At 41.1% G+C, this 144,179-nt stretch overlaps 4 protein-coding genes and 1 long non-coding RNA gene across 11 annotated transcripts; 1 reads left to right on the top strand and 4 right to left on the bottom strand.

The window, feature by feature from the left end:
- Positions 1-42,897: 42,897 nt before the first annotated feature.
- On the bottom strand, positions 42,898-82,289 carry rbm46 (RNA binding motif protein 46). Of its 4 annotated transcripts, none has more exons than XM_085260513.1 (11): positions 82,136-82,288; positions 81,490-81,669; positions 80,428-80,608; positions 80,074-80,230; positions 79,167-79,296; positions 77,464-77,561; positions 74,290-74,683; positions 62,592-62,791; positions 60,637-60,739; positions 45,243-45,507; positions 42,898-44,967 (listed from the first exon to the last, which is right to left on the bottom strand). In XM_085260513.1, exons 1-10 carry the CDS (start codon positions 82,152-82,154, stop codon positions 45,245-45,247), a joined length of 1,725 nt encoding a protein of 574 aa, XP_085116639.1. In that variant the 5' UTR covers positions 82,155-82,288; the 3' UTR covers positions 42,898-44,967; positions 45,243-45,244. The 4 variants fall into 4 exon arrangements, with proteins under 4 accessions (XP_085116639.1, XP_085116618.1, XP_085116622.1 ...); XM_085260492.1 differs by having other exon boundaries at positions 81,490-81,711; positions 82,136-82,286; XM_085260496.1 differs by having other exon boundaries at positions 81,490-81,693; positions 82,136-82,275.
- LOC146579007 (uncharacterized) lies at positions 81,491-87,396 on the top strand. 2 transcript variants are annotated; one of them, XR_014890239.1, is made up of 6 exons: positions 81,491-81,705; positions 82,978-83,087; positions 86,698-86,780; positions 86,892-87,043; positions 87,152-87,206; positions 87,315-87,396. It is a non-coding gene; the product is annotated as an uncharacterized LOC146579007 (long non-coding RNA). The 2 variants fall into 2 exon arrangements; XR_014890238.1 differs by lacking the exon at positions 87,315-87,396 and having other exon boundaries at positions 87,152-87,273.
- Positions 82,696-87,378, bottom strand: lratb.2 (lecithin retinol acyltransferase b, tandem duplicate 2). Its single transcript, XM_085260529.1, has 5 exons — positions 87,138-87,378; positions 86,887-86,992; positions 86,687-86,761; positions 85,792-85,944; positions 82,696-83,171 (listed from the first exon to the last, which is right to left on the bottom strand). The coding sequence occupies exons 1-5, from the start codon at positions 87,353-87,355 to the stop codon at positions 83,016-83,018; spliced, it is 708 nt and encodes a 235-aa protein (XP_085116655.1). The 5' UTR covers positions 87,356-87,378; the 3' UTR covers positions 82,696-83,015.
- A 1,013-nt stretch (positions 87,397-88,409) lies between the features above and the next one.
- On the bottom strand, positions 88,410-93,579 carry LOC146579006 (lecithin retinol acyltransferase-like). The gene is made up of 2 exons (XM_085260482.1): positions 92,901-93,579; positions 88,410-89,229 (listed from the first exon to the last, which is right to left on the bottom strand). Exons 1-2 carry the CDS (start codon positions 93,474-93,476, stop codon positions 89,077-89,079), a joined length of 729 nt encoding a protein of 242 aa, XP_085116608.1. The 5' UTR covers positions 93,477-93,579; the 3' UTR covers positions 88,410-89,076.
- Positions 93,580-105,157: 11,578 nt separating this feature from the next.
- On the bottom strand, positions 105,158-141,389 carry LOC146579005 (uncharacterized). Of its 3 annotated transcripts, none has more exons than XM_085260454.1 (20): positions 141,066-141,389; positions 140,371-140,471; positions 138,759-138,828; positions 138,547-138,677; positions 138,373-138,461; positions 138,190-138,289; positions 137,530-137,573; positions 136,388-136,465; positions 133,702-133,898; positions 129,664-129,728; positions 129,409-129,515; positions 129,217-129,319; positions 127,952-128,051; positions 122,606-122,645; positions 122,402-122,453; positions 121,134-121,245; positions 116,650-116,733; positions 115,992-116,109; positions 111,451-111,541; positions 105,158-109,159 (listed from the first exon to the last, which is right to left on the bottom strand). In XM_085260454.1, exons 1-20 carry the CDS (start codon positions 141,316-141,318, stop codon positions 109,085-109,087), a joined length of 2,010 nt encoding a protein of 669 aa, XP_085116580.1. In that variant the 5' UTR covers positions 141,319-141,389; the 3' UTR covers positions 105,158-109,084. The 3 variants fall into 3 exon arrangements, with proteins under 3 accessions (XP_085116580.1, XP_085116587.1, XP_085116595.1); XM_085260461.1 differs by lacking the exon at positions 141,066-141,389 and adding an exon at positions 140,921-141,039; XM_085260469.1 differs by lacking the exon at positions 105,158-109,159 and adding an exon at positions 109,168-111,337.
- Positions 141,390-144,179: the final 2,790 nt, after the last annotated feature.

Below are 144,179 nucleotides of genomic sequence, written 5' to 3'. Positions count from 1 at the left end.
CCCATAAGATCCCCAGACTATCTAAAACATGAGGCAATAATAAAGTAACAATAATAATAATTTTCATGGGCAACTGAGGAGTTAACACGGTTTTCTTTTTCCACGTGAGCGAGCTGACTGCTGTGGCGCATCGTGGCACCTTAAATTCGATGGGAGATTAACTCTCTTATTACCCAGACACTCCCTCTTGTCTTGTGGAAAAAATCGCTTCACACATCTAGCCCTCATTTTGCATCTTTATTTTGACAGCTTCCCGTGCAGCTCCAGCAGGAGGTCTGGTCATTATTTTGTACTTGTGAGTTGTCAAGTAAAGTTAAGAGTCAGGCTCTGAGCTCTTTTGGTATTCATTCAGCAGCCCCCGCACAGCTCCTCCGGCTGTTTGTGTCAAACCTTGAGCTGTGTCTTGTGCGTTTTGTCTGTGTGGGTCTGTTTTCGTGTGCACGTGTGTGTGTGCACATGTGTGTGTGTGCACATGTGTGTGTGTGTGTGTGTGTGTGTGTGTGTGTGTGTGTGTGTGTGTAAGAAAATGAGGCAGATAAAGAGCTTATACTTATCCGTGGATTGAATGAGAAGCTGTTTTGTTGCAGTGAGGGGCTTTGGGAGATGTTTGTGTTTCTGTTGTGAGTCTGTGTTTCATTGTATTTGTGTGCTCTCCAACTTTGTGTGTGTTTGTGCCTCGGCTTGGAACAGATACCAGCAGTAATTGAGAGATAGTCTTCACTGATGTGTCTTCTCATCGTGATGTGCTGCTGACACCTTATTAGCCTTTTCTGTGCTTCAGTGGATCTATTTTTGTCAGAGCAGAAGATTCAGTGATGCGGGTGCCTTCGAACAGTCGCTTAAAGTTTGCCACCTGTAGAGGGATACACCCACACTTGCCTTTTTGTTCTGTTCATCGAGGAAGAGGTGACTGAAGTGAAATGGACAGATTTGCTTGTGAGGGCTGGCTGCAGCTGCTGACTCCTGTTTATCCAATTCTGTCCAATGGCACCTTTGCTGGGAATTCTGAGTTTACAGTCCAAGAGACAGAAGTAACAACTTCTACGACAGGAGAAACCTTCCTGCAAAATCTGGGGGTTTTTTGATAAAGATTTTTTTAAATAGTTAACATATTTTTAGACACTAAAAACATTTTATGACAATCTAACCGGTAGCTGTTGATTTTCATCAAGCAGGTTTAGAACTATAAGATTTTGTTGTTTTTAACTTTATAGTCTGCAAATATTACATTTATTAAGTATTTATTTTTAGAGTAGAAATAACAGAAAAATATCCACTGCATTGGACTGCACCTGGGATTCATGGTTGTTTTTCACAGCAAACGTATTGTCCATGACAGGTGAGGATGAGATCTTTCTTGGTGAAGCTGCCAAGTTATATCTGTGTATGATATTAAAGGCAATAACAGAAAGTGTCAGGGCTAGCTGGTTAACAGCAACATCACTTTAAGAATGAGAGTGAGGTAAATGCTAACTAGTAAACTGGATAGAGCTGGCATCACTATCACAGGTGGATAAAAATGCCTGGCTAGTTGTTTGATAATGGAGTGCTGCAGGGATGATGTTTTTATTTTTTTCTAATTTCCAAAGTTCCAAAATTCCAAAACCTGGAAATGAGTATTGCAAGAAAACGGGCAATGGGGGGTTTTCATCCATCCATCATCTGCCAATGTAATGCATAGCATTGCCAGTACACTAAGTTGAAAAGTCCAAACCTCCCTCTTCGCAGACACCTAATGCATCTACTTTAGAGATACACTTTGGCATACCAGGCCACTGAAGACATTTAATATTGCCAGCAGGTCCAGGGTCTACCCAAAGCTCCTCCAGACAGGACAAAAACTCTTTTTCCTCCTGAATCTGTCAGATTGACTTTCTTCTCTGGTGCTTTGGTGTAGACTTTCCCAAGGAGGCCAACAGACTCCAGAACATCAGGATGGGACTCACAACTCCTCCACCCTCATTCTGAACGTAGGCGTCCCACAGGGGTGTGTCCTCAGTCCCCTCTTATACTCCTCACCCATGACTGTTCTCCAATTCACACCAGTAACACCATTATAAAATTTGCTGATGACACCACCATCATCGGACTGATCGACAACGACAATGATTCAGCCGACAGAGAGGAGATTCAGCATCTGAAGCGATGGTGTGACAACAACAACCTGCATCTGAACACAGCCAAGACCAAGGAGATGGTAATCGACTTCAGAAGAACAATGCGATCTGAGCACTCCAGCCTTTACATTGATGGAAAGGAGGTAGAAAGGGTAAAGAGCTTCATGTTCTTCGAGATTCACATCTCGGCTGACCTTACCTGGTCCACAAACATTTGGTAGGAAAACAAGTAGGAAAAGCACAAAAAAGGATGTACTTACTCAGGAAGCTGCGTCAAGCTCAACTACCGATCGTGGCTCAAGAGTTGGGAGTTCGCCTTGTAATCGGAAGGTTGCCGGTTCGAGCCCCGGCTTGGACAGTCTCGGTCGTTGTGTCCTTGGGCAAGACACTTCACCCGTTGCCTACTGGTGGTGGTCAGAGGGCCCGGTGGCACCAGTGTCCGGCAGCCTCGCCTCTGTCAGTGCTCCCCAGGGTGGCTGTGGCTACAATGTAGCTTGCCATCACCAGTGTGTGAATGTGTGTGTGAATGGGTGGATGACTGGATATGTAAAGCGCTTTGGGGTCCTTAGGGACTAGTAAAGCGCTATATAAATACAGACCATTTACCCCAGAGTCCGCTAATTAACTTCTACCGCTCCACCATCGAGAGCTTTCTGACCTACTGCTAAACACTAGTTCAACTGCTGTACTGTGGATTACAAGAGGATGCAGCAGGTGGTGAGAGCGGCAGAGCAGGCAATTGGCACTTCACTAACTCCCTCAGAGACATCTATACTGGCAGATTTCAGCAGAAAGCCAGCATCATCATCAAGGACCCCTCGCACCCTGGGCACTCACTTTTCTCCTTCCCTCTGGTAAACACTACAGGTCCATCAGGTCAAAGACAAACAGACTCAATAGAAGCTTCTACTCACAGGCTGTCAAACTACCTCCACCCTGATTGGAGGATAACTGTGCTGTTTACATTCATGGACATTCACACTGTATTTATAAAATGTATTTATTATACTATACTGCAACCAACACTCCTACCTCCATCTACATAACTGTATTTATTATAATAGCAACCCAGCATCCCTACCCCTCACTCAATGTGCAATATCATATTTTGTGTGTGTGTGTGTGTGTGTGTATAACTTGTACATATCTTTTTTGTGTAGATAAAAAAAACAACTATGTTACTTTGTAGATACTTACGTTGTAAGAATCTGAATGTAAATCTACATGCTACCAACGGCGAGATGCCAAACTGTGTTTCGTTGTTCCTGCAACAGTGACAACAAAGATCTATTCTATTCAATCCTATTCTATTCTCAAAGTACTCTATCCTCCCTGTATGTATGTATATAAATGTAGACAAATACTACGTAGATATTACCATCTAATAATTTCATAATTTGACACAATTTCATCTGACAAATTTCATGTAGACTGACAGTCAGTTAATGTAATTAAAAGTAATGTGATTAAAAACTGACTACAGTATCAACCTAAACTTTCTCCTCTGGAGACAAAAAGTGGCACAAAACAAACAGAATAACCTTTCCTCAAAGATAAACTTCAATCAAACCACAGATGCTATAATTTTAACTCATTTTCAACATCCTTACTGAATTATCATTTCCCCTTGAGTGGTTTTATGGGATCCAGCTGGAGAATTGGTGCCATTGGCTCATTATGTCCTGATGCATGCTCAATCATCCAGGTAAGTAAATCCCAAAGGTTGATTCTGTTCATCTGGATGTAGCGGTTTTAGAGGGAGAAACGTTTCATCACTCATCCAAGTGGCTTCTTCAGTCTCAGCTGACTGCAGGTTTTCCCAGCCTTACAACATAGCTACAAGGCTACAACACAGAGTGAACACCATCCTCACAGACAGGGAGGCCAGGGAAGCAGAAGAACATCACGTCAAGAAGGCCCTGAGTCTCATAAGTCAAAATGATGGATATAACTTAGTGTCTAACTGAAATGTTGCTAGTTCCGTTCAAAACCAGTGGGTGACATTGCAGTGGTTTCTTTTATGTAGAGCCCGTGCTTGGGACTAAGCAGAACTCATTTAGAAAGAGATTATAACTGACCCGATATCACTCACTCTGAATTACAACTAAGTGCAGCAGCACTCCTGAATGTAAAAACTGTCCTGTCCTGTGGCACTTATGTCTTGTAAATGTACCAGAGTCTTACTTTTATGTCTGTTGAACACATGTTTACATTACACCAGAGATAATACATGGACAGGGATTAAATTGAACACACACCAATCTATTTCACAACACTGAGACAGCAGGTATGCAGTGTTATTCCTGCTTTACGTATTGATACCAGAAGCTGAATTAAGTTTAGTTCAGCCGAGTTCAGTTTGGAAACATTTGATAGTGATTTAGGGAAGTTGCACTTATAAGTACATGTTTAAACAGCAGATGAAGTAATATCAACTATTCCGGTCACTGAATGGACGTTAGAAGCTAAACAGTTTCCCTTCCTGTCTTTCCAGGCTGATAAAACTGCACTGTAGAGCCTCAGAAAACACCTGAAGTGGTGATATTGTGTCCAGGAACCACTGTTTATTGCTGTTGCTGTCTGTTATCTTGGTAGAGTGAGTCAAAGTCACCCTGAGGAGTGGCAGCTTGTTATATATTTGCGGCGGCAGCTATGTTCTCGGGACATAAAGAGCAGTCACGAAGAATCTGGTTTTTTTGCCAGCAGTAGCAGCTGTAAAACCTCGGCCACCCAAGTCAACATCTCTCTCTCTCGCACATTTTCTGTCTTCTTTGTGTTTGGTAAGGGTAAGGATTCATCTTTTTTTTCAACCTGTTTATCACTGCATCAATCACAAACACCTCTCTTGAATTTGAGCACTTCAGCACTACTGTCTCATAAGATGGACGACAGGAATATCTTCACAACCCTGGGTTTCTAATGAAGTCCTGCTTCAGGTTTTATTGCCCCCCTGTCATCAATGGTTGGGTTGTGATTTAAGCCAAGGTAAACCTGCACTGGACTTGCAAGAACAGCAATTTGTTAGATGGTGTCAAAAGACTTAGTCAGCCAAATGGTGAAACCTGGAGGGGCAAAAAAGCCTGATCATAACAGTGTATGATTTCTCTCCTCCACCATGTAAATAGTGTTGCGTTCACAAAAATTGATGGCAGCCAATTAGTGCATGAAGCAGGGATGACTGGCACATTGACAGTTTCACAGTGCTCCCCATAACCTTCTCTTTGCCAAAAGGATGCTGTTAGATGATCTGAAAAGTACTTTGAAGGAGCTTTGGGGTAGGGATGGTCATAATTTATGAATATGGGAAAAGTAAAAAATGTATAAAACTAAATAATAGCTTTTGGTATGGACAGGTATTTTTCTAGTGCATTTGCAGTCTTACTAAGCACTCAGATGTTTAGACTACAAGCCATATTTACCCAAACATTAATATACAATCACATTCTGTGATTTAAGCACCATCTACATCACATCTATAGTCAGTTTAGAGTTAATGGCTCAATGGACCTACCAAGCATGTCCTTGGGCTGTGAGAGGAAACAAGAATACCCACCAAGAGGTTTGATGGCACTAATCAGTTGTCCGGCATGCCACTGCAAAACATACATTTCTACGTCTCTTGGGCATGGAAAGTGTAATCCTGGCTTTAGAATCACGATGGATGAAATTCACCCATGTACAGCTGATATGGAGGAGCAAAATTAAAACTTTGCCATTTCTGCACTGCCTCACATTCAGCCCTGAGGTTCACTGCTAGGTATAGACCCAATCTGTTTTCAAAGAGAATATTAAGCAATAAATCTTCACACTTACATGACAAAATTTCATTCTGCCAAAGTTTTATTGGACTGAGAAGGAGAAAATCAGAATTCTCTCCATGGTTATTCAGAAAGGCATGACTGAGTAAGACAACTCTGATCCTGAGAAAACAGGTAAGATCAAATGGATTTTTTTAAACACTCAAAACACTGAGAGGAGGCCTGAACGTTTGTAAAATCAGGCTTGTCCCTAGTTTTAACAATTCAGCAAAGCAAAAAGTCTGCTCTGAAGGAAGACAATCAGCTCTTGATGGATGTTTGAAAGCTCATGGCAGAAAATGAATGATTTAGGTTGAACTGTTGGGTTAAAGAGAGAAAAGTAGGTGATATGAAAAACAAAAGCCTGAGGTACAATCTGAACACAAAGGTTTCAAAGTGCTTTTGAAGGCTCAGTGAATTTTTAGATGCCTCATTTTGCTGTTGCAGTGTTTTGAATCAAAGATTCCCTTGATTTCCTTAGAAGCACACCTGTTCCCAAAGTATTTCCACAACAATTCACATCTCCACATTTTCTAAATTTATGTTTTCTTGCTGCATTAAGATATTCATGGAAATTAACAGCTTGGCTGAATTTTAAAGGAAATTTTATTAACCAGATGTGGAGTCTTACCTGTTAACATAGAAATTCATTCTGAGACTGCAATTGTTTTTCTGTTAATGTATACATCATATATCATATTATTATTGTTGTTATTATTTTTCCATCACTTATTTGAATGAAAACAGAAAACTGATGTTCTGGTGAAGAGTTTCTTAAATAGAATGAATGCTCATGGAACTTCTGTTATGTGCACTTGCAGATATTAAAGACATTATTTTACCTTTTTTTTTTTTTTTTTTACTAGTCCAATCCAACTAAATGGTAGGTTTTAATGAACATAATGTCCCCTTAAATTGCAGAATGTAATGCCTCATTATAACCTCTCAACACTCATCCCAATCCATGTTATTAATAAAGACTAAAAGCATTTTGTTGTTGGACTCTTATAGTGGAAACAGTTGTCATTGTGGTGTCTTTATAAGTGAGACCATTTAAAATGTTTATCTTTAGTTCAGAATGAGTCACGGAGTGTTTTAAGGGGTTTAATGTTGCTCCTGTAATTCAAGATGTAAGTCGTGATGTCGTCAATTTCATGTAATGTATCTAATCTATCTGTATGTTCAAATGTTGAAACACTCTACTTTTTTGGTAAGACCAAAATTAAAGAATGAAAGTTTCTTTGTTTTGTATTGTCCTAAACACAGTTATTTTAATGACCCTCTTGCTGCCTAGAGCATAGCACCTTAGTTATAGCAATAAGCTGGCTGTAGTCTACAACAACAGTGATATAAAACAACATGGTTCTTTGTGTTTTTTTAATATACATGCATATATTTTTATACAATAACCTTTCTTCACCTATGTACATCCATAACTATACAGCCCACGGTGGAAGGATGGATTCATCCATCCATGATATACAGAACCACAGACAAAAACTATATTTCCATCTATCAGTCATGGACTCTCATATGTATTGATCTTTGCATTGATTGTTCTGTTCATGATAGATGAGATGAAGGATGGTAGCTGTATGGATATATATGAATCATAGGTAGAGCTAAACACTTTATACAGCGGTGTCCTAACACAGCCACTGTCTGATTAAACCCAGCTTTGTGTCAAATTTAGGGTTTTTATTTGAACACTTAATTAAAACAAAAACAAGTATTCACCATTTATTTAACGATTATTTTCTGTGCAATTTGCAAATATTTTTGACAGGACGGTAGAGTAGACTGGAGAGGATAGAGAGCACACAGGACATGACATGGGATGGAAAAGAATCTGCGGCCCTGCAGTCACCTGTTCACCCAGCGAGTGTTACTGGCACCCTTTTCCCCACAAATTTTAATCTAACTTGGTCTCCCACAAAGATTGCCAAGCTCTCTGCTACGTCCCAGGAGCCATAGGTTTGATCCCCAGACCTACACACCATGCCAACAGCTATGCACTGCTGATGATGGATGAAACCCTACAGCAAACTGTGGCCATGACAAACCTGCATGAAAACATTCAGTGGTTTATGTGGACACGGAAGAACTGCAGGCTTATGTAGGGATGCTCATTTTGGACGGTGTTTACAGTCAAAAAATGAATCAATTTATATCTGCTGCAAGCCCCTCTCATCAGCAAATGTAAGAGCAGCGGGACTTTTGTATGGACAGAAAGAGAACAGCTGGCAGCACCATGAAGTGGAATTTACATACAAAGACCACAAACTGTCCATTTGCAGCCTCTGCTCTGCCTCTCTCAGCTGGAGTCCCTCTTCTTTAAAGGGTTAAAATCCAGACACTATAATTAAAATTAGACATGTATATTTTGGGATTAGGAAGTTTTACCAGACTGTGTCATTTAAAATGGGAAAAAATATTACTACATCATAAAAGTTGCATTATTTTTGAGTTTATGTAAAATAAAATAAAATAAAATCTGATACTGTTGAAAAAGTAAAATTGAAAGAAAATCAGATTGTGTACCACTCATTGACTCGTTTAAAGGCATAATAAAAATTAAAATCAAACACTCCTTGAAAAGTAGTTGTTGGTAGTTCTATCTAAACATAATGGCCTTCACGGGGTTAAAATAAAAAATTATTATGAATAATTTTTGATATGTATTTTCAGGCTTAAATAGTTTTAAAAGATCAAGTCATTTAAAGTGGAAAAAAATATTACTAAAAAATATTTTTACAGCAGCTTTAGGAAGGTGGCCTTTTTTTCCCTTAGGGTAAAAAAAAAAGTCAGAAGGACTAAGGGTTCGATAATTTTAACACTTCCAAACAAATAGCCTTGGTGCATCTGTTTCTCATTGAATACTCTTCTGAAGAAAGTCAAGATTTACTCCCTCAGGGATGTTTGGAGAAGTTGGTCAAGCAAGTAATCCAAACACATGCACTTAAGAAAGAAGTAATGACGAACAGTAGCTTCTCTGTTTCTTTACATGATACTCTCTTGTAACCAAAGAGCTGTTAGACCAAAATACTTGTAAGAGTTCAGCTAAAGGGTAACATCTTCTATTTTATGAAGCTATGCTTGTTTAACACATGGCTAAAACCTTCACCCTACATCTAAGTGGCTGACAAAGGATGTTAAAATATTAGCTCATAATTTCACAAGTTTATTATTTTTATGCTGTTAGATATTGCAAGAATAACATATGGGTACCTGTGTTGGACTGGAAGCCTGTCCGGGGTGTATCCAGCCTCAAAGTCTGAACTGGATAAGAAAATGGACAGATGGGTTTATGGGTACCTCCAGAAAAATCCCAGTGTATTTTAGCCACTACTGTAGAGTGTCTTTCAAAAACATTGTTTTACAGAAGGTGAAAAAATGCATTTGAATGAAAAAGAAAATCTATTTTAAAAAGCATAAAAAAAGATTGAAAAAACAGATTATGAACAACTGGCAGAGGTGGGACCAAGTCATTGTTTTGCAAGTCTCAAGTAAGTCTCAAGTCTTTATCCTCAAGTCTCAAGTCAAGTCTCAAGTAATGTCAGGCAAGTCAGAGTCGAGTCTCAAGTCACTGGTGTAAAAGTCTGAGTCAAGTCACAAGTCTGAAACTTTGAATTTCAAGTCCTTTCGAGTCTTTAAAAAAAACAAACGAAAAAATAATGTTGCAGTTATATGCTAAATGTAAATATTAGACCATGTAATTTTAAAATCTGTGTTTTTCTCAACACATACAAAATAGTGAACTTAGAAAATATACACAAATTGTGAAATTGCACCTCTTTAAAATGCAGCTCAATTAAACTTAGCTCCAAGAATAATTTTCACCGACAGTTCTGAGATACGCTGCATGTTATTCTTGGATGCGGTTGTAGGACCAGCTTTAAAATCGCATGACAAAAATATCATACACATTAAAAAAAACTGTATCACCAACGTAGCCTGGAAAACATTTGCTAGTTAGATGAAGTCAGCTATCTCATCTTAGCATATTTATATGCATATTTATAATTATACGGTTCTTGGAGTGAGTGCATACACTCATGAAGTTTAGTAACTTCCGGTCACTGCAACAAGCCCAGGTACAGTTTACCGACGGATGGGTGCAGGACCTTGAAATGCACCGTGTAGAACGAAAGACCATCGTACGTATCATAAGTTTACCAGTCTCACAAATCGTCTTCATAAATACACATTCGTTAACCGTTTATTAATATAACCTTTGAGCTCAACGGTAATTAATTAGTAGTGGAAATAATTTCTGGTAGCATCACAGAAATGTAGCAGTGACAATAATATTGTATGCTGTAATCGTACTGGACAATTAGTGATACAAAAAACCTGTTTTATCCTGTGAATAAAAGTATGTGTTTTTGTCAATGTACCATAATAACAGAAGCGAAACGCAATATTGTGTCAGGACAATTCACTATTTATGCACAATAAATAAAGGAGCATAGCGCGACAATTTCTGTTCAGCGCCAGACTTGCTTGTAACCTATATCACCAATTATGTTATGAAAATGACCTTTGTGTAAATGCTTGGAGCAGACTAACCTGTGAGCTGGAGTGTTCTGGGACGTTATATTTGATCTTTGAATGGCTGCAATCCAGTCGCCTCTTTGTTACTTCGGAAACATGGTTTGAACAATTTCTCTTCAACGACGTAATCCGATAACAACCGATCTCTTTACCCGTCGGCTTCCCGTGGCTGTCATGCGACCGGCTATTGCAGTTAATAATACAACAGCTTCTTGACATTTTTGTGTTTCTTTTTATCGCTGTGTGACTGATTTTAATTGAAAGCCTGCGTGCGCTAGTACCGCTTGCCACGAGTTCCCAGAATCCTTTGCGGTTCTACCCGTGAATGACGTCACATTTTCAATCTCTATATAATATGCATGTTAAATTTTATATTTGGGGTGAAATATCAAGTCTTTTCAAGTAAACCGGTTCAAGTCCAATTCAAGTCCCAAGTCATTGGTGTAAAAGTCCAAGTCAAGTCACAAGTCTTAGAACATTTTTTCAAGTCAAGTCTAAAGTCATAAAATTAATGACTCGAGTCTGACTCGAGTCCAAGTCATGTGACTCGAGTCCACACCTCTGACAACTGGGATATGGATATTTTATTGTGGGCTTCGGGTTTATGCTCCCATCTGAATGATTGTATGGACTGACAATAAATCCTCAGTAAGCAGCTGTCCCCAAGCAAAAAAGCGACACATTTCTGAGCTGAGAGTCAGCGGGAGTTTGGCAGCAACAGAGGAGATTCTGGGGTTTGGTTGCTCGCAGCGCTGGAGAGATTATCAAGGCAGTCAAGCAGCTGCTGTGGCTTTTCGATTAAGTGGAGTGATTCTCTGTGGTTTTCAGAGTTTATTTCTCAAATGGAGCCATGTTGGGAGAGTTGACTAACAAACAGAGCAGAAAAAAGTTACTCGATCAGACAATGTCAGGAAAGTATGGACAAACATCTCAGGGCAAAAGTCGATGAAGTATGATGTGGTGAAATACTAGATACAAAATGTGCCTTAAACACAGGAGTAGAGCCAAAAAAACATCCACACATTAGGTTGCATGAGGTCGTTGTTGGATTTTGAAGCATTTCTACGTTTCAGTGCTTGACAGTTTTTATTCCAAAGTTTGCTTAAATTTGGAAAAGAAATACAGTTGAATGGCTAAAGCATGAGCTGTTTTATGAACAAATGTGGGTCCTACAAAACCAAAACATATCGTTTTGTCCTCTCTTCATCTACTTGTCCCCAACTGGTTGCGGTGGATGGCTGCACCTCCCTGAGCCTGGTTCTGCTTTAGGTTTCTTCCTGTTAAAAGGGTGTTTTTCCTTCCAATTGTTGCTAAAGCGCTTTCGCACAGCAGGTCATATATTTGCTGGGCTTTTGTTTGTCTTGTATTACTGTAGGATCTTTACAATATGAAGCACCTTGAGACAACTGTTGTTGGGATTTGGTGCTGTATAAATAAAATTGAATTGAATTAAATTGATTTACATCTGATTGGAAGTCTTTCCACAAAGTTGAGGAGCATCTTTATGGGAATTTTTGAGCAGAAGTGCAATTGTGAGGTCAGACACTCCAAAGGGTATCTTCAGTGCAGGCCTGTCTAGTTCTTCCACAATAAACTCGCTCATGCATGTTTTATGAAAGTGATTGAATTCAATTAATTGGATAGGTAAATAACTACTGCTTGGCAACATAGTGTAGTAAGTTGGTTACTATAAGTTTGCATGGAATAAGCTAAATTGTCTGCAAACACTCTGAAACTACATGCCAAGTGGTAATGAAACATGAAAAGTGCAACATGCAAACTGGAATCAGAGAGCGTTTCCCTTTAAAAGGAAATGATGAACTCTTTGAAATGGGTTTGTTTTCAGCAGGAAGGCACAACTTTCTATAAAGGCTTTTATACAGCTTCTATACAGTTTCAAGTTTTGCTATCAATCAGAAAGTCAGTCAAAGAATCTATTGGTACTTAAACCTAAATAATATCCAGTATAGTGATAAATGTTAAGTCTGACAAGTCTCTAAAAAGTAACCAATTGAATTGAACCTGAAGTGAAATTTCCCAGGCTGGAAGAAAGGGAGTTTTACCTGTTTTACTCTCTCTGCCAGTGTACGCCACTCCGACCGTCCTGAGTCAGGTACAAAAAGCTGTCGGCACTGAGAGAGAATAACACTTCAAATCCCCTCATTCAACTGTAATCTGCAAGAGAGCACAGGGTCTTAACAATGAGGTACGTCAAGGACACTCAGGCTGATATTCAGGACATCTGGAGGCTGCTCAGTTGACTCTCAGGGACAGCTAGAGGTGTATTTTGGGATTTCTGGCAAATGGAGTGGAAATTCCATCCACTCAAGCGGTGAGGTGACTCCTTGAAGACAACACACAGGGAATGTTTTTATCTATTGTTTTGGTCAGTTTGGCTGGTGTTTAAACTTTTTAGAAACCCAGGCAAAATGAGAGGGTGTTCTGTCAGTGACAAAGAATAAGCATCACTCATGCTAACAGGACATAATGCAGTCTGCAGTCATGTGTAGGTGTCATGCACATCCTTCAAAGTGTTTTATGTTGGCTCTGACCAATGGTAGCAGACGTTAACATGTTGAGTTTTATGGACCAAGTGTCAGTGGGTGATTTATAATGCTATGCACCAGAGTAATATAGTGTGTGTCTATATCTGAGCTAGGTAAAATGAAATACAGAAAGAAACAGTAGAAACATAAAAGGGATGAGGGCAAGATCATAAAATCATTCGATTCAGTCTGGAAATGTGTGGAAAAATTGTTTGAAATACATTTTTATTTCAGATAATAAAAAAGACTTGCATGTTTTCCCATATTGACAAATGAGGTAATACATAAAAAACCTCCACTGTTGCGTACTAATATTTAAGATATTTTAAAATAAGGTGTTTTAAAATAGTCACAAGGTAGCGAGTCACCATAAGTCATCCCCCCTTTCTTCTTTTCATTCTTAAGCCACAATTTTATCGTTATCACTAAAAAATAACACCTGAAATGAGCAACTAAGACTGTAAATGCATCTTGTATGGGTTCATTTATGTATTGAGCAGTGGGCTTTTTATCACATGGGTCAGCTGGGCATTAGAAGAAGTCCAGATACTTTTCTTTCCAAGCTCCTTAGAGGAAATACAAACTAGCAAAAAAATAGATATGAAAAAATGAATCATTAGGGCATACTGAATTGGCCTTGTGCTGAAAACTTGACTACTGAATGAAAAGACGACGACGACGACAACACACACACACGCGCGCACACACACACACACACATATGTTTGTGTGTGTGCGCAAGAATTATGTAGAAAGATAATCAAGGTCAGTGGAGACACCTGGGAAACTAAGCACAGCTGAACTAAATCTAAGTGATGAGACAACAATGTGAAACTATGCACAAGCGATAAGGACTCACCAAAATAACAGAAATATAACTGGAAATGTAATAGCAATAAAACTAACCTGAAAATAACTAATATAAATGTCACAGCAAGAAAAGTACTGGTTTGAAGTTGCTGGATGAAATCAGTCATGAAGAGGGTGAGCCTAAACTCCTCCTTGTGATCTCTCTGACGGCTAGCAGCAGTTTCACAACCACACAGCAAATAGTTTGTGAGTCACTGGAGATAAGCCAGAGTCTTTCATACAACACGTCTGGTCTGAACGGCTTTAAGAAACTCCATTTTTGTTTTTTGCTAGTTTGTATTATCTCTATTTTCTCAGTTCAGATTTCTCTTGAACTAGAATGTTACTTTTTGGGTAAACAGTTTTAAGGTTTATTTTTGGTCTTTGGTTTATCTATCCACTGATTGCCAAAACTACTGAGAATATTTTATAGGATCTAAAGAACCCAAAGTGGCCAAAGAAAGCTGATGGTGGAGAGGGTGAAAGAGTGAACATTATTAGACATAAGAGTTGTGGGGTAACTAGCGGCCTGAGAGGCAGGGTTGAGTTACGTTGTCCGTTGGTAAAGCAAAGAAGACAAAGGAGGTGGTGACAAGTAAATGCTAAAGGAAAGGTCATTTCAGATCATGTGGACGAGAACATGAACCTCCGGTTCTCCATCAAGCAGCCAAAAGCCTTTTCATAATGTATATAATGTAGTCCTGTAGCATCTGTAATGTAACATGAAGGGAAGGACATTTCCTGCTCTGTTTAAAGGTGTACTTGCCCTTTACATCCATCACTTCTAAAGGCCAAAATCAGTGTTTTGTACTTCCATTTGTTCATTTTTAACCCGTGTTTCTGTCTCCTCGTGCTCCCCCTCAGGTAACGTCACCACAACACTCCCTTCATGTCAGCGGTCACCTTGCCCTCAGCTCTGTCTTTGGTATTTTCCTATTTGTCTCTTTGTATTTCCACATTTTAGCACCACAAACACTCAGAAACTAACACAGCCATGAGTGTCCTGCCGTTGGCTGCTGTTTCATCTTTAATTAAAATGAGTCACCGATTACAGCCGGCAGTTAATGTAATTGTAATGTCACACTGGCAGTTGTTTTATTAGGTTTTGTTTTAGTTAAAGAATTGGTTTTACCCTTCAGCTTAGCATCATTAATTAAACATCCAGGTAATGATTTTACTTCATCATATTAGGAATTCAAATAAGTTGTGAGACCAGTCAACACAAATAATTATCTGATGCAGTTTCTATCCCAATATTCTCATTTACTTACTGTTTTTGCCATGATAGCTTTACATCATGGAGATGTTTTATATTGATGCAACTGGTACATTCAATTCAATTCAATATTATTTATAAAATGCCATGAACCATTTGTCCGGTTACTCTTATAATTCCTCATTGTAATTTACATTCACCAGCTACTGCCCTTCAGGAGAAAGTAAACGTAACATCACACATTTGCTGTAGATTTGCTGACTGCACATCCAATTACAGCCTGAATTTACATCCTGACAATTTTTTTATCTTGGATTTGAGTTTCAGATCAGATGCACAAAGTTTTTAAAAAATAAACTCAAAGTGAGAAATGTGCAGAGGTTTCATTTTGAATCATCCTGTGAAATGTCATCATTTCAGTGCTTTTGAAAAGAAATTATCAGTTTTGTGTATTGAAAAAATAAAACCCATAAAGTGGAAATGTTAGGCCACAGTACAAAGTTTGTTGAAACCCAAACACAGCACATAGGCACAAACACCTCATACCAATTGTCAAGCACAGAGTTGGAGGGGTGATGCTTTAGGCTTGTTTTGCAGCCATAAGACCTTTGTGTCAACTATGACCTCCAGTGTGTATCAAAGTATTCTAGAGTCAAATAAGCCTGTTGATGTGACAGCTAAAACCTGGCTGAAACTGGGTCATGCAACAGGACATTACACAGTCCCAGCATCAAATCTACTTTTCAGGCTTTTTACATTAATTAGCTGGCTTAACAATTACAGCTGGTGTCTAAAAACATTTTACAAAGCCAGATTACAGAGGTGTAATTCTGTTGTTACACGGAATAATTCAGCAACAACCAAAGATAACCAGACTGGCTACAAAGAGGGAGATTTGAATACTATTTTGAAGTACGTTTTTGATCAGGAGTTAGCTTAAACCCTATTTCATGTTTTAACCTATTTATATAACTTCTAAGTGTTTTTTATGGATCACCATCATGTGGCTCTTTTAAAAGGCACATTTATGTTCATATAAAGGTACATACACGGGTAGTCATGTCTCTTGTATAGGTGAATATTTTGTTAAATGAATAATAGTTATTGGCCTAACTTGAAAAGCTCCACTCCTCCAGTGAATATCTGTGAAAGGTTCCTTTAAGCTGAGGAGTACCGTGAGTCATCCTCATGCCCTACAGTCCACACTTCACGCTCGATGATAAACAGCCACACAGGAGCAGAGCGGAGCGAGGCAATAAACAGGCGACACAGAGCAGAGGGAGGCACGGGTCAGTTCACTTCATTAGTCGAGCTATCAGGAGGGCCAACGCCTTCTCAAAGATTCATTTCATAGAGCCGCTGCTTGGAGAGGAGACGGAGAGTTTTGAGGTCAGGTCTCAGCAGAATTGATCCCATGATGTCAAATTGTTGAACCTCCAATGGGGAATTTTTTTTATGAAACGTTGGTATGCAGCGTGGTCACTGCTTCTTGCTGCTGTCAGAGAGAATTGTGTGCTAAAGAACAGGCGGTGCTGAGTGGTGTATGATAAATGTATTTGTAAAATGGCTCCTCAGCCTGAGGACTGCTGCATTAACACATAGAGGAAATGACAGTGCTTCAACTCAACAATATCAGGGCTGCTCCCATGTTGGAAATATAATATTTCAACAGGTTTATCTGGGCAAGTGTCTGGTATATTAAACTATTTTTAAGCCTGTGATACATTGTTTCCGTGCTTCTTATGTTGACATGTGCGGACAAAACCTGCATCCAAACCTATGTATTTGGAGGGAAAACATGAACACTTGAGAAAGCTTAAAAAGGCAGTTGTGGTGATCCAGAACTGCCACTTGTATGATTATCAATCAGAAGTTACATCTCTTCAAAAGCATACCCTGCACTATCACCACTGCAGATGCCAACTGGGACCATAATTTGCGAAATTAGCGTGTTATATTCCACAAGACTCGACCTGTGTTAAAGACCACAGACTCATTAGAGAGACAGTTTACTCAAGTCATAAATCAAGTAAGCAATAAGGAAATTCTTTCCTTGACGCACAGTGCCATGAAAGTCCCCTTCTGGTGTGTTTATCAAAGGAAAAACACTATCCAAACATACCTGGGCCTAGTGGATAAAGTAAACCTAAACCTAATAACTAGTGGTGTCACCCTTAGAAGCAATCATTTGTAAAAACTGGCTATAAGTCTTTGACATCACCGTGGATATAGAATTATTTTAACTCAGAAACATTGGAGGGTTTTCAAGCATAATTAAGGTCAGTGATGAATTTAAGATTGGACTTTGACTAGACCACTCTTCATTTAGTTTTTTGAGCCATTCATAGAGAGCAGTTTGTGGTTCCTACAAATACTGCAAGTCATTATCCTGCTCTTTTTGGTCAGCAATGATTTGTCCGAACCATGAACTTTGACCCCTTTGGAGTCGATGTGCTCTTGAAATATTTTGATAAATTGAAAAGGGGAGTTCTGTAACATACCATTAAAATGGAACTATTTTGCTCATTTCAAGGCTGAGACTAAGAGAGACCAAAAAACCAAACAAATGTAAGTTTTGTAAGCCAACATAGGTATTACATATTTAGTACAGAAGAACTGTTTTCTGGGGGGCACGAAAAACAATGAGTGGAAACAATAGTGTGTGACTCATGAAGTTTGAGGTGGACTATCCATTAGCTGTGTTAAAAATGTGCTGCTCTAACGTTTACGTCATGAGTCACAAACTATCACTACAACAAGCATCTGTTTCTTTTTACTCCCCGGAGTTTATCTGGATTTCTTTGTGTTTCTGCAGTTTCTCCTTTGTTGTCACATTGAAAAAGATGTTTTCTTGATTTGTTTATCGTTTTCTCTCAGGGATGCCCTAGATTTGCCTGAGCTTGATGATTTCCTTTTACTTCCTGTGTTCCCATCGAGAAGATTCTAACACAACCTGTTTTGTGGATGTAACAACATAGCGTCAGTTTCAATCTGATAGACTTTGTCTCCTCTACAGTATGTCCTGAAAACTTGACTTTGGGAGCTTTGTGTTGAGTGACACACAATTATTGTAAAAGGCTTAGCTTTGTGTGTCCTTGTGCAGTTTAATTATGTCCAACTTTGTACAAAATAGAGAGAGAGAGAGTTTTAGGGGTAACATACTCTGAACTGTCAGCATGGTTTAACATCTATGTGCTTTTATTACTGTTGACTGGATGAGCCTCCTAATTTCTGCATCATTTCACATCAATGAGACAGCCTGATTAAATAAAGATTAAACAAAGCTTAAGATAAATCTTGGAGGGTCACTCAGTGAAATAGATCTAATAAATATCCACTAATCTACTGGATTAAATACTTATTGTGCAGTTCGCTTTTAAGGACAGAACACAAAATAGAGATATGATTGAATTCTTTTGTGCATGGAGAAAATGGCAAATGAAGGTTAAATCTAAGCTTAGGTGATCTGATATTAAGTGTTTTAAGTTTTAAAAACACTAAATTAACAAGATGGCGCTGGAGTGACGGCAGCCTTTCCAAGTAGCTGTGCAACACCGCACTTTTTCTTAACTTTCAACTACTTTAGACTAGGCTTTCAAACTTTATTTCATCTTCCTCTAATTACTGTACTTATACCTCTTAGATATAGTGATACAAGATGGATAATGCACTTTTTAAAACTTCTGGAACCAGCTCCTTCATCTATTCGAGAGCGGAGCTGCTGGCACTAAGAACAAAGGGACAGACCAGCATGCGACACAACATCCTGGCTGAGATAAAGAGGAGCTACAGAGGCTGCAAGGCTGGAGCGAGGAAAGCGGATCACCGGAGGCGATTCAAACCATCAATCCCGACAGTGATAATGGGCAACGTGAACTCGCTACCGAATAAAATGGACGAACTGTGTGCTCTGAACAACCACCGACTATACCGTGAGTGCAGTTTGTTTATCTTCACGGAGACGTGGCTAACCGAGCTAACGCCACAGGCTATGCGGTTTCATATCCGTGAGAGCCGATAGGGACACGCAGGCCAGCGGAAAAAGCAGAGGTGGGGGACTCATTGTCTACGTTAGCAACAGATACTGCAACCCCGGACACGTCTCCGTTAAAGTTTCGGTATGCCGTCCGGACCTGGAGCTGCTAGCTGTTAGCTTGCGGCCATATTATCTACCTCGGGAGTTCAGTCACGTGATCTGTGTGTGTAGTTACATCCCTCTGAGGGCTGACTCAACAGCTGCCTGTGAGAAAATACACACAGTCACAGCAAGACTTCAGACACAAAACCCAGAGGCTTTCATTATTATATCTGGAGACTTTAATCATGCCACACTGGATTCTACTCTGGTTGCTTTTCACCAGTTTGTGAATTGTCCCACAAGGAGCAACAGGACAATTGACCTACTGTATGCCAATGTGAGAGATGCATACAGAGCCACCCCCCTCCCCCCACTAGGGAAGTCAGACCACAACCTGGTTTACCTACAGCCACAGTACACACCCCTCGTCCAAAGGCAGCCTGTCACAACACGCTCCATCCGGAGATGGACCCCAGAAAAGGAGGATGCTCTGAAAGACTGCTATGACACCACAGACTGGGATGCGCTCCTGAGCCCACATGGTGAGGACATAGAGGGGGCGACACACTGTCTTACAGACTACCTCAACTTTTGTGTGGACACAGTCGCCCCTGCTAAGACGGTAAGGTGTTATCCTAATAACAAACCGTGGGTAACACAGGAAGTCAAAGCTGTCCTCAACATGAAGAAGAAGGCTTTCAGGAGCAAAGTGAAGGAGGAGATGAAAGCAGCACAGCAGGAGGTGAAACGCTGCCTGAGGGAAGCAAAGGACACCTACAGGAGGAAGGTGGAGCAGAAGTTGGAGAGGAACAATATGAGGGAGGTCTGGAATGGTGTGAAAACCATCACAGGCCACAACACCAAGAAAAGCACAGTGGGGGGGGACTGTGGAGAAGGCAAACGAACTCAACAACTTCTTCAACAGGTTTGACCAGCCCACAACCCCCCACCCTCACCTTTACTACAGAGCCCTCTCCCCACTCTCCTACCTCCCTCGCTCCCCCCCTTCCTGACACTATGATAACACCCCCCTCCTCCAATCCCTCTCTCAACAGCAAAACATCTTCCCCCCCTCCTTCCAATCATCTCCCAGTGTCACAGTGGATCAGGTCAGGAGACAACTGAGGAAGCTTCGCTCCAGAAAGGCAGCAGGCCCAGACAAGGTGTGTCCTAGGATGCTAAAGGCATGTGCTGCTGAACTTGGGGAGCCGCTACAACGAGTCTTCAACCTCAGTCTGCGACTGGGGAGAGTGCCCGCCCTATGGAAGACATCCTGCATCGTCCCGGTCCCCAAAAGGAACCGGCCCAATGAGCTGAATGACTTCCGATCGGTGGCACTGACGTCACATCTTATGAAGACTCTAGAGCGGCTCTTCCTCAACCTCCTCCGACCACAGGTACAACATGCCCAGGACCCACTACAGTTCGCCTACAAGGTGGGTGTCGGAGTGGAGGATGCCATCCTGTACCTCCTCCATAGAGCCCACTCACACCTGGATGGGGGAAAAGGCACGGTCAGGATCCTGTTTCTTGACTTTTCCAGTGCCTTTAATACCATCCGGCCCTGGCTGCTTCAGGAGAAACTGAACAGGATGGAGGTGGACCCCTGCCTGGTGGCTTGGATCTCCGACTACCTCACCGACAGACCACAGTACGTCAGGCTGAAGGACATCACGTCTGACACTGTGGTCAACAGCACAGGAGCACCACAGGGAACTGTGCTGTCCCCTCTTCTCTTCACCCTGTACACCTCTGACTTCTGCTACAACTCTGAATTATGCCATATTCAGAAGTTTGCAGATGACACGGCCATCATGGGGTGTATCTGGGATGATCAGGAAGAGGAGTACAGAAGTCTGGTGAGGAACTTTGTTGCATGGAGTCACACAAACCACCTGCAACTCAACACCTCAAAGACTAAGGAACTGGTTGTGGACTTTGGGAGGTCCAGAGCAGGTCCACTGTACCTCAGGCTGTGGGTGGACAACAAACTGGACTGGTCATGCAACACAGAGCACCTGTATAAAAAAGCCCAAAGCCGACTGTACTTCCTCAGGAGGCTGAGGTCTTTTAACATTTGCAGGAAGCTCCTGAGGATGTTTTACCAGTCAGTGGTTGCTGGAGTACTTTTCTATGCTGTGGTGTGCTGGGGGAGCAGCACAGCAAAGAAGGACTCATCCAGGCTGGAGAAACTGATCAGGAAGGCTAGCTCTGTGGTCGGCATGAAGCTGAACACTCTGGTGACAGTGGCAGAGAAAAGGACACTAAAGAAACTGCTGGACATTATGGACAATGCTGGGCATCCTCTGCACACGGCCATAAACAACCAGAAGAGTCTGTTCAGTGACAGGTTGCTTCTCCCAAAGACAAGAACTAACAGACTTAAAAACTCCTTTGTCCCACACGCCATCAGACTGTTTAACTCCTCTCTGGAGGGGAGAGTTAGGGGAAACAGGAGGACAAAGGAGGGGGGAACAACTAAGCTGTAGTGCCTCTTCACTTCACCGTGCAATTACCTTTTGTGCAATACTTTTCGTTAATAGTCAATGGTGCAATAGACTCAATACTTTAAATGTGCAATTCACTTGTATTTTTATTTTATTCCTATTTATTCTATTTATCCCCTTTGTATATTTTATCTATATATGTCTTTGTATCTATATATGTGTGTATATATACATAATATTCTGTAACTCTGTAACTTCTGTCGGTGCTGTGCTTTTTTGGAAACCGAATTTCCCAGAGGAACCCACCTGAGGGATTAATAAAGTTTTATCTTATCTTATCTTATCTTAAATTCACCTAGTGTAGTCTTGATTGCTAACATGCATTTTCAAAATGTCTGATTATATATCTTCCAGGTAACCAGAGACCCAAATAAGAGGTTTTTTTTTTTTGGTTTTTTTTGTTTTGTTTTTTTTTGGGGGGGGGGGGAGGGGGGGGTTGTTGTTGTTGTTGTTGCAGTAGCCGAAAAGAGCCTATGCAAAAAAACAACTCAGTACAGTATACAGTAAGTCTCACAACTATACTGGTACAGAGCTGGCTGTAGTGTTCATATTAGGTTAATATCAAGGGGAGCAAACAATTTATATTTAATTAGATCGTTACACCCGATCTTAAAACATTCATGGTGTACAGCAAGCCATTTTATTTGACAGAATATCGCATTAAAATTTGCTCTAAAATAAACCAACAGTCCATTTCAGTGACTCAAATTAGCTGAGGTGAAGCCTAGCAGCTACAGCTAACAGCTATAACCACCTGTGTGACCCATCCACCTGTCAATCAAAGAGGCCATGATCCTAATCAAGATTTTATATTACTTGATATAATTGCTATAAAACAATCAACCCTTGAGTGCTTGTTATGAAGGGGGGAATTAGACCAAAATAGTTTTTGTAGCAGCCTATAAAAAAGTTTACTTCTGCTGTGAATTTGAACGCTAACATCGAAGTCTATGAGGACAGACTAACTTTAGAAACTCAAGTGGCAGCTTGAGTACAGCTGTAGGTACTTTAAAGTATACTTCACTTTTCTGCTCCATAAAGTACATCCAACTTTTCTACAGTCTGTTTTCAAGGACATTTGAATTATAAAGATGGGATTTTAACCAGCATAATCGTGTTACATGATACCTTTAAGAACTGAAGACCAAGAGGAATTTCAAAATATAGCCATCATGTTGGTATATTTAGGAGAGTTTTTTTCCTCAATTACAGGCACAAATTGCAAGAATTGGTCCTAAACTGTCAGCGACTGTGAAAATAAAGGATCTGTCTGTTTTGTTTAAGAAGTTCAGTCAGTGATTTTAAAAGTCAGAATCAATGTGGTGATTAACAAAAGAAGGGTACGAAGACGGAAACAGGTCAGAGCTATGATGATGTTCAGTCAGCTTCTGAAATAAGAAACAGAGCCTAAGGAAGCCTAAAAAAGTGTTTCGAAGGAGAAAAATATAAAGTGAACTTTAGGAGATAAACTGGCACAGAGTGAGAAACAGAAATAAACAGACTGCCTGTGAGCATATGCCCGCCGTCTGCAGAGTCCACCTTAGCAGCAGATAATGGCCTCACCGCAGCATGGCGGGATGGCACAGCAGCTTCACGTTTCTACAGCAACTCGCCCAAGGGTCTCATTTTGATGGAGATAACTGTCAGACCTCCAAACTGCCCCCAACCGCTGAGGGGCCCCTGTTCTGCTGATGATTGCTGTCAAATAAAAAGCTTCAGCAGGTCTCGGCCTGTCAAAGTATGAACTGGCGGCTGAGTGGTAGAAAGGATGAGGTAGCTCTGAGAATGTTTTTATTTACAGGGATGGAGTTCTGGCCATCCATCTAACATTTTTCACAGGTGCATAAAACAAGGGTCAGATGTTTATGGCATCCTTAAAGATAAATTGTAATAACTGACTTTTACCCCACACAAGGACAATCATGCCTCTAGCCCACTGACTAACAATGTGAACATGAAATATCTTGGGACTAAAAAAGTTGAAAGTTTTTTGTTGAGTTAAACTGAGTTTCATAGAGACAGAGCACTTTTTACGGGTACCGGCTGTTTCAAAGTACCGGTGTGGCAAAGGACTTTGAAAAAAATGTAACATCGCTATTGAGTTCTGTTAAACATATTCTCAGTCATTTAGGGCACTAAGGAGGAAAGAGTATATTCTCAACTTAGGCAATTAAAAATGGCAAAAAATATATAAATGAACAAAAAGACAATTACTCCTCCCACATTTTCCTTTTCTGTCTAAACTGTCTACTCACTAAAGGCTTAAAAATGGCAACAAATTGTCAAAAAACTATTTTTTGTATATACAATGAAAAAAAAACTCCAGTCCATGCTTTGAAATGATCCTTTTCTTTCACCTATTTCATGAAGAACAGATAATCAGGGAATATTTTTCATTGACGTTTTCTTTTACAAACTGCTCTGCAGGCTTACCTTCTTGTTTGCGCTGTTTACCACCATTAATGTGGACTGACATTAACATGATCAACAGTGGTGCATGGAAACACATTCATTTGCTTTTTTCTGATTTTTCAAACTGATTGGTTAAATTCACACTAAATTCCAGTTAAAACTTGAGCTCTGACGATCAGTTCAGAGAAAAGCTCGAAGTTGAAGTTTCTTTTGATCTCACCCCTTTGATTTGTGGCTTTAGCTACCCTGAACTCTACTCATTAAATCTTCATTTTAAAAGCTGCTAAAGAGGGAGGAAGGAGAGGTAAGTGACGGAAGTGACGGACAAGGTAAGCGACTCATGTTGTAACTGACGTCAGACGCCGGAGATTTTGGCAGAAAATTAAAGCAAATGGTAGTTTAGATTTGAACAAATTCATTTAAGCTTCAGTATTACCAAATACACTTATCAATTGTCTTATAACTAACACTATTTGTCTAAATAATCTCTAACACCCTGGAGAACAACGAGGAGAGTTTAGAGGCTCTCCAAGATTATATTGATCAGTGCTTTCAGGATCTCGTGATGAAGAAGACCCAGTGTGCAGCTTCCCCGGCCAAACCTGAGACGCCGTCGTCGAAAAGACAACGCCCGGCAGATTCCCCCGGCTCAACATCGCCAGCCGGCAAAGATATTGCTGACATACTGGAGTCAATCGACAAGCGATTGTCCAGTTTCGACGCAAGGCTGTCCTTGGTGGAGATTCTTTACCGAGAATTTAAATGCTTGCGAGAATCCCTGGAGTACAGCCAGCAGCAGGTGGAAACGCTTGCTGCTGAAAATGCCACGCTAAGGGAGTCGGTGAAATGTCTCACAGAAAATGTTACCCAGCTCAATAGAGAAAAAAAAAAAAAAAGAAACAGTTATCGATCTACAAGCTCGTAGCATGCGTGATAATCTGGTATTTTCTGGTATTCCAGAAGCCGCTGGAGAGGACGCGGAGACCACGGTAAAAAGCTTCATCAAAACCCACCTGAAGCTGCCGGAGGACACTGTGAAGAACATCGTCTTCGATCGGGTACATCGCCTCGGCCCCATTCGGGCTACGGCCGGGAGACCACGTCCTATCGTGGCCAAATTCGGCCACTTCAAACAAAAGCAACATGTGAAAAGCCGCGGCAGGGAATTAAAAGGAACGGACTTCAGCGTGAACAACCAGTTCCCCAAAGAGATCTTGGAACGACGCAGGGTCCTCTTCCCAATCCGACGCGGCTTCATCCAGAAGGGCTCCCGCGCTGTCATCGCTGTGGACCAGCTGTACGTGGACGGACAGCTCCACCGCGACCCCAACTTCACTCCGTGGCTGTATTAACCTCACACCAGATAAGAATCAGCTACACCCTTTCCCTATCCACTCACACTAACTTGCATTAACATCTGTTTAACTTACCAGTATCAAATCGCATCTTAAAGTGTGCTTTCATAGCAGAATTAACACCGTCACTCTCCGTCAGTGATTTAATTGGAATGTTTACGTTTTGTTTTTGTTTTTTTTTCTTCTCGTTTTTTTTTTCTTTCCTCTCTTTTCCACCTGTTGGTTTTATGCTGCTCACCCCTGTCCTTGGTTTCTTTCTTTATTCTTTTCACTGCCTCGATCACCTGCTTCGACACTCATCCACAAACATCCTTTATTTCGACACATACGCACCATGCGCTCAACGGCAGCACATTTACTTCAGTCAGACAGTGCACACAGTCGTTTAGGATACACACACTTAAGCCAAGCCTACTCATATTAGTAACTATGCATACACAAAGTCAGACTCAGGGAGCATCTCGCCACACATTTTTTCTCTCTCTCCTTCTCTTTATTTATGAACAAGTGACGTATTCTCTCCACCTGTCTAAGCGACGCACACAGCATACATCCCTAGTTATACACAAACATCTATGGGTACACTGAGGTTCATTACATGGAATATAAATGGAGCTGGCTCCAGAGAAAAGAGGTTAAAAATATTTAACCAACTCGAAAAACTACAGGCAGATGTTGTCCTATTACAAGAGACCCACAGACCTCTTAGAGGTTCGAATGAACTTAAAACACCTGAGTTTCCCAATGTGTTCTCAGCTTGTTATAATTCTAGACAAAGGGGAGTAGCAATTTTAATACATAAAAATATTAATTTCATGGTACTCAATACAGTTATAGATCCAGAGGGCAGATTCTTAATCATTAAACTATCTATACTTGATAAAAAGCTATGTATTGCAAGTCTATATGGTCCAAATGTTGATGATCCCTCATTCTTTCACGGTTTTTTCAGTGCACTCTCTGAAAAAGAAATTGATCAGTTTTTGGACAACATAACTCTTCCAAAATTATTAGACACTCAAGCAATGGCACTGGATTCACCACTGACACCAGGTGAACTCCAGGAAGCCCTGATAAGTATGCCCAATAATAAGGCTCCAAGTCCAGACGGCTTTCCTGCAGAATTCTACAAAGAATTCTGATCGATTCTAGCACCAGTTTTCTACAGAACGTTGTTGGAAATTAAAGAAAAGGGCAGACTTCCATCAAATATGAATTCTGCAAACATTAATCTCCTGCTAAAACCAGGCAAAGACCCTGTATATCCCTCAAGCTATCGTCCAATATCCCTTATAAATGTAGACCTTAAAATAATCTGCAAAGCTCTCTCAAAGAGACTGGAGAAAATAACCCCCCTCTTAATTCATCCTGACCAAACTGGTTTCATAAAAGGTAGACACTCATCAACAAATACACGTAGATTACTTAATTTGATAGACTACTCATACAGTAAAAACCTAGAAACTACAATATTCTCTTTAGACGCAGAAAAAGCATTTGACAGAGTTAACTGGAAATTTCTATTTGCAACTTTACACAAATTTGGTTTTGGATCCTCTTTCATAAACTGGTTAAAAATATTATATAATTCCCCAACAGCTTGTGTTAGAACAAATGACCAGACATCCTCCAGCTTCTGTCTCTTGAGGGGCACCAGGCAGGGATGCCCACTCTCCCCTTCACTATTTGCAATTTTTATTGAACCACTAGCAGCAGCAATTAGACAGAATTCAGTAATTAAGGGCATAAAATGCAAGAACGTGGAACATAAAATCAGCCTTTATGCGGATGATGTGTTACTCTTTCTCCAAAATTCACAAACCAATATCTCTGGGGTGATTGAATTGATAAACTCTTTTGCAAGAATATCAGATTACTCAATTAACTGGTCAAAATCTACAGTCCTACCGATTAATTGCTCCCTCCATAATTCCTCTTCTACACCACTGCAATCGGGAAATATAAAATATTTAGGTATTAATGTTTCTCCCAAGCTTGCAGATCTAACTAAATTAAACCATATCCCACTTTTAAAGAAGGTAGAAGATGATCTGGCTAGATGGAAATGTCTACCCATATCACTCATGGGAAGGGTTGCCGCTATAAAAATGATGGTCTTACCAAAAATAAATTATTTATTCTCAATGATCCCAACTAAACCGCCACAAGATTGGTTCAGATCTCTAGATTCATGTATGTCCAAATTCCTTTGGAAAAATAAACCCCCACGTATAAGCTTAAAATCACTACAAAAGACCAAGGATAAAGGAGGACTAGAACTGCCTAACTTTCAGCACTACTTCTTAGCCAACAGGCTTCAGTTTATCTCAGGATGGCTAAAACATACCCTCTTAGATGAACCTTGGCTAGATGTAGAACAAGCACTTTGTAATAATCTAGAGATCTCAGATCTACCATTTATCAGCTCAAACATCCAACGACATGAATGCTTTAAAAGCATCAACATCAGCTCTTCTCTGACAGCATGGTGGGAGTTTCTAAAATTGACGGCGTCTTCATTAATCCCATGCAAACGTACACCTATCTGGAACAACCCTGACATATTACAAAACAATAATATGATAAACTTTTCAGATTGGAGTGGTAAAGGAATCAAATATTTAGAACATACAGTGGGGCAAAAAAGTATTTAGTCAGCCACCGATTGTGCAAGTTCCCCCACCTAAAATGATGACAGAGGTCAGTAATTTGCACCAGAGGTACACTTCAACTGTGAGAGACAGAATGTGAAAAAAAAATCCATGAATCCACATGGTAGGATTTGTAAAGAATTTATTCGTAAATCAGAGTGGAAAATAAGTATTTGGTCAATAACAAAAATACAACTCAATACTTTGTAACATAACCTTTGTTGGCAATAACAGAGGTCAAACGTTTACTATAGGTCTTTACCAGGTTTGCACACACAGTAGCTGGTATTTTGGCCCATTCCTCCATGCAGATCTTCTCGAGAGCAGTGATGTTTTGGGGCTGTCGCCGAGCAACACGGACTTTCAACTCCCGCCACAGATTTTCTATGGGGTTGAGGTCTGGAGACTGGCTAGGCCACTCCAGGACTTTCAAATGCTTCTTACGGAGCCACTCCTTTGTTGCCCGGGCGGTGTGTTTTGGATCATTGTCATGTTGGAAGACCCAGCCTTGTTTCATCTTCAAAGTTCTCACTGATGGAAGGAGGTTTTGGCTCAAAATCTCACGATACATGGCCCCATTCATTCTGTCCTTAACACGGATCAGTCGTCCTGTCCCCTTGGCAGAAAAACAGCCCCATAGCATGATGTTTCCACCCCCATGCTTCACAGTAGGTATGGTGATCTTGGGATGCAACTCAGTATTCTTCTTCCTCCAAACACGACGAGTTGAGTTTATACCAAAAAGTTCTACTTTGGTTTCATCTGACCACATGACATTCTCCCAATCCTCTGCTGTATCATCCATGTGCTCTCTGGCAAACTTCAGACGGGCCTGGACATGCACTGGCTTCAGCAGCGGAACACGTCTGGCACTGCGGGATTTGATTCCCTGCCGTTGTAGTGTGTTACTGATGGTGACCTTTGTTACTTTGGTCCCAGCTCTCTGCAGGTCATTCACCAGGTCCCCCCGTGTGGTTCTGGGATCTTTGCTCACCGTTCTCATGATCATTTTGACCCCACGGGATGAGATCTTGCGTGGAGCCCCAGATCGAGGGAGATTATCAGTGGTCTTGTATGTCTTCCATTTTCTGATGATTGCTCCCACAGTTGATTTTTTCACACCAAGCTGCTTGCCTATTGTAGATTCACTCTTCCCAGTCTGGTGCAGGTCTACAATACTTTTCCTGGTGTCCTTCGAAAGCTCTTTGGTCTTGGCCATGGCGGAGTTTGGAGTCTGACTGTTTGAGGCTGTGGACAGGTGTCTTTTATACAGATGATGAGTTCAAACAGGTGCCATTCATACAGTGGGGGACAGAAAAGCTTCTTACAGAAGACGTTACAGGTCTGTGAGAGCCAGAGATTTTCCTTGTTTGAGGTGACCAAATACTTATTTTACACCCTAATTTACAAATAAATTCTTTACAAATCCTACCATGTGAATTCATGGATTTTTTTTTTCACATTCTGTCTCTCACAGTTGAAGTGTACCTCTGGTGCAAATTACTGACCTCTGTCATCATTTTAAGTGGGGGAACTTGCACAATCGGTGGCTGACTAAATACTTTTTTGCCCCACTGTATACTAGAAGGAACAGAATTTATTTCATTTGACGGACTAGTTACACAATATGGGATCAACAAGAAAAGATTTTTAGAATATCAACAAATTAAATCCATAGTAAAAAAGAAATTTAAACCGGGTCAAGTTGAACTACAAACACCACCAAGTGTGGTTCAATTTCTTACTCTTAAAACCCCCAAATTACTATCCAAAATATACAGAATGCTTTCTAAAACAGATGAATCAATATCACTTCCTATTGCAAAATGGGAAGCGGATTTATCAGTTAACTTAGACCTAAACTTCTGGTCTCAGATTTGCTTAAAAACCTTTCATCTAATTAGAAATCCCAGTCTTCAATTAATTCAATACAAAATATTACATAGAGTGCACTATACAGGTCATCGGATGTTCAAGATGGGCTTTACGTCTACCAACAACTGCTCACACTGCCAAACCAATTCACCAGACAATTATATCCACGCTCTTTGGTTCCGTCCACCAGTTCAGAAGTTTTGGCGCGAGATATGTGAAGACTTATCGAAGTGTCTGAAATGTAACATTCCAACTTCCCCCTTAGTGTGTTTGTTGGGCAGCTTAGATAATGTCACTTCAGAAAAGAATATCGCCCATATGGTTTTCACTGCCCTATGCATAGCCAAGAAAACAGTCCTCATGAACTGGAAAAATAAAAATAATCTTAATTCTAACCAATATAGAAATTATCTATTAGATTACATTAGTCTTGATACAGCCTCTGCCACCACATCAGATCAATTGCTCTGGGCTCCTTTGATCAGCTCCATCACCTAGTGGGGGTGGGGGGTCATAGTTTGGTCCCGCCTTCACTGTTGTGATTGGTGTGGGGGTAGGGACAGGCTTAGGGCGTCGGGAGGTTCCCCGGAGGCATCTTCCTTGGGGGGCTCAACCCGGGGTAGCGGTCATGTCCGGTTAGGGGCTCTGTTGGCTCTCAGGTGACTGTTTCCTCGCGGCTGCATGCAGCGGGGCTAGGTCTGTGCTGACGGACGTGGGTCACTGACTTGGTAGCCTGGCTGCCCCTGGGTGGGTCCGGGATGGGCGTGAGGTTCTGGGGGCACTCCGTCTCTGGGCTGGGGCCCGGGCCGGGCCTCGGGGGCTTGGGTCCTGGTTGGTGTGTTGCCGGGGTTGTGGGCGGGTGGGTGCATGGGGGCCCAGCCCTGGAGCAGGGTGCCGCCGGTGCATCGAGCCACCTGGGGGGCTCTTCAACTGGTGGGGGAGATTGTCACATCTTGCAGGAGCTTTCCTCTCTCCAGGAGCTCTCTCTGCAGGAGGGGGAGATACAGGAGAGGTGGAGGAAGATCTCAGCCTGGGTGTTTATTGTCTTATGTAGTCTGGAAGATGAGTGGATGGTGGGGTGGGTGCAGTTTTCTCTGTGGTGGGGTTGGGTGGACTGTCCTTCCCTCCCCATCTCCAGCTGCCTCCCTCTTCCCACTCCACCACAACCACCCACACATGCAGGACCTTGGAGTAGGGGTATGTCACCAGGGTGCAGAGGAGGCTACCCCTCCGCAGAGGAGGCTACCCCAGGCCGGAGGCCCCAGGCCGAGAGGCTCGGTCACTCAGGCACGGCTGGCTGCCGGCGGAGCTCACGGGCGCGTCACTGCAACTCCTCCTGGCTTCTGCTCCGCGGCTGCTGAGTGAGCCCTCATCTGGGACTCTCCTCAGCTCTTTCTGGGACAGTGGCGCGGCTGCCCCTCTGTTGGTCTTCCTTGGTCTCTTGTGTTCTGGGGGCCTCTGGATGTCTGGAGTTTTGATCTCCTTCATACCTGCTTCATGCCCTGGAGGACAGGGCTGTGGCCCCCCCACACCCTCTAGCAGATCATTACATGAAGGAACCTTTTTTTAAAAAAAAAAACAAGCGCGTCCATGCTCACAGGTGTACACACGGGTGATCACACCCACAAACTACACCCTTTTTGGCTCCTACCTCAAAGCACACTGTGTTCTGTTGATCTTATGTGCTGCACAATAATGTTTAATATTTAGTATTTACTGTCATATTCCCATGTATCATTGTGATGTTGTTTATTCTATTACTCTTGTTCTCTTCTGCTTGTTTTCTTTTTTCTTTCTCAGCAGGTGATCCAGGTGATTGATATATGCATTTTTTTTTCTGCCCGTTCTGTTGGTTTTTGTCTTTTGCCCTTCTCCCCCGTCCCTCTTCTCAGCTGTTTCTCTTTCCCTCTTTCTTTCTCCCCTTCTTTCCCCCAGTCAAGTCTGTCCCGTATTCAGTAAGTGAAAATAAAATAAACAATAAAAGGTGAATCAAATGGACCATTACGGCAAGGCTGGGATGGTCAATTTGGTAAAGTAAATCCGTTGGGCATCTTTCTTTGCCTTTAGACAACAATTCTGATGGCAAAAGAGCCAAAAAAAAAAAAAAAAAAAAAGCTGCTAAAGACCATTAAAAATGTGGCACTCAATGCTCTGAGTCTCTTTAACCAAAGACCTTCCCCAGCTTCAACTACCACTCTCACAGGACTTATGATATATATAAAAAAACTATTTTGTGAAGGATTTTGTGATGTTCATCTTGAAAGGTGTTACAGGAAATGAAATCTTATTTAACTTACAAACAAAAGAACCATCTTTAATTTTTATGGTAGATTCGTTTTAAAGGAGACAGAATATTAACCAAAATATGATAAAAATCACATTAGTTATTAATATATTGTTGTTGATATATAATGTCACTGAGTAAAATAAGTACTTGATCTCCAAGCAAAACATGACTTAGTACTTTGAGAAACCCTTGCTGGCAAACGCGTTTGTCTTCCTCCAAACATGATGGATCGAGCGGATGTCAAGGAGCTTGATTTTGGTCTCTGACCACAGCACTTTTTCTCAAGCCTTCTCTTAACCATGTTCATTGGCAAACATAAGACAGGCCTATCCATGTAGGCGTCCAAGATTTCAACCAATTTCTGCGTAATTTGTTACCAAGTGTTCTTGGTGACTGTAGTCGGCCTTCACATCATTAATAAGCTTCTCCTGTGTTCTAGTTTGGGATTTTCTCATCATCGTGCTCACCTCGTGAGGCAGAGTTCCAAGACAGAGGGCAATTGACGGTCACTTTCTATTTGCGATTATATCGATTTCTTCTGTATTTTTTGTTTATATTCTGTTTCTCTACATTGACATGAACCTAAAGTAAAAACAAATTAGAGACCGTTCTTTCTTTCTAAGTGAGCAAACTGACAAATAATTATTTCCCCGCTGTACACATTCTATGGTGTGGTATCAGTTCAGTGACACCATCAGCTGATGAATGAGTTTTAATAAAAGGACAATAATACCAGCTGCCAGTCAGTTTAATCTAATCTGAACTCATCATTAAAGAGGCATCGCTTCAATCCAGCAAATAATGTCATCTTTCCTGACATCGGTTTTCTTCCATCCGTACAGAGCGGAGCATCACATTATCCTGGTTTGTAATAGTTAGACCATGTCTTTATCTTTCTCCCAAAAGTCTCACAGCTCATTATGATTGTTATCTCATGTTAGAGTCCTTTCATTTCCTTCTTCCTCTCGCCTCCACTCTTCACCTTCTGACTCACGCTGCTCCTTTAAATTTGGAAAATCCTCTTACTTTCCGAACAAGGGCAGGAAACAATCAGGTCTATTTTGTTATTATAAATTGTTTCTTGCACACACCGATAAGCATCAGCAACGCAGACAGAAGGTTTCGGTCAACCTCCATTTATCCCAGCTGAGGTCACACTCCTCTCTTCGATCTGCCTGAACAATCTGCCTCCAAAACATGAAATATTGCTCCACTGTGTGTTTGCCTGTGGAGACAGTTGTATTTTTAAACTTATTTATACACATAGAAATGTTCCAGACCTGCCACAGCAAGAACTATGAGCTGCAAATACCCTGAAGTCAAGTTTCCAACAGTCACAGACTGCACATTACCACCACGACTAGAAATTTACAAACACACTGTGCATAACCTGATTCCCAGGTTCCAGACATCTGAAGTCAACAAAAGTAGACTTGGACTTCGGATTAGGTCACTTCAAATGTGTCGTATTTCAGAGCACAAAAGAGTTTCCAAAATATCCCGACTCAGACTCTAAATGTTATTTACCAAGTCAGAACAAGCTTATCTCCAAAAGCGTCCACAACCAGCCAAACCACATAACAACAAGATGGAGGAAAAGCACATTTTAATCATTGCACATCAAACTGATCTGAAAAAAATCTCATTTCAGAAATTGAAGACTTTGGTTTAGTCTTCCTGCCTTAACAACCATCCCTCCTGTAGACACATTTCTAAAGACAAGGTTGAGAACACAAAGTTAAGTTCTGGACTGACTTGTGTACAGTATATACAGCAAATACGGCTTGGAAATGAATATTTGGTATAACCACCTTTATTCTTCAACACAGCCAGAACTGACTTAGAAACAAATACAAGGTTAATGCTCAAGTGTGTTCAAATACTATCTAATGGCCAGTGGAATCAGATATGTTGTATCCTCGTAACTCTTCAGTCGCACCTTGTAAACGTGCTACAGCCAAGGCCAAGTTATTAATTTTAGAGGCTATCTGCCATGAAGTTGGGGGGGGAGTTGACCTGCTGCTGGCCGAAGACAAAAATCGAGGCAAAAAATTACAACAGTTTGTCTTCAAGGACAAGGGGCAGGAATGAGGTCACTGAAGTTTCACCATTAAGTTTTGCCTCCAGGTTTGTTTTTAAAACTCCAACCTTCCCTTAGATGTATGAGCAGAAACATTGGGGGCACATTACCTTGTGTTTTCCTCGGCAGGCAACCTAATCGAAACTGTGAAATGGAAAAGGATCTTTTAATGACCACATTTATTTCTTGAACTGCAACAAAGACAAAAATTAATTTCTTTCATTTCAAAATGCTAATAATAGCCCCACACTGGAGAGGAGTGGAGTAGAAATATTTTCTGCACACTTACATGAGGCAGAGGAAGCTGTCCTCGGGGCAAGCAGGAGGTACACTTCAAACACAAGAAGACACGTGTCCATCTTTAAGTCTCGGAGGACTTTCTGGCAGTCTTCAAGCTCACTTTTCTGTTTCTGGAAATGCACAGTCAGTAGTAAATGAGGCCTGCAGGGCTCCACTTCAAAGCCTCCATTTCAGTTCATATTTGTCAGAACACCAGAGTGTCTCCCTCAAGACTTACGTCCCGGGTTTTGGAATAACTGAAGGAATTTAATCCCGTGTAAATCAGCCACATCTAATTCTCACAGTGCCGACTCATCCCATGTGACATAATGGCCATTTCTCCTTCTATTTCATATTCTTTGGAGTAAGCTGGAGTCTACAGAGGGTTGTTTAGGAAGATTTACTTTTCTTTTTCCAGGGGCAAAAACTAGAAATTAGAAACAAGAAACATAAAATTGGACCAGTGTGCCAGTGTGCCTCATTAGATCTCCTATGGGAGTGTGCACTCTGCAAGATACAGGGTTTAAAACTTTCCATTTTCATTTACAACTTGGTCACATTCATTTGTTTATCTTTCTAATAACTGTTTAATGAATCCAGAAGTAAAGAATAATTTCAACATTTTTGTTATAATAAAGCACAAACTGATTTTCTCTGTATCATAAATACTTAATCTGTACAGTTATGTCAGATATACGTTTATAAAAAGTTTTAAAAATTAACATTGAACGTATTTTATGCAGTTTTGTCATATTAAATGCTTTTCATTGCCCATGTGTGAACAGTTTGTAATGTAACTTAAAAATGAGAACCGGGTAGTTTTTAGGTTACTGGCCAAGTAGTATTACCGAGGATCGATTCACACGAAATCATCTGGGCTAAATCGGAGACAAATTACTGAGGATAGCGCTGACATGACGTTCATGCTCACATGTCAGAGGATTCGCTGCTGCAAGAATGGAACGAAACCTGTGGCTTAAAACCTTCAGCTCATTGTTTCAAATAATATTACAGTGAAATATCATAAAAATCTGTTATATATGCAAAATAACATATTTTTTCTTTTTTACCCTTGCTCATAATTGTGAGCATTCTAAAGTGATCTTAAAGTAAAACAAACATGGTGTCTTACCTGAATGAAAGACAGACCTGAATCTTAGATCCTCATTGTGAAAGTTCACCGTCATTCACAGATCTTCTTTTACCCACAATCGGTTTAGCACTTTGGACTGTGGGAGAAAGCTGGACCTTCGCCCTATCTCTTGCCTTTTTCTTCTTTGTATAATTCATAGCTTCATTAGCTCTAGTATACGTAATAAAGCGCTTTGAGCTCACACCGCACCTTTTTCTGCGCTCGTTTTCCAGTTTAGCAGTGTATTCTTGTGCTTTTCCGGCTACTTTCTTTTGCCTATTTTGGGAATAACAATCATTGTCTCAGCACGAGGATGCAAAATCATAGCATACATATAAGGACTCAGAGTGAACTTGAGGGGACCTGAGGGTGACGCCGCAGCATGGACATGACGTCGGCCGTTTACACAGGTTACGTCCAGTGTTGGGTGTAACGTATTAGAAATATTCAGTTACATTACGTGACATTATTTTTATTTGTATTGCACAAAAGAATGAGAGCTCGATGGCAAAGTGGAAACTCCATCGAGGAAAGAAACAACAGCATTATGCTGCTAGCACACCTGCACAGACAGGAAGCTAATGCTAAGCTAGCCGAGAACCCAGAGTTCTGAACTTCAACAGGCAACAAACAGATGAGCAGCCAGGATTCACTGCACAAATCTAAACCAGCAATTTGTCACCTGATGTGTAACAGCACCCCCCTGTTACATAATCATGAAAACACAGACTGCCGGAATGTCTTGTATTCCGGCAGTCTGTGGAGAAGTGCTTCGTCACAATCGGACGGATGGCGTGAAGAACACTATGTTGGCGACTATCCAGGTAAACAGGTAAAGCTTCACAGTTATCAGTGGCTGCAGAACTCGCAGCAATTAAATTAAACACAGCAGCCCCTCTGACTCTAACAAGATAGCATGTCATGAATTTAACATGTGGTTGTGACATGCTTCAAGAGTCTGGAGCTCATGTTATGCAAATGCATTTGCTTAATAAAGAAGAGTCCATTTGTGAGCAGTTTTGCGTGTCCTTAGAGGTCGAGTTAGATGAGCCACAGAAGCAGTGATCTCACAAACTGAGTTGAGTCACTGAGGGGGACAAGAATATTATTTCCTTATTAGCAGAGTTTTTTTTCATCCTTAAGCTCAAATTCTTCTGCTTCTCTGTCTGTGGTGACCCCTTGCAACAAGGGAGCAGCCAAAAGTAGCTCTAAATTCCATTTGCTGTTAATAATCTGTGATTGGAGTACTTAGACGAGACCCTCCTGAGACCCTATCTTTGATTCTGCCTGCTAATTGTAAAGCAGACATTTGGAGCGAGGTGCTCGGGGAGACGCCTGACTGAAAAATGAACTCCCAGGGCTGTGGAAGGCTGAGAGGGAGAAGACGGGTGAAAAAGTGAAGATGAAGCTCAGACTTGGGGAGGATTGTTTCTGTGCTGATTGAGCAACAAAGAGTGTCAACAATAAAGACTATAGGAGGAGGAGGAGGAGTGTGCAGTTTTTCTTCATTAAACATTAACTGATTAATTTCTTCCTTACTCACTCACTATAGCCAGATACAAATTACACTTTCCTTCCCCCTCCTCTTTTTTCCCCTTCCACTCTCTGCCTTCATAATCCCCTTTGTTTAACTTCTGATGCACAAAGAATACAAGAGGAGAAACTGAAGGAAAAAGACAGAAATATTCTGACCCAGTCACAATAAAAGTTTCTACCTGAGGATGTGAAACAAACACAAAGACACCTGAATCAGCAGGTTTGCTTAATGAAACTCGGGCAGGTTGAATAACAACAGGGAGAGAGGAGGCGCCTGAGTGAAGCAGAGTCAAAAACTGCTGCTTCATGCTCTGAGACAAATCTCCTGAGAGACACCAAAACATTTAGTCATCCTGTTCATCACGTACAGCAGTTTTCTTGGACATATTTTGTGTTAGTACTCCTAACACCTACAAGGTTTGTACATAAGGCTGCCATGCATGATTATCTACAGATGTTTTTTAACAAAAAAGTCCACCTTACACATCAGCAGGTGAAGACGATACATAAAGCCAGCTAAAATTCAGGGATAGTGGTCTATACACATAGGAAGCATAAACTCTTGTGAACGTATTTCAAATGAAAGCAACAACGGGTGCACTGTTGTTCTTTTTTCCCTTTGTTTTTCTTTTTAAAAAAGAGCAACAGGCATAGGTCCTTTTTCTCAGTGTCCTGGTAACATGAGACAGTGCATGCAGCCTATGCACAGGTAGGGTGGTCCAACTATACCTGCTGTTGCAGCGTTTGCTGTACCAGGAGACAGGGTGGGCAGAGCCTTAAAAGGGCATCAACCCAGCAGTTGGGCCAGAATCTGCTCCTTTTTGTAAGGAGGAACCAGAGGAGCACAGCCAAAGCTACTCATGTGCATGTTTCTGGCCAGTCTGTCACTGCCAGCCTCCATGAGGGAGTGCCATGGAACTTATTTCCGATTTGGCTGGTTTTATATGGACTCGTTCTGACTGTGCAAGAAAGAAAAAGATCCTTTGATGCGTTGAGGAAAAACTGATCTATGGGCTTTAAATAGTGTTAAATACAGTGAAGCATGGTGAAGGCAGCATCGTGCTTTTGGTTGCTTTTGTTATATAGACAGAAGTGAGTGAAGGGCAAACAGAGACAACTACATATGAAAGCCTCCAGAGTGCAGAGAGGCTTTTTGGTATTTTTAATATTGAAAAGTATAAAAACAGCATTACTGTTCACAAATTAGTTGAAATAATTTTGTTCAGAACCTTAGAAATTCAGATTAGACTTTTTAAGTTTGAATTAAATGATAGCATGCTGAAAGCAAAGAAATAACTGAAACAATATGTTCAACAAAAAATCCTTTAAAAACTAGGTTGGGATGATATCTGTACACGTGGACAATTTGAAGTAGCTTTGTTTCAATTCAGTTCAATACAATACAGAAAATTGTTAGTGTGGGAAAACAGCTGACTGTGACAGAAAGATGGCGCCTTTGCTCGGCTTGACTTCCACCTGCCTGCGTTGTATTGTATTTTATGCTATTGTATCAGTCCTGACGTTTAATATATGGAGCTATGCTGCTGTGATTTATGACCGTTCTTCCTTGCTCCACATCGAAGAATCTATGGAACGTCTTTATGATGATTGGGACAGTTATAGGAGATCTTTCCCCCCACCATTTGTGTGCTCTTCCACCTCACCGGATTACTTCTTGCTACCTACGAAACGTGCCCTTGGCAATTCCAAGAAGAAATCAAGGAAAAGAGGCTGTAGAGCCGGCATCCAGGTACATATTAGACGAGCCTACAGATCGGAGATTTCCCGACTCGTCTGGAGGCGTCCTCGATTTCTGCTGCCAGTTACGCTTCCAGATTTGGTTGGAAACACGTACTCACAGCCACTACAGCCTGGATCCTGCTCGTCTGATGCTCTGGATTTTGTCGATTACCTCTCTACCGCTGTGTCCTCGCAGCCTGCATCACACAACCGGTGGTTGGTCCCACCGGTTCCATGGCGCTGCTGGAGACCACGCGTTCAGACACGGTGTTTGCTGTCAGTTCCACTCCGACAAGCTGGTGTGAAACCAGCGATGCCAGCTTTTAGTCAGATTGCACTCTTGAACGCCGGCTCCAGCGCAAACAAATCCTTCTCTCTGAATGAGCTCTTCACAGGAAAAAAAACCTGGATTTTCTGTTTTTCACTGAAACATAGCAGAGGGATGGCGAGTTCATTAACCTAAACAAACTGCGTCCCGCAGGCTGGCCCTGCTACTGAGTTCTTAAAGGATTTTATGGACTTCTTATCTTCTATTATCAAGCTGGAGAAAGTTTTTTTAACATTCATATTGATGATACCTCATCTAACTCTGCAGCTGAACTTTTATCTATATCTGATTCTTTTAACTTTGTCCAACACGTCTCTGGTCCAATCCATTTAAAAGGCCATACCTTGGACCTTGTCTTTTCCTTGGGCCTCAACATTGGCAATGTGTTTGTTGAGGATGTACATTTGAGTGATCATAATTGTGTCTTTTTTTTAACTCAATTTTAGCTCTAGTTGTGAACCTTTTTAATGTTTCTCTTCAGCCTGAGGTGTTCCCCAGCTTTTTTTAAACATGCCATTGTGGAACCAAGGCTCAGAAAACCCAACCTGGATCCAACACTACTTGAACATTTTAGACCTTTAGATCTCCAAACTCCCATTTATGTCAAAACTATTTGTGAGAAGGCAGTTGCTGTCCACCTTACGGCATACTTGGAGAAACACAACATCTATGACCGTTTTTAATCTGGGTTCCGTAAATTCCACTGCATTCCACTGAGACATCACTACTGAAAGTCACTAATGATATTATGATGTCAGCAGACTCCAGAGAATGCACAGTCATAGTCTTGTTAGACCTTACCTCAGCCTTTGTTACAGTCAATCATACCATCCTGATAAACAGACGGAGAGACCTGGTTGGGATGTCTGGCTCTGTTCTAGACTAGTTTTCATCTTATATATCTGAAAGGAGTTTTAGTGTGTCTGCAAACCAGATCATGTCAGAATTTACAGAGTTGCTGTGTGGAGTTCCTCAGGGCTCAGTGCTGGGACCTATTCTGTTTTTAATATACATTCTTCCTTTAAGCCAGCTAATACAGCAGTTACCTGAAGTATCTTATCATCTTTTTTGCTGACGATATTCAGCTATATTAAATGGTTGAACAATAATTGCTTACAGCTAAACCCGGCCAAAACAGAAACTTTGATTATTGCACCAGGCAGTGCAATACCCGATATTAAACGGTGACTGGGCGATTTAGGTTCCTCACAAAAACATAACCTTAGAAACCTGGGTGTTATTTTTGATGAAGCTTTTTCTTTGGAGGGACATTTAAATCAGATAGTAAGAAAAACTTAAATCCATCGTGTCAACAAAGGAACTCCAGATGATAATACACGGTTTTGTCTCTACAAGACTCAACTACTGTAACAGCCTGTTTACTTGTCTAAACAAGAAAGGGCTAGCTTGTCTGCAGGTTGTTCAAAACTCTGCAGCGAGGCTACTGACCCACTTGAACAAGGGAGCCCATATGACCCCTGTTTTAAAGTCGCTGCACTGGCTACCAATCAGATTTAGGTTCCATTTTAAAATGTTAGTTTAGTTAGTTTGAACTTTTAGAGCATTACAGGGACAGGCCCCCCTTATATTGCCGATTTGATTCGTACACATACCTCTTCTCGTAACCTGAGGTCATCAAACCAAAACCTTTTAGCGGTCCCCCACACTCGTTTCAGAACTTGAGGGGGCCGATCTTTCCAAGCTGTTGCACCCAGACTGTGAAATGCTCTTCTTCTCTTTCTACGGTGTCTGGACTCGGTGGAGACCTTCAAAAAGCAGCTAAAGACAGTTTTATTTCAAAAAGCTTTTCATTAGACAAGGGTTTTTAGGATGTATTTATGACTGTATTGTGTTTTTACCCTGTAAAGCACAAACTCACTGAATACACTGTGACTCTGTATCACTAAAAACAACAACGAAGGAACATTTTGAACAGCAAAACCATTCAAACAAGGTAACAAAGAAAAAAGATTTCAATACAGGTTGCACTGAACAGCTGATTATAGAATCATATTCTTCCTGCTTCTTTAAGCATTTCTATGACCTTTTGTCCTCATTTCCTAAAAAGTTGAAGTTCTGACATTGCATAGGGGGGCCTGAGAACTCGGAAAGCTCCAACACAACTATTAAATCAACCATATGGCTGGATTACAGGTGAGAATCAATACTGAATTGGAAATAAAAACCTTTCACATAAGTGAAAAAAAGGAAATATAGTGCTTTTAATGGGTTCCCCTTTTAAGTTTCCATGCTACAAAGACTGAATCAAGTACAAAGTTTCTCGAGCGATGAAGGTTCAGGGTTCAGAAAAGTGCTGAAGAGAAATAGGAGCTGCAGAAGAGCAAATCAGCAAGCCTTTAGAGGAAAACAAGGATCCAAAGGCAGTGAAACTGAAAAGACAGAAACTACTGTTCATCTGTTTTTTGTCACGGTTCAAGCAGCACTGGCATTTCTTCTACATGATCTAAAACCAAGTAGGCATGCCAAAAACATAAAAAAACATCTGTAAGAGTCTTATTTCTGACATTTGTGCTTCAGATATCATTGACCAGTACCATGAATATGCACGTAAATATCCCTTTCAGGAAGCAAAAGATGTGTGGGATTTGCCAAAATCCAATTTCAAAACTTTTTCCTGTGGTCTGCTGATGTTTTAGTTAACAGCTCAGGCAATGGCTACCAGACAGAAAAGGAGGTTTGAACAGCACGGTCACACCAGCGTCACTAACGTCTGACGCAAACTCAAGTCATTTTGTTCTATAAGAAGCTCAAAATATGACAGAAACTGCTCACTTCAGAAAAAGAGGTTCGTGGGTTACTCCTCATGGGCTTTCAAGGGGTAAAAACAACCATCTTGATGGAAGTCGGTATACATTAGTTTGTCAGACTAGTGCGACTATTCCTTGAAAAAACACAGAACACTCAGATGCTGAGTCATACCAGCTCAGCAAATATCTTTTACATCCTTTTAAGCCTCAGGGTGCCAAATATGAGCACCCAAACATTTTTTTAAGGATACACTGCACATCATGCTGAGATATGCCAGGTTTTTGGCTAATAGCTCTTTGGGAATCGCCTTGTTGGTGCAAAAATTAAATTTTATGTCTGCCAAACTGGGTTATCTTTGGAATTTCTCAAGATTCAACTACAGAAATTGGAACAAACGATGTGTTTTTGTGATAAGCTGCTAGTAGAAAATGTGTGTAATTTAAAATTAGTTTTTTGATTTAGCCTTCTGTTATGTGTAGACACAACACTGGGTAATCCCTCGAGTTAGGTGCGGCTTTTAATGTTTGAATGACACATAGATCAGTGTTAAGTGGCCAAGCAAACAAACAAAACAATTCAGGTACACAGACTGGACTGAAATGAGTCAAGCCTACAGAAAGTCCTACAAAACCCAAACCACTGCTCAAAACCACTTTCAAATTCAAGAAAGTCTGGCTTCTTGGGATCAAAATGAAAAGAAATGAATGGGGACTCGAGACTTTTGTATAGTACTGTATTTTATACTATTCAACCATTTCTTGGGACAAAAAACAGTAGAGGTGTACGTGAATCAACTGTGGCAGGGTTTTATTCCAAAATACTCCCACTGTTTAATTTTTGGAAACAAGATTCCTGAGACTAAACTACAACACAGAGATTCACATGAATACACAAAACTCTTTATCTTCATGTTCTTGAAATTTAACTGTGTGGCAAGTTTATAAGCAAACCCTTCATTACTTTTTGTTTTTGAGTGCTGTGAAATACTTCATATCTGTTTTTAATAAATACGGTCACATTGGGAGCAACTAAGATTTATTCTTTTACACACTATCGTGATTTTTGATTGGACTTACTATCACTATTGTTTCTGCTTTTCTTATTCACGACTGAAGAGATTTCAGTCTGCTGTCTGGTTTGGATTTCACTAAAACAAAAACTGGGACGAATATTCTGACATGCATTAAAAATATTCAGATTCTCTGTCACAAACAAAATCTTCTGTCTGGTTTTAAACACAAATTAAACCTTTTCTCCTAAAAATCAAAGTCGAGCAGAGCAATATGTTGCAGGAACTTTGTATGAAACAAGGGAATGAACATGAAGTAAAACTATGCAAACACAGTCCCTGTAAATACATATAAAACATTTAAAGTCCAAGCAACATGCATCAGTCAAACTAATCAAGAAAGAGAGAAAAAACATGAACTTAAAACACTCCGCTGTTACTTTGATCTTAAAAACGATCGATTTCAAACCTTCAAGCACAACTTTCAGTGCGTTTGAATTCATTTATTAAGGAACCGTGTACAACTCTCTCCTCTCAACTTCAAACTCCCCCATTGCACAGCAGAAAAGTATTTATAAATTCTGCTTGCTTTAAAAGTGTAAAACTGCAAGAAGAAAAAACATACAGCACGCCCTCATCTCCCAAATATTTATGCAAAATCTGTAATTTTGTAACAACTTTCTGTAAAACGGATCACCTTTAAACATTTATAAAATTTCTAGAAAATTTTATTTGGAATTTCAAAGTGTCTCCAAAAGAAAGAACAAAACAAAATAAACAGCATTTATCTGTAGTCCTACCATTAATAATTGTACTTTTAAACTGATCAATCTGCTGATTATTTTGGCAGTAACTACTACTACTACTACTAGTTTTAATTGAAAACTTGCCTAAAAATGAAGTAATTACCAATAACAAGTGAATTTTGGGTCCCATAAAGAGAAACTCTAAAACATAAAATACTAAAAAAGAAATACTGAGTTATTGATTTTTATTAAACATTCTACTTTTTCGCCATTAACTAAGGACCCCCATTAATTAAAGGTCTAAAATGTTATGACAATGAAAGTCTCCAAAAATAAAGAAGTACCATCAATATTATCACTAAGGCATGCAACTACTAATTGTTTTGTGAATATAAATAAAAATGCTGATTTTATGATTTCTTCTGCTTTTTTAGTTGTAAATTTAAAAAAAATAATAATTAAATGCAAGCTCCAATTGTAAAGCCAATATAATAAATATTAGGGGATATTTACTCAGGCGGCTGCTTTTGGATAGATCAACGCTTTAAAAGGACCCCCCGCCCCATTGTTGTTTTTTTGAAATTACTGATAAATGAACTTTTCTTTATGAACACTAAACAACTAGAATGTGAAACAAAACCATGAGAAACTAACTGTGCCTCTGTTTGTGCTGAATGCAGTTTAAATGAGACTAAAAGCCCAACAACAAAAGTTGTTGCAGAGCCTCCTTCTTCCTCGTGCTTAAAATCAGCCTGGATGCAAAGCAGCTCACACAAAATAAGAAAAGACAAAAATGGTCTTTTGTTTTGGAGCTTCATATTTAGAGTCGGATTGTGAAGGAAGTCAGCAGCTACAAAAATTCCTCTAGAAGAAGAAGAGGATGATAAAACAGTGACTCTGCCCCCTCCTTCGCCACATAACAGGAGGACAAAAGTTAACATAACAGAGGCTCTAATTTAAAAAAGCACATTAACAATACAATTACACCGTGTGCAGCGTAATTGTAAGAAACACAGCCTGCCTTTTCTTCCTCGCACTTTTCCTTCAGTAGATCTTCCTCTAACTTCTGACCTTCAGGCGAGGCAGCGCCTCTGGCAGAAAATGACTGGAGGGCATAAAGAAAAAAGACAAAAAACATAAGATAACATGCTCTGAAGTGCAAAAATAAATAAATAAACCCCAAATAATGTCACATAAAACTAGTTATACTGAATTAGGGCATAAAATCAAATAGCCTTTACTCTGTCTCCTTGGAAACCCTTCTTATATTAGTAGGACACAAAAAGTCTTCAGAGACAGTATGTATCTCCTCGACGAGGCAGACTTTGAAGAACATTTGATTAAGCACAGTTTAAATCCCTCCTCACTGCAGAGTCTCACCATCAGTAGAACGGCGACTGCGGGCTGATGTAGAGTCTCTGAGTGTGAGAGGCGGCAGGGCTGAGCGATGAGAGAGAAGACAGGGTGGAGAGGGGGTATGGGGACTGAGGTGGTGGAGGAGGTGGAGGGAGGCAGGAGGCGAAGGCCCGGCTGGCGCAGGTCAGGACACCTGGAGTGGTGACAGTGGCAGCAGGTGGGGAAATGGCGAGAGGAGGAGAGTTGCTGCTGGGAGAGTCGCAAGATGCTCCGCTCAGAAAAGACAAGTCTGGAGGAGCAAAGACAAGACGGGGGGAAAACATTATTTGTAAAGCACTTCTCAAAACACTCAGGTTGAATAAAAGCCACCAATTGAAGATATATATGCTCCAGCAATAAGACACATAATTAACGATAAAGGTCTTAAAGTCATCACAAGATACATACTTCCATACTTGTATGTTGTTTCACTCTAGTTTTTATTACTGTATCTGTAGTTCTCAAAGGTTGGTCACTGCATTTGCCTGGTACCTGCTTTGCACCCAATGAGGCAAAAAGATAAAAAAGTGAAAGGTGCAAAGATGCATCTACGTGCATCTTATAACCTACGGTTATTAGGTCCTTCCGTACAGCCCCACAGGGGGGTGGGTGGGTTTGAAGCCCATCCTACCTGTTGCAGGCCTTCATGCACTCTAGTCTTGTTCTAAGTGAGTGCATTGAAAGCAATGCAAGGAGATTATCTGCTCTCCTCGCCCACTCTCATCAAATGATTAGCTGTCATTAAAGGGTATGAGCTGAGCCATTTCCAGTCTGAAGCCAGCACATATCACAGGCCGGCAGGAAACACTGAGATCACATTACACAATCAATTAAGGTTAGTTAAGCACTGGCAGCTGGTGACAGGTAAGTCCTCCCAAAAACTCCCTGTAGAGCCTTCAGCTGATCCAAAATGCTGCAACAAGAGTCCTGACAGGGACTAGAAAGAGAGAGCATATTTCTCCTGCTTTGGCTTCCCTTCATTGGCTTCCTGTTAAATCCAGAATTGAATTCAAAATCCTGCTCCTCACATACAAGGTCTTAAATAATCAGGCCCCATCTTATCTTAATGACCTTGTAGTACCATATCACCCTGTTAGAGCACTTCGCTCTCGCTCTGCAGGCCTACTTGTTGTTCCTGGAGTATTTAAAAGTAGAATGGGAGGCAGAGCATTCAGTTTTCAGGCCCCTCTTCTGTGGAACCAGCTTCCAGTTTGGATTCAGGAGACAGACACTATCTCTACTTTTAAGATTAGGCTTAAAACTTTCCTTTTTGCTAAAGCATATAGTTAGGGCTGGACCAGGTGACCCTGAATCTTCCCTTAGTTATGCTGCATTAGACGTAGGCTGCCGGGGATTCCCATGATGCATTGAGTTTTTCCTTTCCAGTCACCTTTCTCACTCACTATGTGTTAATAGACCTCTCTGCATTGAATCATATCTGTTATTAATATCTGTCTCTTGATGGAGTTTTTCCTTCACACTGTCGCCATGGTGCTTGCTTATAGGGGGTTATATGATTGTTGTTTTTGTTTTTTTTTCATTTTCTTTGTCTTACTGTATAAAATTGAACTGAACTGAACAGTTTAGTGTGAGACAGCGTCATACAATGGAAGAAAGCTGCATGCCGGTAGTGTTCATTGCAAAGCAAGAGAATTGTAGGTGTGACGCTCAGGAGTGCCTCCACCTGCTGCTCAAGTCTGGTATGAATGATAGTCGGCATTATTTTGGTCAACAGTGAGATTACAAATATTTGACGTGACTCATCATAGTTTGATTTGATTTTGATTTGATATACCTTTATTAGTCCCACAAGGGAAATTTCATAAGGCTGCCGACCTATTGCACGCAATGGCGGCGCCATCTTACCCTCCGACCATACATACTGTTACGTCCCCACATAAAAGTCTAGGCGATGAGGGTGGGGGACAGTAACAGTTAGATCCAGGTGGAATGAAAAGAACGCCAGGCAGAGGTATTTAACATAAAATAGATCTTTATTGTAGGCAAACACCTCAATAATCATATAAATGGCAACAACAAAAGGAGACAGCACCGCTGCTTTAATAAGAAATCAGGGAGGTCAACCCAAAGTGGTAATGACCACTCAACAAAGAAAGCAACAATAAGGTTTCAACAGAAAGAGACAGCAACGCTGCTAACAAACAATATCCAGGCAGGCCACACAAACTAATGAAGGCCGCCGTCACTCATGGGCACTCACTGCTCAGTTAAACACTACTCACAAAGAGCCACACACCAGAAGGCTGGTCATACGCAGCAGGCTGTTCCACACCTAAGCCAGTAGCACGCTCTGACCAGCACAGAGGAAATCTACCAGAAACCTCTCCCTCCTCCTCCACACTGCTCTTCTCCAGCTTATATCACCCCTGAGGGTAATTGGTTGTAATGAGAGCAGATGAGCAGCAGGTGTGACCTAAAGGAGAGGGCAGGGGCAGAGAGAGACAAGGGGAGGGGCCAGAACGAAGGAGGAGGAGAGAGAGAAGACAACACCACGCCCACACACTCCCACAGCCTCCCAGGATGTAACATTCCCCCCACCCTAAATCCACACTATACAAAACACAGAAGAAACTCATCACTATGCACTGCGTGAGAGTGCATCAGCCACCAGATTTTCAGTCCCTTTCTTGTGCTGGATAATCAGATCATAATCCTGCACCAGCAAAGCCCAGCGCATTAGTCGTTGGTTGTGGTTGTACATGCGCTGGAGGAAAGTGAGGGGGTTGTGATCTGTATACACCGTTACCGGAAAGGAGCTAGAGCCCACATACACAGTGAAGTGCTGCAAGGCCATCAGCATCGCTAGAGCCTCTTTCTCTATGGTGGAATAGTTTAGCTGATGGCGCTTGTACTTTACAGAGTAGTAGCAGACTGGGTGACACACACCCTCTGCGTCGTCTTGTAATAGCACCGCACCAGCTCCGGTGGTACTGGCGTCGACTTCCAGCTTGAAAGGCTGAGAGAAGTTAGGGGCAGCCAGAACTGGGGCGCTGCAAAGGAGGGATTTTGCAGACTCGAATGCGTGCTGGCATTCCCCTGACCACTCAAAAGGGACTTTGGGGCTACATAGCCTTGTCAAAGGGGCCACAACTACCGCAAAGTTCTTGCAAAAACAGCGGTAGTATCCAGTCATGCCCAGGAACCGTTTTAACTCCCGCCTAGTGGCTGGGGCCGGGTAGCTGAGGATAGCCTCGACTTTTGCCTCCACTGGGCGTACCCGCCCGAAACCCACCTGTTTCCCCAGGTACATGACTGTCGCTTTGGCGAACTCGCACTTAGCGAGATTTAGAGTCAACGAGGCGTCAGCCAGTCGCTGAAATACTGATCGTAGGATGGCCACATGCTCTTCCCACGTGGCTGTATATATCACCACATCATCCAAGTACACATTACATTGAGGCACGTCTCCTACAACCAGCTGCATCAACCGCTGAAATGTGGCCGGAGCGTTTTTCATGCCAAACGCCATCACGGTGTACTGCATGAAATGGTCGGGTGTGACAAATGCAGAAATGTCAGAGGCTCTGGGGGTCAAAGGCACTTGCCAATATCCTTTAAGAAGGTCCAGTTTGGAAATAAATGTGGCAGGACCTATGTTGTCAATGCAGTCCTCCATACGAGGAAGTGGAAAAGAATCGGCGACAGTCACTGCATTTACCCTACGGTAGTCGGTGCAGAAACGTGGGGTGCCATCAGACTTGGGCGTAAGTAAACATGGAGAGCTCCAAGGGCTGTGACTCGGTTTCGCCAAACCATTCTCCACTAGATAACTGACCTCCTTCCTCATCACCTCGCGCTTTCCCATAGGGCAGCGGTACGCGTGCTGTTTGATTGGGGTTGCGTCCCCAACATCGATATCATGTTCACAAACATTAGTACGCGAGGGCACATCACCAAAGAGAGAGGGGTAGGAGTGCAGTAGATTAAGCACATCTTCGCATTGTGAAGGGGACAGATGAGACAGGTGGGCCGTTACTTCGGCTAAGTAAGCTGAATTCGCCAACCGTCCACACTGTTGTCCCTCAGAAAGTATATGCAGATCGTCGTCAGCACTGGCCTCTACACTCAGCACGGTGGCGGAGACAGAGCTGGAGGTTGCCGCACTGGCAACAATCTCATGGGTTTCCCTATCATGGTAGGGTTTTAACATGTTGATGTGGCACAGGCGTGTTTTCCTCCTGCGCTCTGGGGTACTGAGAACATAATCTGTCTCAGACACTTTCCTCACTATGACGTACGGTCCTGCGACACGGGCCGTAAGAGCAGAGCCAGGCACCGGTAGCAACACTAAAACCTTGTCCCCAGCCTGAAAATGCCTTTTCACAGCCTTTCTGTCATGCCACGTCTTCATGCACGCCTGGGCAGTACACAGGGCCTCTTTCGCTAATGAGGTAGCACGTTGCCAACGATCCTTACATGTCTTCACAAAATCTGCCACGTTAGTTTTTGGAACACCCCCACTAAGGAACCTCTCTTTCAACATCTTTAGCGGGCCCCGCACCTCGCGGCCAAACACAAGTGTAGCTGGGCTGAATCCTAAGGACTCTTGCTTAACATTGCGTATTGCGAACAGTACAAAGGGGACACCCTCATCCCAGCTTCTGCCCGTGTCATGGCAGTACTTTTTTAGCATGGCCTTAAGTGTTTGGTGCCAACGCTCAAGTGCACCCTGCGACTCTGGGTGATAAGCACTAGACACAGAATGAGAGACGCCCAGGGAAGCTAAAGTCTGTTTGAATGCTCGAGATAAGAAGTTAGTTCCCTGGTCTGTTTGCACTGTTTTTGGAAGACCAAAGGTGGTGAAAAATTTGATTAGCGTCTTAGTAATGTTTGCAGTGGTGACCCTCCGCAGAGGAATTGCTTCGGGGAACCGCGTGGACAAACACATTATGGTCAACAAAAACTGATTGCCTGCTCGTGTTCTTGGTAACGGACCAACACAATCGACCAAAACATGCTCGAATGGCTCACCAACAGCTGGTATTGGACATAGTGGGGCGGGGGGCACAGTTTGATTTGGTTTGCCCACCAGTTGACACGTATGACAAGTATTACAGTACTTCGCAACATCTGTCTTCATTGCCGGCCAGAAGAAGTGCTGCAGAATACGGTCATATGTTTTAGTTATCCCCAAATGTCCTGACCATGAATGGTCATGGGCTAACTGTAGCACGTGCTGACGTAAACTAGCCGGGACCACTATCTGTTGGACTACACTCCAGTCCTCCCCTGGCTTTGAAGTCCACCTGCGCATTAGCAATCCATCACGTACAACAAATGTCTGCTTCCTGTCTCCTGCCAGATGCTCACTCTCATCTACGGCAGCAAAACATTTGGTTAACGATGGGTCTGCTTTCTGAGCGATAATAAGGGCCTCCCGTGTGAGGAGAGGGGGGGCTGCGGGTTCAGGAGCAGGCTCAGCCACTTCTTGAGCCAGTTCCTTGGCATCAGGACCCACCTCCCCCTCCTCAGAGGGCATCACATCCATCCCCAGCATAGAGCCGACCACTGACCCTGACAAGTCAACCACTTCTCCCTGCCGATGGGCCTGTGACCGGGTAAGAACACCTACGGGAAATACATCCGGGTGCTGCCGGTTTAAAACATCTGGCAAGGGGCTTGGGTCAGGGGTCTTTGTAACCTCTGGGGCAGGACAAACCTTCCCGCCTGCAATGTCATTGCCCATTATGAAGTCTACACCATCAATCGGGAAACAAGGACACACAGCTACAGGAAAAACACCGCTTATCAGGTCACTCTGCACCCAAATTTGATGGAGGGGGGCTGGCACATAAGTCATTCCAACGCCCCTAACAATAACATCAGTGCCGCTGGCGGTCTTTTCATCAAAGGCAAGTGCACTAGCCAGTATGAGGGACTGTGAACCACCTGTGTCGCGTAGAATGGTCACAGTACGCCCATCTCCAGGCTTACCAGAGAGTGACACCGCTCCTTTGAAAATGAAAGGTTTAAAACATTCGTCAGGCGTTTCAGTGCTAAGTGGTCTACTACCAGAAGAAGCGTTTTTAATCAGCCCTATCCCTTTTGGTTTACGTGGTGTTGAAACTGGCTGTCTTTGCCTGTAGGCCTCGCAATCCGCTATTAAATGGCCGGATTTAAAACAATAGAAACATTTCCGGTCTGACCTGGGACGAGGCACAGGCACCTCTCTCCTTGTGTCTTGCTCACCACTAGCCTTTGCTAGTATGTCGCGTCGCTCATGCTTAACAACACTGGTTTTATGGACGAGTGCGAACTCGTCAGCCAGGGTCGCGGTCTGCTGCAACGTGGAGACCTTCTGCTCATTCAGATATACCGCCATCCGCTCGGTGACGCAATTTTTGAACTCCTCAATGAGAATCAATTCCCGTACCGAAGCTAGGTCTGCAGCTTTACAGGCCATACACCACCGATCAAAGAGGATACTCTTTTCTCTTGCGAAATCCAGGAAGGATTGACCCTGCACCTTTTTCAGCCCCCGAAATCGTTGCCTGTAAGCCTCGGGAACTAGTTCATAGGCTAACAGGATTGCACTTTTCAGTTTGTCGTAGTCCAAGCTGCATTCAGCGGACAACGAGGAACAAACTTCCTGCGCCTTGCCCACCAGCTTGCACTGTAGCAGGATGGCCCACGCATCCCGCGGCCAACGCAAGGCTGTCGCTATCCGCTCAAACGATTCAAAATAAATCTCCACCTCAGTGTCACGAAATGCAGGGACCAGACGACTATTCCTTCCTACATCAAACTGAACGTCTGTATGTGACAGCGAAGCCACCACAGGAGGGGTGGAGGCCTGCTGGAGTTCCAGCTGTCGCAGCTTGACCTTCGTCTCCGCCTCCACTTTCATCAGCTCAACCTCTCTAGCCCTAGCCAGTTCTGCGTCCAAACGCCTAAGCTCTATCTCCCTCTTCAGCTGGAACTCTCTCTCGCTCTGCTCCTTCTCCAGCTGGAGGCGAGCTAGACGGACTTTGAGCCTAGCATCCTGCTTAAAACCCTCTGATGACTGGATGGAGAGTGGATCAAAACGGGGCAGCGTCATAGGCCCCCCCTCGGGCAACCCCTGGTCCATAGGTGTGGACACTGCTGGTTCTACAACCTGGCCTCGAACAGGAGGCGCCGCACTTGGTCCAGCCGGACCGGGTGTGCTCGGAGGTTCTTGCATTACAACCACCCTCTTCTCCAACAACCCGGACACCAGAGCGGCTTTCAGCTCGGCTTTGCGTAGACCAGTGGAGACACTGATCCCGTAATGTGTAGCCAGCTCATGCAGATCCCTCTTCCTACAAACATCTAGCAGGGCAAGCGACGGCTCTGCTGTAAACCCAGCAATATCAAAAGTGGCCATGAAAACCCAAAATGGCCTGCCAAAACACAAGCAAACCACTAAAAGGCCACACACACACACACACACACACAATGCCTTCACTACAGAACTACACACAGGCGAAAGAGAAATGTGTTGTGTCAAAAAGTCAACCATTAATTGAAAAGCCCACACTCCCCCCAGTCCTGCCTGCTCAGAATCTAGCCTGTCCTAGCTTCTGGAGCGTACCAGGCTCGAGGCCACTTTAAAGGCGAATCATCAAGTGCCAAAAGGCACTGACAAGCCTACCCCCAACAGAGAATTAATCCCCACCCGGGTTTGCTCCGAAAATAAAAAAGGCAAAACAAAAAAACGAGTGTCCGAAGGAAGAGCCAATGCTCAGCTAGACACTCCCCTGTGCTAGCCGGGGAGAGCAGCAGCTAGCCAAACGACCTTCACACAACACACAAACACCTGTACGCACTTGTAATCAACCCAATTCCTTTCATTCCGATCCCGGACGAGCCCCCACTTTGTTACGTCCCCACATAAAAGTCTAGGCGATGAGGGTGGGGGACAGTAACAGTTAGATCCAGGTGGAATGAAAAGAACGCCAGGCAGAGGTATTTAACATAAAATAGATCTTTATTGTAGGCAAACACCTCAATAATCATATAAATGGCAACAACAAAAGGAGACAGCACCGCTGCTTTAATAAGAAATCAGGGAGGTCAACCCAAAGTGGTAATGACCACTCAACAAAGAAAGCAACAATAAGGTTTCAACAGAAAGAGACAGCAACGCTGCTAACAAACAATATCCAGGCAGGCCACACAAACTAATGAAGGCCGCCGTCACTCATGGGCACTCACTGCTCAGTTAAACACTACTCACAAAGAGCCACACACCAGAAGGCTGGTCATACGCAGCAGGCTGTTCCACACCTAAGCCAGTAGCACGCTCTGACCAGCACAGAGGAAATCTACCAGAAACCTCTCCCTCCTCCTCCACACTGCTCTTCTCCAGCTTATATCACCCCTGAGGGTAATTGGTTGTAATGAGAGCAGATGAGCAGCAGGTGTGACCTAAAGGAGAGGGCAGGGGCAGAGAGAGACAAGGGGAGGGGCCAGAACGAAGGAGGAGGAGAGAGAGAAGACAACACCACGCCCACACACTCCCACAGCCTCCCAGGATGTAACACATACATTACACAAAACATCACATGGGGAAGACAGGTCAGAGAGGTATAACAATGGAAAATGCACCACATGAGGAAAGATAAGGAGAAAAAAATAACTCCCCCCAGACTGAGCTCCAACATGGAGATCAGTTTGAGAACAGAAAAAAACACCTCTGCACAAAGCACATGAAAAAACTTAATACACCAAAGAAACACATGACAAGCAACAGGGGTGGGTAAAGGGTGAGAGACAGCCAGTGTAGACAGTACATCCGGGCCTGCGTGCGCTGGTCTCCTTGATCCGCTGTCAGCATCGGAAGGAAATAAGCGTCGAAGGCGTTTGGAAAGGGAGGGGGAATGAGTGTGTGCATATCAGTGTATATGTATGTGTGTGCGTGTCCAGAGTTCAGCTGAGACAGTGTCTTTCGCCCTGCCAGGCTAAGTAAACAGTCTTCCAGCCAACCCAGGTGGCCTTGCATGGAATGGGGGGGACAGACTAAACACAGTCGTTATCAGGGTGTTTTTGTTCAGCTCCAGCCTTGACACCGCAGCTGGCGGCAAAGGGGGTCTCCGCATGAAGTGATGGTGGTTTTTACTTTAGTTCGAACAGCTCATATGAATTTCAAAGCAGTTCTACAGTCCAACACTGGTCTCTCAATCTCCCGTTGGAGAGCCGTGAGCTTCGCCATACTTGCGTTCTGTGATGTTGTCATTTCTTGTGCTCAAGGAGCCGATTCTGAGAACTCACAGCAGTGTGCCTCCCCGAGGTGTGATCCAATTTACGCACAGAGATGTTATTCCGGGCTAGCCCTTCCGAGATGTATCCAGTCTGCAGTCAGAGATCTTATTCTGAGTATTCTGAGTATGAATGTGAGAGTGAATGAATAGTGGTATTGTAAAGCGCTTTGGGTGCCTTGAAAAGCGCTATATAAATCCAATCCATTTATTCACAGCAGCCGTAGCCTCTCCAAGATCTTATTCGTGCTGCACTCAATGAGCCCATTTTGAGAAACTCACGCCTCTCCCATCGTTTCAATCCCAGCGGGCAGCCTTGTGAGGGTTTGAACAGCCGGTTCCGCTTTCTTAATTCTTCGATAAGTCAGGGCCAAGCCAGCTCCGATCAGCCAGAACCCTGTTACCATGGTTCCGAATAGGTAGATATCTTCAGCAGTCAGGCTCACCCGAGCCCAGACTTCTCGTTGAGAAAGGGGTGTCAATTGCATTTAGGGACCAGTTGATCCAATCCATAATTCCTCTTTTAGGTTTTAGAGAACCGACTGTGAGAGAGTGTTCTAGGGAAAAGTAATACAAAAAACACGAGACTAGACAAGGACATAAGAGGCTAAGCAGGGAAGCTACGGGAGAGGAGGAGAGGAGAAAAGTGCGACCGCCTTCGTCAAGAGCAAGAGCAGAGAGATAATAAATACACTGTTTGTTCAAACTTTAAAAAAAGAACAGGAAAAGGAAAAAAATCTTTTTTTCAATTAAGTTGATATTTTTGAACTTCAATGTTATTTTAACTGCAGAAGTAAATGAAAGAGAAATGAATTAAACACGCCGAAGCCCAGAGGGGAATCAATGTGGACTTTTATGAAGGGGCAAAGGTAAAGAAAAGGTATGTGCTGAAAGGCAAAAGCAGAATATTATTTTTTCTCAATTATCTTGTTTTAATAATTGTTGGCAGGGAAAAAAGGAATTCAAATTAACTTTAGAGCCCAGACAAAGAGCTGCTATTTTCTTCAGGTATGAATACAGACAGGCTTAGGGCAAAAAAAGTTTGAAAACCACTCTTTTTTTTACACAACGAACTTTCATATTCTCGCTGCTTTATGGTGTTTTAGAATAGTCAGTTGTATTTGTTGATGTTGGGGAGTTTAGTTTGGTCTCACATGCATAGCACAGAGTCAATGAATGTTACAGCAGCAGTTTTTTTTTTACCTTGTCACACATAACAAAAGAAAGGTTATTACAATGAAATTAAACTACATTTTGTGTGTACATACTGAGACTTTGAGATATCGATGTAACATGGATAGTTGTGTTTTTATTGCTGCATCCATTATTATATATAATAATAAGACAAACAGAAAAACACAAGCAGTTAAACTTCAGTTTGTTCAGTCAGGAAGCAGACACTTTTGTGAATGAATATTAAACCTGCTTTGGTGTAAATAAAAGTAAGAATGCACTGCAAACGAGAGAATGGTTTAGGATGTGATGGCCACAGATCACTGCTCTGTCTTTATCCCTCTTGACTGATTTTTCATTACTTTGTGTTACTGTGTCTGTTACTGGAGCTGGATGGAACAGGGCCAGAACTCTACAACAGTGGGCTACTCACGCATGTCTCCGATTTAATCTGGCTCCATGAGGGTCCAATATCCTCATTTAAACATCATGTGCCACATCCAGCCCACGTTGACATAAGATGGACCAGATCAGTGAAATTCCCTTTTCTTTCAGCCTGATGTCTGCCACTCCTGCTCTTAGTGGGACCTCACTGTTTATCTGACTCTACCCAGAGATCACCAGGACTATTGGTGCCCCGTTATCTTCACAGAGGAGAGCAGGTTTATACTGGGCGCATGTGACAGATGTGAGCCATGGCATCCTGCCTCCAACATCATGCAGCACGACCAGTTTAGCAGTGAGTCAGTAATGGTCTGACTTTGGTTTTTCTTCTCATCTTCAAGTAGCACCAATGTATGCAAGATTTAAGCGTCTAAGCAGTGTATATATTTATATACTGTGACCTGGAGTGCCTGAAGAGAGATGAAGGAAGCCAGAGAGAAAGGGGAAGAGACTGAGGATGTGCAGAGATCTCAGGCTCCCCGTGGAGCAGCGAAACTGTTAAAAAATGGATTCGGTGCAAATAAGGCTGATTAAAAGCGTCCAGTCGCCGGGGCGCTCCCAGCTTTGCTCTACGCTTTTTAAAAACAACATCTTGTTTTCAAAAGGCAAAAAGAAAACACTTAATTATGTCAGGGTTCTGTGCTGGTCCGAGCGTCAAACCACCGGGACACAAACCTGCTTCCTGAAGTCAATTAAGAAAAACACCTGAATCGTATTTCAGCCTCTTGGTGCTTTAAAAATCACTTCTTCTTCTCCTCATCCTCACACTCATGTCCAGACGTCTTCGAGTTAAAGCTGCTTTTAAGCTCCAACCACAAGAGACACATTCAGAGAGAAACTCGAGCTCTATTATATTTTCGTACTATCCTCAACTAGTAATCACTTCACCTGAGAGCAGCGGTATGAAAAGAAAATGAGGTCATGGGTGTTTCCGGCCTTGAATTCAGGAGGAAGACTGTGGTTTTTGTCCTGTTCGTGGTCATCAGGTGAGCTCCTTGTCCTCTCAAAGGTATTTCAGGGTGTGTGGGAGCTTGGCCATGGGAGTAGGCTGCGTTCCTCTGGATGTCCTGTGGTGCCTCAGGAGTTTGAGGTATCTAGTCTGTGCCTGAACTGAGTATGAAGGGAGAGGTGTCGATTTACCGGTCGATCCACATTCCTACCCTCACCTAAGCCCACGAGCTCTGGTGGAGACTAAAAACAATGTGAAGGTAGAGACAAGCAGCAGACACGAGCTTCATTCAAAGGGTGGCAAAGGTTCGAGCTCAGAGTAGAGCTGCTACTCTTTAGCTTACAAAAAGGAGCCAGCTGAGGTTATTTTGGGCATTTGATGAGACGTTCCAGGCATGTCCTCCCAGGAGGAGACCCAAGACAAAGGAATCATGTCTCTCAGCTGGCTTAAGAATGCATCAGGTTCCCAAGTCAGTTGCTGAGAAAAGGTAGCTAGTGAGAGGGAGGTCTGGGTTTAACTTGCTTAGACCACTGCTTCTGTTATCTAGCTAATCACCAAGGATGGATGGGTGCCTCTGGCTGAATAAAATACAGAGGGGTGGTGTCCCCCTAACAGGTTTCCAGGTTTAATGTCAACCAAGGTGGCATTAAAGTGAGAAGAGGCCCAGTATTACACAAAGAAGGCGTATTTTGAACTGAAAATCATGCAAAACTACAAACGGTTTTCACGGGCCCTTCAAGTTTCGCCATTCACATGATTTTTCTTCACTTCTGTTCAAATATATCTATAAAATACTTGTAGACTTGGTTTTTTTAGCTGTTAAAAACACCTAGAAAAAGTTCTTCACTAACAGAGCTGATAAGTTTTATTCCCCGCAGCCTGCAGGTGGTGTTGATTTGAAATATCTCACTTTGAACAGATCCTCTCAAAGCTGCAGTGTTCAGGGTTCAGGAGACGCTGGCTCAGACAGGCAGCGCTGCGATTGGCTCCCAGGGAGATGCAGGTGGAGAGAGTTCAGCCTCCGACAGCTGCAGCGACGCAGCACGACTGCCAAGCAGCTTTTTCCTCTCAGGGGAAACAACCACGTTTCTTCTTGCCTTCCTTCAGCTTTTAGGTGACCTAAAAATCACTGTCCGCCAGAGTGGCCCCTGCAGGGTCCTGAACCGTGAGCCAATCAGTGGCTATGCTCAAAATGCTTGTTTCACTGTAGGTACATTAGTACTAACAGTTTAAATACTCTGGATATAAACACAACTGAAAAAACACCAATTAAATAAGAACATGACTCAAAAACTGCTATTACTTCATTTTAAAAGCTGAATTTGGTGGTTTTTGTTTTGTCTTTTTTATTTAGGCCCATGTCCGTTTTTCATTTTTAATGTTTTAATGGTGCGATTTGTTAGCTTCCACTTTGATAAAGACAATGAAATCTTTAAGGACTTGTTTTTAATAAGCATAATTACAGAACATACGCAGTGAAATATGGATCGAGATGCTAGAATGCATTTTGGGGTTTTCTTTTTTATTTAACACGTTAGAAAAGCCTTAAAGTGACTGAGAGTTGTTTAAACAGTGCAGGAACAATGTTGGAATTTCTCATCAATTTAATATTTATTTATCAATAAAGACTACATCCATTATTGTTGTAAGCTAAAAAGGTTGGAGCACACTTGACTTTCTCTTTTTGCTCAGTGTGAGTGTTACACCCCCTGCTGTGCTGATCCACGTTACTACACCCTAAAATGAAGGGTGCAGGATGAAAAAGGCGACAACAATGAAGCATCTTTTTTTATTTTTAAACACTCCATCTTCAAATGCGTTTTCCTAAAGCACATTTACAGGAAATGTGTTTTCCTTTATTTTAATGTCAGACTTTAATTCCCTGCAGGAACCCTGGACAACAACATGAATGGAAACAAATGAGAGACTGCAAAAAGCAGACTGCTGCTGAAAGGAGTCCTGCTGTATGAATACTGATGATGGAGAGAACTCTTATTATTATAACCTCATTAAAACAGCCATTAAAGTGAGAGAGCCTCCTTTTGAGATCCTTTACATCAGTGTGACTCATGAATCCTCCCGTCTGAGATGCTGTTGGAAGACACACAATCTGCCTTTAATTTGATAGTTGGTGACTTGTCTGCTTGAGTGAAGACTTTGTTTTCTTTTTAAAGACAGAAGTGCAAATCTGAAACTGTTGCTCTTTTTTTAAACTACACATGTTCTGACTTTACAGCAGCCTGTCCACTGACCCAGGCTAAGTATTTTAGACCTTTCCTGTCTTTACTTTTCTTATTTTCTAAAGAGGTTAGAGGAAGTTGGCAGGGGGGTGGCTGAAGTCTATCCCAGCTACCACTTAAGTTGATCACAAGTTAACTTAACCCCACTAACTACATGTCTCCGGTGGAAGCCATGTGGGAGGAAGCCAAAGTACCTGGACAAAACCCACACAGATCCAAACTCATCACAGAAAGGCGTGACGGTGTCCTCCTGTGTGTGGACCTTGGAAAGTTTTACCGGAAACCTCAACTTTCTTTCCTTGTTTTCTGTCATTTACACGCCGCTCCAATGCTGGAGGTCGTTGAAGACCAAGAGGAGATGTAACCCCGACAAAACCAAAGCAGAGTGTCTGCTTGTTTGGCTGCACCTAGAAAATCTCTACATTGGGGCTGTGTTATATCGTCTGCTATGCAGTTACATTCTAAACGAGATAATATCGAGATGATATCATGTCAGAGATCTGCAAGCGATGCACGTCAGCTGATGTCGATTTTGTAGCTAAAAGGCGAGTTACTTCCAACAAAGAACAGTTTCCAAATTATGCAAGAAAACAAGCAGTTTCACTGTTGAGTACATCCAGGCTACGAAGGAGAAGATGCTAGCAGCTGGTCATGTGCGACCTAAATGTAAACAAATGACTGGCTAACTGCGCTCCACATGATAGGAAGAGTAGGGACGGAAACCACTGATGTTGTTACATGGTGGGACTTTCAGCAGCTGGTTAAAAAGATTGACCTAACTTCATCCTAGCTAACAGGCTTTTTTACACTTTTATTTCGTTTCCAGAGAAAACACTACCTACGATACTTCTTAACTTCTATTTGCTGCATGCCAAGCTGCAAGCATCGATTAAAACACCGTTCAGTTCTTTTATCTATATCATCAGAAACATCGTTATTAACAATTTCTTTGAAATATTCTCCTACAATTTGTTACTGTCCAATTAAAGTTGTGAACTGTTACCAAAGACGAACCCTGGTGACGTCCACCGCACTCTCCAAATGAGTCTGACTTACTGGAAGAAATGCAAACCAAGAGTGGGGCTGAAGAGCCCCAAATAACAGACCCAATACTCTCAGAACATCCCTCAGTTACGACACGGTCCTAATCCGTGTCCAAGTCCTGGTCTGAGGTTCAACTCAACACACTCTGCTCTCCAGCACCCTGGCATACACCAGGGAGGCTGGGCAGTGTGTGGGTGTGGCACAAGCTACTCATTTATTCACATGAAAACTGTTTACAGTGTGTGTGTGTGTGTGTGTGTGTGTGTGTGTGTGTGTGTGCTGAGGAGTACCCAGGTTCCACAGGGTGGTCTGAGCAGCAAGCTCCTTGGCATCATCCAGCAGAGCACACAGCTTGTCAGGGATGTACGTCCTTCGTGTGGATTGTATCACCACCTACATGTACGTACACACACGCACACACACATAGTGTTTGGTTAATGTAGAAACAAACAATCGTTTCACTGAAATGAAGACACACAAAGACCGGGGAGGTAATTAATGGGGTAAGTCACAGTCAAAACTGCATTGCTGGGAAACAAAAGAAAAACAGGCGAGCTGCTGGCTGGTTTTATGACTGTTTCTGTAACTTTAACATCTTGTGAAACAGTTTAAATAAAAAAAATTTAAAAAACAGCTTTAAATGGAACTGCTGAATTTTACACACACTACAGAATATAAACGTTATTTTTTTATGTTCATATGCTGATAACACAGGAAGAATCTGGATGTTATAACGGGATAATGTTAGAGATGGTCATGATATGTAAGACTTCACTGAAACAAGAACACGTAATAAGCAAAAATTCACTGAATATCAATTTATTTGTACTTTTAAAGTTATGTTTTTAAATGTTTAAACTGAGTAACATAGAAATATTTCTCATCTATGTACATAATTGTGTTGCATTTCAGCTTTGTGACGTACATAATTTACTGCTGTGGACTTTGCAGCCCGCAGCACAACCCTGTCCCACCAGGCTGTAAAATAATCTGTCCTTGTGCCTGCAGCAGAATCACATGTATGGAATATATAGAAGCTATAAATAATTCAGTACGGTCAAGCTGTGTTTATATTTGTGGTTGCGTCATTAATGTTATGCATGGTTACAGACACACACATATTTCTGTATTACACCTTCTCGCAGCTGTTTATGGAGATTTATGGAGTACATGTTTATGCATTAATGCAGTCTGCAGTGCTCTCGTGCACAATCTCCTTTTTATTTTTATTACTGTTGTATATAAAAATTTTGCACTTTAATTTAAAAACCATCTCAGCCTTGCCTCTCTAACTTTGCCTCCAAACCACTCAGCATGAGCTGTTCCTCTGATGTCCTCATTTTGTAATCTTTTCATCGTGTCCTTAGCATCTTCAGCTCGACTTCCTGTCTTTTTGTCCGAGCTGACATCCTCAAACCTTTCCTTTTACTCTTGCTGTTGTCCTTCTGCCACAAATCAACCCTCACACTCATCTGCACCCAATCCACAAGCTTAGCCCCCTAGGTGCTACATGTGGTACAGGTGGTATTTTGTTCATGTTAACAGGTATGTTAACGTTAGCTAATATTAGCCAGAAAAAAATCAGTCACCTATGTAATCAAGCCCATTTGAGCTATGACGGAAAACTAGTGTCAACAACAACAGGAAAACTGATTTATGGAGTGAAACGTTTAGCTTTTAGGGTCAATCCTGAGCTAACCTTAAGCAAGCTAACATTATTCAAAAATCTAGTCTGTGATTTGCCATTTCCTCCAAACTTCCAAGGCTGATCTCGTAATTTAGCTGACCTTTTTCAGATAATGTCACAAATCAGGAGTCACTTGATTCATTGAGTATAGTCAAGTTACAGCTAGGAGTTAGCTTCCTAACCTAGCAAAATGGCATCCAAATGAAAATGCGGATAGCATGAGCCACAACAATATTTCATAGATAATAGCAAACAGTATTGATTTTAGCCATAAGTCTATTGTGTAATCGCACAAGTTAAGAAGTATGACTAACACTACTTTCTTTAAAGACAGCTACAATTAGCGTGGATAGAGAGCTAGCTAACACTTAGTTACACAGCACATGAAGAGGTGCTAATGATCCAATACACTGTAAAAATGTCAGTGCAGCAACTCTAAATGTCATTAACTGGATCCTGCACATATATAAGGACAATGGATGTGCATAAATTCCGACACCTCTCAGATATGTTTAACTGCATGCATGTTTATGTGTTAACATCTAGTCAGTCTGAAACCTTGTACAGTAACAGAAGCTTTCCATCCTGCCCTGGTGTGGAGTACAGGTAGTATTCTGGGGGCAACCAGCAGTTTTTGCAGCAGTAAAAGTCGAGCAGGCTGACGGCCGAGGTGATCTGACTCTGCTTGAGCGACAGCAGGCTGGTGCCAGTGAGGGGGGTGCCGGGCAGCAGGGGGTACATGCAGCGCTCCAGGTCATCTGACGGTACAAACACATATACAGGGGAGCAGCATTAAGTTAGACGGGTGCTTCCTTCAGCTCAAGGTACATACGACTTCTTTAAGACCTCACAGAGTATAAGAACAACATCACAATGAATAAGAATTTGCAATTCGTCTCTTTAATTTATATACACCAGTAAAGCCAGTTGTAACTTAACCTGTGAACCCAAAATACTACATTGACCTTTACATGAAACTACCAGCAGCAGGAAAAAGTTTCATGTTATATAAACACTCTTGTGGAGCGGACAACACAGCGGAAAAATTGTGCCGTTTATGCTGGACAGCGTAAGTGTTTCACTCACATTTGTGACTTGAAAATTTAACGGAGTATAAACCCATGTAGGAGCATGTGTGAATAAAAGGCCTTAAAAGATTCAGCTTAAATGGATCCTACTTTTCTCAAAAAGCCCACTGAAAACACCACAGCAGAAAAGATGATCCTGCTGATTTCACAGCCTCTCAAAAGCCTCTCAAAGAGGCAGTGAAGTCAGGTGGAGACAAATAAAATGTCTCTGAAGTCTCCACAACGGCAGCCCTGTGTACCCTTTAGTGCTAAAAAGACGAGTGATACCGACATGCAGGGGTGTGTCTAAAGGTGGGCATAGGTGTACTATAGTAATTTATTTGTGGAATAGTCACGAGGACAATTTGAAAAGATTTACAAATATATATCAGTTTTAAAAATTAGATTAAAAAACCTTTAGTTTATAAAGCACCACATGAATGAAACGGGGTAATACATCGGGCCGTCTCTTCTCTTCCACTTATCCACTTCAGGTTCTGATTGTCAAAATTTATTTTAAATATTTAATACCCTGTCTCGTCCATATATCAAAACCATAGGGGATACAATGGTTGTACTGCACATTAAATATGGATAACTCGATATGATGACATTTAAAATACTGGAGCCCGTGCACTTATGGCATGAATTTGAAAATCCTAGTTGATTTCCAGTCTCAGTGAGCTTGAAGTCAAAGTCAAGGTCATTGAGACTTGAACTTGTCTGTGATTTTCAGAATCCTGTGTCACTTAGTCTCAAGTTATGGTGTTCACTTCCCCTCCTGGCAGGGGGAGTATTGTTGCAATAGTTTTTGAGTTAATAATTATGGATAATTAATAATTATGGACGTAAACAAAAAGATGTATAGACTAATATAACAAGGGAATGTGTATAATTATTATTATTTATTTATAGTGTATAACCAAAACAGATATATTTGATCAGTTAAATAGGGGTGGAATAAAAAAAAACCTTTGCTTCTTTTTCGGTTTTTGAGCAGGAAATGTTTTTGTGAATGTGAATAAGATGAATTTCATAAATTTAATGTTTACTGGTTTGTTTTTCGTGCGTAACATTTGTTACTTATATATTCACGACAAAGTGTTTGTTATGGGCGAGTTAACTCTGAACCACTGGCAGTGAGGTCAAGCGAGGAAACGTACTTATGGTGAATTTCTTCTTTGTTTAGGATTTACTCACTGGGATATAGAATAGTTGGGAACCCATGGCAACCATCAGAAAAAGCCTATTTTAGGTAGGAGTCACCACTGGAGAGCATTCTTGGTGAATAAAGGGTGGTGTGATGGCGCTGGATGAGCATCATTCCTGCCCCCCAGTTCTTCTCGCGGTTCACTGAGTTTAATACTTTTGACTGCAGCACAGTAACAACCAGGCTCATCTCATCACTAAAGCAGCGATCATAAAGTGTGACTGACTCAGCTCTGATCCATCTTCCCCAACTTTTCACTCAATTACTCCCTCACTGACTCTCAGTTTATCGGGCGACAAATCAAAACCCAGAAATAACTTTAATTGGTTTCTATCAGCAGGTTTTTTTCAATTATGCAACGTTTGAAACTGGTCTGAGAGGGAAATGTGGCAATAAATGAAAAGAGGTTGCTCAGCAGTCCTTTGGGTTTTCATCTGCACGTCTGTGTCGGTGCACCTCATCTTGCAGCCTCACTTAAAGAGGCTCCAACAAACTGAGCTCATGTACATCGTATTGTTTTGGTTTAATTTATGAAACTAATTATTTTCAAGTTGTTGCGTAATCCCCCTGTTAAGTGCCAAGGCTTTAGTCTTTTTAATGTGCAGCAGTGCTTTGATGAGTCCCCAGAAATGATCTGACCATCCTTCTTGCCCTCTGAAGTTTTCCATTAGCTCTGTTTGTGTGCAGCACGTCTTAAAGGTTTTAAAAACACTGAACACAGTTAGCATTTCAGAAAAGAATCACTCTCGGGTCACACTCAGGTTTGAGTGTGAACATTAAACTTCTATCGGGACTTTTCCATAGCGAGTAATCCAAACTACGCAGCTAGGACTGGGCGATATATGGAGTTTTTAAACATATCAATATATTTTTATATGAGATGTGACAATATCGTTTATATCGATATAGCATCTCTCTTTCGTCCGCTTTTGACTCTACGCTGCGTTACTCTGCCTCACCTCGCACCTTCACTGAACAACTCCCCCTCCCCCATCGCTTCACCTGCAGGTAACGACAAGATGGACATGGAGCTATCAAAGAGGAGCTGAAAACATTTGGAGATGACTATTTTAGTGCTGTCAGCGTTAATCTCGTTAAAATGACGTTAATGCCTTAACTTCTTAACTTATGGCTTTAACAAAAATATTGAGATATATATCTTATATCGCCATCCAGCTGAAGAATATCGAGATATGAGTTTTGGGTCATATCGCCCAGCAGCAACATATTCATGATCAACCTCGTGTTGTGGACGTTCTCTTGGTTGACTCAATAAGAGTAATGTATTCTGAATACTTTGGATTACTTAATATATTATCATGCTTTTTACAACTACATGAATGTACTATTGCTGTGTGACTTATTACTATTACTGAAGGTTACTCTCCATACCAATACCAACTAGATTTTTAAATCTTATTATAAATGAGTAACAGTAGGTTGACATTAGGTAAGGCTGCAGTGGTTATTATTATATTTACATGCTTCCAGCTCCCGTTTCTGCTCGGTGACAGCTCGTACTTTTCCACTCTCCTTTTTCTCCCTCCCTCGCTCACAGACACATAACGTGTATGGCAGTCCATTCTCCCTGCAGCACGGACTACACTGCCCATGAGGCTACATTCTTTAGGGCTATGCCTGTAGCATTCTGCTATTGCCTTCATATTAAATTATTAATTAAATAATCATTTTAAAAAAAATATTACTTCACGTCATTATGTGGGCTGCAAGTAGAGGTGACATTGGCCGTGAGATTGAGACACAGACATTAGAGTCCCTTAATGTGTGTTTTGTTTGCGTTTCCACCAGCGTGGAATTACCAAAAATAGAGAGGGCACAGCCTAACATATAAAACAGGAAAATACCGCCGTGTAATCCATTTATTTCAACAAAGTCACTGTATTCTGAGTATCACCCTTTTAAACTGTAATGGAATACAGTTACTCATATTTTGTAAATACATAATGCCCGTACATGTATTCTGTTACTCCCCAACATTGACCATAGCTCTGTAGCTAGCCACCTAGTAGCACTTCATTATACTGCATGTTAACTAGCCCAACTGATAAAAGTTGTAGTAGCGCTCTACTGTGTACTTGCCTGTTTTTTAATAGAAATCCTTCAATCATAATATATTATATTATCTTTAGATGGAAACTAACTAGCTGACTTACATTTCATAGATATCTGTTAGTGCCCGTTTCATGGCGCTAACAGAATTTGGATTGTTTTTAACTCTTAGCAGCGCCTCAGCATTTGTTTTAGGCAATTTAAGGGGCATTTAGCCTTGAAATAAAAGATGGCTTAAGTGGATAACACTAAGACATTTCTAAATTTACCAGCTGCCATGAGTCATGGAGTTTTATTCATTCAGATTTATTCAGCACACCTGCTTTATGCAAAAATCACCAGTTTGAAGCCAGACAGAATGGCCTAGCAGAAGCAATCAGATGAGGATCATTGTGCAGCCTCTTAATGAACCATACAATGCCAGGTCTCCATGACACCGGACACTCATACATGTTTACAACTCTCTACTCGACACAACAAACGGCGAGAGTCACTATATTGTGGCACTTTCAGCACTTAATTGTCGCCTTAGAAAGGCTGAGGAGTAACAAGAAAACATAAAATGATAAAATTAAAAACAAGTTAATTAAAAAAAAAGTAGAAGATAAATGATGCATAAATGATCACAAACAATAATAAAGGCTGAGGACAATAAAAAACAATGTTTAAAAAAAAAGAAAAAAAATCACATAGGTCTATAAAAACACCAATGTGATTTTTTTTTTTTTTTTTAGAGGCGATGTGAGGGAATTCTGTGAGACATGTCTCCTCGGGCAAATCAATCCCAGCGATGATGGGGGGGTCGTGATGGCAGAAGTTATAGTTACATTTCAGATGTCTCTTTGATGGCTGATGGTGTAAAATTGAGGACGGCTGTACAGAGAGACGGCAGATTTTATTGTGAGCCGGAGGCCGAGTGGAGAAAATGATGGATGGGGATAAGCGGTGAGACAGATTTAAGAGAAGCTCGTTTGGATCATTATCTGAATGAAACTGAAGCGAGGCGCTGCGATTAATGGAAATTAAACAGCATAGTTTCTGCCACAGCAGCCATCATCGTAAGTATGGGTGACACGGGTCAGCCCGACCTCCAGACTAGAGATGGCACGATACCACTTTTTTATGTCCGATACCGATATCATAAATTTGGATATCTGCCGATACCGATATGAATCCGATATAGTGTTTTTTAATCAACAAAACTGTTTTTTAAAATATCTTGCTGCATTTTGCAAGTCTGCAAGTTCATACTCAAGTTTAAAACAACAACTACACTAAAGCTATTCTGTTATACCTGTATACAAAAAAAATATTTCATAGTTCAGCAATACTGATCAATCTAATAAACTTAGACCTGCACCATCCTCCCTATTCTGGTATTTTAAAGAGTACTTAGCGTAAATATTAAGCAACCTAACTAATAGGGTTCCAACTCCCAGCAACAACAAAAATAAATAAATAAAAAATAGGGAACCACCCCTCACGCTCCACCTCATGATGCTTAATCGACGTAATCAACCTTAATTTGATGCAGTGTGAAAAAAAAATGCACAGAAATCAATTATTTTTCAAGAAATATTAAATAGATTCAACATCTTTCTTCAACAAAATTGCAGACTGCACAGATGGTACCTTCCCAAAGGAAAAAGTACTATAGCTTACTAGGGTATATATATTAGACTTAATAGTCACTATATACAGTAATTGACTTCTATTCATTTTACATCAAATTAAAACTTTGTGTGTCAGATAATTATTTATTAAAAGCTAGACATTTTAAATGAGAATAAGAAAGAAAAGTATGTCTTTGTGCCCCCTTTTCCCAGTTAATGCCCTATCGGCCCCCCTGGCTAAACTTTGCTAGATCCGCCCCTGCACAGTTACCAGCGTCAGCTGTAGAAAAAGATCCTGGTGTAGAAAGTAATATTAAATAAATTCTAACAACAGCTTATCAAGCTTAAACGTGCTGCTGTTGTTCAGCCGCTGGTTTCCTCTTTCTGGTGCAAAGTGGGCCAAAAACAAAGACGGACTCGCGACAGAAAAGCCGATCAGCTGATCATTTAAGCAGTTTCACGATTGAAGTAGCAGCCGGAGAGCGAGAGGCAGTCGCTCGTTAAGCTTAACGCAGGAATGCTTTACAAACATTCAGAGATGGACTTACACACTTGCTTTACTTCTCTCGGGGATAACTTTGTCGGAGATGAAACGCCAGGTTGCTAGCGAAGCTCCAAATGCTATCCAGACCACCGACAGGTCCCGCATGCCACAGCCGCTCTATCACGTGATGCATACTGCTCCGACATGCTAACGTTCTGAGGTGAGTTACGGCGTGTTGCAAGTTTTGTGAGGTGCTTTCGTGATATTTAATGGATCGGATTACATTTTTTATTTTTCTCCGATATCCGATCCAGTCATTTAGGTCAGTATCGGTCAGTAAATACCTGAATCAAAGCCCATGGCTCTAAGCGACACAAAGTCAAATATGCATAAGGACCCTTTATGGAAAATAAAAAATGAACAAACCCTAAAGGTTGAAGGCTTTGTTGGAGAGATGAGTTCGGAGGAGTTTCGACTCTTTCCCCAATAAAGAGGACATATGACAACCTCCCCTTTACTTTTACAAAAACTTTACTTTTACAGAAACATGAAGGTCGCTGTGAGGGACAGCAAGCATAGACCCATTCTATATCACTCTGAATCCTTTTCAGCAGCATCTTCCTGCTGGGTTGGACGATGAGTTAACATGATGATGTCATCGAGTCTTCTGAGTCAGCAAAGCGCTGTAGATGTTGTGTTTCTTCTTCTTCTACATCAGACTTAATGCACTCTACAGCTACCATTTTGCCAGTTTCCCAATAACAAGATGGAGATTTTTATTTTTGTCTAATCTAGAGCCTTCATCTGATCTGAATCTTCTACAGAAATAAACCAACTTGACGCCTTCCTGAAATGGAGAGAAAAGACTGTGTGTGGCTGAATGTGGACAGTGGACAAGATCTGAACCCTCCCCAAATGAAACCTCTCTCTCTCTCTCTCTCTCTCTCACAACCACTTCATCTCTCCATATCCTCGTCTCTTTCTGACATCTTCCCATCATAAATATTTCACAGCCCATTTATAGCAGAGTTAACTCACAAACTTTTCTCATTTTCAGAAAATCGCCACGAGCATGAGGGAACATCAGCTCGTACTCTGACACCAGATTATTATTGCGGCTTTCTCAATATATGTGAGAGGCTTGATAAATGTGGTTTGTAATGGATGAGACACAGTCAAAACCTGCTCATATGTACAGGAAGAACAATCTAGGCTTATTTTCCTGGCAGAGTGAAGAAACAGAATGACCCTGTGTTACAAAAAAGGGAAAAATAAAAACAAAGTGCAGCTCATTAGAAAGCCGCAAGCGGTCCAGAAGAGTTTATTCTGACAGCAGAAAGCACTTTCTACTCTCCCGGGGAGGGGATATTGATTGTTTGGCACTACACATGATTTCCTGTTAGAAATGGGAATTATTTTAGAAATAAATAGTTAATGCCATATTTTGAGAATTTATCTGCAAGTCAAAACGCATGCTGTGTATGAACAAGCAGACCTGGACATCCATCCATTTCCTTCTCCTTATCTGAAGTGAGGTCGCATTGACAAGAGGGTAAACTGACCATTTTAGACCCCTTTCCCCACCACCACTCCCAGTTCATCCTGGGAGATCCTGATGTGCTCCCAGGTCAGGTGAGACAGAGTTCTGGGTCTAATCCAGGTTTTACTCTCAGTTGTGGTAAAACCTCCTGAAGGATTCTGACCAGAGGCCTTCCCCACCTCACCTGGAACTCCAGCTTCTCACCCTGAGGCTGAGACCAGACAGTGTGGAGGATGCTTGTATCTGCGATGTTATTGTTTTGGTCATTACCATGATGATCTCATGTGAACAGGTGGTGGCTGGACAACCCATTAATTAAAGGTTTTGTGGTGTACTACTGAGGTTGGGCCAACTCTGGTGGAGTCAACACTAGGGATGGGTACCGGTATCTGACATAAACGGTAGTAACCAGACCGAAAAGCAGCGCACATTTCGGTGCTTTTTTTTCCTGAGATGTCATACACTTTGAATTCTAGCCAATCACTTTACGTTTCCGAGGATAGTAGGCGGGTCCAGGTACGTACGTTCTTTTAGAGCAGAGCTACATATTAACAATGCCCAAGGCTAAGTGGTCAAAAGTCTGGCTGTACTTCACAGCAAAAGATGCAAACTCAGCAGCCTGCAACAAGTGCTTTAAGGTGATACTGTGATACTGTGCAAAGGAGGTAACTCCTCAAATCTGATGAAACACCTGGCAACGCATAGCGTTTTTTTTAAAAGCCAAAAAATGCACCGTATTTGATAGCTTGCTGCGAGACCTCACACCGAGCACATCTACTGCGGGTGGGTTGCCTGTTATCGGACCCGGAGTTTGCAACATCCCCCAAAAACCCGAAGAGGAGCGTCCTGGCCCCTAGCCCTGCCAGTGTAGCAGAAATGATGACGGATGATGATGCAGCAGCAGCTGTTCTTCTCTGCATGAGTAGCTTAATGTTGTTCGTGTGTAATTTACGTTGAGTAGGCTAACCACGTTGTTACATTAATGCATGTAAGGTGAACTAGCAAACACCGTCGTAGCTACATGCGGCTGTCTTCTTGTTTGATGACAGATACTCCCTTCACCCTGGCCAAAAAGGCTAAAATGACCAAAGAAAAAGAGGGAAACAGCTGAACATGAGAGGTTTTTGGACAAAATTTGTGTTTTTTTCCATTGTTTAAGCACTGCTTCCAGCCTAGAGTGATGCCATAAATCCCCTATAGCTGCAGAAAAGGCTAACATTGTTATCTTTTTACAAAAAAAAAACAAAAAAAAAAAACAGCTGAACATGAGAGGTTTTTGGACCAATTTTGTGTTCTCCATTCTTTAAGCACCGGTTTGAGCACCGGTTTGAGCACCGGCACCATTTCAAAAGTACCGGTTTGGCACCGGTATCGGATAAAACCTAAACGATACCCATCCCTACTGACAACACGCAGTGAAAACATGCTCGAGCTTCAGAATAGGTCCACTCCTCCACTGCCAGCAGAGATTTGATGTTACCCCCTAAATCTGAGGGTAAGAAACAGGCTTTCAAGATGGCGGCGCACGTAGTTGCAGCAGCTCAGTGTTCTACCGATCGATGCTATGTTTGGATAATTTTGTACGCCTTATGTTTGTTTTTGTGTAAACACAGCTGTTATCCAACTGCAATAACACATCTGAATACTACAAAAAAATGTCCATCACGCCACTCTTGTGTTAATCTATGCACGGTCTGAAGCATGTGTGTGGGAATGTATGTGAATGTTTTACTGTTATATCTTATTAGTATTTTAAGTATTCTATCTATTTTATTTATTGAATTTTATTGTTTTATTTATATTTTGATATTGCTAGGGATGATGCAATGATCGGGGACCATTCTTAATTTCGTTGTTCTCATGACAATGACAATAAAGTTTCTGATTCTGATTCTGAAGACTCACCTATTTCCTGAGGAGGCTCTGTAGTTGGAGCACAAGCTCCTATTTTATAAAACTACTCTACTGCCATCCCCAAACTGGATTCTGTATGTTTGTAGCAAGCAGTGACCCACTAATATAGACACTGGCACCTTAGTTCTATGGTACTCAAAATCAACATCAGCCAGTATTTGTTGTTGACTCATTTTCCACCATAATTTGCAAATAAATTCTTTAAAAATCAGACAATGTGATTTTCTGGACTTTTTCCCCCTCATTTTGTCTCTCATAGATGAGGTATACCTATGATGAAAATTACAGGCCACTCTCATCTTTTTAAGTGGGAAAACTTGCAAAGTTGGTGGCTGAATAAATACTTTTTCGCTCCACTGTACTTTGGTTAATTCTCAAGGAAGCAAATGACTACAAGAGAAACATAAAACTGTTTAAAACTGGTGACAAACTCAGCCAAACTTTAATCTACAGCTGGATTATTATGAGAGATATTCGATCAGAACTGATGAGAGATGTGGTTATTATACAGAAAATGAACAATTTCACAAATAAAACATCAACTACAGATGAGGAGAAGATCTATGCTGCACAGTTCTATCTAAAATTGAACTGAGAATGACAGAAAATTCATCCACGTTGTTCAATGTTTCACAGAAAATATTTAAAACTGTCTGACAACCAGCTTCACAGTTTTACGCAGCCGGTTAAACTTTGAAAAGGGGGGACTGATTTGACTCCTCACAGAGGAAAAAAAAAATCCATTATACATTAAACTGATGACTTTATATGTTTTTAGTTTTTGCTCATTAAAAAGTTTTAACAAATATTCTTCTTTTTTTCCTCCCTACAACTGCTGCAGCTAATGAATGCTTTCGATTAAAGTTGAACTTTCTAGCATGTTTTGGATTCATTATGCAGTTGTGGTCTCCACTCCCACCCCACCTGCAACCTCTCCTTCATCCTCCACTCTGCTGCTCCTATCACAAAGTCTGGCCCAGGTTTATCATCATCAGTCGACAGTATACCAAGTAAAACTAAACTAACAATTACAAGTTGTTGTGATAAAACATTAGAATTCACTTAAATAACAATAAAAACTCAATTTTAGTGAAAATTAAAACTAAATAAAAATATAAAGAAAATACTTTTAGGTAAATGTTATTTTGACTTTAGAGAAAACCTACTGGTTTTCCAGTAAAATTAAAATAGTCCAGTTAGTCCTGAAACCAAGTCCAAATACAATATGTGTTTGTTAATGTGAGGGAGAGACACGTAATAGTGAAGCTGCAACGAGCAGAGAACGTGAAAGTGGATTAGTTTAAATCCCTGGAGACAACCATCCAAAGAAGGAGAGGGGAAGACGAGACTGCAGTCAGGGGTGGTTTACGAGATATTAGAGAGAGCTGCTGTGATGTGTGGTTTGCAGAAGGTAGCACTGACAAAAAGACAGTGGATTGTCATAGGGCGTGTCCAACATGGACGAGATAATCAATGAGTACATCAGAGGGACAGGGCAGCAGTTTGAAGAAATTAAAAAGCTAAAAAGGCAAGGCTGAGATGGTTTTGGACACGTGAAGAGCAGATAGTGGAGACAGAGCTGCCAGGCAAGAGGAAAAGAGGAAGGCCACAGAGAGGCCACACAGAGCTGGTGTGAATGAGGCATGTTGCATAGAGTAAAAAAAACACTCTTTAAAAAAAACAGTCCATTTGCCAAAGTTTACATTTTGTTTAAAGCAGAGCTTTCTGTAGAGTTTTCACTGTGTTTATTTGGGACTTAAAGTCCTTAAAAAGTTCAAATTTATCACTGACTGGTGAAAAAAATTGGAAAGAAGAAATCAGCAGTCACCCTCCATGTTCACTTTAGCTCAGTTAGCCTCTCATGTGTTTGACCTACACACGAGTAATACAAGAGTACATGAGGGGCTCAGCTCCAAATACTGGACGACTCAGTAAAAATAACTGAAGGGAGCCAAAACTTTGACAGCTGCTTCTTCATCTTCCTCGGGCATTTCAAAACTCCTGGCCTCTTGCCTCTGTCTCCTAACCCTTGGACTTCACTTTGAGAGAAAACGTCATTGACACAAGACCCTTTAATAATGCCAATCTGTGGATCTCTGCAGAAGACCGTCTTTTTCACGTCACTACAACATTAAATGCAGGTTATAGAAGCAAAGCCCACCAGTGGCTTCATTAAAAAGGCTGGAAATTGAAAGAAAAGGTAACCTGAGACTATCAAATTAAATATTATTTTCTTATTTTTCCTGCCGGAGACTTTGTGCCTCTGGTTGGAATCGTACCAGCGACCTTTCACTTCTACATAAGAGGCAAAACCCCCCCCCAAACATATAAAAGATTTCTATTTTTTCCCCCACTTACCTCGACTCCCACTGTAGAAGGGGTTTGTCAGTGGCAGGGACACCAGTCTCATTGGGTCTCTTCCCATCATCCCTCCATCATTCTTGTGCAGCCCAAATGTCCCGTTTCCTCCGTTCCCTCCTCCTCCTCCCTGACTACCTCTGGTGCCGCACTTCCGGCCAGCTGCACCTCCGTCTTTGACACCCGCTGGTTTGGCCAGCGTCACCTCCACAGCGGCTCCGTCGATCTGGGCTCCGTTCATGAGGCTGAGCGCGGTGAGGGTGTCGCTGCGAGAGCGGTAGTGGACGAAGGCGTAGTCGGTGAGCTTCTTGACTCTCTCCACGCAGCCCGGCTTGAAGCGGGAGAACTCCTGACGAAGAGTTTCCTCCGACGTCTCCAGCATGAGGTTTCGCACCTGAAGTACAAACGAGATAAGTGGCTGCTCAGGCTTTGAAAGCAGAGAATGAAATAAAACACACAGCAGACAGACGATGCAGATCACTTTTATTCCTGGTAACCATGTCCGAACAGCAGCAGGAACAACCCTCTGGCACCAAAAAAAATGTTTGACTTCACATTTTTAGTCAAACCTTTTCAAAAATGATCAAACAAAAGGCGTGTGGCATTACATGTCCTCGTTGATCTCACCACGTTTTGACCCAGAACCATTTTATTTGTCATGATTTCACCTGATGAAGTGAAAACAGGCTTCCCCACTCACACCTTACCTCAGGTGACCTCAAAAGGTCACATGACAGTGTGGTCTCAACCCCCGGTGATGATAATGGCTAAAGCCTTTTTTCACACATTGTGGGTCATGTGATCAATAGAGGGTTAACAGCCACCTAAGAGGAGAAACTCAACTACAGTTTAAACTCCATCTTTTGGTTTCAGAACTGAAAGCGCCTCTTGGGTGGGAGCAGAAATGTCTTCACGAACTTAAACAAGTGCAGCTGCCTTCTATTATTTTTACAAGCTCTTAAGGAGCCAGTGTTGGGCAGTGTTAGGAGAAGCTGGCTGAGATATGCACCTAGTTTTTTCAGGTTTTTCAGGAAACTAACTGTGACCAGACCAAGCTAATTCTGGGCTTAGACCCAGAATTAGCTGGAAAGATTATTTCTCTCGTCTGGCCTGGAAATTCCTCGGAAACTTCCAGGAGGAACTCAACTCTGGATGGAAATGGTGTCAATTAAATCACCAGAATAACAAAATAAATCCAGACAGGCAGAAAGTGCTGGGAGTTTAAGTGAAGAGCCAGATAGGAAGTAGATTTGCTCTGTCACTAACCGTTTATCAATACAGGACACTAGGTTGCCTAGGTAAAGTATTTATTGCCCTGCCAATCAGCGGTACCCAATGGCTTGCCTCGAAGCTGAGAAATCATTTAATTGATTTCCCATCATCTCTGCTCGCCGCGTTGCTTCTGTTTGCTTCCTTTTGGTCTCGTGTGTTGAGTACAGATGAATTTAAATGGTTTTTTTGTGCATTTTTCTATTCAATTCAAACAAATCACAACCGCAGTCGCCTCAAGGTGCTTTATATTGTACGGTAGGGACCCAACAATATTACAGAGAAAGGCTCCTGTATGTTTAGTGTCAGCAGCTTTTGTGGCTCTGCTATTTTCTAGCAGCTCGATGGTGTTTTAGAGCAGCTGAATTCAGAATAAAGCTGTTCCCTGTTTTTGTTGTCAGACAACTGCACAAGCATGAAACAGGCACACACACCCTCCCTGTTAAGACCTAAAAACAACTTATGGCCATAAACAGTTGTTTCAGTTACTTTGCTCTGCTTTTTTATTTTGTTCAATTAGCCTTCTTGCCAGCGATAAACTTGTATATTTAGTTAAGCCCATCTACCAAGTCCTGCCACACAACTTTTCCATGACATGCTCAGCAAACTCAGCCCAGTTTAATGCAGAGATGTGCATTAAACTTAATGGTAAAATGATCGGGAACGTTTTGGTTGAGATTCCCTAGATGGAAGACCTGAACTGAAAACCAGCTCATTCGCGATGCATGCAGCAAACCAGCAGGATAAGCCTCAACTACCGTGGAGCTGCAGATTTATCCAGGAACAAGCTTTCTGTTTTGGACACGTGAGCTTCATCGAACTCCTTACAAACACCTTTAGAGTTTTAAAGATTTACTGTCTTTGTTACAGCCAAACCGAAGCAGAAGACAGTGGAGCTGGTGACTGAAGAGGTATAACAAGAGCCACCCGAGCACATTAAAAAGCATCCTGATTAGTGTCTTTGAAACTCCATCTAACACCAATGTTAGTGAAAAAGTCTTAACAAACTCAAGCAGTCACATTTTGTGCAGACGAACAGATTCTGCTCGACTTCTCTCTAAACTTCATCGCTGTGGCTGATGAGAGGCCGAGTGAACGGAGCAGCTGCGAGCAGGTTTTCTCGAGTCGAGGGCTTGGTTTGCTAAAAATACCCCTCGCACTGTACATGCTGGCCTCGGATCACACCTCAGTGTTTCAGCCTCCTCAGTAATTGATCCCCTGGAGGGTGAACGGCTCCTGCTGCTGCTCACCTTTGATATGGGTGAGGCAGATGAGTGTTTCATGGGTTTCTGCCTGAACACACGCCGACCTCTGCTGCACAGCGCAGCTTTCGTTACACTCGCTGAGGCCCGACTCGCTAAACCGAGGGTTGAAGTCAGGTTTAGGAAAGGATGGATTGTCACAAACGATGCAGCCAGATCCAGGCCTGTTTCCACCAATCAGAGTTCAGCTACTTATCACCCTACATTAAATCTACAGTGACAAATATTAGTTCAGTTTGTTTTCCAATCAATTACTGGTTCTGTCGCTAGCTAACATTAACTAATGTAGCAACCAACAAACCAGCGAGGTGGTGTCACGTTCTGTACCAGCAAAAAGATGGCGCTAAACAAGCTTTAGAAAATGTAAACACTTCTTACATCCAGCGTCACAGACGGTGTTAAATCTATGACAACAAGAGCACTTGCAGAGCGCAACACTTTATGTTTTTTATCATAACACGTTGCCATCGTTGTGATGTAGTAGGGCATACATTGGACAGCTCTGTGTTTTCATATGATATATTACTCAACATGGTTCCTTGAAACTGTTTTTTCAAGGTTAACTTTAACCTTTAAACTTGTGGACACTACACTGCTAACAAACAAACTAAACACGTGTGTGTTTGTGTGTGTGTGTACGTACATAAAGGACCCTAACACGCTGCATGACCTCCTCATCCACATCTTTCTCAGGCTCCGCCCAGTCGACCTGGATGGAGTGACCCCACAGCTGGAAAGTTCCTGCGGGACACAGCAGCATCACGTGACTGTAACGTGAGGGTGCTGACGGTTTAAACCCGTCAATGAATGAACAACACGCACACAGCTGGCTCTCCGCTGGCAGGACACACACATAATAAGGGTGGCTGTTAAAAAGAGGAAGTTTTCACGTTGCTCTCAGCAGATGAGGCTCCTCTTCCTCCTGATTAACTTCCTGTTTCACACCATTGTGATTCTCATTTTAAATCTCACTTTCATTAAAAAAAATTTTTTAAAGGGAACAAAAACCTTTTCATCTTTGTTTCCCTTCTAAAGTTGCTGCTGGTGGTTAGAGTAATAACCTCGGCTTTATACCTTCAGTTTCCTGTAGCTGCCCTGAATCAACACCTGCTTGACAGGTGTCCGACTCCACCGTGCAGGAAATCTGCAGGAGCAGCAGTTTGAAGATAAAATAAGCAGCTGGGGAACATGTTTGTGGTTAATCCGGTGAATCGATTGACTGAAGGATCAATGTCCAATGCAGCCCAGGGGCTGAGACAGGAGGGAACCGATAGCTTAATGGAAACAGCCAGCTGAACCTCCGGACAGCAGCGCAAACTCATCGGGAGGGGAAAGGAGGCAAAGGGGGGAACACTGCAGGGGTGTTCTCATACTCACGGCTCAGTTATCCAACATGATTAGCACTATTAGAGCCACTGAACGTGATTTTTTCCAAAGTTTGAGCTTTAAATATGAGTAAAAGTGAAAAATAAAGACAAAAGAAAAAAAAAGAGGCGGAGGTGAACACAGTGCCTCAAAGCAGCCACATGGAGCCTTCAATAACACCTCATCCCCTCTGCACACAGCTGGGTTACACCTCTGGGCACCTACAGTGTTTGGTTCAATGGTCAGTGGGATGCAGAAACTGCACACGTGCTATTGTCTGCACAATGTGTATTTTCTCAGATTTTCAGTTTCAAATTTCCAGACTGTCTTATTTAATCCACTTAACGTACATAATTCACTTACTTTCTGCATGTAATGCTACTTACTGCACATAGTGTCCTTCTGTATATATCCACTTAATGTATCGTGTGTCAGGATACATTCCACTGCGTGTTGCACTTGTATGTGACAGATAAATAATCTTGGCCACTCCCCTTGTCTTTGCAGACCGAACTCATCAATGCAAGACACACCATCTGTCCTGCTTCAGATTCATTACAGCAGTTTGTTTCTGCAGTACTCTTGTATCACAGCAAAAAGGTTGTGGGTTCAAACCCATGTGGAGTTCTGAATGTTTCTTCTGCCGTTACAAAAAGCAAACATGCCGGGTTGGGTTGTTTTCTCTCTTACATCATCACTTTAAAAGACTCGAGCACTCCTGTGGATTCTACATCAGTGAACTCATCTTCTGCTGCTTAAACGATCAGAGCTTTGGAAGCTGCTGTCTTTCCTCTATAAACCCTCGGACCCAGAAGTCAGTCTGTGCTGCCCTCTGCTGGACGCTGAGAGGAACTGAGTCAGCTTAAAGGCTGCAGGTGCACACGTGTGACTCGGCACAGTGAAAACAAACAGTGGACACACAGATGTCTTCAAAGGTTAGGAAGGAAACACGTGGAGGAGGAGGACGAGGAGGAAGGCTACCTGGAATGAGCTTCCTGCGAGCCATCGCTGCAGCTTTGTGGGACTCGTACTCCACAAAGGCGAAACCTCGATTTCTGTTCTTGTCTGTGGTGCTCGGGTACACGATCGCATCCACCACGCCGTCCGTCACCTGGACACATAGACGCAGAGGGGGAGTAGCAGAAACTGAGATCTGAGAGACACACACTGCTTCAGAAAAGAGAGCAAACAGTACGACAGGGAGAGTGAAAGGAATCATCTGATTTTAAAGTGCCTTAACTTGTCCTGTTAGAAAGCCCTTTGAAATAACAATATATATATTATGTTTTATCATCATAAAATTCACAAACCAGCTCCATAAAAGTAGAACAGGAGGCGTCCTGCACAGATGTGACTCCCATCAAAAACCCAGTGTCAAACTAACAGACGGCCAGTGGGCTGCTCTGCTCTCTTTCCCGCTGAGGCCATTTTTACCATCTTTAACATGACGTTTATAAACAAATATCTGTAGGGGAACCATCTTTCTACTGAATATTTTCAGCTATTTTTTCAGGTTTTTCATCAAAGACGGAGAGGAGGAGGAGGTGGAGGAAGCTGCCAAGCAGCAGATCAATCACTGCTGAATTAAACAGCAGCTGTGCAGAGAGCGGACAGCTGAGGCTCAAACTGAGAGGTGGCCGCGAAACTCTGCAAAGAAGCAAAGCTTCCACAGTGAGGACGCATTAAAGCTGCAGAGCAGGCCAGACTGAATCTGAAATGATCCATCTGCTACCTGTAAGACTTTAACTTAGAGCATCTTCTTCCTCTTACAGCGGTCTGACCCTCCTCCATTTCCATTAGCAGTGATGAGGAATAAGCTTGGACACAAAGATGCTGGTATCACATATGGAAACCAGGAACTGTGGGTCAGTGAGTGAGTCTGCTTTACCTTCCTCATCTCCTCGATGATCTCGTCCTTCCTCTTGTCTTTGGGGATGGAGCCGATGAAGAGGCGGCAGTTGTCCAGACTCACGCACACGCCGATGAACTTCCCAGGGCGCACCTCGTAGTTGTCCAGCATCTGGATGGCTCTCTGCGCTGCTTCTCTGGAGCACAGAAACACTCGTTTTTAAGCTCTTTGCACAGGTTTCACTTCACTGGACTGCTTAACTACTTTTACCAATAAGAAAAAATAAATGAACATATACTCAGTGTGACGTGACTCAAAATGCCTGTGTCCTACACATATAAACACCTGAAAAACAAACGCAAGAGTCAAAGAAAACTGAGGAAGACGAGCGACCTGTCGGTGTACATGACGAAGGCGTAGCCGCGGTTCTCTCCGCTGAACTCCATCATCAGTCTGAACTCGTAGATCCTGCCGGCTTTCTCGAACAGTGGCACCAGGTCATCCTCGTACATGTCTCTGGGAATCTTTCCAACGAACACCTCACAACCCCGCGGGGGGGCGGGACCCTCCCAGCCTGTACCACAGACACAGAGTCAGCTGATCAAAGCCTTCATATTCATAAACACTTCTATCACTTATTTGATCAGATTAGAAGGTATTTCTGGGATTTCTACTGGGATTTTCGACTTTTTAATTAGGAGCTTAAGTATTATTATTAAAATATGTGGAGTGGAGCAGATGCTGCTGCAGGTATTTTTGACAGCTGTGCAGATTACAGCAAATCTGATAAACTGAAAGCAGCATAAATGTAAAAAATGAATGCATGACTTACAAAAAAAAAGTTTATGTAACAAATTAATTTAATAATTGAAATAAATTTAAATACTAAAATTAAAACTTAAATAATTTATATTAAAATCAGTAAACTAAAGTGTCAAAATAAAATTTAGAATATATAAATAATAATTTATTATTGAATTGACTTTTTAATTAAAACAATAATTCACATTTGTAAAAGTAAAGAAAATTAAATGTGCAAAAATAAATTATTTGAAACTCATTAAAGCAAAATGAATATATAAAAGACGTGTTTATCTGTTAGTTAAACGAGTACTGTATACTAAAAATAAAATCACCAAATCAAAAGAACAGGATGCAAAATATTTCAGTTTTACACAAATACAATGAACTGCAATAAAGAAGAATATCATCAGTTATTTAAAAAAGTGCAAATAATTAAAATTAGTGAATTCAAATGTATGCCTTAATAAAAATAAAATGGTTTTAATGAAAACAAAGCCCACAGTTTCCCCTCCGATCTCTGCTTCACATCTAACCAGGAAGCCACCTTGGTACCTGCCTCTCTCATACACATCTGTTTTGACACAAACGGGACTCCACAGCTACCCCGGGGCTGTTGTTTGTCTCTTTTACTTGTGTCGCAGGTTGACATACCTGGAGGTGGACCTCCGTACTTCCTCTGCCCGTTCTCCTGCACCATGTTGTAGCCCGTCTTATCGATCAGGGACAGCAGAGCCATCTCTTTAGCACAGATCACCTTTAAGTCCTCCTCCATCACCAGCGGCCTCGCCTCTTCACCCGAGTCCGTGTCCACGTCTCCCTCCATGGGATCCTCTGTCCGACAAACAGCTAGGTTACCTGCCAGCTCAGGTGAGACTGCAACACTCAGAAATTGAACCCGAGGGTGATGTGAACTTTTAGTGTCTTATAATTGATTTTACTCTCTTGAAAATATTATCTGTGCTTTTTGCCTGTTTTCTAAGTCACCGTTTTGTATATACTAAAGCCGCTATAAAAGCTAAACTAGCTTTCATTTGCTTTTGTAGTTTATTTTTCACACTTTCAAGCGTTCACTTCACATCTTAACGCCAAACAGCAACATTTAACACTAATAGTTTCTTTCTAAACTGCTCGTGTAGCTAGCTTTATTCGTTTAAAGCTTAAAAGCAGCCAACGATCCGCTGCTAACTCAGCATGCTAGCAGTTCCGTGATATAGCTTAAACTTTCTCTTCGTCCGACCGTTTGTAAACCATTAAACCATGATAATGAAACTTTATTTTGGGTCGGATAAAATCTTACCGCTTCTTTCCAGCTCCATTTCCTGTCACAATGAAATAAAACCCTCCCGTTCCCGGACGATGCTGCGCTCTTCATCAACGACTCACCGAGAAAAGAGGCCGGGCCAACCTGACACCTGTGAGTGACAGGAAGCTGGCCTCCCGTCAGCCAATCACAGCGTTCCTCTGTATAGGCGGGGCAACAGAAAAAGGTTAAAAAAAAAAATCTAATAAAACAAAATAAAATCTTAAAGTATGACCCTGAACTTTGGAAATTGTTTTATAATTATAATAATAATAATAATAATAATAATAATAATAATAATAATAATAATAATAATAATAATAATAATAATAAATTAATTAATATACCCCTCCAAAAATCTAAATGTGATTTTATTTACATTAAAAAAACAAATAAACTATAACACCAATGAAACGAAACAAGGAGCAATAAAAAAATAACAAAATTACAAAATGTAAACGAAGCATGTGTAAAATAATTTTGGAATAATTATCTAATAAAAACAAAAAATAATAAAATGACACAAAACCATATACTAATCATGTTATGTTAATAAATTTGCTTCTTGAACTAAAATTGTGATTAAAGCAGATCTACACTTGAAGTAACCTGGAAAAGACAGAGACTCAAGTCTGCTGAATTAAAATAAAAATTTATTTAATATATGACTTGAACATACAAGAAATAAGGCAAGCTTATTTTTCTTGTTCTCCTCGACTCCAAACATTTTTTCTCTTGGTGATGACTCAGACTAAAAGTCTGTAAAATGCCAGGACTCAACACTTATTGAACTTTAAATATTTTATTGAATTTTCCTTTTTGAATGTTTTGTTGTTCAGGGGGCAAATTTCTGCAAGTTTGAATGGCTGGTTTTTCTTCATGAGGCCATCCAGATGAGGAAAGGCAGTATAACAGCCAGTAGCACAGAGCACAGACTCACAGCCTGCAGGTAAAGCACCAAACACAGTGCCAGCACTGCCGCTGACTTGGCAACACGCTGACTCAGTAGCAGCTTCCTCATCGTCTTACAGAACTGATGAGGAGAAGAAGAAGAAAGGCAATAATGTAAAACCATCTATTATAGTGATGGTAATTTAAAACCCTTAATCTGCTCGTCTTATAGTGTGAGGAAAGAAATACACTGACGTGTATAGGGGGCAAATATTCAGTTTTGTGTTGAAATGAATTGAAAGGAAAAGTTTTTATTTTATTAGAGTGGTACCTGAAATTTTCCCAGTGTCACAGTCACAAGCCTAACTTTAGACACACCTGTTTAACTGCACTTTGACAAAAATATCTAATCGGCCAATCACATGGCAGCAGTTGAGTGCATTTAGGGCCATGATCAACCTGCTGAGCATCCGAATGGGGAAGAAAGATGATTTAAGATGATTTGTTGGGTGTTTCAGAAACGGGTGATCTGCTGGGATTTTCTCACACAACCATTTCTGAGGTTTGCAGAGACTTTTTTTTTTTTTCACTCCGTGTGAAAATGCCTGGTTGATGTCAGATGTCAGAGGTCAGAGAGTGTCTGGTTTGACTGATAGCAAAGCAACAGTAACTCAAATAACCACTCGATGCAACCAAGATATGTAAAAGACCAACAGCAGCAGATAACTGCACCAGGGGTGTCACTCCTGTCAGCTAAGAACAGAAAACTAAACATACAGTTTGCACGGGATCACCAAAAACAGAACATTGGACAACAGAAGATTTGAAAAATGCTTCTTGGTCTGATGAGTCTCCATTTCTGCTGCAGCATTCAGATAGTAGAGTCAGAATTTGCTGTAAACAGCATGAATCCATCCTGTCTTGTAACAACAGTTCAGGCTGCTGCCAGTGGTGTAATGGTGCTGAGGATTTTTTTAAACCTACAGCCCATCTGAGTATTGCTGCTGACCATGTCCGTCCCTTCTTGTACCCATCTTCCTGATGAATAGTTGCCCCTAACATGCCACAAAGCTCAAATCATCTCAAACTGGTTTCTCAAACGTGACGATGAGTTCGCTGAGTTGAAATGGCATCAAAAGTCACCGGATCTATTTGGGACCTTTGGGAAGTAGTAGAACTGCTCATCATGGATGCTCAGCTGACAAATGTGCAGCAACTGTGTGACGACATCATGTCAATATGGACCCCAACCTCAGAGGAATGTTTCCAGCACCTTATTTAATCTGGACCACTAAGAATTAAGATGGCTCAGAAGGCAAAAAGGAGGCCCAACCCAGTACTAGCAAGGTATACCTAATAAATTGGCCAGTGAGTGTGTGTTCTTTTGGACTGCAGTGCAGAGTTTAAAATCAGCACTGTGTTTCCACTAGATGGAGTAGTTGCACAGTAATCTGGTTTTCATAGCTTTACATTTGTAGACAGTCACTTCTGAAACAAGTGAAAACCATCCACAACACATGCTTTTGTGCTTGTTTATCAGCTGACCGATAAATTGTCTAATCTTAAAGGTACTGCCATGCTACCACACAGCTGTCTTTAATTACAACTTTCGCTTTTTTACAAGTCTTCTATCCAAATGACGTTCTTTAAGCCGCTTTGCTCTTTTTAAATTTCACTTTAATTGCCACACTCGTCTTCCTCCAGTTCATGCACTGCCTTCTTTCACGATTATGGTACATGCTTTTAATCGCATGCTGCAATCAGACGGCCTCGGAACAATGCAGCAACAACAAAAGAGCTTTCACTCAGGGCCTGTTGCTGCAACAGGGAGGCTTAACCCTATTAAAGAGGCAGGCTGGTCTGATCTGTGGTCAGTGTTAATCTGCGGCAGGAAACAACTGCTTCGCAGCTGAAGTGTAGGAAAGAAGCATGATCTGATGTGTGTTCACTGTTGGAGGAGCTGTTTGCTGTTCTTTCAGAGATTCTGAGCCTTAAGGTCAGAGTTTGGGTGAGAAGTTTTTACATGAGGATAGATTGTCCGATGGTTGTTTAAATGCATTCACTGATATGCTGTCGAGTGGCGCCCCCTAGTGAAGAATGTCACACACTGGTATTGCAGACTGAAACCGATTGAAAGCAGCAGGTTAGCAATCTGTCTGCTTTTATAAAGTGCAATTATTTGCCAACCAGGAGGATGCAGGTAATCCAAATTGTGGATTACAGGTCTCCTGTGCAATTGCCTTGCCATTAAAAAAAGACCCCCAAGAGATTAAAGATGTTGGTGAACAGCTGGTTGACCAGATTGGTTGCTAAATATGAAGAAATTCAATGAAATTGCTCATTTCCCCTGATCGCAAGGAGGTTCCTGTCCTGTTCTTGCTTTACTGTGACAGTCAGTTACCTTCATAGTTTAAACATCACAAGCGTTTCAACTGCTATTTCAGCAGCTTAACTTCTTAATTCCATTTTTCATTTCCAAAGTCAGGAGCAGGATTTGAATCCATGCCGCCCACTGAGGAGTTGGACCTTGAATGTTGAATTTTGTGGCATTTACCCACCCAGAGACGAACAAGTGGTGCCATTACAGCTGCTTTCAGTGCTTCCACATAAACTGAGGAGAACTACAATAATAAGTTGAGCTTTCTATCAGCTATAAAAGACAAACTGACAACAGTCGTGCAGTTGTGTGATTGATTTTCCAAACGTGACTTTAAGATGCATCTATTAATAAGAAAAAAACACATTATCATCTCTAAGATCACCTGAAATGTCTGGAAGCTCATGACAGTGCCGTATCTGCAGTACATGACAAAGTGTTCACAGTTGTACCACAGCAGGCTGTAGGGCACTTCTCCCTCTAGCTTCTCTGCCCTTCTGGCCACATCCTCCCCTTTCAGCACTGCGTGGCTTAATACCTGCACACAGAAGAGAGCAGCCTGCATGTTGAAGTATGTTTGGGCAAGATCCCAAACCCCAGGATTCTTCTGTGTGGGTGTGTGTTTGAATGTTTGATAAAATGCTCAAGCACAGGAAAAAAGTGTTTGTGTGACTGTGTGAATAGGACTTGTAGTAAAAAAGCACTTTGAGGTCTCAGTAGTAGCAGAACAGTGATTAAGTGCCCGATTACAGTAGGAAAGTGCTTTATATTCACAATTGTAGTAAAAAAAAAAAGAGCACTCAAATTGTAGTAAAAAGGCACTTAATATTGGTGAAAAGCGCTATATAAGTACACGAGTATTTACCATAACCCTACGTTGCCTGCAGCTGTTGCCACATCTATAATCCCTTCAGATTAACATTTATTTAGAAGGTTAGTTCCCAGTTTGTTGGCCAGAAACATTTGAAAAACAACATCGTGTTCTCTCTTTTTCTCAGTTTAAAGCTATAAAAGGTGTTGCTTCACAGGCAAGTGTTTCTCTTTTTACTCACTAATTTGGATTAACCCAACAGTGGGTTCATGTATATTAAGCCCACAGTCTAGCATAAAAATAGTATAAAGAATCCTTAAATGTAACTTTATGACATCTCATACCAATAAAGTGCCTTTGGGTGTATTACTATTTAGACTAAGGATTTATCAATAATAGAATAATGTGTTAAGTACTTTAATTATAAGATGTTAAAGAAGTTAAAATGTTTGTTTTGTCCTGATATCACCTTATCCATAGGGTTGACCCGTATGTCTGCTCCATAGGCAAAGTCCTCTACTGAGTCCACCCTCACACTGCCACACTGAAGACACAAGACACGGGTTAGATCTCATTTACGACTGATTCTTTACCTGCTGTCATGTGATATGAGAGAATAAGCTGTTGCACATTAAACCGGATGCTCAGCTGCTGCACCACTTGGTGTACCTTAGCCAGTACTCCAAGTAGGAGTCTGGTGTTGGAGACCATCTGACTGATCCGATACTGGTCACTGGAGATGACGGGCATGATGTCTGGGATGAAATGAGCTACTCTGTGGAAAGGAAAGGAGTCATGAAAAATAAATGGAAAGTGTGAGTCATTGGTGAGAAAGGAAGGAAAAACATTTTCACTTTTTTGAAACAGAATTTAAACCTTTGAACTGTTTCACTGATATTCTAGCTGTCTGTCACCCTTACCTGTCTCCACCCAGGTAAATCCCAAAGTGTATGAAGAGAGTCCTGGGAACCTCCAGCAGGTCTCCTCTGGTGAATATTGTGTCATATTTACTCTTCCTCTTCTCCCCTCCATGACACTCCGGCTCCTCTTCACTCTCCTTCTCTTTCTTCTTCTCCGCCGGTGGCTCGAATCCCGAGGCTGAGATAAAAAGCAGACCGAGGAGCGGCAGGGGAAACATGTCGAGAGGAGACCAAGGGGAAAGTGGAGCTGTCTGCGGTGTGGTTTTGTTCTGCTGGTGGGTGGGGCAGAGAGGGGATTAGAAACTGCTGGGAACCTTTAAGAGCCTTTTTTGAGCAGCACACTCTACAGTCACATTTTACATTGTTGACGTTGATCTCTAACAACATTTTAGAGTCTTAAATGTGATCAAAGATCCGTGCCTTGGTCACAAATAAACTTTAAAATCTTGATGCAGAATCTCAAACTTGATTTGAAACATAATCTTACCATCTGTCAGATAATATAAGCTGCAGCCATTGTTTCCATGTAGTTGTAGTTCCCACATGTCACCAACAGATGGAGGTAACAGTGTACCAATCCACAGAAGACTACGTTTATAATGAGAAACATGAGAAGCGTTGTATGAAGCAAAACACTTGGGACGAAGCTTGAAAGTGGATATTTGGTGTGACCACCTTTATTCTTAAAACAGCCTGAATGTTCTATTGTAATTTTTATAAGTAGTCTTGAGGAATAGTTCTCCAGACTTCCTGAAGGACATTCAAAACTCTTCTTTGGATGCTGCCTGCCTTTCGTTCTGTTCTGTCAAAATGATCCCACACTGCTTCAGTAATGTTGAAGTCTGGACTCTGGGGAGGCCGATCCATGACTGATAGTGTTTTTGTATCCAGGTATGCTTTTACTGCACCGGCAGTGTGTGTGTTTGGGATCATTGCTCTGCTGAAAAATGAAGCTGCTGCCAATCAGATGCTTTCCAGATGGTATTGCACGGTGGATCATACATTTTTATGTTGGACGCTACTTTTCATCATTTCATCAAAATCCCCAACGGCACTGAAATGCAGCCCCAAATGTTTCAGTGTTGAATCTCTTCACTTTGTCAGGTCTTTGAATTTCATTGGTAAAAATCATTTACAAGACTTAAAAATTCTAACAAAAGGAAAGTAGTTTTTCTAACTTTCACATCCTTGACTGACAGAAGAACCTCGGAGACTCCAACAAGGGTGGAATTGACGATGTGGTTATGTGGCTGATAAGGAATACAAGATATGTTTGCTTCCATTTCCTTTATTTACATATAAAACACAGCACATTGTTACAAAGGTAAAAAATAATTCTGTACAAAAGCTTGTGACTGTTAGGAAACAATCAGGTCATGTAGACTATCTGCAGACATTTACACACGAGCTTCACCTGGTTACAGTACTAAAAGGAACATTCAAACGGAGGGAAATTAAACGACTGACTTTTAAGACGGTCAAGATGGAAAGAGTTAATTTTTTTTTCAAGTCAATAAACCCTTCAGAACCGTATGTATGGTCTCAATAGAAAAATAAATAAGTCATCTTTGGTTCCTTTACCAGCACAACCTTTCACCTTGAGACATCATTAGTCAACCAAATTGCGTTGGAGACACAACATTTTTGAGTTTTGGTGAATTTTGAGCCTGTTGCTAATTCTGTTAACTACCCATCTCCAGTTTTTCCTCTTTTTAAAAAAGACAAACAAAAAACTGAAAAAATAAAAAGCAAATCACTTTCTGTGCAGCAGAAAAAAGCTACCAGATGGTGAAGTACAATTTTAAAAAGTTTTTTGAAAAGTTAAAATGTTTGCAGAAGACTGCGTTCACACTGTTGGTCTTCCAATATGGCGGCTCAGTGAGCTCTGAACCAGCGGTAAGGCTTGAACGCTGACAGTAAGTGCAGCTCCAGGCGGCTTTTAGCTCGCCATCCACAAGGTGAAGGGGATGAGGAAGGCTGGCAGGGCGGTGCTGACGGATATTCCCATATAAGCCATGGAAAGGAGCCCTAGCAGTGCTGTCAGCATGGCGTTTCGCTGGTCCCGGATCAGCAACTTCAGCCACTCGCAAAACTGGAGAGAGAGGACGAAAACGGGCACAAAATTAATTATGATCATATTAATAGAGCAGCTGAAGAGCTTTAAATGTGACAAGACAAATATAAACTCAGGATTAATTTTATTTCTCAGTGAACAGAGAGGAAAAAACCCTAATCAAATCAACGTGACACAGTTTTTAAAACCAGGGCAACTCCCCAAAACACTCAGCAGTTTTCCAAGGTGTAAAGCAGGTAGGTTGGTTGGTCTATAGGCCTTTTTTTTTTTCAATTTACACCCAGTGATTCGCTCAATACACAGATAAAACTATTAGACACAGGATAAGTTCACTCTATTCCCTCCCCCCAAAGACTACCCAAAAAGCTCAAATCAAAGAGCTTTTTGTGGTTGATACAAATGAAGCAAAGCACCAGTCTTAAGACTTTCTCTAAGCCGACCTCTTGTAGCAGAATAACGACCATAATTGACCTGATGTTTATTTTTGTGAGGGGCCCTCAGAGGTCCTTTTAAGAGCTTCTGTTGGCCCCCAGCCTCCCTTGAAATGAACCTGCAGAGGCAGACTCTGAGGCTGCAGACAGGTCTGATGTTTAGGTTAGAGATTGCAGGAAGTGAAACTTGATCAGGGGAAAGTTTCTCTGCTGCAAGAGAGAAACCACAGTCTGTTCTTTATTCCTGCTGCGTTTAGCTTCAGTTTCATTATAAGATAGGATAATATTTTATATACAGCAAGAATTTTCATTTTGTATGTGTGTTCAGAAATGGATATATACATATATATTTTTAATGTACAAGAAAATAAACTTTTAAATGTATTTTTCCTTTGTTTGTTTTTTTTAGCTGAGGAGCATGTACAGCTTTCTACCACTAGAGGTCTCTCTTCTGCACATTGTGCAAGACAGCGCCCCCTGTGACGTTAACTGGTTTGCCTTTTGTTTTTTTTACGTGTAGGTCAAGTGCATTAAGCCCCAGTTCCACAGGCCTACAGACTGCTTGCCAACCACTGGTCGCTAGGGAAACTGTAGCTGTGTCCCAAAACTGTGTATATACTTTAACGGGGTTGGTGGCGTGAAAGTGGTCGTAAAGATGTATTTGGTGGTGCACTAAAAACATCCTCGCGATTGACTTGGTCGCTAACTGATAGCTGCGGTCACCTGCAGTTTGTGTGAAAGATGCTGAGTTGTTATGACTCGCCAAGCAGTAGTGACACTGATAACGCAAACTGTAAATCAGGAATCATTGACCTTCAAAGTAAGAGCTGCCTTCTTTTTTTTCTTTTTTACATGTGTGTGGGTTTTTGCAGTAAGCCACAACTTTTACTGTGTTCAGTTTTTTGAGTCACACTTTTTTAAAGATTCACTAAAGCTTAGAGTGTAAAATCTGTATTTAACGCAAACTATTGGCAACCTTCCTCTAATGACCAATGCAATCACAAGGAAGTTGTTGGTGCAGCGCCCTTCAGCAACCTAGGGACCGTTTCATTGTGGGGTCTTTACCTTAGAATATAAAGCCCCTTTAGGAGACTATATAGATAAAATGAATAAATGAAAATAAAATAAAATGAAATGAATAAAATGAATCAAACTGAATAGACTGGAGGTTCCCGGGCGGTCGCTGACCGGTCTCTATGTGTGACTGAGGCACTGCTTAAACACGAACAAAGAAAAACAACAGAAAAATACAATGTTTGCTGAGTTATCCTAGCTAGCAAGTAAACTGTTAGCTAAAAATAGCTTTGGTGCTCAAATAATAATAAATGATATTCCTGAGTGTTAAATACTCAATATATTAATTACCTGTCAGTTTTTTTGTTTGTTTTTACTTTTTGGTGCTTTTATGTCAAATGTAATGAACATTTCACTTCGAACTTTTTACTTTGAACTTAGATGTTCAGAGGAACTGGTGAAAATGGTGTAACATGCTAATAATCTGTTTTCTCATTAGCATTTTGTATTAGCACGGGGCATAAAGTAAAGCTGAGGCTGACTGGAGTGTCTCTAGTTTTTCAGATATTTGGACAAACCCAAAAGGACTGCACCCATCTGAACTCAAACAGCCTCAAACAGAGTTGCTTCTGTGATGCCTAACCACAATCTGAATTAACCACAGAGAGGTCAGCTTTCTGATGTGCAGGAGCCTCTGCTGCATCATCATCATTATCATCATCAGAGCGTACCAGCCCAGATTCTGCTGCTGCCTTTTGGTTTCTGGCAGGCGACTCTGGTCTGAATGCAGCTCTTGTTCTCAGGACTTTTCCAAGGAGTGACCCAGATTTTCCTTTTCTGCTCAGAAGCAGCTTCACATTCACTTGGAAACAAAGGCAGAGAGCTGTAAATGTTGTTTTTAATGTCTGAAAATGAAGACTTAAAGCTCTTGAATAAATCACTGCGGTGAACAGAGTTAGCTGCACAAAGAGACCCCCCCCCCACACACACACATTCATTTTGGATGTGTTTTTAGCCGTGATTATTGCTATTATGGCTTCTTTCCACTCCTCTCTTCTACTCTCTGTAGGACTTTTAAAGATCTGTGGACAGGAAATAAGTTGCAGCCAGACTAGAGCATGGCAGAACACAGTGAGCTGGTTCTACAGCAATAATAATAACTAACTACTGACTGTTTGTGAACCTAAGCTGCAAACGATGCTGTGATCCTGTTTGCTGTGATTCTTTTTATTTTTAGGCCACTTAAGTGATAAAAGCTACTATGTTAAAGTAACGTCATTGCATTCAATCAATAATAATAATGTCATGTAGGTGACTATTTACTTTTAGTGTGTTTCACTGTGAAAACTGTTGTAATATTACTTCATCAGTCTAAACAGATGTCAAACATGCGGTTCGTGGTCTAGAATCAGCCCGGCAAAGGGTCCGATCTGGCAAAGTGGATGGCTTTGAAAAGATGTAAAAACCGAAAAGGATGAGGGCATGAATCTTGTTCTATTTCCTCGTTAAAAATGTGTAATGACACCAGAGTTTGAGCTGTGAATGTCACCTGAGGTCTGAGTCAGTGTCACGTTTTCTGCCAGCACCCACAGCCATCTGCACCAAACTAGGTAACAGATAAAGAGTTCAGATTCAGATTTTTTGTGGCCCCACATTTAAAAATCCAGCCTCAAGTTCACAAACCATCTACACATTCAAAATCGAATGACTGCTGTAAAAGAAAAGGAAAACAGGGCTTTGTTTACAGCCTTTTAAACACGCTTGGATGCACCTCGACTCCACATTCAAAAGGTTGAGAATAAATAAAGATTTACAGCAGAACAAACTGTTTCTGCTTACCGTGAATAAAGTGTATCACTGTGAAGCATCAGTGCAGCCCTGTCACTGTCGCTCTGATGTTGCGCCAAAAATTACACTTAAACTGTCATAAATGACTTGTTGGCCTATAATTTGTTAAAATGTGTCACACATCTGTCATAAATGATACGGAGTCACTCTGAGTGTCAGTGACACCAAAAATGTGTTTTTCAAGATCGATCTGGCAAAGAGGGCAATAAACCTTGTGGCAAATATAACTTAAAGTTTGTTTACAGAACTTTTTTTATAATGGAAATACAACGACACATAAACAGAGCAGGTTCTCCTTCATCGATCCTGTTCACTGCGATGTGTTTACCATCAGGAGAGATATTAGACATAAAACACCCAGCAAACACGCCGGGTCGGTCTTGGGCTCGGGCTCACCTTGTCCGTCTGCAGGCTCTGCGCGGTGCCGTAGCGGCAGTAGGTGACGAAGTGCTCGCAGTTGTTCCATAGCAGGCTGTAGGCGACGGTGCCCACCAGCCGCTCCGCCCGCAGCGCCACCTCCTCCCCGGCCAGAGGGCTCTTGCGCACCGAGCGGTCCATGGCGTTCAGCAGGATCCCGGCGCCGTACGCGAAGTCCTCCACAGAGTCCACGCGCACGCTGGCGCGCTTCGCGATGACTCCTACCAGCAGCCGTGTGTTGGTCACCATCTCCTCGATCTGGCGGATGTCGGCGGTCAGCGCCGGGAGGATGTCCGGGATGAGATGCGCCACCCGGTCGTCGCCCAGGTAGATGCCAAAGTGAGTGAAGAGAGTCCGGGGAACCTCCAGCAGGTCTCCCCGCTGGAACCGGTGAGAGGCTGAGGCGGGCAGCGGCGGTGAGTCTTCCCGGTCACAGCGCTTGCTGGTGGGCGGCGGTTCTGCGCACTCTACGCCCAGAGGAGGCAGCAGGCTGGAGAGCTTGATGTGCGCGAGGAGGAAGAGCTTCTCCAGGAGGAAGGTGAGCGTGTCCAGCATGGTGAAGCTGAAGTAAACCGGTCTGTGATCACTGATCTGCTTCTCTGTGGCCTCCTCTGCGCACAGCCACGAGTTTTCCTCCTCACTGTGGATGGGAGGGGGCGTGACGTCATGACCGCAAAGAGAGGCTGCAAGAGAAAAGCGGGTGTGGGACTGGGAGAGGGGGCCAGAGAGGGGGGAGCTCTCAGGGATCTGCAATAGGTTTGTGAGTCAGGTATGAGGCCACGGCAGAAAAACAAAAACAGAACAGAGCTCAAACCACAGAGCGTCGTCCTCCACCGCGTTCACCACCTCCACACCAGCCAAAATGCAGAGAGGTCACAACTTCCTAGCACAGCAAAATGTGGCTCTCACATATTCATCACAACCACCTTCCTGGGAACTGTGCTGAGGTCGCAGCTTTTCCAAAGTCACCAAATGGCCTAACACACACACACACACACACACACACACACACACACACACACACACACACACACACACACACAGGGAGGCAGAGTGAGCTGGCAGTGTGTCTGCAGAGCTGTGTGTGTTTGTGTGTGTGTGTGAGCTGCAGGCTCAGCTCCTGTTTGTTAAACTCAGAAAACTGATTAGTAAATAAAGTCATTATTCTTGGTGTCACTTTAAACTCCTTGTTTACTTCCGAGCTTCCACCAAAAATCCCTGTGGGGCCTTTAAACACATCATCACCTCTGGAGCTGGAAATGCCAAAAAAAGGACATAAACTGCAGTTCCTCTAACGACCACTGGAGGCTGGGACTCCCACAGACTCCTGCGTTAAAGTGTTGAACTTTAAATGAACATGTTGACAGACTCCTGCAGAAACAGTTTTGATCTCTGTTGCTAACTTAACCCATCATAACAACTGTTAGGGGTGTGGCCTTTTGATTGACTGACAGGTGAATGGCGACTAGGTGGTTGTAGCAGCTAGTTCAACTTCACTAATTGGACTCACTGAACTGGACCTGTGGACTAGCCCTTTACCAGCTGAACTGGTAATTTAGCTCAACTCGGTTTTAGTCATTTTCCATAACAATTGAGGACCACCTAATGTGCGTGTGTCATTATAGCATCACAGCCAATAGTCCTGTGACGTCATTTATACCTGCTGTGGCTTTTCATCAGACTTGATGGTCCATGGCATTGTTTTTGTAGGCATTTACCGTAGCCTGGTACCAGGTACTCCTTTCTCTCTTCTTCTTTTTATTTCTATTATTCTATTCTATGGATGGATGATTCTATTCTTCCCTTTTCCCCCTGCTGATATTTCAGCTGTTCTTCTGCCTGGTAACAGATTTGGGGTTTCAGCTTAGATGCATCCATATATTAGCATATCTTGCTAATATATTTTGAGCCATAACTGACATATTTAGCATTTTTAAAATAACTAATTATGACCCAAATTCATTATACTTTAAAAAATCCTCCTGTGAGACACTGGCAACCCCCCCCCCCCCCCAAAAAAAAAACAAACAAACAAACAAACAAATAAACAAAAAAAAAAAAAAAAGACTTGGCATGAGTTGAATTCCCACAATCCCCCCACTCTTTGCATGGCCATACAGCTACAACTCTGGACACCTACACCAATTAAACTTGCTGAGAGGCATCGTAAAAGTTATCACCCCCAGCTGCATTAAGCTAACATGCTGTATAGATAGGTGCCAGATTTCTAATTGGTGCAAAGAAAATATAAAATATAAAAAAATACAACCAATAAATATAAACGTCTGCAAACTGAAACATAATTAAAATAGAGGATTCATTAGATGAGCAGTGAGGAAACAATGACGGTGTACTCAACACACTGTATAAAAGTTCTGGAACAATTTCAGGACTTTCTTTTGGCTCAACGTAGATTTTCTGGGAGTGATTACACACCTAAGCCTGATTAGTCTCTATATAGTTCAGGCAGAGTCATATACTAACTTTTGTTTTTGCTCACAGCCACAGGAAGTCACTGGAGGGGAAAAAAATAGTTACATGGCGCTCCAGAGCAGCAGCCTTTAAAGCTGGGTCACCTTTGGTTATTAGACGAAAGGACCTCAGTGAGTCAAACTATGGAGTTCATTTTGTGTCACTGATCCATGAATGGCTTCAAATCAAATGAGGTTTGCATTTCACAGTTGAGAAAATTAGCTTTTCTCTAGCAGCTGAGGTTTTTAAAGCCTTTACAATCGAGGCGGAATTTGTCCAACTCATAAAGATGTGACAAAAGCATTAATAACTGTTTCTAAGAGATAACAATGGCTTTAATTTGGCGACGCCCTGCACAACACTGTAGATCTGCCTGTTAAAAGTGCAGAACCATTCCCTAAAAAGTGTCTGACAAAAGCTGTTTTACCTGCACTGTCCTCACACGAGTTTAAGGTTAAAGTCTACGCCATGTCCGATGTAACTGAATCGAACACTGTGGCTGCTTTGCATGTGTGAAAACAGATTTAATTACCAATGCTGAGAGCAGCAGTTGTAGTCAGGAGGACAGAAGCTGTTTTCATCCACCTCTCATTTCTGTTATTCATTCTTCTCCTGCCTTTCTTCCTTCAGAGAAGAAGGGGATTGGGAGGGGATTAAGGGTCGATTATAGAAACACACACACACGGACACACTGAGCCGCCATCCCCCTGCTGAGACAGCCTAACTGGTGCTGAAAGATTGAGGAGGGATGAGATGTGCCTGCTGAATGAGTGTTGATGTGATCCCTGCTGAGACGCTGCTAAAAGGTGAATGGAGTTGAGTGACAGGCTGCTCAGCGGGTGTGTGGGTGTACCTATGAATCTGTTCATGTGGGGACCAGGAACTATTTCAGACCTTGTGAGGACTTTGTGCATGAAGGCATTATGTCTGGGTTAAGTTGTTATTTTGTTCTCATTTTTTTAACTCGATGGATTTTTTAATCTTTAGTTTCACTTTGATCTTCTTCTTTCTGTCGTTATTTTGTGTCTGTTTGTGGTTGTTATGAGTTAGTTTGCATCTCTGATACTGGTCATTGTCCCTGCCTCTTTTTGGTCGTTGTGAGTGTGATAGTTGTTTAGCACTTCTTTGCAAATATTTGCATCTTTTTCTCTCTTTCAGAAAACTCTACGTGACCTTTCTAAACCATTGTTATTAACGACGTCTTCAGCCATGACAGTGAAGATGAGCTAAACAGTGATGACATATATGCTGTACAACATGTGTTGTACAACACATCAGAGACTAGCATGTGTACTGAATATTGGAATAAAAAGTTAACTGTTATTAAGTTGCCAATGTCAGATACATGCTAGCTAACGGCATATGTTAGCGGTAACATTATTAATTTGTGCAATTACATGAAATCAATGAATCACGTGTTGAACATGATATTATCACTGTACACGGGTTAGCTGCAGAAGTGATTTGACAGGCTAAGCTAGCATTTCTAATCAGACCTGATTGCGTCAGTAATAACATTTGTACAGGCGCTGGTAAATAGCTTTTTTGTGTTAGCAGGGTCACTAGTGTTAGCTAACCTTAGCAGAAGAAACACAGCTTACTGGGGATCTATGCTTCAGCGACAAATCTGAAGCTATATCATAACCGCAAACCCCTCTGAAACTTATGTAGGTTAAAGCTGTGCTATAACCTGCAGCGTACCTCCCTAGAAATATAACTTCACATCAGGTCTACGCAGCCTGCAACTACTGTGATTGTTCAGTATTCCTCATGTGCATTGATCGTTACTTTTTCCCTACAGTTGAACCATAACAGCCCCAAAAGGACTCAGAAAAGTCAGCAAATTCAGCGATTGACGAAACTATGGATGTAAGAGGATGTACAAAGAATTGGAAAAACTTGAGAGACAAATGTGTTTATCCCCAAAGAAAACTGACCACAACAAAGACAGGGACCCAGAAGAGGAACAATCCCCATCTCTAACTTATGTACAGTGGGGCAAAAAAGTATTTAGTCAGCCACCGATTGTGCAAGTTCCCCCACTTAAAATGATGACAGAGGTCAGTAATTTGCACCAGAGGTACACTTCAACTGTGAGAGACAGAATGTGAAAAAAAAATCCATGAATTCACATGGTAGGATTTGTAAAGAATTTATTCGTAAATCAGGGTGGAAAATAGGTATTTGGTCACCTCAAACAAGGAAAATCTCTGGCTCTCACAGACCTGTAACGTCTTCTGTAAGAAGCTTTTCTGTCCCCCACTCATTACCTGTATGAATGGCACCTGTTTGAACTCATCATCTGTATAAAAGACACCTGTCCACAGCCTCAAACAGTCAGACTCCAAACTCCGCCATGGCCAAGACCAAAGAGCTTTCGAAGGACACCAGGAAAAGTATTGTAGACCTGCACCAGACTGGGAAGAGTGAATCTACAATAGGCAAGCAGCTTGGTGTGAAAAAATCAACTGTGGGAGCAATCATCAGAAAATGGAAGACATACAAGACCACTGATAATCTCCCTCGATCTGGGGCTCCATGCAAGATCTCATCCCGTGGGGTCAAAATGATCATGAGAACGGTGAGCAAAGATCCCAGAACCACACGGGGGGACCTGGTGAATGACCTGCAGAGAGCTGGGACCAAAGTAACAAAGGTCACCATCAGTAACACACTACAACGGCAGGGAATCAAATCCCGCAGTGCCAGACGTGTTCCGCTGCTGAAGCCAGTGCATGTCCAGGCCCGTCTGAAGTTTGCCAGAGAGCACATGGATGATACAGCAGAGGATTGGGAGAATGTCATGTGGTCAGATGAAACCAAAGTAGAACTTTTTGGTATAAACTCAACTCGTCGTGTTTGGAGGAAGAATACTGAGTTGCATCCCAAGAACACCATACCTACTGTGAAGCATGGGGGTGGAAACATCATGCTATGGGGCTGTTTTTCTGCCAAGGGGACAGGACGACTGATCCGTGTTAAGGACAGAATGAATGGGGCCATGTATCGTGAGATTTTGAGCCAAAACCTCCTTCCATCAGTGAGAACTTTGAAGATGAAACGAGGCTGGGTCTTCCAACATGACAATGATCCAAAACACACCGCCCGGGCAACAAAGGAGTGGCTCCGTAAGAAGCATTTGAAAGTCCTGGAGTGGCCTAGCCAGTCTCCAGACCTCAACCCCATAGAAAATCTGTGGCGGGAGTTGAAAGTCCGTGTTGCTCGGCGACAGCCCCAAAACATCACTGCTCTCGAGAAGATCTGCATGGAGGAATGGGCCAAAATACCAGCTACTGTGTGTGCAAACCTGGTAAAGACCTATAGTAAACGTTTGACCTCTGTTATTGCCAACAAAGGTTATGTTACAAAGTATTGAGTTGTATTTTTGTTATTGACCAAATACTTATTTTCCACCCTGATTTACGAATAAATTCTTTACAAATCCTACCATGTGGATTCATGGATTTCTTTTTCACATTCTGTCTCTCACAGTTGAAGTGTACCTCTGGTGCAAATTACTGACCTCTGTCATCATTTTAGGTGGGGGAACTTGCACAATCAGTGGCTGACTAAATACTTTTTTGCCCCACTGTAGCTTACCTAAATTACCCCTCAAGCTCCACAAGGATTCTCAGCAGAAGTCTAAAACAGGCCTTAGAAGTTTAAGTCTGTATTGTGCTTGAAGCTAGTTGTTTGGTAACGTTAGTGGACTAAATTCAAATTCAAATTCAAATTCAAATTTTATTTGTCACACACACACAACCATACACAGTATGACATGGGGGTGAAATGCTTGTAGCTGTACAATGCCCGACCATTAAATGACAGAAGAAAAGTTTTACAATATTTACAATTTACTACAAAAATTTACAAATTAACTTAGGAATTTACAGTAAAGAATGTGCAAATAGCAGAAGAGATTATAAAGATAAGGATTATAAATTATAGGAATTATAGGATTATAGGAAATGTGTGGTGGTGCGTGTGGTGACGTGTGTGAGAGTCCAGTCTTATAGTGACGTGTTTGGGAGAGTCCAGTCCTACACCTGGTTCAGGCCCCGAATAGCCTGGGGGAAGAAGCTCCTCCTCATTCTCTCTGTTTTGGCCTTAAGGGAGCGGAAGCGCTTCCCAGACCTCAACAGTGAGAAGAGTCCATTGTTGGGATGGGAGAGGTCCATCATAATCTTCCTAGCTTTGGACTTGCACCGCTTGGTGTAGATGGACAGCAGGTCAGGGAGCTCTGATTGAATGATGCGTTCGGCTGAGCGCACCACCCTTTGCAGATCTCGTCTGTCCTGCTTGGTGCTGTTCCCAAACCAGGTGCAGATGTTTGCCGTCAGGACGCTCTCGATGGTGCAGGAGTAGAAGTTCTTGAGCACCTTCAGTGGCAGATGGAAGTCTCTAAGTCTTCTGAGGAAGAAGAGACGCTGACGGGCTTTCTTAACCAGGGTGTTGATGTGACAGGACCATGACAGGTCCTGAGTGATGTGGACACCCAGGTATCGGAAACTGTCCACTCTCTCCACTGGCGTGCCACTGATGTTGAGGGGTTTGTAATTCCTCGCCTGCTTTGTAGTGAAGTCCACGATCAGCTCCTTAGTCTTGCTGATGTTTAGGAGGAGGTTATTCTCCTGGCACCAGGTCTCCAGGTTCCTAATCTCCTCCAGGTAGGCCGTCTCGATGTTGTCGGAGATCAGGCCCACAACAAATTTCTAAGCTAGCGTTAGTTAGTGTTGCTAACTGTCGACTGTCATAGACTTTGTTAATCTTATACTAGACAAATTTACACATTATGACAGCACAAGGGTTAGTAAGAAAAAGTCAACTAGAAGCTATAACAATTCTACAAGTAACTCTTACTATTTACGAATGATTGCTATATAGAGTAAATACACAAATAGAAACATCTTTGTATGTACATAAAGTACATTGGGGTGGCAATATGTAGTCCTTTGTGTTTGCATTTGTGTACAGTACAGTCTAGTTTGACTGCTGTCAGGATGAAGAATCTGTGATAGTGTGCGATGAACATCACATTGTTTGGATTTTCACGGAAAACTTCATGCTAAGCCCTTCACAGTTAAAAAAGAAAAGAAAATGATTTTAATACATGAAAAAGTTACATAAGTGTTTCTGTGTCTACTTACGTTTTATTTAATTCATTTAGCTAATTATGTTTTGTGTCTCTTCTTTGTTGCTTTCATCTTTTGTGTTTTTTGTCTCATTTTGAAGTAAGGCCTTGGTTTACATCAGTTTGCATTTGTTGCGTGTCTGTTTTCTGTGAAGTTAGTTTTCGTCTGTTTGTGGTTGATTATTTTGTTTTCAGTCATTTTATTGTTTCTACAGTTGCATGCATCTTCCTGTTTCTGTCAGCACAAGTAGATCTGGATCATTTTCTTTATATTTGTTGTTTTTCCAGAGCATTCTGTGTTACTTTGAAGCAGTCTGTTGGAGTGCATTTATCCTTTATTGCCTGATAGTGTTACAGCCAGCGCAGGGCCTGCTGTGAATTGGCCTGTCTGGATGTGTCCTGGCTGCTCTTTTGTCTTCTTAGCTGCTACTTTGAACATTTTGGAGGCCAGGTACAGGAGAGCTCCAGTATCAGAAACCCTTTACTTTGTAGCTTGTGAGCTATGCGTTTTGACTCTTGCTTCATGGAGAAGAAGGGATAATAAAAGTTTGATATTTTGATATATTTGTCCCTTTTCCCCCCCAATCCAGCGCCCTTTTTGTTACTTCCACCACCTAACAACAGGCCTATGGAGTAGGTGACAGTGATACGGATAAATAAGAAATAAATTCAAATATGAAAGACGGTAACTCGTAGAAATATGGATCAAAATCTGGTCCCCAGTTATAAATTCAAACCTCTCTGTCAAAAAGGATTCTTACCACAACAACATGCACACATACACACATGTGTTAATGCTCTCCAGCTGCTTTGAGGAGGAGATATGGGATAAACACAGCAGCTCATGTCAAACAAAACCTACATTAGCATCTTATTACAGGTGAAAGTACTCACACTGGGCGGAGATCCTAAAAACACAATCAGAAATGGCACCAGAACTTTTACAGCCTCTCCCATGTGTGTGAAAACAAATCATACTTTTTTATGAAATCCAATATTTATAATTTTAAACACAAGAAGCATACCTTGACTTTTCTGAACCAGAGTGAGTCCTATTAAGTCAACGGACATTGAATGAGTCCTTATAAGGAGTAATAGCCATTTTATTTTAGCTATTATTATTTTGTCATTAACGACTCAGATCAAGGTACTTCTGGCATCCTCAAAACAATGTCAATTATTTCAGGGGAAACTATAAAAATAGGCTACAAGTATCTAGGTTATTATATACCCAGTGCACCAATAGAGACCACTGACAAAGACCAAAGGAAGAATTGGTTCTTGAAAAAGTGGGTTAACGTCAAATATGGACCCAACGTCAAATGTTTTTGAAGAAAACTGTTTTTTGAGGCTAATTTGAATGTAATTTAATGTGTCTGTAGGGATGGACTAGATTTTTGCATACTAATCCAATTATGGGGCAATCCTTTTGTGGAGTCGTACTCTGGGAGGTCACAGCTCCAAAATAAGACGTGAGAAAAGTGGGAAAGCAAAGTGAGAAAAGCCCAATAGACACAAAGAGGGAAGAAAAATGACCGATGGGGAGTAATTCATCTCCTTTTATCAATCTTGACAGCACAACAGAGCGACTTTTACCCTACTGAAACAATACGACTAGTTAGAGCACTGCAGGACATGCCATTAATTAAAAGAAGAGAAAGCTATCCAACTATAACGTCAATACGCTTTATAAATGAAAGGTTATTCATCTAGTTTGAGTTTTAGACTAGCTCAGAATTGATAAATTAAGAAATTGTGGAGGCAAAGTATTATTAGCATTCGTATGTGAGAAGCCTTGCGATATAAAAACCATCAAAAAATGACAGTGCAGTCTAGTACCTTTTTAGTGTTAGCTTAAAAACTAAAGCTAAGCTAAAACTTATACAACTATAAAATAATCAAGCCTCAAAGCCAGTGATAACCAAATAGGATATGTATCATGAATAAAGTTTAAGTTCATATTTAAAGAGTATAAGCAAAATAAAAAGCTTGAGCTGTGCTTAGAGTATCACACAAATATTGGTCTCAGAAAAAAAGATTTGCTAACCTAGCTTCCTACTTTAATAAAAATTTGTCTTTATTTCTCCTTCTTTATCCCACATAAATTAAGTATCACGTATAATAACAGACATATTTTATACATATTCACCACATACAGATAGAAATCGAGCAGATTCACCAACTAAAGTTAGGAATCATCTTCACTGTTATGTAGCATTACGATGTTTACCAGTTAGCTACATTTTGATTACTTTAAATGTTTATGTAGCTTATTTAACTGTTATAGTGTATTCAGGTGGCTCAGAATAATCTTTTTAGCTAAAATAATTCACAAATTTACTACGTTTTTTTGAAGTGCCTTAACCTAACCAAGTAGTTTTTATAATATAAACATGAGGCCTTGATTATACTGTACAGGACATGGACAGTTAGAGACGCAGTAGCCCTTCTTGTCAATTTATGTTGTAAATTTATGTTGCATGTAGCACCTTGGTCCTGGAGGAACGTTGTTTCGCTTCACTGTGTACTAACTGTATATAGTTGAAGTGACAATAAAGCCAACTTGACTTGACTTAAGGGCAGGTTTGCCTCAAGTATGCCTCCTGGGGCACATGGGCAGCTGACACATTGTAATATGAAGTCTGCATGGTCACAGAAAATTGGCAGTCCTGCTTGTGTCCTTCTTGGGCCCAAGCAGACACTAGTGGACTTGTAGATTCAAAGTATAATCAAGGCTTAAACAGGTTTTTAAAAAAATAAAAATAAAAACACTAATAACATTAGTGTTTTTATGTTACCATACTAGGACCTCAGTTTATGCTCACATAACCACAGACTGAAATGAAAGTAAAAGCGAGGTGGAAATTAACTAACTTGAAAACACAAAGGTCTCATAATGCATTTCTTTTTCTCCCGGTTCTCACCAGCCACCACAGTCCCAAGCTAGCGTGTCAGAGCTTGATGCTAAAGGACATCGCACACATAACTGGGAGACACAGGAGAAATTTGATGAAGCTGCATTATAAAACGTGTTGGGATAAACACACATAGTTTTTGCAGCACCACCAAACTTCTTTTATGCTCCAGTAGCTACCTGGTGGTCTGGTGAGCAGATTTCAACAAGAACTTGTTTGTGAGAAACATCTCCCATCCTCCCAGACAGATTTGGAGGCCCTCAATGTGTTGCTATACCTCGCTGTGCATCAGTCCGAGCAGGACAAAAGCATTGGCGCCGTGACAAACGATTCAACAAACTGGTGACCTGCTGCTTTCACATTGATTAATGCACACACACACTTGTTCCCATGCTGTCTGCATGTTCTGAATGTTAATCACCATCCTTCATCCTCTGTTTGTCAGTCTGATGTTCACCGTACTCTGTAGAACTGGAAAGGAATTTAAAAGACTTCCAAAATCCAACAAAATTGTTCTCTGATGTTCCACAAGGCTCCATTTCTGGACCTCTGCTTCTTCTTTCAAAGGAATACAAGTATTTTTTTCTAGACTGAAGTAGTTAGGCACTGTATGGGTACATATCACCAAATATGAATTGTATTTATCAAAAACTATTTACCAATGTTCCCTTGCTTATCATTAAAATTTTAATGTTTATTTTTGATTGCAAGTCTTTACTTATGGTCTATTCTCTTTGTTATGCTAACTGTTATTATTACACATATGTATGTTTATATACATACATACATGCATATATGTATGTGTGTGTTCTTTAAATGGTAAATGGCCTGTATTTATATAGCGCTTTACTAGTCCCTAAGGACCCCAAAGCGCTTTACATATCCAGTCATCCACCCATTCACGCACACATTCACACACTGGTGATGGCAAGCTACATTGTAGCCACAGCCACCCTGGGGCGCACTTTAATTGTAGAGAAGAAATCTGCTGTTCTTTAACAAAACGTAAAACTCAAATTACAGGAAAAATAAACAGCAAAACAGAAAAATTAAGTAAAATTAACTTAAAAAAGCTTCTTTTTTTTAAAAACTTTTATTAGTAACTCTGAGTATAAATGAAGGGAACAGTTAATGTAGCTTTCATATAAATTCTTATAATCCTATCCACTTTTACTGAAACATGTTTATTTGCTTATAATCTTTTGTCACTTTAAAAAAAAATGCTTTGTTAAACTATCTGAGGCTGAAAAATTTAATTGGCTATTTACTTGGAGCATTTAATTGCATTTTTATTGTGCTCTCTTTTATAGTGTGGTAAAGTATTCTGTTGTTATTGTGCTGCTACTTTATCGGCACACGTTCTTTGGCGGTTTCACTCCCTGCTGGTCTGGTTTTATTTTCATTCATCGCCACAGCAGAACAGTAAAGTCTCAGAAACATACGGTACCCAATAGCTTAAATTAAACCAAATTTGGGGGTCGTTTGTTTTTTGCCTGCATCTTAAACTGTATGACATATGCATAATATACTCTACATGCAAAATGACTGGAATCTGCTCTGGAGTCCTAGAACGCCTGCTTTTAGGAACAAAGAAACACATGTTAGAGATTTCTGTCTTGTTGCTGTTGACACCTTTTGCTGCTCAGCTTCCTGTCACAAAGACAAGCTTGTTAACAAAAAGGGCACACACACAAACAGCGCAAACTGTAAGCAGAAGGTTTGATAATAAAAATATCTTTAATCTCTTTAGTATCTACAAAAATCACTTTCTATACAGAATATTTTAAATAGAAAGCAGAAAGCCAAAGAGTTAAACGTCTTCATCAAAAAATAGTAAATAAGTCTTAACATATTGCTTATAATCTTAATTTTCAGCCTATTTCAGACCTTTAATTACAAGAGTTTCGTCATTTCAAAGTACTGGTAAGTTTCAAGTAAATATTTCTAAAATGGACAAAAAACAACAATGTGCCCTTTAAGTTGGATATTTAATGAAAAAGTTACGTGATTTTGATAAAATCTATGTAGTTGTACAACAGCACACATGGTTCCTCAGTAAGGCTTCATGATACCAGTTTGACTAAAGTGCATTGATTACGAATAAGGCAATGCTGGCAATTCGTACCAGTAAGAGAGAAAGCAAGAAAAAAAAAATCAGTGGTGAGAGGCAGTGGTTCAAATATAATAACACAGAGAAAAGCTGTTAATAAGAAAAAAGCTACCATCAGAGTTTATGTTAAAAAGCTAATGCATTAAACAAAAACATCAAATCACAAAGATCACCCACTAACTTCAAACTGATTTTTTTCCAGACTTTAAAAAGTCGGCGGCTGCTTCTGTTTCTTTTGGTTGATGTAAACCTGCTGAAATAAAAAAAAAAGGCCTCTGGTGTTCCACAAGGCTCAATTATTGGATGTATGTGTTTGGACTGGCACTCTAAAACGACTGGATAGCTAAATATGAAATATGGCACAGATAACAGCAGGGAGCTTTTCTGTCCAGAGACCGTTGTTATTTAATGTTGTTATTTATTACATTTTGGTTTTCTTAAGTCATGCTACAATCCCTTGATTAGCAAGGAAATGTCAAATATGTGGGGGAAAAGACTTCATAATTAAACTTAAAGATGTTTCTGTAGATGCCCAAATTAAACCTTGAAGCAAAAATGTAGCACTTATTTTACAGGACACCATCACAGAACCTTCATTTTTGATAAATGAACACGCAGTGATATAGTTAAATTATTAAAATAATCTCGACTCAAAACAGTCTTGGTTAGGATGGCCCGTACCACTACTGAAAACGACCAGGTGAAGTCAGGAGGTTGAACAGGCTTTGCATCAGTTGCTCCAGGTATGACTCAAAACTAGCTGAGGAAGTCTATATTGACATAAAAGCGTGCAAATTGAGTAAACATGCCAGAAAATGAGCATCGATTGTTTGGAAATCTTTTCTGTACACGCTCATAAATCTTAGAGTCCATGTGTTTTGGGGAGGTGGTGTTGTTCTACAATGATGAAGGGTTTCTCCACACGATTACGACAAATGTTTCATGGGAAGCAATGTGGAGGGCAGATGTGAATCTAGAGTTTTGCTCCCTTCATCATTGAGATGTGAGCACATTTCCAGATTTACATGCAAAGTGGCGACACTTGCGGCTTGTAACTTCTTTTGGTTTGGGGGTTTTATGGGAAGCGCCATTTCAAGCTCTGACTTTGACACGATGCTCAGTCGTCCCTTAAATTCGAAAGACCAGCCGATTGATTTGAACTTTTCCCGTGTGACTTTGGCACAATTTATCCTCGTGCTGCTCTGCTCTCAATTCATGTCTGGAAGGATTTGTCTTGCTGTCATTTCTTATGGTTTTATTGTGCACCAAGCTCTTTGAATGCCCATTTACAGGACAACTGTTTATTTATTGTTTTAGGCAGGCTCTCTAATGTGGCTCCTTCTCTGTGTTTGCGATCATTCGGTCATGAACATACTTTGATCTGTTTTACATTTCTGACTGTAAACTCAAACTCTCAAAGTTTGAGTCAAAGTTTGGGGAAAAAACAGAAGTCACTTAACAAAGAAATTTGAGTATGAAGATTTTGTGGAAAGGGGGATATGATTCAGAGGTGGAGGATTTTATGAGATTCGAGCCTCGACGGAAGCTGCTGAGTGACTCCGACTCCAAATTCAGTCTGTTTGCAATTATGACTAAACCGGCTGGAAGGCAGAGAGTCAGTTTGGTTGAAGGAGACGTGCATTCCTGCGGGGCGGCGAACATCGGAGGAGCCGGGTCACGCCAAGGTGAACGAGACGGGGAGAACCAGGCGTCGTGCCCGTCGAGTGTCTCCTCTGATAGCTCACAGAAAACACTTTGTTTACCCCGTGAGGGAAACCCAAACCAGCTCTCCTTGTTCCCTGGGAGGTCAGAGGTCAGGGCAAGTCAAGATTATGAGGCTGATGCGAACAATCGGCCTCCAAACATTTTCCTGTATTGCCAACATCTGTGGCTCTGGGGTGAGGAAACTCTATTGATTCATTCAATCAGTCACTGAGTTCAAATCAAGTCCAATACAGCGTGATGACGCTTTCACAACTTTTGACCCAATTGCATGAAAGTAAAATGCAAGAAAAAAAAAGTAGTTTGGAGAGTTGTTGGCAGTTTGGCTGCCTTTCAGGTGATTCCACTCTGTTTTGTTAGGTTTCCTCTTTGAACTTGAGATTCAAAATTAGTGCTGTCAGCGTTAATCGCAGCAAATCTCCGTTAGCGAGTTAGCGCGGATCACCCCGTGCATGGGGCTGCACAGCGGCAACGCATTAGCGCGGTTAGCTCATTAACGCGTTAGCAAATTGTAGATCTAATGCTCTCGATTTAACAGGTCAGTATTATCAGTCATTACGACTCAAAAATGTAGTTCCTCTAATGTCCACTAGAGGCTGGCTCCAAAAATAAGTCAGTAACTGAAACCCTGGTTTAGTTAATAGCAACTGAGCAGGGGTGACTTTTTTTTATTAAATTAAATAAATATTTAAATGAGCTGTGTTGACTCCGGACTGTGATGACTGTATATGGCTGCTGTGCAGTTAAATGTCCATATCGGCTAACAAGTCTGTGGTCTAGTTGTGGTGAATAAAATTTGAATATTTCATTAGCCTTTTAGCATTAATTAGCAGGTTGTGTTCTATGTACAGCCTACGGATGAAGAGTGCTCGGTAAACTTGCTTGTGATAACGCTTCACTACAAATATGGAACACCAAAAAAACAACATGGCAGTCTTTAAATGTTAGCATTTAGTAACTGTTAGCTACCAGTTAATCTGCGTGAGGCGTAAACACTTTTTCAAGACACAAGGGAAAAATGTCCATGTCCTTGAATTTGAATTTCAGCATTATTCATTCTGACTGCAAAGGGTTACACTCATCAGCAATGATAACTTGGATTTCAGAGGATTAAGGCCCCCGTGTAAACTTGTTTGTCTTAAATTTTATCGAGGTGTATCCAGCTGAGTCCAGCTGTTTTTATGTGGATGCTCCTTTAGATGATCTAAATCTGTGGCAGATCTTGGGTTGCCGAGTCTTAGAGTCTTAGTCTACATGCCCCGCTCAGCCATATCGGAGGTACCTGAATATTTTGTGGTTTAAAGTTTGCGCATGTATATAAAATACAGATCCTGATTGTTTTTTATGATAAGAAAGACTTTTACATTTCATGGTTTTTGAGTCATTCACATTCACACATTGCCTCAGATTTCAAAGTGTGAGAAAAACATGCTGGAAGTTGATTAGTGGACTATTTAAAAAAAAATATAGAGGTCTTGAAGAGTACTTGGTATATGAAACTACAACTCTCACAGCAATCATTTTATATCCCCAGACTTGGAACTGTAACATTTTTAGGCCAATTGGAGACGGCTGAGCAGACGGCCCATGATGATTTGAGTTGTGGTGACCCACATGTTGTAAACATCGTGAAGCTCTAATCTAATTTATGTATAAAATGATCTTGTGCTCTTCAGGTTTCAGATGTGGACGTGATCTGGATCTATAAATGCTCCCTTTGTGTTTCTCTTGAGGTAAAAAGTCTCACTTTTCGCGAACTCTCTTTTACATCTCCGTTTGCCTCCAGCTCTTTTTCTCTCCCTCTGTTCGACTCTCAGTCCACCAGAGACTTGAGGTCAGGCAGTCCTCTCAGCTTCAAGTCCAGCAGCATCTGACCGTAGGCTTTGCCCTGAGGAGAGACAGGAAATGTGAAAGTGTGCATGCTTCCACCTTGGAGTCGTTGAGCTTTACGGCTGTGCGAGGTGTTAAAAGAGTTTCTTTGATGTGCAGCAGAGAGAAAAAGAAACTTTACCAATGCCTCTGATAAACAATGAGGGGGAAAGAAAAAGCAGAAACAAGGGAGGAGAAAAGCTTTGATGATAAAGGACACGACCTTAAGTATGACGAGAGGTTTTCCCACCTTTTAGAGGGCCTGGAGCTGCTCTGCTGTCTCTACCTTACACCAGGGTTGTCAGACTCATCTTAAGCCATCGTTTACACGTACATTTTGATTTTAAGTGAGCCGGACCAGTGAAAATACGCTTTCTGTCATAACTGCATATTTAATCCCTGAGATATCCCAATATTAAAAAAGAGCCGGAATTTCAACCGCATGCATCAACCGATTTCTATATGATGAAGAAACACTGCTGTAGAAAAGAAATCTGTGTTCTAGAAGACATTAAAGTGTTAAAAGTGCAAGGTTTGGTTTTTAATTGATTGGGTTTACATCAGTGGGCGACGGAGGTCTTTGAACACAGTGATCAGAGCTTGGTGGAGACACGAAGTCACACAGAGTGTTGTTGTTAATTTGATATAAAGTCAGAAGATATTGCAGTAAATTTACTGGGTCTGTGTCATGATAGCAGCAGAAATATGTTGTCATACACAGTCATTTCAAACACTGGATCTGTTTTCCATCTTCTATTCTGAATAAACACGAGTTTATGACATTAGTAAATCATTGCATTCTGTTTTGAATTTACATTTTACACAGACTCAACCTTCTCTTTTGCCATAGACATACTCTTATAATTGTGAATGCTCATATTATATACTTGCAAATGGTCCCCAACCCCCGGGCCACGAACTGGCACTGGTCCATGAGTCGTTTGGTGCCAGGCCGTGAGAGGTGAAGCTCGGGCTGAAATGTATGGTTTTCAGGGTTTTTAATCATTAACTCGGTTTCCCTGGGTCTTTTCCCGTGTTGTAGTTGTGTGTCTTATTTTGAAAGAAATATTTATGCGTTACCATAGTGACCAGAGAGAATTGAAGGGCAGAGGGGAGGATGTTGCAGGAACTTAAATATTGGTTTTTGATCACAATTTCATGTACCCACCATGAGAACGTCCCTGTACTGACTCGGGATATGTGCGCCTGATCGGCCCTAAAATCCTCTGGGTGCTGATTGGTTAAATTCAGAGGAGGCTACCCTTCCCCGAGCTTGGTTCTGTTGGTGGTCATTTCCTTTTAAAAGGGGGTTCCTTCTCCCCACTGCTATCAAGTGTTGCTCAAAGAGGATCTCCTGATTGACGAGGTTCTCTCTAATCAATGAATCTTGTGGACTGCTGCTGCGAAACAATATAATATGAATGATATTTAAAACACTGGATCAAAAATAGGAGCTAGAAATGGATCAGTGGGGTGGTGCAGATATTTTGAGGGGAATATTACATCTCTGATGAAGTGCAGAGACAAAGAGAGAGCTAAAGCAGGATGAAGAAGGAAAAGCATTTGTTTTTAAAGTTTGATACTGCAGTTGAAACACAAACAGCAGACTAAAGGAACACCTCAGGCCATGGATTTGCTCTTGTATATTTACATTACACCATAGTTTGGAGATGTTCTTATATGAATGAGGGGCAGCCAATCCAAACTGAGTTGGCCTAAAGAGGGAGGAGCATAAAATGGATTCAGACAGAGGATGAACTGAAGGGTTCAAAACAATCCTTGTCTCTCACCCTGGACATGTGAGTCATACAAACATACCCTGAGATTGAGCTTTTTAATAATTGGTGTAAATCTCATGAGTGTGTTTTTATTTTTATTTTGTTAGTAATAAAAAAACAATACAGGTTCCTTCACAGCCAACTGAATGACGATGCAGAAGAAAAGAGATTTCATGTTGTTCTGGTGAAGAAACGTGAGAACCGCGATGGTTTTCAGGTGCATACAGACTGAAATTAAGCTGTAGACCCACTTTGAACCAGCTGCCCCCTTCCTCGCCCATTACATGAGATCTGGAGAAACTGAACTTTCTCATTAAACTTTTACAGGCAGTGAATGGCTGAAGAGGGAGAGGAGAGGTGGTGGAAGGTGGGGATATTTCTTTCTTTAAACCAACTGCTTCAGGGGTTCGGCCGAGGATCTGATTCAGGTTAAAGTAGAAGGTTTAATGTCATTAAGTGCCCTCACAGATCCAGGAAGGGTCTGTATGTATAGATGTGTGTGTGTGTGTGTGTGTGTGTGGCCATGTGATACCTGGGGGTCACTGCGCAGAGAGGCCACTCCTCCACCTCCCAGTGAGCTCTGCAGGACAAAGTTAAGGCCGTGGATTCCTGGCAGAGTGTATCTGTGAATGACAAGGAAGAAAAAACTAAAAAAACCACACTCATAACCATGGTAACCAACACTTTAAAACCACACACACGGTCAACCATATGTCTTAAAAACACACACACACACACACACACACACACACACACATACACACACACACACACACACACACACACCATGTGCTGGTTTGGCAGTTTATTGCACACGTTAATGTACCAAGCGGGCTTTTGATGTGTGAGCAGTTAAACGTGTGGTTTACTAGTAAAGTGTGTGTGTGTGCGTGCCTCTGTCTGTAAGCAGTTAACTGTGTGTGTGCATGTGTGTGTGAGTGTGTGTGTGTGCATGGCCTCCCACTGGGTTGACGAGTGCCGGAGGTGCACTAATGAAGCATCTGCGGCGGCAGGGAGGCGTTTCAGGGTGCGAGAGGAGACGCAGGTCAGCGAGCTTTATGGCCTCCATCTCTTCATTACGCTAATCGCTAACACACCGCGCGCTGAGTCACCGCTCAAACATGTCCGCCGTGGCCCTATACATGCTCAGGTACAGCCACGCCCACTAAGCTAGTGCTGCTCGTCTCGTCAAGGAAATTCAACAACCTCCAGCCAATCCAATGATAATAATTACAAAATATACAATAAATATAATAAATACCAAAAACCTGCAGTTCCTCTAACTGTCACTCTGGGCTCGCTCCTAAATTGAGTCAATCCATAGAGCCATATTAAAAATGTCCAGATTTTAACACGGGAGTAGTGAATCAGGTTCATAACATCAGAGGTCAAATGGTGGCAACCGCAGCGTTAGCTTGATACCTTAGTTTAACTTCTGGTGAATAGCACCCTCTCTGGCCACAAGTGGTAATGACAGTAGATCAGAATAGCTACTTTCAGCTGTTCCTTTATTAACGACTTAATAGAAGAGCCAGAGTAGGCGTATCCACATGTTTGAGCTGGCAGATGTTTATTTGAGGCAGGATTTTGTTTTATTTGAGGTTTGAGGTTAACCCCAGGTTTTTTTTTCTACAAAGGTGGTGTTGCTTCTTACTGGATTACATCACCATGGCAACTTATGCTGCTAATTGAATGGGCTAACAAACAATTTTACAATAACTTTGCTGTTCTGTAAGTATTATTATATAAATTGGGACACCTATTTGTGCTTGTGGAGGTTGCAGGTAGACTGAGCATACATTAGAATTAGGGCTGTGCAATATGACCAAAATCTTATATCCCGATATAAGAATTCTATCGTCCGATAACGATATAAATCACAAAAATTTTACATTTTCTGAAAATTCTGTGAATCTCGGGCAGCTCGACCTGCGTGAAGCGTTTCCAGCTGCGCATAGTGTCCCTGGAGTCGAGTGTTTTAACCGATGCATGAAACTATACATTTTTAGACATAAGTTGTAATGGCCGCCGTTTTCATTGTCAGTATTTATTACACGGCGTGCTGCGGGGAAAAGCCTGTTCTAACGTTTGAGTCTAAGGTTTATTTTTTAGCACCTGGCGGCTCTTTTTTACTTCTCATCCGTAAATAATCTGCTCTTTCACGTGATTCAGTTTAGTTTGGAAAGTCTCAACAGGATCTTGAGCTTTATTGTGAAAGGTTTATGTGGAAAATAAACAAGTGGACGTGCGATGGTTTTACCGTCGTTGTTGCTAACGACAACGCATAAAAAACAGGCGCTTGTCTGTCTGTAGTGTGGTTATATTAAATATAAGAGAAAGAGAGAACTTCAAGAAATTAATAGAGCCACTACAGTGACCATCAGTGCCTTCAAATTGCATAAACTTTATTAATATAACAGCTCTTTTTTTCAGCCATACGGCACCTTTAACACTAAACTACTGTACAGAGCTTTTCCTCCAAGGTCTTCAAGGTCAACTTCCTGATTTATTGGAGGAAAAGTGACAAAAAAAAGATTGTCTATATCTCATCACATTTGACCTCTAACCTCTCTTTGAAGGTCAATAGGTTGATCTGAAGGTTAGAGTGATAATAATGTTATATAAAGCTATTTAGATCTATGTTCCTTACTGTCATTGTAGGCATATAAAGAATGTGTAATAAAGAATAAACATGTGGATTCTAAATATCATGTCACTTTTGACCTCCGACCTCTTTTTCAAGGTCAAATAAGTTCAAACTTTTACATCTTTTATCTTTAAAACTATGCTAAATATCTACGTTGTTTTTTTTCCAAAATTGACAACCTTTAGGAAATGATGCTGGTATTGGGCATTGTAAATTTCACATCACAGTTTGCATCCAAATATGACATCACATTTGACCTCTGACCTCATTTTTACATTTCACATCTGCCTTTTTTTCAAGTTGACCCCAAAAACAGCTGTCATTCATTACCTACTGTTTAGAAAGTTGAATATATACAACGTATATCGATATACTACAAAATCTATATTTGAATTCATGATTTCAGGTTTTTACCCTGGTAAATAGATACATGTCTTCCTGCTTATTTGAGCTGCTTGCGTTTAACTTGACTTTTATCTGCTTTAACAAAGGAATTTCTCAGCTTTGGGGTAAACAGAGTGTATCTTATCTTACACAAATTGTGTCTGCTACTAATCTAACAGGCAGCGGATAAACTGTTTATAATCTTGCAGAAAACTCGTCTCTTTGTGAGGAGTAAATAAAAACACTGAACCTTGAGATTCTTCTGTTTGGAGACAACCTGGTCATCCACCGCCTCCGGCTATCAAACACCAAAGCCCTGGTTTCTATTACGTCTCGTCTGCTGTGTCATTACAGGGTGATTACCTCGAGGAGGAGGGCTCTGACAGTGAGCTGTGTTCATGGTGTTGTATCTCAGTTTTAGTGGAAGTCATGCTCCTGGTTTCCATCAGTATGTTGTGGGCTTTTTTTCATGACTACAGCATGAGGGTTTCGGCCACAGCCATCCTTCAGTGTCTTCAGCACTCTGTTAAATCTTTGTCAGTGTGGTATTTGTGGGGTTTGAAAACGGAGCCGAAGGCCTGGTGATGATGTTTTAAGTAGGATTTTAGGTTTCCTCTTGTTATCCCGGCAGACACAACACAATGAACAGCTGTGGAGCATTACCAAATCAAAAAGCAACTGATCGGAAAGGCACAAAGCACTTTAGCTCATTTACCTAGCAACTGTTTTCATTTTCAACAAATCAGTACATTGTTAAATCTCCTTTTGTTTTGTTATTTTAAATCCTACACATTTAAAAGACTGACTTCCCTTAAAATGGAAAGGGAAAAACTCCCTTTTAACAGGATGAATCAGGCTCAGGGCCATCTGTCGCAAAATATTGTGGAAGAGAGTCAGAGATTAATAATAACTAATAATTAAAAGCAGAGAGGTGTATATACACATAGTGAGTGAGAAAGGTGACTGGAAAGGAAAAACTCAATGCATCATGGGAATCCCCCGGCAGCCTACGTCTATTGCAGCATAACTAAGGAAGGATTCAGGGTCACCTGGCCCAGCCCTAACTATATGCTTTAGCAAAAAGGAAAGTTTTAAGCTTAATCTTAAAAGTAGAGATAGTGTCTGTCTCCCGAATCCAAACTGGAAGCTGGTTCCACAGAAGAGGGCCCTGAAAACTGAAGGCTCTCCCTCGCATTCTACTTTTAAATACTCCAGGAACAACAAGTAGGCCTGCAGAGCGAGAGCGAAGTGCTCTAATAGGGTGATATGGTACTACAAGGTCATTAAGATAAGATGGGACCTGATCATTCAAGAGATCATCCACCACTGTAGTCTTTTACTGACGTCCAGGTCTTTTTGCATTGCTGAGTTCACCGGTGCTTTCTTTCTTTCTCAGGATTGACCAAACTGTAGATTTGCCACTCCTAATATTGTAGCAACTTCTCTGATGTTTTTTTTCCTGTTTTTGCAAATTAATTATGACTTGTGCAGCTCCTTTAAACATTTGTTGTCTGTTCACAGCAAAATCTTCCAAATGAAAGCATCACACCTCAAATCAACTCCAGGCCTTTAATCTTCTTAATGGATAATGACATAACGAAGGAATTACCCACAGCTACCCATGAAATAGCCTTCGAGCCAACTGTCCACTGACTTTTGATCCCTTTAAAAAGAGGGTGGTTAAGGAGCTGAAACTTCTAAACTCTTCATCATCTGTAAATGTGGACACCCTCAAATGAATTGGAATATGTTTCAGTAAACAGGTAAAAAAAACCACAAAACTTGTGTCAGTATCCAAATATAAATTGAATTAACTGTAGACCATATACTATGATGTATATTTTATCATTATTACCTCTTGAACAAAAGCTGAACATCTGCATCTTGATATTTTAGTTATATTTACATGTTGGAAACTGTATTCTAGTCTACTGACTGATTTAAAATAGTGGTGCACAGAGGCAAAAGTAAAATAAGGACCTGAGTGTATCTTTATTCCTCTGTGACTCTCACAACAAACAGCCTTTTCCCCTCCTGCTCACCGTGTGACGGCATTCTTCACTCCTGGCTTGATGAGGTGGGAGAAGTATTCCTCCACTACAGAAGAAGTCAGGTGTTTCTTCAGATAGGGGAAGTAGAGTGGATGGCGAGCTACGACTCCTACAGAGACAGAGATGCACAGATGTGGCGATTTTAATTTCTCTGGGATTAAAACAATCACTCGTGTTTTGCTCATTAAAATACAAAATCAAAAACAGGGCTTTACTATACTATGCCTGAATATTTTTCCAAACAAAGAGTGCTTAGAGCAGTAAATCGTAAACGGTTACTGTAAACCTTCGTCTTTATAATTGGCCTCCTTTTCGTCTTTCCTTTGAACACTGAACGACGTCACTGACCCTTTGAAGACATTTGAGTCTTGTTAAGGATTTTCTAAAGAACTCTCTAAACAACAAATGGGCTCACTTGGAAGATTTTAATGAAGCACGAATAACATCTCCAACAATAACCTGCTGAACCTTCAAGGACTTCTCAATCAGACTCCAAACTGACACACACAGAGATTCCTGGCCTCTCATTGGCTGTAATTTTGAGACAGTCAGATTTGTGTGGTGAACTGGAGGTTAGACAGGATTTAATTTAGTTTGAATCAGTGTTGTATATTTCTGAATATCATTCCTGAGGTTTATTTGTTCTCACCAATGTTAGCAGAGTCTCCTTTGTCGCCGCTCCTCGCGTACGCCAGCTCATCCAGTCTGTAGCTGTGTGGTCCACTGGGCAGGTCTGGGCAAAGAACAAAAAAAACAAAAATGCCTTCAAATTTCTTTCCTTGGCTTCTGATAAAACGCAGAAACCAGCTCAACGTCAGCATTTCAACTGAGGACTAAGCCTTCAAGTGACAATTAAAGAGCCTCAAGGGCTCCTCGACAAACCCTTGGACCTGTTAAAAGAGCTAACCTTTTCATGGACCTTTCAAATACCTGCAAAGACCTTTGATATGTTTTAATGACCTTAAATCCATTGTTGCATATATTTATGTTGAATGGTATTGTTATATGTAGTTTTTGTAATTGTTTAAACTGGAACAGCAGTTCTCCAGGTTTTCCCAAGGTTTTTCAAAGTTTTGGACTTTGGTTTGCTTTGGCTGCTTTTTTATTCATTTTCAGTACGGTCTTTGTATGTTTATCAGCCTGTTGCAAAAAACAAAACAAACCTAATTCGTTCCAGTTTATTTCGTTGATTCTATGAAAAACACCAACAATAACACGGGTTATAGACATGAAATAGTATTCTTGCACCAGCAAGGTGACTTCCAAGTGCTATTCACTGAAAACCTAGCATTTCTTGCTTTTGCTTTGCATTTGTAAAAAAAAAGTCAAGGAAGCTGGACAAAGAAAATTGTCCAGTATGGACAAAAGAAGAAGTGACAGACCTAAAAAACTAAATACCGCAGATAAACAGTATCAGAGAGTCATATCCTTTGAAAACAGTCCATTAAAGATCTGACACAGGACCTGACAGTCATCTGGACCATCAGTTGCTCAATCTACTGTTAACTGAAGGCCCAGTTAACAGTAGATTGCCCAAATGGTCTCAGTGGAAGTGTGGCAGCCATTTTTAATGAAAAAAGTCTGAGGTGTGCTAGATTACGCTAGAACTGGACTGAAAATCAGTTGCAACAGGTCCTATGACGTGATGAATCCAAATTTGAAATGTTTGATTCAAATCACTGTCAGTATGTACAGATGAGATCAAGAGAGAGGTTCAACAGTCTGTTGTACCTTTGTACAAGTGGAAAACACTGTGCAGGTAACAGATTGTAATGGTTTAGGGCTGCAGTTCAGTTGGAGATCTTGTTAAAATTGATGGAACTATGAACGCAGAAATGTGCCACCAGATTCTGATTCACCGTGCAGTACAAGCTGGAAAGCGTCTAATTGGTTACAACTTCATTTTTCAGTGTAACAATGATCCCAAACACACTGTCAATGGAGTAAAAGCACACCCTGGATAGAAAAACACACAGTAAAACATAATCAGTCATGGATTGTCAAGACCACAACATTATTGAAACAGTGTGACCCAGTCTAATGAATGAAAGGTGGCCAACATCCAAGAGTTTTGAACCTTCTTCAAGAAGGTTGGAGGATTATTCCTGAAGACAACTTAAAGAAATGACAAGAAAGCTTGGCTAAGAGAGCTCAGGCTGTGTTGAAGAATAAATTTGGTCATACCAAATATTGACTTTCAAGCTCATTAGAATTGTACAAACTCAGTTCTTGAACCTTGCTATGAACAGCTCCCACACTATTGAAGAACTTGTAAGTCCGTCTTAAGGACAGCTTTAAACCTCTAAACTCTCATTAATCATCCTAGTGCCTACATCTACAATATTACTACAACCACTCTGTAACTGACAGAAACCAACAACTCTGACTCTGCTTTAGCTGTCCACGTTGCCACCAATGATTTAAAAAAAAAAAAAAGGACTCTCAAAGATGAGTGTCGGGAACTTGTGGATAGTCTGCAGGACACTGGAAAGAATTATGTCTGCTGTTTTAAAGATCTGATGTTCAGCCAGACAAACTGTACCTGTAACACTCAAAACACTCACTCTGTTAATTATGACCACGTACCTAAAATCACATTAAACCCATGAAATATGATTTTGTCCAATCTTTAATTTGTGTTTGCTAAAGTGACTTTGAAGTATTTCTTTCTGCCCACATGTTCTAATCAGTAATTAATAATAGGCAGATAAATTGCAACTAAACTCAGTCAGTGACTGATTTCTAAATGGAACCATATGAATAAATATTAAAACCAGAAACTGTCTTCTGGCTCTTCACTTGTTTTGGTCTTTGTAACTGGAGACTCTTCTCAGTCAGGAATTTATAAGAGTGTGTTTTTGTAAATAACGTTTCTCGGCTTCAGTTTGTATCTTGTCACAGCTTCGCACGAGTGTCCTAAATTCTGCTGTGATTGCTGTCCAGGGCCATGTGAAGGAAGCTCTGGTTGAAAGGGTGAAAGGATAAAAAGTGGCACAGCTTGTACTTCTTAGGAATCCCAGATTCAGACAGCCTCACAAACACAGAGCAGCAATCCTGCATAGCTGAACTGTTTCTCACAACCTCATGACTGATCTGAAAGTCTATTAACTTTTGCAGTTTGTTGAGGTTTTTTAACGAGATTTTTTTAAATACTTAAATCTTGATTGTGTTAAGTGGGCTTTGGTTTGTTGGTGTGGAGTGGTTTGTGAATCCAATGTTGAAGCATTTTGAATGTTCATTGTTTTGGCCAACACAGGGTGACTCCTCTGGTTCCAAACAGAAGTGCAATGGTACAGAAATCTATGAGGGAAATACTGTACTCACCTGATCTGTGACCTCTGTGAGCACCTAATGACTTTAAGGCAGCGGTCCCCAACCTCCGGGCCTCGGACCGGTACCGGTCCGTGAGTCGTTTGGTAACGGGCCACGAGAGTTGAGGCTCAGGCGTGAAATGTATGGTTTTCAGGGTTTTTATCGGTTTTCAGCGTTATTTTGTTATCGTTTTTATCGTTAACTTGGTTTTCCTGGCTTTTTTCACGTGTGTTATGAATAAATCTTCTTTTTTTCGGTACCGGTACTAGTTTTATTTTGTTGTATTTATCCGCGACACCTTAAAGGCTGGTCCGTGAAAATATTGTCGGGCACAAACCGGTCCGTGGCGCAAAAAAAACCCCTGCATTTCCATGAAATGACGTCACTTCCAGTTTCAGGCAGGTAATGGCGGACATGCGACTGTTCGCGCTGACGTCTATTCCAACGTAGGAAGTGTTAGGAGACCTGAGCAACTCAGCACTTCCTTTGGCAGATCCGGATCTCATTATTTAAGTCTGGTTAAGTGAATAACAAAGAAGATCAATCTTCTAAGTCCTCATCACTAGAATGGTGTGCATATGGAGACAAAACATTATGAAGCTCTGATTAATCAAGGTGGCATTTCAGTGGTAGCCATTCATTGCTGATGGCAGGTTAGGCTGATGATTTAGTTTGAACTGTATCTTGAAATATTGACTAAATAGAAGTTGTGGCTTAGACAACCAAGTGGCTCACCTGGCTAATTTCGTACCAAAATAATCCTTATTCAAAAGATCTGTTATGTTTTGTTGCTATTTTGTTGTTATTTGGATGCCCCCCCAAAAAATCTTAGCCATTATTTACATATACAGAAAATATAATGCAGGGTGTTGTTAACAGAGATATATGCCAATTCTAACTTGGTGATTGGCATATAAACATCTGGAAGTTGTTTGGACTCGTTCAAGGTCCAGAATATTCTAGTCATGATGCTTGGAGTTACACTTCTAAACAAACCATGGATCCTCCTCAAGGACTGGTTGAGCCCTCAAGGATCCCACTAACCTCAATAGCCCATTCATCCTCGCCGCATTGGTTGCTTCATGCGTCAATGTGACAGCATCACACAGCCACTTTCTTTTGTCCATTTGTAATCTTTTGCAGAACTTATGTGGAAATCTCCCTCTGTGAGTTTTGTGCTAACTGAGAAGGCCTGTACAGGTGGACTTGCTCACATAGTCTGGCTTCAGGCTGGTCTAATTTGAAAAAGCTGTGACGAAGGTGGCAAACATGCCAGGTTGGAAACCGTTCGTGAGGGTGAGAAAGGTGAGCATAAATGAGCCTTGGGAGTCTTAAGGCTGAATTTTCTCAGAAACAGAAACAAATGTGGAAAAAGTCTAAACACACTCACTGGTAAACTGGCCGGTCAAGGCAGTAAAAATCTTACTCAAATTCGACATAAGATGACCTCAAAAAGTACCCTGAAGGACCTCTAAGTTCTTTCTTCTTGAACTTTTACATGTAAAAGTTCTCAAACTATCACTACAACCTCTTAAAGATAACCAAGAACTCTAAACATTCAACCATACTTTAATAATAAAGTAAATTAACCACTAAAAACAACAGGAAAGCCTGCTCTCTGATTGGCTGACAAGTGAATCAGATATTGTAGTTTTTACAATACCTGATTCACTTGTTTGTGTACACCAGAGCTCACAATGTGTGATCACAACGTGTGGTTATCAGGTAATTATAACAAATGCTGCTTCAGTAACCGGTATAAGTAACCAAAAACTGGTATTAATCTCTCTGGTGCTGTAATTAAAGTGCATGTTTGTTTACCTGCATCAGGTACATCCTCTACTGAAGTAGGAGGGGCTTCATCCTGCACAGGTGTGTCTGGTTCCTCCTCTGACAGAGACTCCACCAGCTCTCCACCGATGTGAATGTCCACCTACCAGGACATCAAAACTTACAGATGTAACGACTCTATAGACCCAATCTTTTTTAATATATTGTGACTTTATTAAAAAACATTTATTATGTATTTAAATATTAGTAAAACCAGTTACAGTATTACCTTTTATCTTTATATAACTGTACTTGACATAATATCAATATATACAGTTTTAAAGGTATTTATCTTTATAGTCACTTTATATAAAGGTTTTGTAATGTTAAAGCTTTATAACACATCCAGTTTACAGCTTTTGTGAAACAGCTTCATATACATTAACTTTAGTATGTGTTAGGGCTGTGCGATAGGACCAAAGTCTCATATCCCGATATAAGATATCTATCGTCCGATAACGATATAAATCACAAAAATGTAACACTTTCTGTAAATTCTGTGAATCTCGGGCAGCTCGACCTGCATTAAGTGTTTCCAGCTGCGCGTCATGTAGCTGGAGTCGAGTGTTTTAACCGATGCATGAAACGATACATTTTTAGACATAAGTTTTAATGGCCGCCGTTTTCTTTGTGAGTATTTATTACACGGCGTGCTGCGGGGAAAAGTCTGTTCTAACGTTTGAGTCTAAGGTTTATTTTTTAGCACCTGACGGCTCTTTTTTAATTCTCATCCGTAAACACTCTGCATCTTTCACGTGATTCAGTTTATTTTGAAAAGTCTCAACAGGATCTTGAGCTTTATTGTGAAAGGTTTATGTGGAACAAGCGGACACGCGGTGGTTTTACCATCGTTGTTGCTAACAACAACGCATAAAAACAGGTGCTTGTCTGTCTGTAGTGTGGTTATATTAAATATAAGAGAAAGAGAGAACTTTACGAAATTAATATAGCCACTACAGTCACCATCAAAACGATGAAAAAATATTGCTGTAAACAGTTTATTTTGCGACACCACGAAAGAAACGATAGCGTAAAATGAAACGATAGATGTTTTTATATCGTCATCCGATATATATCGTTATATCGAACAGCCCTAGGATATGCATCTTTTATATAAAGTCTTTACATTCTTCATTTTTTATATTCGACAGACTAAACCTGAACATTATTTCCAGATAATGAGGCTTCTCTTTTAGCTTTGAGTCATCAAGTTACTCCTTAAAATAACATCATCCTTTTATTTTTATGATCACACTCACCTTCAGCTGAGATTTGGGATGCAAGAAGAAAAATGGCTTTAGGACAGGAGACCTGGAAGCCACAAAAATGGAATAAACAACAGGAAACCTCACGTGACAAGAGATGGTGTATGGGGACGGTGTATTTTCTCCACATGTAGGTAAAAAAGAAAAAGAAAAAAGAAAATAAAAAGCAGAAATTGGAAAAACATTTTTTAAACTCACACTCTGGGTCGTCCGCCCACGATGCCGGTGAGTCCGGGAGCTATGAATGTGAAAAAATGAGAGAAAAAGAAATGAAAAGCTGACAGTTTTAAGGAAAGTTGTAGCAGGTGCAGCGCCTCCTTCCTGTCCTAATTCGAGTTCAGCAACACTGACAGTGTGAATCATCAGCTTCCCGGGAGTCACACAGAGTTCACACTGAACTGGACCTGCCACCATAAACAAAAACATCTTCTGCTTCATGAGGTCACGACCTCCTTATCTGCAGGCGGGAGACTCCCGCTTCACAGTGGAAGGCACATCCGTATATGTGCCTTCCATCACAGCACAGAGCTCAGCTGTGTGAGTCCAGCTAATGTAATAACACACGCATTACAACATTAAACAAGCACATGAAGCATGACGGTTTAAGGGAATGTGGTTCACATGCTCAGAATATTAACGATTCAGATTCAGCACACTTACATAATTTTCCCTGAAAGCTGAAAACTGTGCTGAGACTGCTGTTCAGTGGTTGGTTGTTATTATTGATAAGTGGATGTACTCTGACATACCTACATAATTCATTTGTTCAATTTATTTCTGTTTAACAGCCTGTTTCTCACCTCAGGTTTTTGCTCCATGTGTTCTCTTAGGATCATTTATCATTTCAAATATTTTTCAGATAAACCCTTCTGACCGTGCCAACGTGAAATCCTGGACTTTCCTCTGATTTATGGGTGGATTTATGCTTTTCTTTGACTCAGTTTTGGACTGTTTTTAACTTTCTTTTCATAAAATGAGAATTCAATACCTGGTGTATTTCCTACTCATTGTGACTAATTTGTCATATGTCATATGTAATGTCATATGAACCCTCGCCTTCAAAATAAATTGCTTTGCTGAAGTAACCAACATTATTTAAAAGGTTTTATTTCAAAGCTGCATAGTTACCATTTCCAGTTTATGTCACACCTTCCCAAGTACTGTTCCTGCTTAGCGAGTAGGTGGTGAGTGTTTGCTCAAATGAAAATATGAACAACCGCAGCAATTTCCTGCAGAGCAAAGCAATCACAAGTGAAGCACCTTCTTTGCACCTGCCAGCAAACTCCATTAACCAACTGGTCTGTGTATCAGTTTTACTGGACAACAGTCTGTTGGTTGTCATAGTTTTCAACAAGTCTCACACACATACACGTCTCATGAGCGATCACACTCCACTATTCTTCAGCAAACCTCTCAAGCTTGATGGCCTTCTGACCGACAGATTTTCAGTGAGATTGAAGACAGGGCTCTGTGGAGGTCAGTCAGAAACGTCCAGTTTGGTCTTCTGGAGTTAAGCCATTTACCAGGAGAAGCAAATGTTTTGGGTCACTGGCGTGTTAGAAGACAGATCAACAACCCACACTTTCAAAATCTTCACATATACTTTTATCTTCGTGGTTCCTTCCAGCTTGACACAATGAAGCATCCTTACGACATAATACTTGTGTCACTGCGCTTCACTGTACTTTGGGTTGCACGCCTCTTCCTTCTTTCTCAAAACATAAGGAGCACCAGGTTAGTCTCATATGACCAGTTTATGCTCTTCCAGCAAGCCTAATGTTTCTCCAGGTTGTCTTTTTTTCTTCTCACTGGCCATTCCTGTGCTGAGTTCAAGTGACTGTCATCTTTACTACAGTTGCAGACGTGGTTCTGTGTTCTGGGGTCTTTAGACAGTTTTCAGTTTTCTTTTCAGAGTCTTTCAAATCTTTTGCTTCCAACCTCTGCTAAGCTTGTTATGAGCGGTGTAGCTCTCACGCCAGTTCTTGAACACGTTGTACATCCATCTCCTGCTTTATGAGCATCAACAATTCTTTTGGTCAAGTCTGGATTCATTTCTTTTATTTTAGGTTTTACTAATGTTTTCAACCCTCAGTTTTAACTAGAGATGGCACGATACCACTTTTTTATGTCCGATACCGATATAAATTTGGATATCTGCTGATATCGATATGAATCCGATAGTTCATCTTGTAATCAACAAAACTGTTTTCTTTTATATCTTTCTGCATTTTGTATAAGTTCATACTCAAGTTTAAAAAACAAAACAAAACACTAAAGCTATTTTGTTATACCTATTAGAGATGGACCGATCCGATATTACGTATCGGTATCGGTCCGATACTGACCTAAATTACTGGATCGGATATCGGAGAAAAATAAAAAATGTAATCCGATCCATTAAATATCACGAAAGCACCTCACAAAACTTGCAACACGCAGTAACTCACCTCAGAACGTTAGCATGTCGGAGCAGTATGCATCACGTGATAGAGCGGCTGTGGCATGCGGGACCTGTCGGTGGTCTGGATAGCATGTGGAGCTTCGCTAGCAACCCGGCATTTCATCTCCGACAAAGTTATCCCCGAGAGAAGTAAAGCAAGTGTGTAAGTCCATCTCTGAATGTTTGTAAAGCATTCCCACGTTGAGCTTAACGAGCGACTGCCTCTGCTCTCCGGCTGCTACTTCAATCGTGAAACTGCTTAAATGATCAGCTGATCGGCTTTTCTGTCGCGAGTCCGTCTCTCATTTGTTTTTGGTCCACTTTGCACCAGAAAGAGGAAACCAGCGGCTGAACAACAGCAGCATGTTTAAGCTTGATAAGCTGTTGTTAGAATTTATTTAATATTACTTTCTACACCAGGATCTTTTTCTACGTAGCTGACGCTGGTAACTGTGCAGGGGCGGATCTAGCAAAGTTTAGCCAGGGGGGCCGATAGGGCATTAACTGGGAAAGGGGGCACAAAGACATACTTTTCTTTCTTATTCTCATTTAAAATGTCGAGCTTTTGATAAATAATTATCTGACACCCAAAGTTTTAATTTGATGTAAAATGAATAGAAGTCAATTACTGTATATAGTGATTAAGTCTAATATATATATACCCTAGTAAGCTATAGTACTTTTTACTTTGGGAAGGTACCATCTGTGCAGTCTGCAATTTTGTTGAAGAAAGATGTTGAATCTATTTAATATTTCTTGAAAAATAATTGATTTCTGTGCATTTTTTTTTCACACTGCATCAAATTAAGGTTGATTACGTCGATTAAGCATCATGAGGTGGAGCGTGAGGGGTGGTTCCCTATTTTTTATTTATTTATTTTTGTTGTTGCTGGGAGTTGGAACCCTATTAGTTAGGTTGCTTAATATTTACGCTAAGTACTCTTTAAAATACCAGAATAGGGAGGATGGTGTAGGTCTAAGTTTATTAGATTGATCAGTATTGCTGAACTATGAAATATTTTTTTTGTATACAGGTATAACAGAATAGCTTTAGTGTAGTTGTTTTAAACTTGAGTATGAACTTGCAGACTTGCAAAATGCAGCAAGATATTTTAAAAAACAGTTTTGTTGATTAAAAAAACACTATATCGGATTCATATCGGTATCGGCAGATATCTAAATTTATGATATCGGTATCAGTATCGGACATAAAAAAGTGGTATCGTGCCATCTCTAATACCTATATGCAAAAAATACACTGCACCCAAAATATTTCATAGTTCAGCAACACTGATCTATGTAATAAACCTAAACCTACACCATCCTCCCTATTCTGGTATTTTAAAAAGTACTTAGTGGAAATATTAAACAACCTAACTAACAGGGTGCCCAACTCCAGCAAAAATAATAGGGAACCACCCCTCACGCTCCACCTCATGATGCTTAATCGACGTAATCAACCTTAATTTAATGCAGTGTAAAAAAAAAAAAGCACAGAAATCAATTATTTTTCAAGAAATATTAAATAGATTCAACATCTTTCTTCAACAGAATTGCAGACTGCACAAATGGTACCTTCCCAAAGGAAAAAGTACTATAGCTTACTAGGGTATATTAGACTTAACAGTTACTATATACAGTAATGGACTTCTATACATTTTACATCAGATAAGAACTTTGGGTGTAAGATTCAGATAATTATTTATTAAAAGCTAGACATTTTAAATGAGAATAAGAAAGAAAAGTATGTCTTTGTGCCCCCTTTTCCCTGTTCATGCCCTATCAGCCCCCCTGGCTAAACTTTGCTAGATCCGCCCCTGCACAGTTACAGCGTCAGCTACGCAGAAAAAGATCCTGGTGTAGAAAGTAATATTAAATAAATTCTAACAACAGCTTATCAAGCTTAAACGTGCTGCTGTTGTTCAGCCGCTGGTTTCCTCTTTCTGGCACAAAGTGGACCAAAAACAAACAAGAGAGACGGAGTCGCGACAGAAAAGCCGATCAGCTGATCATTAAGCAGTTTCATGACTGAAGTAGCAGCAAGAAGAGGCAGTCGCTCCATATATTGGTTGTTAAGCTTAACGCAGGAATGCTTTACAAACATTCAGAGATGAACTTACGCACTTGCTTTACTTCTCTCTGGGATAACTTTCTCGGAGATGAAATGCTGGTTTGGTAGCGATGCTCCAAATACACACAGCCGCTCTATCACGTGATGCACACTGCTCCGACGTGCTACGGTTATGAGCTGAGTTATGCCATGGTGCAAGTTTTGTGAGGTGCTTTTGTGATACTTAATGGATCGGATTAAAATTTTTATTTCGCTCCGATATCCGAGCCAGTAATTTAGTTCAGTATCGGACCGATACCGATACGTAATATCGGATTGGTCCATCTCTAGTTTTAACTTTATTTAAAAAGCTCTGAGTCTGGCAAAGTCTTGCACAGCAGTGGCAACAAAAAGTTTGTTTTTTCAGAGCCTTAAAACATAGAAACTGTTTATGCTTTCTAAAGAAAAACAGCATATTTAAAAATGTTATATTGAAAACACTTCTGAGATTTTCAATAGCTGCACCAGTGGCATCAATTTTAAGCTCCTACATCACATGGTTCTCGAGTTATCGCATCAGGCCTTTACAGCTGAGGGGTAGGATGCATATGGGAGAACTTTGATGAAAGATAATCATGTTGTCCTTATGTAAGCAGCTGCTGCTACATGCTCAGATCAATTAACATAAGTTTCTAACGATACGATCTCTATATTTTCTATGGTAAGACGTAATAAGGTCAGTAAGACAAGCAAAGAAGTGTATCCCAGTTTTCTCAGGCCGCACTAACAGCAAGAAAGAATACGGACTGTGTTTGAATTTGTAATTAAATATTTTACTAACAGTGGTAATCTTATCCATTAAACAAGCCTCCAGTGTGGATGCATTATTCACTACTGTATAGACAACTCTGTTCTCCTTCTAATAACCATGAAAAGACACTTATATAAGCAGCTGCTACCACATCCAGATGTCCTCAGATCTCATCGTAAAGGTCTTTGCGTACTATGAACAAGTTTAGAGAGTTTAAAGAGGAGATAACGGGGTTAGTCGTACCCATGCCGGTCCCCGCAGGAGCCACTTCTCTGGAGAAAAGCTCCAGAGCTTTCTTCTGTTTGTGGTGGACGGCCAACCAGATCACAGCCTCCCGGGAGTCCTGGAAAAAGACAAGAAACGTAAATTTAATGATCAATGGAGATAGTCTAAGAGGTGAAAGTGGTGAAAGGAGTCAAAATAAGAGGCATGAAACAGGCTTTACTGCGACCCTTCACCTACTTGTGGTAAAGGAGATGTGAAGGTTGGATGTAGAACAGCGGGATTGTGTCAAGTTGAAGCGGGTGATAGAAGGGGGCATTTAGAGACTTGAAACAAGCTTAACTGCAACCCTTAACCCTTAGGAAGGGAAAGGATGCAGAGAAACAAAAGAAGGAAAACTAAGATGAAGGAAATCCATTGATCAGTAAACACTAAAAAAAAAAAAAAAATGAGGGGGGTTGTACCAAAAGAAACAGAGAAGACGTCCAGCAGCTTGTTCAGCTTCTGTTCTTATGTGAGATCTTAACGGTCTGCCGAGGCTCCTGGATCTGAGCCCACTCTGAGCCATGTACACTACAACTCTGAGGGGTTTCTGTTCTCATGTCTGCCATGACGTTTTTTCCTCCAGCAACTCCAGTTTCTACTGCTTTGTATAAAATACAAGGTTCCTGTTTCCTGCAGAGAATCTTCATCTTATTATTCAATTTTATGAAAAAATAAAAGTCAGCTGACAGGGCAGAGCTTTGAATATAAAGCAAGGACACAGCCACACTAAGTGTTTTTATATTCTATGTAATTTTTTTCCTGTTATGTCTTATTAAGTCTATGTTTTATTTATCTAAAACAGTGGTCCCCAACGCCCGCGCCCGGTCTGTGAGTCGTTTGGTACCAGGCCGCGAGAGTTCAGGCTCGGGTGTGAAATTTATGGTTTTCCGGGTTTTTATCAGTTTTTATTGTTATTTTTTATCGTTTCTATCGTTAACTCAGTTTCCCTGAGTCTTTTCCTGTATTTTATGAATTAATCTTCTTTTTTTGGTACCAGTACTGGTTTTATTTTGTTGTATTTATTGGCGACATCTTAAAGGCTGGGTCGTGAAAATATTGTAGAAGGTAAACTGGTCCGGGGCGCATAAAAGGTTTGGGACGGCTGATCTAAGATATTATCATTTCATTTTTTAAATATTTTTTAAAAAATGTGTCAAGTTAACATGAGAGTGATGGAGACTGACCTGCTGTTGGAGCCTCAAGTGGACATTAGAGGAACTGCAGCTTTTTTAGTCTGTTACCTTATAGCGAGCATTGGCACCGTATGTGTCTTCAGCTCCGAGGACCTGGATGTTAACCGAGCTGAAATCTTCCAGTCCCAACTGTTTAAACATCTTCTTTGTCCTAACCACACACACACACACACACACACAGCAGTTAATGTTTAAATCCACACAGTTCAGAGTACACGGAGCTGTGATTCTTGTTCCCACCGTTTGATGATGCTCTCTGCCGTTCTTCTGGCCTTCTTCGCTGCTCTCGGCCCGGTGACCGGACACACGGCGGTCGCCCTGAACCCGTCCATGTAAGTCGCACAAACCTGTAAGGAGGATGGTGAAGGTGACAGGACCCAAACTCTAAATTACAGTAAAATATTATTTAAAAAGTTGACCTGTGTGGCACTCGATATTCCACATTATCGACATATTATATCAAAATAAGAATCAAATACAGTTTGTTTTTTTTACCTTGTAGTCATGTGACGGGGCGAAGCCCTGCGCCCCAGTTACTCTGACAGCTCCCCCCTCATCACCTGAAAACACAAACAAAAACAACTTCACAACATCAAAATGTCATGTGTTAATAAAACAATGTAATGTAATTACTTTAATGGTATTGGAATGGTTGATTGGAAAATTGGAAAAATTGAAGAATTATTTAATTTTTACATTTCTAAGAAAAACATACATTTACAAACATTTCTTAATTAAAAATTCTTTTTGTTTTGTTTTGTTTCTTGCTTTTATCATTTTAATTTATTGTATTTTTGTTTAAAATATTTATTGCATATTTTTTATTTTATTGCATTATATTGAAATTTTATCAATCTTTTAATTTCATGTCGTTTAATTTTAGTTTGTTTAATTTTTATTTATTTTTTATTAATCTCATTTAAAAATCTATAATTGTTTATAAAAAACTTTGTAGATTATTAAATTAAACGTAGTTTAATTTTAAATTTGTACATTCTTTCTATTCTAGTTTCTTACTATTATTTCCCATATTTTTAAAAAACATTTTAGAATTTCTCTCAGCATAGTCTTAAGATCACGGAGGAGAATTCAGGAGAAAAGCATTTACTCTAGGAGAGCTGGAGAGTGCCATAGGAGGCCCTTAACCCTTTCAGAGAACTGGTATCTGCTGCTTTCTGCTTTGAGGAACAGAGCAACAAAAGGACTTCCAGAAGGACACTGGTGTGAATGTCTCTGACCAAACAACCAGAAACAAACTTCATGAGTGTTGCCTGAGAACCTGACATCCTTTAGTTTGCCTGATACTCAGTGTCCAACAAGGTTGGCATTTGCCATAGAATACCAGAATTGTCAGGTCCATCAATGGCCTCCTGTGCTTTCCACAGAGAGCAGGTTCACCCTGAGCACATGTGACAGAAGAGAGAGGCTCTGGAGAAATCATGGAGGCCGCTATGCTGCCTGTAACATCATTCAGGATGACAGGTTTGGTGGTGGGTCATTGATGGCCTGCATGGAGACACACAGACACCTACAGGCTAGGCAACGGCACCCTGAGTGCCATTAGCTATCAGGCTTAAATCCCCGGACCCACTGTCAGACCCTACACTGGCACACTGGTGCACTGAGCCTTGGGTTCCTCCAGGTGCATGACAATGCCCAGTCTCATGTGGTGAGGGTGTGCAGGCAGTTCCTGAAGGACGAAGGAACTGCCTGCACAGGGGGGCCATCAAACTACTGAATACCATTTTGAGTTGTTGCAATGAAAAACAACTCTGGCAAAATGGGCTAAGCTGCCACATTATCTTACTTTGATTTCCAAGGTGCCCTTAAATTCAGCCCCCTGTAGTTTGATCATTTTCATCAAATTGTTGATGTGGCATCTCTTCTTTCCTGACACATTTCCCAGTATAGATGTTGTATAGACTCTCGGTGAGAGTTGATGTGTTTTCAAGGGTTTCCTTTAATGTTTTCCAGTTACTTCGTAGTTTTTTCATGCTTGACCTTTAAGCTGCTTTGTGTTTTAATAAATAGTTCATTGACCTCGCTGAACTTAAATATACAGACAGGAGGGAGACGCTTCTGCCTCTCATCCCCCATCTTTCAACGCCATCTTTCACCTCCTCATATCTCCCTCTGTACACTGAAAACATCACGCAGCACTTTGTTCACCCCTGTTTGAACCGGACTGCAGACTTACCACCGGTCCACTCTCCTGACTCCTTCATGTTAGAAAATAAACAGCCGATGAGGGCAGCGGGTCTTCGAGTGGTCAAACGGCTCTCGGGAGTTCAGCCGGAGCTCAATTAGACTGAAATATTTACATTTTTAGCAACAGTGAGAGCCAAAAGTTCATTTCCCCCCTCTGAAGTGGGACACTGTACAGGAGCCGATCCACTTACTGCTACCACACATCTGAACCAAGTATGCATTACAGCAGACTTTTCTCTCAGTTCAGGAATCCCATTCATTGGATTTTACAGACATATATAGAATAATTACAGGGAAAAAGAAAGCAGTTTGATAAAATTGGAAACTATAAATTTGATTTCCAATAAATGAAGAAAAAAATATTGAATGAGTTCATATTTATAGATTTTAGTGCTCCCTTTACCATTTATTTGTTCCAGCGACTGTAAATAAAGTTTCCATGATGCAAATAGTAAGCACAACATTGCATCCAGCTAGTTAACCTTACTGACCTCATCTGACACTTGGCATGTCACCACTTCCTCCAAGTGATAAAACAGAAAAACAAAAAAAAAAAAAATAGACAACAACAGGTTTTCTGTACTTAAACTTTACTTTTAGCGAAATGTGCATTGACACGGAAAACTACAACCAAAGTAACCAGATGGAGTACTCACAACCTCAGCTCAAGCTCTCCTTGTTAATTCGTTTAAAAGCAAAAAGAGTTTCTTAATTAAGTTTCTTAATCATGGTCAAAATGTTATACACCTCTCATTAACTATGGTCTCCAGCTTGGCTGTGAGCACCTACATTTTTCTAGTCATTTTAAAGCGTCAGATATTGAAGAAATGGGGAAACAAGCAGTTTGTTGGCGATAGGTCAATATTTTTTCAAATAACATCCCTCACTTTTTGTATTTTGCTAGGGAAATGGGAAAAAGATGCAGCAATTTATCACGACGTGCAAATACACCTGGAATATGTGCACAATTATAACAAACTTGAAAGTCAATATTTAGAATGACTTGATTCGTCAGCACAACCTGAAATGTCTTAGACAAGCTTTCTTGTAAATTCCTTAATTATAAGATTGGAATAGTCTTCAGGCTTGTTGAAGACCATTCAGAGCTCTTTTTCTGTTGGCTGCCTTTTCTTCAGTTCTCTGTCAAGATGATCCCACACCACTTTAATAATGGTGATGTCCGGGCTCTCTGGAGGCCAACCTATGACTGATAGTGCTCTAATACGGGAAACTTAAGATACTAAAGGGCCAGACCCATCTCTCAGGCCTGTCTTTTTTTAAACTCATTATTTTTAGATACAGTTTATCTGTTTTGTCTTCCACTTCTCCAGCTTCCTCAGTGTTTAAGGACAAAATACACACCAAGCTGAGATGTGCCAAGATTAGACTAGGTAAAAAAAATAAAAAAGATTGAAAAATCATTTTTTCTTTTTCTTTATATAACCACATCTATAAGGACCAGGTTCAGTCTCAGCAAGTTGGATGGAGAACTACTGCTCACAAACACTGACGTAAAAGCATACAAGGAAAGAAAACTCTCACTGAATTGCTTTAATACTGAAGAAGATGTAAAAACATGGAAATTTCCAGGCAAATTCTGAACTGTATTTTTTTCCCCCTTAATCTCAGTTGGATTTATGGATGTTTATCTGTGCTGGTATCCACAGAATGTGTCTATGAGATCAGTTATGACTAGGAGAAAAAAGTAGTATGTCAAACAGTCCATGTTTTGGGTGTTTTTATGCATAAAAACAATAAAAATATAAGTTATTTGTTCACACCTAAACTTTCCCTGTCTCCTACATCCCAAAACTGAGTTATGTTGAGTTATGTTTTTGAAATATTCAAGATTTTCTTCAAACGTATACAGTGTACATGATTCTAGTTAGTTTTTCAAGCAGAGGAGTAGGAGTGTAAAAGAAATCCCCCAAATTTGGGCACATCAGTGTTTTCTCTCAAATAAAATCAAAATGGAAAAAATTTAATTACTCAAATCGGGCAAAGCGGAGGTTTTTATCAGAGAAGCAGAGTTCAGTGGGAGTTCAGGCAATGGTTCTGGAGTTCACCCGAAGGTTAGACACTGTAGCACAGCTCGAGATGGGTTCACTCTGGGTTGATTGATATTAAGGAGAATAATTTGCTAATGATGAGCTGACGAACAGTTTATTGGAGGTTCAGCGGAGGGTGTTGGGTTCAATCAAGGGTCGAGTCAAAGCTCCAGATGGGTTTGTTTGAGGAGTTCTTGAGGGTTATGAAAACAGTCAAAAGTTCAGCTGTCGGTCATGTCCTCAACAGTATGTGTGAGGTTGTGTTTGTGTGCAGTACCTGGTACCTCCTGGATCACCACCTGGCTGAAGTCGCAGATGACGTCTGGCAGCAGGTATCGCCGTGGGTCTCCGATCTCGTATACCAGTTGCTCGGCGACAGTGCCAAAGGAAACGAGGCCGCCGGTTTTGGGCGGTTTGGAGAGAACGAAGGAGCCGTCGCTGGAACATTCGACCACCGGGAAACCCATGTTGTCCCTGAGACCCAAATCAAAGGCCAGGCTTTGACTTTCTACTGAAATTGTTTCCGTTTTTAGATTTTCACTTTGTTGTTGCTCTGAATGACAACAGTATGGAAGGTCTTCAGTGTAGAAAAGACATTTTAGGAACTCCTTAAGGTTTCACGCCTCGTCTTGATGTGAAGGTTTTTAAGCATTTATAGTCCATAAGCCTGGAAGAACTTTAAAGACAACACATTTGTTTAATACTATAAAGCAACTGGGTTTTTTTTAAGTTTAGATACTTTACAGTTTCTAAACAACAATAACTTAAATTCCTAAGGCAAAGGTTGAAAGAAGGTTTGGCAACCTGCTTTAGTACTTACTAACAGCCTCTTTGGCAGACATCACTGCCTTAATGTTGTTGAATTTTCATGTGTTATTCATCCAGTATGTTCCTACCTCCTTGAGATTTTTGGGGTCTATCTCACTGTGCTTATTTGAGAGATCTGATTTCCGTGTCCTTGAACATTAGCAACCATGGAAATAAACCATGGAAAAACCTCCTGAGGTAGTCCGCTGTGGATTTGGAGGGTTTTCCAGCTTCTGATTTATGACACACTGATGTCTGCTTCAAGGATCTGCTGACCTTTAATTCAATGCATTCTTGCCTCTGATGGTGAAATATTTCTTTTGCCGCTGGCTGCGACACAAGCCCAAAGCATGATGGGTTTAAACGGTTGAAGAGGATTTTCTCTTCATGAAACTATGTGCACATCACTGCTAATTGTGGCTTAAAAGTTCTGTTTTACCTTCAATCAGTTTAATTCTATTTATATAGAATAACAGTTCCCACAGGAGCTTTATATGTTAGGGTAAAGACCCCACAATAATGCAGAGAAAAACCCAACAATCCAATGACCCCCTACGAGCAAACACTTGGAGACAGCAGGAAGGAAAAACTGCCTTCCATAGTGAGGATAATTTGACTTTAATGATTTATACAGACAGAACAGTTAAGAGTCATTTTACCCTTAAGCTCTTCCGCTGACATTGCACAAATTTAGTCTGTGATCAATGTTGGAGTCTAAAAGGAGCTCAAGGCTACTAACTGTTAAGATTAACAACCTGCAGCCCTGACAAGCTAATAAAAAATTAAGCTGCTTTTTTTTAACTGTAAGCTGAAAACAACAAACTAAACTTAATTTAAATGTCAGAAAACTATTTGATCTTTAACTTCATAGCTTTTGAATATCTACCCATTTCCAATTGTTCACATTAAGTGAGAGAGTGGACGAGTGACCAGTGAAGGTTCATTACAAACTGAGAAGCAGAAAGGCCTAACTCAGGGGTGTCAAACATAGGGCCCCGGGACCAGAATCGGCCCCGCAAAGACTCAGATCTGGTCCCACCACACGACTATAAAATATATGAAGGAGGGCATACTTTTTGGGGGTTTTAACTGTATTTTTAACCCTGGCTTTTTTTGTTGCAAATTTGCATTATAATATTTCTTTTTGTTTTTTCTGCAGTATATAAAATTGGTGAATCTCAAAAATAAAACTATAAAGACACTCAAATTAAATTTTCTGTTGTTGGAAACTTTTTTTGCAACTTTTTTGTATTTACACTTTTGAGGTATAAGCCTCTTAAATTTCTCTAACTAGCAATATAAGTTAAAAAAACAAAAACAATTTTCAATTTTATTGTGGTTTATTGTACTTTTTTGCAATTTATGTAGTTATTATGGACTTAATGCAGACATATTATTACAATTTGGGCTATAATGGTTGTATGATGTATAGCAACTTGAAATGCTGCCAAAAATGTCACTACAGCATGTAAAAATATGAAGCTCTGGCAGACTTGGTTCTATGGTAGGTCTTAAAGGGTTAAAGGTTTCACAGGGTATTCTGCTGATCATACTACATCAGTGCAGTCTATAAACAAAAGAAATATTCCTGCTTTTCACTGTCTACAATAGAAGCCCATGAATCAACAAAACCTTTATTTTTTATAACTGCAGACCATGTGAGCAGTGAACTACCAGAATTTTCGGTGTAATTTTACACCAAAATTGTAATTGGTGTAATTTGGTGTAATTTATAATGTAGAAAAACTGCTGAAATTCATATTAACATATTAAATGTGTAGTTAAATGTCTCTGACAGAGAGTGAAGTTTCACACGACCTAAGATCACTTAAGATCAAAGTGGGCTGTATATGTATATGTGTATCTCTACTTCCAAGCTGTTTAGGTAATATCATGCTGAAAGTTATCAAAGAGTTGTCAAAGTCAAGCCAGCAAAAAACTTTGTTGGAGTCTACGACTGAAACTGGATCTATTCTGAAACTGTTCTCAAAACTTTCATTCACAGTTTGTACTCAGTCTGAAAAGTAAAAACTTACCGTTTACTCATTTAAACCTTTTAAAGTGAAGAAAATAATTCAAACATTGACTCTCTGACCCCGTGAGCTGTATTCACAGATCTGGTTTGAGAAGTGTGTTGAAAACCATAAAATTCTTACCAATCGGGAACTTTATGCCAGTCTGTGAAGATGCCTCCTGTGCTCTGAGCGCCGCACTCGATCAGGTGACCCGCGAGACTGGAACACAGAAAACAACGACTATATACCAAAATGATCTGAAGTTCAGAGACGGTTTAAACAGTATTTTCATTGCAAGCAAATATCATAAAAAACTATTTCAAGAATAATTTCTTTATCTTCGAACGTTTGTTCAGAATAGAAACTTTAATCACCAAATTTAAATTTTATTCAATTAAATTGTGATTGTTTTTGTTGTCAACCTTATTTAGCTTTGTTCTAATTTGTGTTGTGTTTGTAACCTATATTATTAAATATTCAAATATTTCAGAGTTATTTTTGTTTTAATGCATTAAATTGTTGTGGGGATAGGTTAATTGGATAATCCAAATTGTCACTAGGTGTGAATGAATGTGAGTGCGAATGGTTGTCTGTCCCTGTGTGTTGGCCCTGCGACAGACTGGCGACCTGTCCAGGGTGTACCCCGCCTCTCGCCCTATGACAGCTGGGATAGGCTCCAGCGCCCCCCGCGACCCTGAAAAGGATAAGCGGAAGCGAATGGATGGATGGATGCATTAAATTGTAATTGAATTTATTTATAGGTTTTTGAAACATTATTTTACATTTTTGTAGTTTTTTCAGTATTTTTTGGAACAAGTGTAACTTTCTTCTTGCTTTTAAATATTTAATATTTTACGGCCTTTTAAAACATCATTTATCTTTCTCACTTTTTAAAAAATTATTTGATTTTCATTTTTTAAAAATACAGTTTGGACTTCCTCAAATGTTATTGTTATATTTTATATTAATTAATAATAATAAAATATAATTGTATTAACTGCATTATAAAAAAATTATAACATTATTTAAATTGTATTTATTTGCAAAAGCTTAATTGTAATTTATTCAGCTTCACTGTTTGTGGCTTTTAACAGTTTGGAGTCTTAATTTAAATTTTTGTTTTATTGCAACTTTTTGGTATTTTATTTGTTAACTTTAATCTTAATTCAAGGTTTTAACTACAGTTTTTGACCCACACCTAACATAGTGTCACAAATACCGCTGTCTGTGCGTGTGTGTCCATGCATGTCTGTGTGTGTGCGCGTGTGTGTGCGTGCGTGTACCTTCCGGCTGCCAGCAGGTCGTAGTCGTTTCTCTCCCATCCAAACTGCAGCAGATAAGAAACACACACAGACATCACGTCTCTGGCGGCGACTCAAGCAAACACACGAACAGATTGTTGGTAGAAGGTAAATAAATAAGTGTGTTTGAATCAAGTCTGCCTCAAGTGGCCACTAACGGAACTGCAGCTGTTTGCACGCCTGCTCGTTCCTTTTTTTTTTTTTTATTCTTTTTTTTTTCTGTCCATTATTCTGACTGCTACTCTCAAACAGACAGCTGAGGATGAGACTGGATTTGAGCACGTCAAACAGAATCGCATTCTTTCTCCTACTCTCCCGGTTGCTGTCACTTGGTTGTTTTCTCAAACAGAAAACCCTCAAACTCACACAAACGCACCAATGAACATTTGCACAAAGCCTGACTTTCTTCAAAATCAAAATGCATGTAGCTGTTGTACCAACAGAACTTTTGCACGCATGTGGGTAAACTCCAAGTGTCGCTGAGCAATGAAACTGCCTGCTCGTTCCTGACCCTCGCTGTGGCTCTCATGATGTCCAAAAGGGAAAGAAAAAACAAAAATGTGCAGCAGGATGACAAAGTGTGATCCCTTCTTGGAGAAATGCTGGAAGAATTTCAATAAATGTTAGAAATTAAAAACCTACAGCGTGCATGAGCGGCCCCAGGGCCACGGCGCTGTCCACACAGCGTCCCGTCACCACGATGTCCGCTCCGAGATCAAGGCAGCGGCGGATAGGGACGGCCCTGGAAATGGAGACATGGCAGAGGCTTTCAGCAGCTGTTTGGGCTGCAGCTGAAATCTGTAACACGAAGCAGGGCGTCCGTACCCGAGGTAGGCATTCATGCTGTGCAGGGTTTTAGGCAGCTGCTGTCTGCCACTGCCGTCCGGCATCTTTACGTCAGACAGGCTGCTCCTCTGAGAGAAGAGAAGAAGAAAGGAGAGGATTAAACGTCTAATCAATCACACTAAATAGGGAGTGATGATGTCAGAGGCGCATTACATGAGGCATGAGGTCATCACCGGTCACCACGGCGACCTTGAGTTCAAGGCCGGCCTTCTTGGTTACTTCCTGTATGGCTTCAGCGCAGGCCAGAGGGTTCACGCCACCCGCATTACTGACCACGCGGATACCTGATGAGAGAGGAGGTTGCCGTTGATCACGAGATCACCTGTTGCTATGGAAACACACTTCCCGCTGTGCTGTTTACTCACCTTTCCTGTGGATGTCATTGATGAAGGGAGCCAGAGCAACCTGGACAAAGTCTGGAGCGTAACCGAGGTTCTGCAAGAGCAAGAGTCAGATGTTAATGCAGAGGTGGGGAGAGAGGTGAAGCAGCGCTGCTCCCTGCTGGCACAGAGCTGCAACAGCAGGCAGAAAACCCTCCTACAAACCCCATTTCTCCTCTTAGAGCTGGGGTGTGCAACTCCAGGCTTCGAGGGCCGGTGTCCTGCAGGTTTTAGATATCACCCTGGGTCAACACACCTGAATCAATTGACTGGTTCATTACCAGGCCTCTGGAGACCGCTTGAAGGATTACAGCTACTGTAGTGTACTGTGTTTGAATGTGTGTGTGAATGGGTGGATGACTGGATATGTAAAGCGCTTTGGGGTCCTTAGGGACTAGTAAGGCGCTATATAAATACAGACAATTTACCATTTATTTACCATTTAGTCAGAAGCCTTGCAGAATAAACTCCGCCTCACATCCCAAAGTCAAACAAACACTGTTTGACTTTTTAACTGAGAGTTAAAAACTGTCTAAATTCTTTCATCTTTAATAAAATGATCAGTGTTGCTGCTCTACCAAGTGTAACAATCAAGTTTAACATCCAGGCATCAATGAAAACAAAATGTATTAAACGTAAGGAAGTTAGAAGTTAAAAGGAAGTTAGCTCGCTAGTTTCCACCTAAGCATGACATATCATGTTCTGACCTAGAGATTTCTGAAAAACGTACAGCTCTGTCATCACTTCCAACATTAAATAAGACAGAAAACTAAACAGCAGTGACGTTTGTAGGGTTACTGAAGTTGGACTGGCTGGTAAATAATGATGTCCTACGTGATCACTAGCGACACAGCTATGTTAGCATAATATAAACAGTGAGGCTGGAGGATGAATGCTAACTTTTTTCCACTCAATAAAAGCCAACGTGAGGGTTCCCGATGGTTAGTGAGAAATGCAATCGCATGGCAGGATGCTGTAAACGGACCAAACTTCAGTCCGGAGAACAACTGAGATAATCCATCCACAATACAGCAGTATCTTTATTTAGATACACAGAAAATGACGGAAAGTCATTAATATACTGCAACAACATGAGAATAGAGCAGCTGCCAGAGAATTCAACATTAATGAATCAATGGTACAGAAGCAAGAAGAATGAGCTGAGTAAAGTTTGACTTTTCTGACTGTTTTGTTTCCCTTAATGTGCCTTATGTATGAAAACAGACCCGCTCATCGACAGTGCATCTTATAATCCAGTGCGCCTTATGGTCCGAAAAATACGGTAAGTTGATCATTTTACAATAAATCTGCAAACCACACACGTTTTGTTTGGACTCCATAGACAACTTACCGATTGTGCGTCAGTGGCTATTTTCAATGTGAACTTTTACAAAAATTAAATGTAGAATTTTTAAGCTACAAAAAACTAAATAAAAAATCTTCCCTGAAGTTTTTAACACAAGCAGCTGCATGAATATTTTAGCACTGTGTGTATATGTTTGTAAAGATGTTCATTTAAATTCTTCTGTTATTTGTTTTTATATTTCTGCATCTCTGCAGGTGGTAAAAACTTGGTTGTGGAAATGCAGGAACTCACTGGCATTTTGGTTTTGGCAGCGGTGAGCAGAGACATGGTGATCTCACTGAGGTAGTCAAACACCAGAAAGTCCAGCTTCCCGCTGTGGATCAGCTGAGGCACTGAAAGCACAGGAGAAGAGGCTCAGCAGCAAAGCACGAATACTTCGATGACAGAATGAGTGAAACAGCTCACTCTGAGGCTCCTCTTAAACCCTCCGAAACCAGCTGACGTTTCTGTTTTTTAATACAAACGTCACAGATTCAATTTCCTGCAGTGGTGATTTTTTAAATACACAGCAGTTTAAGGTAGGAATGTCTTTATTTAGGTAAAAGAAACCCCCCAAATCATCTCCCTGCCCCTTAATATGCACCTGTGCTGCTCCTACGTCAAGTAACGATTTAAAACAGCACCGGGAAGGATGACAACAATACCCCGTCAGCCTTTTACGACTGGTAATAAAAAGTATAAAGGTTTAGTATAAAGTATAGTATAAACGTGCATACTCTGTGCAGCAATTTGGTGAGGGAAAATGTTAAATGTGCTTAATTATTACATTTTACTTACTTACTTGACAACAAACGAAAGGCATCCATCACCATCTACGTAAAACCAAAAACTGCAACAATAATAACAATAAAAGCAATAACGTTTTACCCTTTTTTTAGCTACATCTACACGGCGTTATCGTGATGGATGGTGACGTGATGGCCTACCTGAGGTGGCCGTGTCCCCCCAGAACCCGGAGGCACAGCCGATCCGGACCGGCTCCCTGCGGCTGTAGCCCGCGTAGCCCCGGGTTCTGGGTCTGTTTCGGTGCTCCGGGCTGGATGATAACGCAGCTGAGGAGCGCAGGCGCAAGAAGTTTCCACTAACACTGAAACTGACGCTCCCTTTTGCGCCTCTGCCACAAGAGAGCCGCCTGAAGGGCGCAGGCGCGGCTCGGAGTAACTGCGGAAAGTTGGACATCGTGAAAAAAAATTATTTATGGAGCTAAAGTGCGAGAAAACTGAGAAATCCACCCAGACAAGTTCAAGGTGCACCGGTACAACTATGAAAACAGTCCGACGGGAAACGCGTCACAGTTTTTCCGCTCATTCCGGATGATTTCCTGTTTATTTTGGATGCAAGAAAAGAAACAGCTTTACTGTGGTTCGGAAAGGAAAACACAACTCTTTGTAATTTTTTATTATATTTAATTAATTAAACAAATGTAACAAGTAAGTAAATAAAAGAAAACTTAAATTTACAATAGTACATATATATATATATATATATATATATATATATATATATATATATATGTCTACAGCAGTATTTTTATTTAGATACACAGAAAATGACGGAAAATATTCAAACTTTGAAACTGTGTCAATATAAAATAATATTTTGAATCTATTACAAAATGTCCAATATTTCAATTAATATCACGTGATACGTGCAAGTGTCATTAATGAAACTTTCTATGACACACAATCTTTTTATTATTATTTATTACATTCGGGTAGTGTATGTTTATGCCAAGTAAATCCAACTCAAGTTTTAAAAAAAAAGTTATTTAGCAATGCTTGATGCAATTTGAGTACATTTCACTCAAATAAGAAATACAAGTTTTATTTAGGTTTCTATAGCAGCATCTGCCCTTCTGTTAATATTACTCAGGGTGATGTGACTTTGACACCCGATGCAACGTTGTTTAGAGAACATGTCATGTAACATCAGTCTAAATTGGAAATTTTAATGCATGACAGTTTTCCTGCTCTGTGCAGAAACAGCAGAGGAAGAACCAGACGGCTGGGTACACTCAGCCGAACTGCTGACTCCACTGCCACACAGTGCTCTTTAGTATCAACCGTCCGGTAGTGCATTTTGTATCAGAAAAAAAATCAGGATCCCAGCAAATCTCAACACCAGCACTCCTGTTATGGCCACAATCATGTGGAAAGCTCTTTGCCTTGATTGGTCAACCCGCCCCTTGTTCCCGCCCACCTCCCCTGGCCCCGGAGGAATCAGAGTGTGAAGTACAGACAGGCAGCAGAAAGAAATAAGTAATATGCAGATGCCCATGTTGGAGAAAAATGGTATTGCAGGAAAATTTGGCCAGTACAAGTGTTCTACCCCCATCCACCCAAGCCCACCACCCAAACACACACAGTGATGATGTTTCTAATCTTGATCCCATGAGATTCTCGCAGATGCCTGTATGTGATGGGGTGAACATTAGCCAGATAGCACTCCAAACAGGTCAGGAGATGAAACATAACCTGTACAGGTAATGTAATGCTGGAGAAATACTGCCCTAACACAAACAGTGTGTTATTACCATTATATTTGTACACATTATTGAGGACTCTAACAAAGACTCCAAAAATCTCTAAAATCATCAAGTTGTAGGTGAAGAAGTCAATTCAATTCAATTCAATTCAGTTTTCTTTATTGTCCCACAAGGGGAAATTAGTTTAGCAGCAGGAGGATAAGAACAACAGAACAATACTATAAAAGAGACCTGGAGTCTTTTAGTCCTCCTCGGAGGTACTCTAAAATGGCGGCCGGAAGGCAACAACTCAAACTCACTGTGAAGTGGATGGTTCACACAATTAATAATAGAATGAGCCTTTCTAAGCACGTTTCTATTGTAAATGGCCAAAAGTCCATCTTGCCAGCGCCCTGAAAAATGCTAGTGGTTTTTACCAGAAGTCCCAACCGATTCTTATTCTTCACCGTCAGGTTACCAAACCAGGCAGTGATACAAAAAGACATCACAGATTCGATAAAACTTCTATAAAACAAAGACAACATCTCAGATAAGACATTAAAAGATCTCATTTTGCTTAAAAAGAACAGTCTTTGTTGAACTTTTTTAGTAGTGGCATCAGCATGAGATTCAAAACACAGTTTATGGTCAAGTACCACACCTAGATATTTATAACTCTCAACGATCCCAATATCGGCAGTTTTAATGATAGTGGGTGATGAGCTATAAGAGGACTTCCTAAAATCAATAATCATGTCTTTAGTTTTTGACACATTAAGTGAGAGGAAGGACTCATCACACCAATTCACAAAATCATCTACAACCTGTCCATGGCCTGACTCATCCCCCACTAGAAGACTGACGATCACTGTGTCGTCAGCAAACTTCAGGATGTGTCTGTTTGTGAAATTGCTGCGACACTCATTTGTGTACAGAATGAACAGAAGGGGGGAGAGGCAGCAACCCTGGGGTGATCCAGTAGAGGAGGAGAGCACATCAGAAAAGACATTATTCACCCTCACACATTGTGACCTATTAGTCAGAAAGTCTGTCACCCAGCCGACCAGACTAGTGTCAAGCTTGAAATGATTGTAAAGCCTGTCAGCAAGTAAGAGGGGTTGAATTGTATTAAATGCAGATGAAAAGTCAGCAAATAATAATCTTTTTTTTTTTTTTTTTTTTTAAGTGACATCAGAAACAGCAGCATGTGACATCACGTGATGGCGGAGCTTCAGTTCATCCTTTGTCATCTTTTTTTTTTTTTTTTTTTTAATAGGACAGGGGGAAAGAATGAAAGAAAGAGGTGGAGAGAAAGAAAGAAAACCAAAGGGGAGAAGAAGCAAATAATAATCTTGCATGGGTGTGGGGGGCCTCAAGATGCTTATACAAGAGATGCAGGAGTCTGAGTCTGAGTGGCTCATTGTCATCCCTGCAGGTGTAGAGCGCTGACGGCGCCAATGCTAGAAACCCATGTAGAGGATGAGGATGTAGAGCAGTAAGAGGAGGAGGATGCTGCCGACGGTGTAAATTGTATGCATTACTATGCTGGATGCTGAGTGTTGGCATGCAAAGTCAG

The sequence above is a fragment of the Mchenga conophoros genome, linkage group LG3 (assembly GCF_057382185.1).
Source record: "Mchenga conophoros isolate Kocher_MC1m ecotype Shallow Benthic linkage group LG3, M_conophoros_male_GT1.1, whole genome shotgun sequence".
Taxonomy (NCBI): Eukaryota; Metazoa; Chordata; class Actinopteri; order Cichliformes; family Cichlidae; genus Mchenga; species Mchenga conophoros.
Note: the sequence above shows the minus strand (reverse complement) of the source record. Positions and strands in the feature narration are given on the sequence as shown.

Excerpts from the sequence above, each read along its gene's own strand:
- lratb.2 (XM_085260529.1), bottom strand. The coding sequence starts at position 87,355 with ATGTTTCCCCTGCCGCTCCTCGGTCTGCTTTTTATCTCAGCCTCGGGA. Across the intron at positions 86,993-87,137 it reads ATTTACCTGGGTGGAGACAG|AGTAGCTCATTTCATCCCAG; the intron begins GTAAGGGTGACA and ends TCCTTTCCACAG. Across the intron at positions 86,762-86,886 it reads TACTTGGAGTACTGGCTAAG|TGTGGCAGTGTGAGGGTGGA; the intron begins GTACACCAAGTG and ends TTGTGTCTTCAG.
- rbm46 (XM_085260492.1), bottom strand. Across the intron at positions 79,297-80,073 it reads TCATCGAGGAGATGAGGAAG|GTGACGGACGGCGTGGTGGA; the intron begins GTAAAGCAGACT and ends CTATGTGTCCAG. Across the intron at positions 60,740-62,591 it reads AGCTTCTGTTACTGTACAAG|GTGGTGATACAATCCACACG; the intron begins GTTTCAGACTGA and ends ACGTACATGTAG.
- LOC146579005 (XM_085260469.1), bottom strand. The coding sequence starts at position 141,318 with ATGTCCAACTTTCCGCAGTTACTCCGAGCCGCGCCTGCGCCCTTCAGG. Across the intron at positions 140,472-141,065 it reads GGGGGACACGGCCACCTCAG|TGCCTCAGCTGATCCACAGC; the intron begins GTAGGCCATCAC and ends CTGTGCTTTCAG. Across the intron at positions 116,734-121,133 it reads AGAGGATGTACCTGATGCAG|ACCTGCCCAGTGGACCACAC; the intron begins GTAAACAAACAT and ends TTCTTTGCCCAG.
- LOC146579006 (XM_085260482.1), bottom strand. The coding sequence starts at position 93,476 with ATGCTGGACACGCTCACCTTCCTCCTGGAGAAGCTCTTCCTCCTCGCG. Across the intron at positions 89,230-92,900 it reads AGAGCCTGCAGACGGACAAG|TTTTGCGAGTGGCTGAAGTT; the intron begins GTGAGCCCGAGC and ends CTCTCTCTCCAG.